Raw genomic sequence first — 144,179 nt, forward strand, 5'->3', positions numbered from 1 at the left:
ATTTGGAATGAATTATGAATAAGTAAGGGCCTATGAAAAGAAATAAAAAAACAAGAATAGAAAATAAACTGTGTTGTGGTTGTCGTGGTCAAATACATTAGTATTTAAACTTCCAAGAACTGTACAAGACCAATACCGAAGACAAATGCGTTGTTTAGAATACGTACATCTAAACAAGAACTTTGCTTTTAAACAGGTTAAAACATTGGACAATAAAGCAAACATCTTATTGGTTGCTATATGTGTTGCCACACTTGAGTAAACTTTGTATAGATAATACAAAATCTTAGTCATTCTGGGTGCATTTCAGTCAGAGGCAGAATTCTCTTAGTAATGAAAATTCTTATTAATAAATCTAATATTTATGTAACTTAAAAAAGATGTGATTATTCTGTAGAACATATGTCTATAGCTTTTGCTGTATGCCCCTTGCATAGAAAGTATTTTATGATCTGTAAATAAAGATAGGCATGAAGGACAGCCATAATCGCCCATACAGGGCAAAGAGTGGTGCTTCCCATTTAAATTAGTAGGATCGAATCAGGTATTATGCAGCATGATTGCCCGTAAATAAACATGGAGATTTGTCAGAAAACTACAAGAAGCTCCCTAGTTACTGTGGGCCTCTTGTTTGACATTATCAGGAAGTAACATGGCTCAGCCTGTGTCTGGAAATTTTCATATGATAATCATGAGTGCAGAGTGTCTCAAAGGAGAAGAGACCTCCAGAGACTTGGGGTAGGACTACAAGGCCATTTTCAGTGCGATCTGACGCACTGCGACATAACGCCTGCAACAAATCGCATGCAACGGAAATAGGGCAAGAGATAGAAATGTCGGATGAAGTCGCAGCGTTGATCCGACGCAACACGACTGTCAGATGCAGATGCTGCTGTTGCAGTCGCGCCGAAAACGTCAGTGTAGACCTACCCTAAAAGGTGTTTGACCTTCTTTGCCATTGCTGCAAGGGCTGACATCAACATTCTTGCCAAAGCAGTAAAAGACTAAAACACTATGAAATTAGCATGGACGACTAGCATTAGGTTCTCAACAAAAACACAATTACTGTATATGCAGTAATATGATAAAATGTTTCCCCCAGTCCTACCTCTCCTTCCAATCAGATTTTTGCTTTTACTGTTACGGGTATGGGACTTGGGGTTTTCCATAATGTGGATATCCTTACTTTAAAGGGGTTGTTCACATTTGTGAGATACATATTCTGATACCAATTCACAATTGGTTTTCATTTTTTTTTATTTGTATTGTTAAGCTTTTATTCAGCAGCTCTCCAGTTTGCAATGTCAGCAATCTGGTTGCTAGGGTCAAAATCACCCCAGTAACCATGCATCGATTTGAATTAGAGACTGAAATTTGAATAGGAGAGGGCCTGAATAAAAAGATGAGTAATAAAAAATACCAATAACAATAATGGTGAAGCCTTAATGTTTTGTTTAGATGGGGTCAGTGACCCCATTTAAAAGCTGGAAAGAGTCAGAAGAAGAAGGTAAAGCATTCAAAAACTATAAAAAATAAATAAGACCAGTTGAAAAGTTGCTTAGGATTGACTATTCTATAACATACTAAAAGTTAATTAAAGGTGAACCACCCCTTTAAATCTGCTAAAAACAAAATTAAGCCCAATAGGATTGTTTTGCTTGAAAAAAGGATTAATTATATCTTAGTTATGACAAAGTAGAAAGTACTGTTTCGTTATTATAGAGGTAAAGGAAGTCATTTTAAAACATTTGAATTATTTTATTTGATTAAAATGAAGTCTATGGGAGACAGCCTTCCTGTAATTCGACTCTTTCTGGATAATGGGTTTCTTGATAACAGATCCCATATGATATTTGTTGATGATAAATTGGTGACTGATACTGAGCACAAATATTAGCCATACAGTAAGGAACAGAGATTCTCTGCACTCATCTTTATCAATATATCAAATCACAAAGACAATTTGATCAAAAAGCTGGTAAGAAAATGCACTGTAATGATATAGGCTATTCTTAACAGCAGAGCATTTTGAGCATGGCAGTCTTCTGCCTTATCGCAGGAATAGTTTCAACTCCTAATTTATCTAAATAAAAAAAAACACGACCAAACTCCCATGCCCTATTTGACCTTATTTATTTATAAAAAAACTTGATTTAACAGTTTTGGGGAAAAAAATGATAAAATCGAGCGAAAATCGTCTGTATTTCTGACTTTTTCTCCAAATTGCTAAATTTTTTATTGAATTTTTTTTTTTGAAAACCCTGAATTTGTCGGAATTTTTGGGGTAGACTCAGCACAAACCACGATATCTTCGAATTGAGATTGGTGCCTCTCCCATTGTCTTATACAGGACCTCGACAGGTCTGAAAGGGTGGGTTTTCATATTCTGACTTTTTGCAAGAAGCACTCTCTTTTCAGCATTACATTTTTCCCTACAATAATTTCAACAAACATGTTGGGGCACATTTACTATTGGTCGAATATTGAGGGTTAATTAACCCTCAATATTCGACCGCCGAAGGAAAGTCCTTCGACTTTGAATATCGAAGGATTTACCGCAATTCGTTCGTTCGAATGATCGTACCAACGATTAAATCCTTCGATTCGAAGGATTTTAATCCAGCGGTCGAACAATTTTCCTTTGATCCCAAATTGCCTAGAAAGCTTATGGGGACCTTCCCCATAGGCTAACATTGGTGCTCGGTAGGTTTTAGGTGGCGAAGTAGGTTGTCGAAGTTTTTTTTAAAGAGACAGTACTTCGACACTCTCTAATGGTTGATTAGTCGAACAAATTTTAGTTCGAAACATTCGATTCGAAGTAGTAGTCGAAGGTCGAAGTAGTCAATTCGATGGTCAAAGTAGCCAATAAATACTAAATTCGAAGTATTTTTTATTCTAATCCTTCACCCCCGTGCCCCGTTGTGTTAAAATAAATATCATCAAGCAAATAAATACCAAAGACACCCCATCCAGACTGGTCTAAGGGTCTGTAAGTTGCCTAAACATTTGCCTTAAGGCAGATTCTTAGTTACATTAAACAGGCACCATCAAATTACTCAATCTAACTTCAGCTGGCTATGGGAATTTGTGCAGAATCTGACTAGAATAAATCTATTTTATTCACTAAAAGGCTAGAATAAATAAAAATAAACTTTCCCAAGCACTCCAGAAACATGCACGGCCAACTTTTACAAAGTTTACATTAAAGTAAGCTTACTAGATCATGGGAAAAATTGGGAATAGTGTAGCCTACAGCTAAAAAGGCCACCACTCAGGCTGTATTAAATTGAAATAAATCAGTACGCAATTACTGCAGAACACCAGTTTGCATTAATTAGCAGAGTTACTGATTTTTCGAAAAAGCCCAACACAGAGTAGCAGTGATAGTAAACATAATTTAAGCTTGCCATACAATCACAGATATAATCGCAAAAAACTAAGTTTTCGGACCATGTGTGCTCCGAATAACCGTCCAGACAATTTTCGTACCATGGCAATTGGTCATTTAGTCGATCGGACAGATTAAAAAATTTCTATTGGATAACGATATTATCTTTGCGTGTATTGTCTATCTGATGATACCCATGGGTCACCATACCGCTGTTGTCTGTCAATTAAATGGCCAGAACATTGTCAAAACATACGATCAACATCCAAATGCCACCCAAGATAAAAATGCATGACTGCGGGTGACAAATCTCCAGAAAATGCTTCTCATCGGCAATAATACAAATCGAAGGTGGTAAAACCTACATGTTGTAAAGTCACCCAAAGTTTCCTTGCAAGACAAAGAAATACTTGGGTCCACAAGGAATTTAATTATTACTATCCACAGGGGAGGATGATGGATTAAAGGGTACAGTATGTCTTAAAGGAGAAGGAAACCTAGTCGGCGCAAAAAGCCTCCCTCCTCCCGTGTGTTGTGCTACCATCATTAATGTGAGTTTTATCTTGTTATAAAACAGGTGTGGTTTAAAGTGGGTGCGGTTTAAAAAAAGGGGGTGGTCAACACCCCTCCACCACATAGGCCAAAAAAATACCATCCCTCCTTACCACAGAAGTTGGACAGCACTGCTCTACAGTATAAGTTGCCTTTATGTAGCATATCTGAGGTTAGGTAAAATTGTACTAACACATGGATTGTTGGCAAGGTGCAAAGCAATATGAGGGTGGATTCAAAGAAAAGATAAATTGCATAAAGTAGTGTTTTGTTTTTTTATTGACACACCTTTGCCCTAACTTTGCCAAATACAAAGCCAAGACAGCCAAGTAGAGGCAGTTAATCTATCCCTAAAGTCAATTTATTAGGGGGACAATTTGGCAAATATTTATTTTGTGGGTCAGTACAATGTATATTCATGCGGATGACAGGTATCTATTGCTCTGTAATGGAAAAAAGAAACTGGAAGTTTACAGAAATGTAAGAAGGATATTAAAATGTTATAAATTGTCCTTGGAAACTATAGACACATGGGTAAAAATAATTCTGACCAATGTATAGGGAGTCCTTCTGTGTTTTAAAGCCTTTCTCAGTTAATATACAGAATTATAGCTATAAAAAAACCCACTACATTTATCTTTCGATTGGGTCCTTTTCAGCAAATTAACTCACTCCACTTACCAAATCAGAAAGAGCCTTAGCGGAATGTTTAGCTGCAGCTGCCCACAAAACAATTTATCTTTGGCTTACACTTGACTTGTATAACAGAAAAAGCAGAGCTAGCCGGCACTCAGAGGAATCCACAGGGCCAAAAATCTGTTAAAAAATACATTTTTGTTGGTCAAAGTTAAAGTTAAAGTCAAAGTTAAAAATGTACATACATATCCTAGGGCCCTACGCGTTTCGTACCTCTAGTATACTTAGTAATGGGCACCCGATTTGCCATCCTTGGACCTGGTTAAACAAAAACTACATTACATTTTTTATTGACTGGCTAGAGACAATGGTACATAAGGAACAAAACAAAAAAACAAACAAAAATGCTGTGAGAGTGTGATATGTGAAAATCAAGCACTGAATTCCAAAGAAAGGAAGGTTTAAGAAAGGAATTAGCTGTGGTGGGTTGATTGATAACCAAATGACATGTACTGCTGGTGAGCACAGTTCTCACAAAAAAAATATTTCATAGTCTATTAAGACATGGAGTAGGCAGAAGGGAGGGAAATCCAAGAGCAAATTGTACTGTAATCCTGTTAATAACCAACTGTGCTGGATGGGAGTTACATATATATGCTGCAGCTGATTGGGGAATCCATACCCTGATTGACAAGGAAAGTTAAACTAAAGAAGTAGCTAGAAATGTTGTACATTATGTTTTGGGCTTCTGTACCAGCCCCAGGCAACCACAGCCCTTTAGCAGTGAAGATCTGTGTCTCTGAAGATGCCCCAGTAGCTCCAAATTTTCTTTACTGCTGATTCACTGCACATGCTCCATGCTGCTGTCAGTTACTGAGCTTAGGGACTGACTCAAAATTTACAGTACACATAGAATATAAATATAATATAAGGCTGATTGGTAAGTAATATGGATAATTACTACATGGCAGCACAGAAACCAGTGCAACTAGCATCAGCATTTAACAATCAGCCCTGTAGCATCAGCTTAGGGTAGGACTAGACGTACATTTTCGGAGCGATCCGACGAGCTGCGACAAGTCGCATGCGACAGAAATAAGTTAAGATATAGAAATGTCCGATGAAGTTGCAGCGTTGATCCGACACGACATGACTGTCGGATGCAGATGTAGCGTGCAGCGTCTGCATCCGACAGTCGTGTCGTATCAATGATGCGACACCATGCGACAATTCTATCTCTTACCTTATTTTTGCCACATGCGACAAGTTGCATGCGATGCGTTTTATCGCAGCGTGTCGGAACGCGCTGAAATCGTCCGTGTAGTCCTACCCTTATATTACAGACCAACCTCATTTTCTGCTTGATAATTTGTGACGACCCCTAAGCTCAGCTTCTCAACAGCTGCTCAGAGCCCACTGAGCATGTGAGTGTCGCATGGGTGACCCCCTGTGACAAGTTTGAAGTTCTGAATCATTGCTGCTATTGAGAATCTGAAACTTTAGGCTAGTGCAATAAGTTCAGTACATAAAACATGGAAATTTTTAGGGTTTAGTTCTCCTTTAAGCAATTAAAGAGTGATGAAAGCAAGCAGGCTATGTATGAAAGGACAGAAATCTTGCGCATTAAGGAATGAGACACAAATGTGAGTTTGAGATAGCTATGGCAAGTACTAAATGAAAGTGGACCTACCAAATGGGAGTTATTGGGGTGACAGATACAAGCTAAACTTCAATCTCCATTGCACTCCAAAAGGTTGCAATATGGTGATATATTATATATATATATATATATATATATATATATATAAAATATATATATATATATACACACACATACATGAAAATATAGCATAGGTTTATAGAGGTGAGCAAAGTCTATACAACAATGAAGCCGTATAGACATGTAATCTAAAACACACTACAACGTGGAAGCTTCACACATGGCTGGGCAAATTTGCTGGCTGATGCTATATGGACCTTCTTCTTAAAAAGCAGATTTTTTTCACCAATTCAACAGCCAGCTGGTTTCAACAAAAGAAGATTTGCTTTCAGGCGCTCCTTTGTAAAGAACCGAGACAACTGTCAGCAAACCACAGATGTGCAAAGCAGCAGGAGTCGAACGCAAAAGTTTCCCCATACCAAACCAGCACTCTAACCCCTACGCCACAAAAGTGCTGAGCTGCCTTTGGCTATTTTTGGAATATTTGATGTCATCTGTCCACTCCATTATAAAGAACCATGAAAAGCACCAGCTGTTAGAAGAAGAGAGAATCAACCTGGCAACCTTCTCATTACCAAGCAGGCGCTTTAACCCCTACGCCATGACATCGCTTATAAAGAAACAAGAAAAATGTCCAGCAGACATTGGTTGAAGCGTGATCGAACTCTTAACTTTCTCCTTACCAAGCTGGTGCTTTAAAGTTGAATCTCCATCATCAACTGGAAAACTCTCCCCCCAATGTGTCGCCAACTCGCCACCTGAAAGGAAATTGGACCCCCCCAAATCAAGGCTCTGTCATCAGACCGGAAAGTAATGTAAAGTAAAAATCACCACCTGGCAGGGAAGCAACAACCCCCCGAATCAGGACTCCCTTGTTGACCCAGAAAGGGATCTCCTCCCCCACAGAGACCCCGTCTGAAAGCCAAATGGCCACCCCTGGACTGGAAAGTGATCCAGGTCCCCCCAACCATGGTGGCCCTGGGATGCATAAGGTTATACTGAAAAAAGATGCATGCCCGAGGTTGGTGCCAGGCGTGAACAATAAAAAGTGTAGCTATTTTGGCACACTGAATTTATATGCATCTGATTTGGGAATCCAGACCCTGATTGACTCATTAAGAGTACTTGTGGACAAAAATCTGTGGGGACACAGTTATGCAGTGCCAATGCAGGTGGCACGCCAAATCAAATAAGGCCCACAGTCACTTATTGCATTTAGGATATATTCTGTCTTGGGGAAAATAAAACTGGAATTCATATGCTACAAAGGGCAGCACATTTTCTAATATCAGCTCTATGATTCATGTTTTTCCTGCTGATAATGAATTAAGCTGTATTTGGAGACAAATATCCATGCAATGTGCAGGCCCAGCAGAATCATATTTATGGAAAAATGTCCTTAACAACACATTAAAAACATTACATAAGTAAAAGCAAAACCCTGATTATGTCATCCACTGATGATATGTGGCACATATACGAAGTAGGATGTATTGTTTTCTTGGGGTATTATTCTGAAATACCTTCCATGAAGCAGCCACTGCAGAATTCAAAAGGCTTGGTTTAAGAGTAAGAATCACATACTCCCAAGATACAATTATTTTATTATTATAGAGATTATACATCATTCACATCAGTCCCTGTCCCAGTGTAGCTCACAATCTAGGTCCCAATCACCAGTCAAAGACTAGCAATCTGTAGATTCTGGCAAATACCAGAAGGGCTGCTGTAAGATGCCATATACTCTATATATTTGGTCTTTGGGGGGTGCTATTTGAACCTATATGTGCTTGAAATGCCAGGGCCTATTTTGAATCTCAGTCTGGACCAGACACGATATGGCCAGTTTAATCAGAAGCCATTAATACGTCCCTATGTTTTTGCATTGTGGAAATAATTATTCTCTTTCCCCAGGCCATGCAGGTTATTCAGGGGAGTAATTAGACACCCTTGTGCAAAATTCTACTTTTGCTCCTAGTCACCACTGGTTTCTTTGTGTCCACGACTCTATATGCCCATGGATAAAAAAAAACAGCACCCTTGAATACCTGGGAGCCTGTAAATTTAAAACCCTGGCTGTACCCTTTTTTTAGTGTGCCATATTTTGGGGCATACTATATTCAAATTTGTAAAATACACCAATCTAGCTGTGAATGGGAAGCAGAAGGGACCTAAAACAATGGATCTGGGGCAGCTCTGTTCTGTACTGCATTGTGATATAGTAAGGGTCATTTATAATGCACCACACACATTTACAATGCACTTCTTTGGACACTCATGTTGCATGTGGACACAGGCTTCTGTATTCTTTTTCGGGAGCAATGACAAGTGGCAGGCTCCCCTTCTAGGCTACTGCTGGATCTGGTTGCATGCGCCCCATCTCTCTATGCCAGGTGAGATTCATGCATGCCAGAGACGATCTGCAAGCATCCGGGTGCACGCACAGACTTGCCTGCTTTCTACTCCAAGCAGGTGTGCCCAATCTGACCCAGCAGGGCAAATAAAAATATAGTGAATAAATGACCCCCTCTTGTAACATATAAGGATATTATACGTTCCTAGGAGTTCCAGGACCATAATATAAAAGGCCAAACTCCGAGGTGACATAATATCCTTATATCACAAGAGGGGGTACTTTATTTATTATAATACACAAGTTTCAGTGAGTCATGTGACAGAAATGGCATCACTAAGCTCTGATTATTACCGATGACATCACTAAGCACCGTTTATAAGGATATAATTTACCGAATATTCGTGGCTCCTGTGTATTATAAAAAGATAATAGATGCAATATTTTAAAAACGCTATATGGGCCCAGCCCAGATCACACCAGTTCCCTAGGCTATAGCGTAGTGGAGCGGAGCCTGTGCACAAATTCTCAACTGATGGAGATCTACAGCATGAACCTTCAATCAAGCTGCATAGGAAGAGGCACAATGGTGCTCCCCAACTTTCCAAACATTCAGTTGCACAAGTTAGGGAGCGTCACTCTGGAGCACAGCACAATTCACCCTGGGGTACCTGGATTTGGCTGTTCAGTCTGACTGATTTCGACCATACTTAGCAGCAGCATGTACACTGGCCTATGGTTGGTTTCAGCTGTCCTGCCATCAAGTCACATGACAGCTGAATCGCTGTGCATGAAAACTTCATATACCAGTGGTATAATACCACATTAAGCTTCCCCTTTGCTCTCATTACTGCACCCTCCCCAGCAGCTTTGTGTTTTATATATATATATCACACTTTCTGTCAAGTGGCATCAAGAGCATTCCATTCCGCAGATATCCTAGCTAGACACGCCCACCTGTGACATCACATCCTCCCTCCCGGCTCTCAGCCGCATGGATGTGACGTCAGGATTAGCTGAGAGGCATGGTATTAGCTAGCATGGAGGAAAGCATTGAACTATTGGTGGGCTGTTATGAACAGGTTCTGTTTGGCTATCGGGTACATCGGGAAGGGGAGGTAAGTGAGAAAACAAAGGTTATCTGTCTTTTGCTTTGAGCTCATTCGTGCTAGTTCCGTTTATCAACACAGCCTAAAGTTTTGTGATGGCTTACTGACTGTACAGACACTATAAAAACTCCTAGTGAAGCATTTGTGTTCAACTGTTCCCCAGTTGCACTGTATGTCTGTATGTCTGTATGTCTGTCGTGTATGGTTAATAGTAATGGCTTGATGTGTTAGATATTTGACTTGAAGTGCATATGACATGGATCATCGAATGTGTTTATCTTAGTATTGTTCAGTAGAAAAGTATCTAATCATATAACACTTAGGGCAGAGACACACGGTCAGATTCAGGAAGATTAGTCGCCCTGTGACAAATCTCTTCTTCTTCGAGGCGACTTATCTCCCCGAACTGCCTCCCGAGGAAACTTCGGGCGACTTAGGAAAAAGAATCGATCCAAATGCCATCCCACCGACAATTTCGATTATACCCGGCGGGAGGCGGTTTGGGGAGATTAGTCGCCCCGAAGAAGAGGAGATTTGTCTCCAGGCGACTAATCTTCCCAAATCTGACCATGTGCCTCTGAGGGCAGAGACACACGCTCATATTCGGGGAGATTTAGTTGCCCGGGTGACTAATATCTCTAAACCGCCGGCGGGATGGCACTCGGAGGACTTAGTTTTCTGAAGTCGCACAAAGTTTCCTCAGGAGGCAGTTTGGGGAGATCAGACGCCCCCAAGTAGAGTAGATTTGTCGCTGGGCGACTAATCTTCCCAAATCTGAGCGTGTGTCTCTGCCCTTATTACACGTGCAAGTACACGTTTTAAATGGTATTTGATTGCTTTCCTCTTGTTTTCCAGCAATGGTTAAGTTCTGCAGACTTCACTCATCACGCTCACACTGCCTCTCTGTCTGTGGTTGCTGCAAGTAACAGATTTGTAGCCACTGGGAGCAGGGATGAAACCATTCAGATTTATGATATGAAGAAGAAAGTGGAACATGGAGCTTTGCAGCATCACAATGGTACAGTTTAATGCCCTGAATTCATCTGCCAATATAAACTCTGTAACTTTGTTTTTGTTAAGGGAGAACTAAAACTTAACAAAGAAGTAGGCTAGAAATGCTACACTTTTGGGGTTATTTATTAAAGTCCAAATGCAAAGTTTCTGTGGTCTTTGCTGGCATTAGCCGGAAAATCTGAAATATTCAGGCTTTTCGGACAAAAATCTGAAAGATTTAGGCTTTTCGGACAAAAATCTGAAAGATTCAGGCTTTTCGGACAAAAATCTGAAAGATTCAGGCTTTTCGGGGGAAAAGGTCAGAAAAAAAATCAATGACTCAGGAAAAAAAATTGTAAAATCGTATGATTCAGGTTTTCGCTCGATCACCCGATCCAATTAAATCAAGCTTTTTTTTTTTAATAATAAATAATGTCAAATTGTGGATTCTAGTTTGGGCACACTTTTTTAATCAAATAATCAGAAAAATTCGTATTTTGATATATAGCCCCCTTTATGTTGTGGGGTTATGCACCAGCCTAAGAAAACAGCAGCCCTTTAGCAGGGAAGATCTTTGCCTCCGAAGATGCTCCTTATAGTTCCCCTTCTTTTTTGCTTACCCTTTAAGCTGCTGTTGGTTACCTGAACTTAAGGACTGAATCCCATTGTACTTCTATAAATAGAATATAAACATCAAAATACAAGCTATTTAAATTAATTCAGATTCTCATTAAATGGCACCTCTGAAACCAATGCAATTAGCATAAATAAGCAGCCCTGTAGCATCAGCTTCTATGACAAGCAAACCTCATTTTCTGCTTGATGATTTGCAACAACCACTAGGCGAAGTTTCTCTTCAGCTGTCCAGACTACTACTGACGTTCCTAACAAAAGATGATGGAGCTCATGTGACAACTTTAAAGGCCTGGATCATTACAGTTATAAAGATGCTGAACCTATTGGCTGGTTTATTATATAAAATATAGCATTTCTAGCTATATTTGTTTTTAGAGTTTAATTCTCCTTTAAAGGACAACTTGAGGCCCGATAGGAGTCACCTCCAAAGTAAAATAAATATTTCATCAAGGTATTGTTTGGTTTGCATTTTAAAGTTGCTGTATGCATGTTAATATTGGTACAACCCATTATACATATTAAAGGGATACTGACACATACCCAAAGTGCCATACCCAAGGCCTGACATCCTGGGGTGGTCATCTGCCTACATTTCAAGAATATTGTAGCCCAAGAAGGTGGGGTACTTTCAGTCCTCTGGGCCTACTGCTGTATGCTTGTTATGTCCTATGAGAGTGTGCATCAATTTGATTGTATCATTTGTGTCAGCATCCCTTTAAACACAGGAAGTGGGTTTCTACTTGTGATTTTTATTCCATGTAGCTCTGATTTTAAACACAGTATGAATTGCCCTTATAAATCTGATTCCAGACAAGGTTTTTTACTTTGTCTTGTAATTCAGGAATGCTGCTGTAAATAAGGCCATTTTAGAAATGAAGGTAAGGTACAAAACTAAGCTGAAAGGTGGGGTTTAAGGATACAATTTCTTCTTGTAGGGAAGACTTCTGTCCAGGCAGTGTTTACATTCACCATTTGATGCATTCAGGTTGCAAAGTGCTTGATTATTGCATTAAAGGGCTCTAACTGATACTGAAACTGTATTATTGCTTGTCTGCTCGATTTCTTTCAAGTTTACATGTATTTTCTCTATTTTAAAATGTTTTCTCTGTCGTCTAAGGGGGACACAGGGACCGATGGGGTTAAGCTCCATCCTCCAGGAGGCAGGACACTTGGTAATATTAATTAAGGGGCGTGCCATACTTGGCTTAACCCCGCACACTGTGCTGAAGCTTCAGTTTTTCAAGTGTCCTGCTACCAGGAGGATGGACTTCCCCTCTGGGGGAAGATTTCTTCGGTCAGCATCGGCTGACACCCGGGGTGACACCAGGAACAGGGATACCTGCTTCCTAAGGGTTAGCCCCCGCCATGGAACAGTCACCGGGGTATTTCTTCTAGCCATGCGGCTATATCAACCACCCAGACAATGCCTGCGCCAAACTTGGTTGACAGAAGGTCTGGCCGGTGTTAACTGCTACTGAGGTAAGCTGTCCGGTCTCCCCCAGTATCCATATGCTACTGTGGCGCCGGTTGCCCCCCCCCTCCCCTTCCCTCCTCCCTCTACCAGCCAGTCGCCATACTCTTTGGGTCCAGACTCGAGTCATTGCTATCATTCAAAGGGGACCCAGAGGGAGGCTGCCTCTGCTCTGCTGCGCATATCTTGCCGTTATAGCCTATTCCGGTGGGGAGAGAGCGCGTCTCGTTTTTGGCGCCATTCAGTGCGCGACGCCATTTTCAAATGACGTTCGCGGTGGAACGCATTGCGTTCCAGCGGCCATCTTGCGCACTACACTGAGCGGGCAGACACGCGCCACACAGAGGGAGCAGAAGTAACTGCTCGGTGCACACAGAGCGACTGGCAGCAAAGGAGGGGAGAGCCTTCTCACCACTACAAGCAGCGTTAAAGTGACCTACAAGGTTTAACTCACGCACACTTGCTTGGCTTCAGGTGAATCACAATGGCAGAAGGTAGGCCAGTGGGCTTATTCTCTAGGGCAGGGGGGAGAGCACCCAGCACAACACAGGTCATTTATTATGCCTGTAACAAATGTCAATCAAAAATTGCTGGGGGCCAGAGTGAGCCACTTTGCAGGTCTTGTTCTGCTGAGCAAGGGCCCCTGCCGCTGGTGGGCATAATTCAGATTCAGTAGTAAATCTATCTGAAGGTACAAATGATCAGGGTACACCACAAGAACCCGGCACCAGCAGAGCTCAAGATTTACCAGCCCCCCTCTGGGCGGTACAATTGTCACAGTCTTTAGCATCCCTGCAGGGGCTCCCAGCCATAGCTGATAATTTAGGCAAAGCACTAGCAAAGTTGGGCCACAAGCAAGGCAACAAGCGCAAGCGCACACATGGCGCTAAAGCCGACAATCCATCTAACACATCTCCTGACGAGTCGTCAGTAGAACAAGGATCATCTCAGTCAGAGGGCGAGATACCTTATTCAGATGAATCCTCTGATGAGGAAGAGGAGAATATAGAGGCTGAGAGAGACCGTGATTCCCAACATGACGTTGATAAAATCATTAAGGGGGTACTTGAAGTACTTAACATTTCACAAACACCTAAACAGTCCGATTCAGCAAAGCTGTTCAAGAGACAACACAAATCCACTTTATGTTTTCCATCGCATGAACAGTTGATGGACATGTTGCAGGATGAATGGAACAATCCAGAACGCAAGTTTCAAGCCACGAAAAAGTTTTCAAAGTCCTACCCGTTTCCCAAAGAAATAGTAGACAAGTGGACGATTCCCCCAGTCGTGGATGCCCCAGTATCCAGACTGTCAAAATCTACCGCGCTACCAGTTAATGACGCAGCGGCTTTTAAGGATCCATCTGATAAGCGTATGGAAGGATTTTTAAGGGCTATTTACTCGTCCTCTGGTTCAACTCTCAGACCCAGTTTGGCATCAGCCTGGGTTTCCCGAGCTATTCAAGCATGGTCAGAATCATTGGTCAAGGACATCCAAGAGGGAGTCCCCAGAACTGATCTATTGTCTTCAGCACAGACGCTTGCGGAAGCATCAGCTTATTTGTGTGACACTACTCTAGATGTTTCGCAGATCACAGCTCGGACTTCAGCACTGTCCGTTGCGGCACGCAGAACATTGTGGCTTAAAAACTGGTCTGCTGACCTGAGTTCCAAGAAGTCACTAACCTCATTACCATTTAAAGGACATAGACTATTCGGAGAGGAACTTGAGAAAATAATCTCACAGGCTACGGGGGGAAAGAGCACCTTTCTCCCTCAGGCGAAGAGCAAGTTTACAGGAACAACCAGACGTGGACGGTTTTTTCGTGGGCAAAGCGGCCGTTATTCACGTAAAAGCAGCCCACCACAACGTTCGCACTTTCGAGGGAAGACCAGTGATAAAGGTCGTACCCCATGGAAGTCCAACAAAACATTCAACAAACCAGCAGGAGATAAGTCTACCTCAGCCTGACGGGGCACTCCCTCCGGAATCGCTAGAGCAAATAGGGGGCAAGTTACTGCGATTCCGGGAGGTGTGGATCCATCATTCAACAGATGCATGGGTCAACGAAATAGTCTCAGAAGGCTATCACCTTGATTTCACAAGATCGCCTCCACGAAAATTTTCATGTCCAAAGTTCCAACTCATCCCAGAAAGGCTCAGGCCTTCTTGCACTGCATTACCAATCTCGAGCGCACCGGAGTAATTATACCAGAACCAAGACAGGAGAGATTCTCAGGGTTCTACTCCAATCTGTTCATAGTGCCAAAGAAGGACGGATCCTTCAGGCCGGTGCTGGATCTCAAACTGCTAAACAAGTTTATCCGTTCCATTCATTTCAAGATGGAGACTCTCCGTTCTGTGATACGGGGAATGGAACAGGGACAGCTGATGATGTCATTAGATATCAAGCGGCTTATCTCCATGTCCCCATCTGGCCCCCTCATCAGAAATATCTCCGATTCGCATTTGCAAATCTACACTTTCAGTTTGTGGCACTGCCGTTCGGCCTGTCCTCGGCCCCACGAGTGTTCACCAAGTATAATGGCAGAGTCACAGCACGAAACATTACGCGCTTCAGGGGAGTATCTGTGAACTCCCGATATCTGGACGACTCTTCTCCCTCAAAGCCAGATCAGAAGTGAAGGCAAGGAGGATTTAAACAAGTCGATCCGACTGTTGCAGAGCTTCGGCTGGACCATCAATTGGTCAAAATCCAACCTTCAACCAAGCCCATCAGATGGTGTTTCTGGGCTTGGAGTTCAACAGAATTTCACAGTTGGTATGGCCTTCCACAGGAGAAACAAACACAAGATCATGACGCAAGTGCGGTCATTGCTATTACCACCAGAATCCTACTGTACCACATGGCAATGCAGGTTCTGGGGTCTCATGGTCTCAACGATCGAAGCAGTACCCTTTGCTCAGATTCACCTTCGTGCCTTACAAGCAACATACTATCATCTTGGAAGGGTAGGACCTCTGTCTCGAGTGGTCAATCTCTCCCAGACAACAAGGGAGAACCTTCAGTGGGTGGTTGAGGATGGACAACCTAATCACGGGGCAATCTTGGGGCGACTCCGGAATGGAACGTCATCTCCACAGACCGCCAGTCTAAAAGGTTGGGGTGCAACCTGGAACAATCTATCAGCACAAGGTCAATGGTCTCACGAGGAGTCCAAACTCCCCATCAACATACTAGAGTTACGGGCCGTAAAACTAGCGCTGCATCAATGGTCATGTCTCCTGTACCAAAAAACCAGTTTGCATCCAAAGCGACAATGTTCACCACAGTGGCATACATAAATCGTCAGGGAGGAACTCGCAGCAAAGCAGCACTGAAGGAAGTTCAGCTCATACTGGAGTGGGCAGAGGTCAACCCGAGTAAGATTGTCGGCCATCCAACATTCCGGGAGTGTCCAACATAAAGGCAGACTTTCTCAGTCGAAACCAAGTTCGACCGGGCGAATGGGAACTTCATCCGGAAGTGTTCGCGGAACTCGTGGGTCTCTGGGGCCAACCACAGATAGATCTGATGGCATCCAAATCCAACCGGAAGGTACGCACATTCTTTGCACGGGCTCGAGACCCACTAGCGGCGGGGGTGGACGCCATGACACAAACCTGGACATTCGACCTGGCATATGTGTTCCCCCCGCTTCCGATGTTGCCTCGAGTGCTCAAGAAGATCAGGCAGTCAACACTGACAGTGATTGTAATAGCTCCTTATTGGCCTCGGCGAACATGGTTCTCCGATCTGCAGGATTTGTTGATAGACCAACCAGTTCGTCTGCAATGCAGACCAGATCTGCTCAACCAGGGCCCAGTGTCGCATCCCAATCCCGGACTATTCGCTTTGACGGCATGGCTATTGAAGCATCCATCTGGCGAAGACAGGGGATAGCAGAAGAAGTTATTGCCACTATGCTTAAAGCTCGTAAACCCACTTCTTCTAAGTCGTACCACAGGGTTTGGCGTTCCTACTATAATTGGTGTCAGGAGCTAGATGTCTCGGCCCTGGAACTCAATTTACCCAGACTTCTATCATTTCTTCAGCAAGGTCTGCAATTAGGCCTAAAGCTCAGTTCTCTGAAAGTCCAAGTTTCGGCATTATCTATTTTGTTTCAACATCGACTAGCAACAGAAGACACCGTACGTACCTTCTTACAAGGTGTGGCGCATGTAGTTCCGCCATTTCAGCAGCCAGTTGCAGGTTGGGACCTTAACTTGGTGCTGGAAGCATTGCTGGATTCCCCATTCGAACCACTGCATTCTGTTTCCGACAGTTGGATCACCTACAAGACAGTGTTCCTAGTTGCTATTTCCTCAACCAGAAGGGTGTCCGAACTGAGCGCTCTGTCCTCGGATCCGGCCTTTCTGGTGTTCCACAGAGACAAGGCAGTGTTACGAACAGTTCCATCATTTTTACCTAAAGTTGTATCTTCCTTTCACATTAATCAGGAAATCATAGTACCATCACTATGTCCGGATCCCAAAAATGACAAGGAACGACGTCTTCACAAATTAGATGTAGTCCGAGCCCTTCGGTGGTACCTTGATAGGACAAAGACTTTTCGGAAATCACAGACTCTTTTTGTGCTTCCTGCCGGTCCTCGTAAGGGTTTTCCTGCTTCCAAGACTACCATTGCTAGGTGGATAAAAGAAGCCATCAAGGCAAGCTTATCTTTCCAAAGGCAAGACGCCACCACAGACTATCACGGCTCACTCCACAAGAGCCATGGGTGCATCAGCGGCCTGGCGCAACTCTGCCTCAATGGATCAGATCTGTAGAGCAGCCACCTGGTCCTCAGTTCATACCTTTACTAAATTTTACAGACTTGACACCACTTCTTCAGCTGAGGCCTCTCTAGGCCGCAGGGTGTTGCAGTCTGTTTTGCATTAATGTTCAATCTGGCTCGTCCCACCCTGCTGTTGTCCTGGGACTGCTTTGTTAAGTCCCCATCGGTCCCTGTGTCCCCCTTAGACGACAGAGAAAATAGGATTTTTTGCTACTCACCGTTAAATCCTTTTCTCTGTAGTCGAAAGGGGGACACAGGGCTTCCCGCCCTAGGACGAGCCTTTGACCAGACGGTCGTGTCCAGGATAATCCCTGGCTTTCATTCTGTCATAGTTGTTATCAGTTAATTTTTTCTTTGGAACAAACTGAAGCTTCAGCACAGTGTGCGGGGTTAAGCCAAGTATGGCACGCCCCTTAATTAATATTACCAAGTGTCCTGCCTCCTGGAGGATGGAGCTTAACCCCATCGGTCCCTGTGTCCCCCTTTCGACTACAGAGAAAAGGATTTAACGGTGAGTAGCAAAAAATCCTATTATTGCCTGTGTATACTTTCTGGATGCTTTTAAGTATGGAAACCTTGGCATTGTAGGTACAATAACATGTCTGGAGTTTTATGGTAACACACACCTGCTAAGTGGGGCTGAAGATGGACTAATTTGTGTATGGAACACCAAAAAGTGGGAGTGCCGGCAAACCTTCAAAGCACACAAGTAAGTGATGTTCTTCGTTAAAGTGCTTAATAAAGAAGCTATAAAAGTGCAGAGCTTATGGGTAGAGTGTGATATTTTTGCTGTTTAGGCCAGTAGGTTTAACTGAGTTAATTGGCATTTGGCAATTGTTAACAATGTTTAAGGAATATTAATCTTTAGGTAGGGTGTATGAATTCAGGCCATATTTTATGGGATTTTCTAGGTCTATACAATATAATGCTTTTTTAACTCCTATTTTCATTACAGAGGACAAGTCTTGTCCCTTTCAATTCATCCTTCAGGAAAGCTAGCCTTATCGGTGGGGACAGATAAAACCCTAAGGTAATGTATCCATTCGTGCTGAAGTGGTGTAAGCATCAGAACTCTGAACCCTTCATACACACTCCTTGTGCTTATACTAAAAAAAAATTAAAAAAAAAAAGTTAAAAACTCATTTAAAAGCCTTGGGCCTCTGGCCGATCAGCCTGCAGGCCAAACTGATGGAGAGTGTACTAGGGGCAACACATGGTATGAGTGCAAAAAGCATGAATGATGGGAAAAAGATGTAGGTCCTCTTCACTTTTTTGTCTGCCATTGCACTGACATTGACAGAGAATATTTTTAAACATGCCCAATTCCTCAGAGCTGTCCAGTCGGAGTTGTGGAGTCAGAGTTGGAAGCAATTTTCGGTATCTGGAGTCCGAGTTGCCAAAAATGTTTGGACTCCTAATAACTTTAAATGCAAGCACCGAAAATAATCAAATCAGATTTAAGAACTTTTGTGAAGGAGGATATGGCAAAAGAAATTCTGTTTCTAATAGTTCAGTTAATATTGGATTGTATTTAACAGCTAATTTAAAGCTATGTGCTAGATCCAATTAATATATAAGTTGTTTTAGGTTTTCCAATTGTTGTTGGTTTATGTAGTTTAACTTTGATTTTGGTTTAAAATTACCAAAGGATGTGGCTTATATATTTGAGCTTCGGCAGTGATAAAATGGCTTGTATTTTGTGTACATTCAATCAAAATGGAAAATACATTAGGGGCCACATTTACTAAGCTCGAGTGAAGGATTCGAAGTAAAAAAACTTTGAATTTCAAAGTATTTTTTTGGGTACTTCGACCATTGAATAGGCTACTACGACCTTTGACTTCGATTCGAACTAAAACTCGTTTGACTATTTGACCATTCGATCGTTGAAGTACTGTCTCTTTAAAAAATACCTCGACTACATACTTAGGCAGTTTAAACCTACAGAGGTACAATGTTAGCCTACGGGGACCTTCCCCATTAGTTTTCTAAGGTTTTTTTGATCGAAGAAAAATCCTTTGATCGATTAAAATCCTTCGAATCGTTCGATCAAATGATTTTTCCTTCGATCGATAGTAGGATTTGCGGTAAATCCTTCGATATTCAAATTCGTAGGATTTTACTTCGAGGGTCGAATTCAAGGGTTTATTAACCAGGGCTGGACTGAGAGTCAAAATAGGCCCTGGCATTTCAGGTACAAAGAGGCCCAAACAGACCCCACCAGCCCACTAAATACTGACTTTCTATTACACTTTATAGCAGCCCCTCTGGCATTTGCCAGAACCCACAGATTGTCAGACCAGGCCTGTTATTAACCATCGCTATTCGACCCTTAGTAAATGTGCCCTAGGAGTCAGAGGATTTATGTACCAACTCCACAGCCCTGCAATCCCTGAACCAACCTATACCCGTGGATCTTTATTGTGGTCAGCAGGCCACCGTACATTTATCAATAAACATACAAAATTATATTATTGGTTCGTGTAAAGCCAACTTAAGGTTAAGAGCTGATTCTGGTCTTTTAAGGAAACCAAGATTGTCACTGGCTGTCCACAGCAGCACAATGTTCCTTTGCAATGTCTCTGTTGTGAAGCACAGTGATTTTTTTCTTTTTCTCTTGCAGAACTTGGAATCTTGTAGAGGGGCGTGCAGCTTTTATTAAGAATATAAAGAAAAGTAAGTATTAATTATAGACCTTTTCTGCTAATTATTTTGTAATCATTCTAGCAATGTATTAAACACATATTATTTACTATAGAACATTTTTAACATTTTGCTTCTTTTTTTATGTTTGTTGAAATAAAAATCATTTTATCACTGTTTCTTCCAGATGCACACATTGTCCAGTGGTCTCCCAGTGGAGACAAATATGTGGTCGTAATACATGACAAGGTTGATGTGTACCAGCTGGAGACTGCAGCAGTAGTTGGTACAATTAATAACCCAAAGAGAATCTCTTCTGTACAGTTTGTAACCGTAAGTTACACAAACTTAACTTGGCATCAGTGTTTTTAACTGTAGTAGTGATATTATTAAAGGGGTAGCTCAAGTTAACATTTCATATATTATAGAATGGCTAATTCTAAGCAACTTTTCAATTGGTCTTCGTTATTTGTTCTTTAATTATTTGCCTTCTTCTTCTGGCACTTTCCGGCTTTCAAATGGGAGTCACTGACCCCCATCTAAAAAACAAATGCTCAGAAAAGCAACACATTGCTACCTTTGATTACTCCTATTCAGACCCTTTCCAATTAATATTCCTGTCTCTTATCCGAGTCAATGTATGGTTGCTAGGTTAATTTGGACCCTGGCAACCAGATTCCAGAAATTGCAAACTGAAGAGCTGCTGTATAAAACATTTTTTTTTTTTTTTTTTTTTAAATTAAAACCACTTACAAATTATCTGAGAATATCTCTCTACATCATACTAAAAGTTAACTCAAAGGTGAACAACCCCTTCAATATGAATTTATAAGGCACCAGTTACTATTAAATAATTAGTATGGTATGGCCTTATCAAGCACTCGCCATTTATTTTATATTGTCCACAAAGGGTGTATTTATGTTCACAAAAGATGCTTTTTTTCCAGTCAGTGTAATGGATTTTTATTCCATTAATTTGTACTTTAAGTGCCTGATTCAGATAGGCCTCGTTAATTTTTTATTGTGTGGGTTTTTTAATGCTTTTGAGGTGTTCTTCAATGTCAGTTACGAATCAACACAATGTGTATAAGCCTCATGCTGTTTTCTGTTGTATAGGATGCTCTTATTGCTGTGGCTGGGGATGAGGAAGTAATCAGACTTTATGATACAGCATCTCAAAAATGCATCTGCGAATTTAAAGCTCATGAAAACAGGTACAATAGCAGATGATACCCGCACTCCTTCACTCCTCGTTTTGCCGGGTGCTTGGTCAAAATTAGGTATATAAAATTGCAGAAAGGACCAGCACTCCGTTTTCCAAAAAATTCAATGATTTATTCAAAACTCACAGATATATATATATATATATATATATATATATATATATTCCTCCATGAAGCCAGCACTCTCGATACATAGTTTCAAACGCCTGGGTGCAGTATCAACAGTTTCAATCTCTACATGCACATGCGGATCTTATTTGTGCATACATTCACTCTTAATTTGTGTAAAAAGTGAAAGTTCATAAAAAAGTTCATAATTCAAAGTTTGATGTCGAATCCATAAGGTCCAACTGAGCAGTTCATAGTCCAAAGTGTGCTCTATATCCACAAGTATCTTGTAGTCAAAGTGATATTAAAAAATAGAATTAATAATCATAAGGTCAATCTGGCCTACCTGAGACACTTCTGATATGTTACACTGGAAATATTATAATCAGCACTTTCCTGAGACATTTTGTTGCATGCCTAGTATGTGATCTGCACACAGGTTGGTGTATGTCGATCTGCTAAATGGCGTTGTGGTCAGACACCTCTTTTTGCCCCATAAAGGGATACATATACAAACGCCTGAGTTTCTGCTATAGTTGGGATTCAGACAGACTGTGACATTTTGCATTGATACAGTTACTCAAACAATCGCTTATTATGGCAGCCTTTCACACAGGCCGATTCTGGATGGTATCTAAGTGACTGCTTTGTATCTGAATTGATGGGTATCATACAAGATGCCATACACTGTATGACCACATTTCTTTCCTTTGTTCTGTTGGTGCAGTGCAAATCTTTGTACCAGCAGGAAGTGAAGAGACAAAGGGGACCAAACCACCAGCATATATGTACTGAAAGATTGTACCAACAGCACCATAATGTTATGGATATATAAAGTAATAGCAAGAGCCTCTGCTTCCCATTGTTTTCAATTCATGGCTTTCAAATGTGCCTGTTTCCAATGTACTTATTTGGTGCGGGTACCAATGATAAGATTGCACTGTAGGCCCATAAAGAAATGTTAGAATGAGAACCACATCAGTATGTCAGTGCAGCTCTTGTTGTCCAATGGAATTTTCAAACCTGCCCAATAAGTATTTGTACCTTATGTTGCAGACTCAGTCTGGAGTATGGCCATCTTCACCATTATATAATATGTCAAAAAGTGCGAAATAGCATCTAACTTCTAGTTTGTTTGTTTGTTTTTTAGGGTGAAGAATCTTCATGTCTTTGAGCTGGAAGGAGCTCACATTGTTGTATCTTCTTCAAGTGATGGTTATGTTAAGATGTGGAAGATCGACATGGAAAAGGTTAGTTTCATAACAACATGGATAAAGTACATATAAGCTTATGAAAATTATTTTCTTGCTGTTCTAGCAGAAATACCATAGTGCTGAAAGAACAATTTATGCCGTTCAGATTTTTGGATAATTGAAACTCCATGTGAATTTTCGACCATTTTCTTAGTCTTGTATCCTTTAGTGGTGCTTTATACTCTGGGGGAGGGTGTGTACATGAAAAAGCAGGCACCATTTACACTGGTTTTAATCCTATATAATAAAGTTGAAGTGTCTCTGCGTCCAGTCCCTGTGTCCGTGGGATTGCGCTACTGCGCATGTGCCCCACGGACCGTCGTTACATATGTTCTAGCCCCCATTAATTTAACGGGCTTAATGTCTAGTAATAAAATATATTGTATTTCCTAATTAAAAAAGGCACACAAGTACTGTTCATTCATAAGTAGAATTTCACGTCAAGTAGATTTTCACGTCATGTTTTGGTGATGCCAATTAAATCATGCTGTGTAAAGTACTCTAAAGGTGGTCATACACATGAATAAAGGCTGGCAATCTCTCCCCTATAGGTTGAGTAGGCAAGCTTATGTGCAAATTATGAAGCCATCCCAATGGCTTCTCCCTTCTCAACTGATACCAGATAAGATATCTATTGGGTCCTCTCCCAGGGGGTCACCCAAGTCCACAATTGTGATCCAGTTGTTGGCCCAGGATCACCCCCTAAATTTTGTATTGTAAATACAGCCCTGAGTGTATGATATAAAAGTCAAAAATCAATTCCTACTGCCAACTCTGGTCATAATTTGAAATATCGCCTGATCTTCAAGTCGATATAACATTATAAAAACTGTAGCTTATGACCACACACACTTATTTTACAGGTACAGACTCCTCCGTCATTGCTTTGTGAAGTCAGTACATCAGCTAGACTTACTTGTCTCTCGGCGTGGCTTCCCATTGCTGTAGCCAATAAGGAAAAAACCAACACAACTGTCGCAGCTTCAACTGGTAAGCACTTTACACAGACTGTATAAGATGGCCTCATTTCTGTACATTTTTGAATATATTCACACTGGCAATACATCTGTTCTCTTCTCTGTTACTCATAACCCTTTCCATGCTGGGACCATGTTTCCTGGATTGCACTTTGAGTTAAAGCAATACCCAGTAACAGGGATGTGGCATTGTTTTCACTTAACACCATAATTTTACTATGATCCCCCAAAATCCTAATCTGACAATCTAAGGAGCACTATCCAGTTGGGTTGCTGCACTCTAGCATAGAGAAAAATTGACAATAGACTTAACTTCCAATGCAGCTTAGTGAATGCAAAGGTGCTACAGCCTAGAAATGTTGGTAAGCTATTGCCCCAAAAATATGGGAATTTGAAAAGTGTAATTTCCAGGATATTGGGTTCTTTAGAAATATTCAAATCCTATCAATACCCCTTTAATGTTAGAAATCCAACTGTCATTAGCTTGTAGGGGATTATATAATCATTTATTTATATAGTGCCAGCAAGTTATGCAGAGCTTCAGGATACTTTTGTAACAAACTAATTCTTCAACAGGTTTAACTAATGGAACAGAAGGATTTAAAAGGCTAAGTAAGTAAGGTGTAGCCAGTGGCTGGTTAGTTTGTCTAACCAGTTTGTTTAGCCAAAGAGAGAGAAACATTTTGATTTGCAAATGGTCGGCAATCGGAGTATTCAGAATTGCAAACTGGAGAATAGGAATGGAAATACAGGTATGGGACCTATTATCTAGAATGCTCGGGACCTGGGGTTTTCCGGATAACTGATCTTTCTGTAATTTGGATCTTCATACCTTAAGTATACTAGCAATTCATGTAAACATTAAATAATCCCAATAGGCTTGTTTTGCTTCCAATAAGAATTAAATATATCTTAGTTTGGATCAAGTACAATGTACTGGTATTTTATTACAGAGAAAAAGAAAATTATTTAAAAAAATGTTTGATTATTTGGATAAAATGGAGTCTATGGCCTTCCTGTAATTCTGAGCTTTCTGTCCCATACCTGTAATTGTAAAAACCACACAAACTAATAAAATAAAGACTAATTATAAAGTTAAGAACTTATACAGGAATTAACTGATCTTGTAAAACAACATGTTAGCTAGCTGTCTGTGCTGATTCTTCCACCTTGTTTTCCAGTGAAAGCCTGTGACAGACCAAAGAAGAAAAAAGCCCAAAGCGAAGCAGCAGAGAATAAGGAAGCAAGTGAAACCCAAGTTGTACCGCTACATAAAAAGAGGAAACTTGAAACTAAACCGACACAAAAGAAAAAGAAACCAGTTAAATAACTTGATTTCTGTATTAATCGAATGCATTTTATGTACGTTTACTCTCTTAATTAAATAGTCGAAAACTCTGTTTCTATTTTTAATATGCAATAACATGCTTATGCAATATAGGCAATATCATTATTTGGATACTGAATCTACTTTTGGTATCATGAAAGGTATACCCCTATCTCTTGTATTATCATTTTTTTTGTTATCCAACACACACCCAGGGCCAGACCAGGCCAACTGGGCGCCCTAGGCAATCCGTTCCAGCAACCTCCCTTCCTCCCCCAGAGTGGGGAGGGGAAGCAGCAGGGAGGGGCGGAGTGGAGAGGGGAAGCGGCAGAGTGTAGGGCCGAGGTGGAGAGGGGGAAGCAGCAGAGGGGAAGCGGCAGGGAGGAGTGGAGAGGGGAAGCGGCAGAGGGGAGTGCCGGAGTGGAGAGGGGAAGCTGCAGAATGGAGGGCGGAGTGGGGAGGGGAAGTGGCAGAGCGGAGGGCCGAAGTGGAAGCGGCAGAGGGGAGGGCCGGAGTGGAGACGGGAAGCGGCAGAGGGGAGGGCTGGGATGGGCGTAGTTGTTAGGGGAGGGCCATAGTGAAAAAGTTTGGCGGCAGAGGGGAGAGCCAGGGTGGAAAGGGGAAGCGGCAGAGGGGAGTGCAGACCTTCAGAAGCAGAATGTATTACGGATGAGGGGGATAGGCAGAAGAGGTACCTGCACAGGGCCCCCCTATTGTTGCGCCCTAGGCAGGTGCCTCCCTAGTTCCGGCCCCGCACACACCAATCTCTTGTATTATCGTTTTTTTTGTTATCCAACACACATACACCTAACCCCCCCCCCCCCCCAAAAAAAAAACCAAGCACAGAAGGAAATGTGCAAGGGGACAGGTTTTATGGTTTCTAAAATGTGTTCTGCTTAACATTGGATGCCACCTGGCCAGGTTTATTACAGTTGTAGTCACTAAATCATTTCAGAAAACTATAAAAAGATTTATATTTCCCATTGCTTCACCTATGAATTTTTTGTCATTCCTAAAGTGTGCCTAAATGCTAGTATTTCATGGTTGGCACTTTTATTTGTTTAATTGGTTATGTTCTCTATTAGAAATATTCATTTTGTTGAACACCCTGATACACAATCACTGAAAGAGATACACATACACTTGAAGACAAAATGAATATAGATGTTTAATGTTTACCTTATAAATTCGAAAGGGTGCATAACAGTGCCAACATTATTGAGAAATCCAAGGTAATACACCAGAAACTGACAATTTGCCTAAATTTTATATGAAAGTAACTTGGTTTTTAAAATGGGCACTAATCGCCCCTGCCTAAAGATTGAATGGCAGTAGAAGCATGTTTTAATTATGGTTCTATGAGTCTCTCAGAAGTAATTCAAACACACCAGCTAGTATAAGCAAAGGTTTATTACATACATAGAATGAAGAAGATATACATTACCGAGTGAGCAAAGTATGCAAGCCCCCCTCTCTGCCTATATGACTGGGAGATCCCTGAACAGTCCGCAGGTCGAGGCTCAAACGGTCTCCAGAAGACCCTGCGCGGGCACGGGTTATCCCCACAGGCGAATCTCAACTGACCGAATGTAGACCCCCAGTTCATATAGGCTTAGCAAACAATGAGCTCATATAGTAATTTAGTAAGAAGATCCAATGATTTGGTTATTAACAGATCTTGCTTCCCATGCGCTCATCAGGATCTGGCCAGACTCCCAACAAGCACATCCGAAGCAGAGATCTTATCTTAGCTAGCTGGTAGCTGAATAGCATATTGTGCCCCTATCTATAATAAAGAAGAGTCTGATAAGGGCTTCAGAAACCATAAGACATAATACATATGAGAATAATGAACAAGTATTATGTCATTGAGTTGATTACTTCCCATGATTTCTCTTGCACAACTCTTCATTATACAGGATTATGGATTATAAGGCCGCCTTGTATACTATGATACAAAGGTTTGTTATACACAATTATAAGTCATAAAGCTGTCTTTTTACACTATATTGGGCTCAACATACGACATTAGGTTCAACAGTAGAACAGTTCTTTGTGTTATATTTTTATACAGTTCTTTATCAAAGTATTGCGATGAGCTATTGGGTTTAATCAGAGTATTACCATGAGCCATTATTGAAAAAACTCCAATTAATACAAAGCAATATTTGGCTACAATTTGTTCACAAAACCCAGAAAGATCGTCAGGACTTGGTCTTACCCATGCTGTGGCCAAAGAGCTCATTTTTTTGTAACAATTATTTTTAAAGGCACATGCTTTCACAATCTCTTTTTTTTTGTGTACAAATAATGTATAGCTTCTATATTGCTGTTTGCATTCCATCTCAAACTTGTAAATTAGCCATGTTATCATATAACTGTAGTTGACCTAAAAGGTAGTTTTATATAGATGAATTCACGTTTTATCGTTCATCCAAATATTGTCATTAGAAAAGATCAACATGCTGTTCTGGCAGTTGATGTGGCTTGGGGAGCACCAGCTGGAACTAAAGATAATGTACAGGAAACTATAAGGCCTGAGTGTCTAAAGATTAACAGATTGTTCTGTATAATTGCTGAGTAAATGTGTTCAGCTCCCATTAAGTGGTTTTGTCTGCTAGAACTATGTTGAAAATATTTTTTTAGGCTTTACTTTAGGGCATTTATATTATCCTGGCTCTATGAAATAAAATCCCAAATATATAGTTCATATTGATTAGTTCAAAAGAAGTTGTACAAAGTTTATTCCAAACAAGGTTAAGATCCCATTGTACAATAATCCCCCTTCTGTGAGGTCTACATCTACAGATTTATAATCACCACTATTTACAACTTTAGAAAGCCTAGAGGCAAATTTATCAAGGGTCGAATTTTGAATTCAGGTTTTTTTTTGTTTTGTTTTTTAACTCTAATAAATTAGATTGAATGATGATGAATTCTACATTCGACTGGGGGAAATTTATTTAAAAGATTAAATTGTCAAAACTGACTAATTTTACCGATCCGAAAACTCATCTAATTTGATTTGAATTATACAAAAAAAAAAACTTGAATGTCAGGAAGGCTACAAACATCTCCAAAATGATTACTGGACCTCTCCCATTGACTTACAGTATACATGAATTAGTCTGGTTTTAGGTAGTGAATAGTTGAATTCAAATTCTTAAAGGAGTATGATAAATCTCAAATTTGAATTACTTAAACTCTTATCGAATATGGATTATTCCCTAGACAATTTTGACCATGAAAAAAAATTAGAATTTTAAATTCGACCTTTAATAAATCTGCCCCTAATGTACCAGATAAAATAGTGTTCAGTGCTTAATGCTTTAATCTGTTTACGGTACTTTACAAAATCACCATATTGTTTACTGCAACCCTGCCATAGTATTTTTTAAACATTATTTTGTTGAGTTATTTAGTGTATTTCAAATTTTGTTGTATATTCATATCTTAACAAAAGATAATGAAAAACATTACACTTTGCACATTGAAATTGTGAGAAAAAAACCCATAAATCATTTATGTTGTGTATTTATCCTTCTACCCAAATGGCCAATATTAGAGTCCTATAGAGGTGTATCTGTGGAGCCAAGCTTACGAAGAGCCTCTTGCCCTGTGTAAAGGTGGCCATACACGGGCCGATAAAAGCTGCCGACAGACCGTGCCGGCAGCTTATTGGCCCGTGTATGGGGGCCCCCGACGGGCTTCCCCGATCGAGATCTGGCCGAAAGTCGGCCAGATCTCGATCGGATGGGATTAAAAATCCCGTCGGATCGCGGCCGCATCTGTTCGTTGATGCGGTCCCGCGATCCGACCGCCCGTTTGGTGAACGCTAGGATCCGATCGTTGGGCCCTAGGGCCCACGATCGGATCAGCCCGATATTGCCCACCTCAAGGTGGGCATATCGGAGTGAGATCCGCTCGTTTGGCGACATCGCCAAACGAGCGGATCTATCCGTGTATGGCCACCTTAACTCTGAAAGTGTGGGCAGAGACAGTCTAATAAACAGGCTAGCAGGGAATCAGATTCAAGGCAGGAATGGGGAATTAGGAATGCAGATATGGGAATAGTTCAACAAGACAGAACCCACAAGAGCTGAATTATATACTGTATGCCTATAAGCATTTTTAAACACACTTAAGTGCACAAACCTCTATTATATTGTCTTTTTATTGCACTTAGTGTGTCTAAAAAACGGAACCCTGAATGCTCATGAGTACAAGCAGGCAGAATATAATGGCTTGATGTGTTTAGCTGAGCCCAAAGTACATGTTGTCACTGAAGTGGAATCTACAAAATCTCAGCCAGGACCCGCAGTTTGTGATATGTGTATTGGAAACCCCCCCTCCACAGATCTAAAGAATTGAAGTGATTTACATATATTTTAGCTTCTTCAGTTATACAGATATCACTCGTATTATAAGTGATAATCTACCTTCTACTGTAAAAAAAAAACCCCACAAGGCTGCAGTTAAACTGCAATTATGGTAGCTACCACTTAATATTTTCCTCCCAGTGCTTCTTATATCCATCCCTTCAATCGAACGATTAAATCCTTCGAATCGAACGCTTCAAAGGATTTTAATCGAAAGATTTTTCTTCGATCACAAAAAGCTTAGAAAACTTATGGGGAAGGTCCCCATAGGCTAACATTGTAGCTCGGTAAGTGGAGAAGTATGTAGTATAAGTTTTTTTTAAAGAGACAGTACTTCGACTATTGAATAGTCGAACGATTTTTAGTTCGAATCGTAGTCGAAGGCCGATGTAGCCTTTTCGATGGTCGAAGTACCCCAAAAAAACCTTTGAAAGTTTTTTTTACTTCGAATCCTTCACTCGAGCTTAGTAGTTGTGCCCCTATGTGTAGCATGAATACCACGCATATCATTTGCTACTTTCATCTCAAAATAGCCATAGAGACCCTGTTGGCCCTAACTCCTCAAATGGTCTTGAAGGAAACCTTGAAAGTGGGGGAATATATATGTATATTGAAGTAATTAATTCTGTAATTTGCAGTGCAGCATAATGTATCACCCATACTGATCTACTTGAAGTATCATACGGTAAAAATAATTTTTTTACACCAGAATTTATACCCCACCCCTTGAATGAGTAGCGGCTTATTACATTTTTAAGCACTTCTCTTTCATCCCATGGTTCAAACGACTTGTTTATAAACAAAAATATAGTAGCAATTTATTTTTGCTTTTAGCATTTATTTGTTAGGTAAAGACTGGCATTTTGAAAAATGACACCAAAGCAAAATTTGGTAAAACATCTATTTTACAAAAAAATTTAATGGTTACATTAACATTTATACTTTTACTGTGGGTGAAAAAAAGAAAAGAAAACATGACTTGATCACGGACATCATGGTTGTTGCGGTTTCTCCAACATCTTCATTCCAATTCTTCCCACCATTAAGAGACTGTTAAGGATAGAAATAAGTCACACACATGAACTAATAACTAATGTTATCGAATCATCCATATGCAAATAGACCTAGGTAACAAAAACAGCCAAACCAAAAAAATATGTCACCAGTATTATGTAGTAGCTGGTGAAAAACTGTTTTTATCCATGGTAACAATCAAGCATAAAGGGGTCTGAACTGTGATTTTATAATTCCTTGTCCATTAGGACACCTAAAACCAGATACCAGTTTTATTTGCAATCTAGAAAGAAGCAGAATATGAAGGTTAATCATTAAAAAAAAAAAAAAAAAAAAAACTATACAAATGGTAGATCCAGATATGATATAAGCTAATCTAAAGGGGAGTTTCCCCTAATGATTGAAGAAAAACAAAAAGTATACACATATATAATATATAGTATTTTATGTACTGTACCTTGCACCAGCTATCAATCCAGCAGGCATGAATTTTCCAGAGTTGTAAAATCGGAATCCCATGACTCCAGCCAACGTACCAGAAGCAACTTTAAAAAGCAAACAACAAAATAGGTTTCATATATTTATATTGCTACTTACCAGTATTATGTAATCGATTACAGAGGGAACCCAAACCTTAGTTATAAAAGATTTACATTTGTAGTCATATTGTCAATGTGTATTTTAGTCACATATGCATAATTCTAAGTTGTGGTGTTACAAATGTTTCTGTGTACTTTACAGCACAAGTCTGTGTATTTCATGGCGTTAGTTATGAGGTGATTTTATCATTGTGCCTATGGCAATGCATGTGTTTTCTAATATTCATCTGTGGGCTTGGATGGAAACCAGTGCTGAACAAGTGAAATCATTAATCATATTAATAAGCAGCTGGCCAGCCATTTGTTCAAAACAGCTTTGGCCCATCTTAATATTCTGTTATTATTGGGATACAGAAACATTCCTCATGAAATATCCTCCCATTCTTTGTGTGGAGTTCTACTCCACACTTCTCTAATACCCTAAAGGGGTGGTTCACCTTTAAAGTAACTTTTATTATGTTATAGAATTCTAAGTAACTTTTCAATTGGTTTTCAGTATTTATAGTTTTATAGTTATTTGTCTTTTCCTTTGCAGCTTTCAAATGGGCGACGCTGTCCCCTTCTAAAAAAACAAATGCTTTGTATGGCTACAAATGTATTGTTATTGCTACTTTTTATTACTGATCCTTCTATTCAGACTCTCTCCTATTCAAATCAGTGCATGGTTGCTAGGATAATTTGGACCCTGATTGCTTATAATGCAAACTGAAGAGCTGCTGAATAAAAAGCTAAATAACTCAAAAACCTTCAATAATAAAAAATTAAAACAAATTGCAAATTGTCTCAGTATATCACACTCTACAATACATCATACTAAAATTATCTCGAAGGTGAACAACCCCTTTAAAGATTCAGACATCTGTACTTTTTTTGATATACACTAGGTGGAAACTTAGAATATTCAGTGGTTTCAGCACTTTAGTTAAGATTAACACAGGTCAGCTTTCACTCATAGCAGTTTGTATAAAATATTTTGCAGTTGAGAGTTAAGAGATTTTTTTTTGTAGTTGCTGGACAAGCAACTTTTAAACTTTTTAAAGAAAATCTATATGTAATAATAATAATGTAATAATAAATAAGTTATTTTGAATTGCTGTATCATCCACTTGTTTGACAGCTGGCATTTCTGGAAGCATGAATAGATTCTCTTACAATCCAGCAATCAACTGCAACTTACTTAGTGAAAGTAATACATTCTTAGAGTCATTAGACATCTGATAGGCACCCAATCCAGCTAAACTTCCAAAGAGTAGACCAGCAGCCAGAGAAGGAACACTACCTACAATTAAGAAGAAAGTGATATAGTCAAATTATATTGTTATAAGACCTAAAGAGTAACTTAAAGGCTAACTAAACTCCTAATTTTATAGATTTGGGTTTGTTGTAGTAACTGAACTCATAATTTTGTAAATGTGGGTTTCACTGCCACATACCGAAGACAGGGCAAACGTTTTTAGCAACTTTTTGATTTTAAGTCTGTGGTCTAAGAGGCAATGGCATTACTGCCCCAAGAGAATCTAGAAAAGCAAATTAACTTCTCCCAAGTTTTATCAGGATATTCACGCTGCTTCCCTTATAATGCTTCAGGTTACCCAAGGTGAAGTAGCCCAACAGTTTGTAAACCAGATATAGAAGGCAAGCATACCCTCTTGTTTTCGCCATAAAACAAAATGATAAATTGATGAAATTCTGTGCTATAATGATACATGAAATCCCTTTATACCAGGGACAAATGCTTGCAATTTAATCTGTACTTTTAGGCTAGGGCCACACGGCGCGATTTTGCCGCGATTCTGCGCTGGGCGAGTTGCGAGTCGCTGCGGTTTTTAAGCCGAAATAGCTTTGTTAACTTTGGCACTGGCGTCAATGCAAATCGCGGCGAAATCGCTGCGCTAATTCACACGCGGCGATTCTTTTTCTACTGTCGCCCGGAAACGCCCAGCGAGGCAACTTCGGGCGACAATAGAAAACGAATCGCCGCGTGTGAATTAGCGCAGCGATTTCGCCGCGATTTGCATTGACGCCAGCGCCAAAGTTAACAAAGCTATTTCGGCTTAAAAACCGCAGCGACTCGTAACTCGCCCAGCGCAGAATCGCGGCAAAATCGCGCCGTGTGGCCCTAGCCTTATGGCTATCTTTGCATCCTCTGAGTCATACCACACCCGCAAAGTAACTTGTAATAAATAGGATTATAAACAAAACCTAGTGAGAGATGAAAAAAACTTGTAGCCAGTCTTTACAAATGTCATAACAGGAGTGTTCTCCACCAGGGGCATGGGGTGAATTTTAGCCCAAAAATGCAAAATTTAGTGTTTTGGGGCAGTTCTCCACCATGTAGGGGCACTAACAGGAGCTGTCAGAGTGAACAGACCACAGAGCAGTTGGGAACAGACTGGTGTTTTCAGAGATGGCTGAGAAAAAGAATGGTATGCATTTTGTCTTAGTGAGCGAGTGGCTGTTTAGGGCAGGCTAAAACTGTAGTTAGTCTGTGCAACAATAAAGTGATTATATATTCAGCTTTCAATAGTTCTATTAGTAAAACCATAAAACAGATAACTGGTCAGATTTATCACTTTTTATGCATGTATACATACGAGTTTATAAGCATGTGCGTTTTAAATTGTCAATTGTTTTCTACATTCTCATACCAAACAGTTTAATAATAGCCATACCTGCTTTGACATAACCCATGACTCCACCAGAGGCAACCAGAGCTGCATAACCAAAACCGAACCATTCAACACCCATTCTAAACAGTGAAGAAAAAAAAAGAGAAAAAAAAATTAATTCATATTATGTCCATGGGTTCTTCTGGGATTTTTGAAGATCAATATGCAGAAAGTGTGAAATGGGTTTAATAGTATGGAAAAAAACACTTTATAGGGTCAACCTTAACAAAAGAAAAGCAGGTTGTAACGAGGTCATTGGACAGCAATGGCTACAAGTGTTTTAAATCCACAAAAGATAGACTTGTTTTGGAAACTGGTGGAAGATTTTGTGTAATAGCTGAAAGAGGGCTGCAGATTTCATATTTCTGCTAAACCTATAGGGAATATTAGGGATTCACCAAATCCAGGATTTGTGGATCTTCCACGAAGGATTCAGGGTTTTGCCCGAATCCAAAATAGTGGATTCGGTGCATCCCTAGACAATATATATGTTTAGACTTTAGAGAATAAGGATTAATTCATGGAGAGTCACAACAGACCATGGGATTTCAGGTACAAAGAGGACCAAACAGCCCCAATAAATAGTGACTGTCTATGGCACCTTACAGCAGCCCTTCTGGTTCTTGCCTGAATCTACAGATTGTCAGTCTGGGCCTGATAATAAAACCACAACAACTACTGGGTTGTCATACAGATCTACAGAAATTGCAAGCAAAAAATCCCCAAAGTGTCCACCTAGTCTGCCCATCATATGCACATTCCTCTAGCACAGCCCTTTTGCATTCTGAATTTTTTTCAAAAAACATCGCCCATAGCAGCTAAGCTTAAAATAATTTTCACTCTCTAGACATTTGTGCTATAAAAGAATATCATATTAAGATGCATAATATGCTAGACCCACCATTTATGTTTAATTGTCAAAAGGAAATGTCTAATGCAGTGATCCCTAACTAGTGTCTCGCAAGAAACAGGTTACTCTCCAAGGCCTTTAATGTCACTCCCAATGGCCTCAAAGTAGGTGCTCATTTTTGGATTTCTGACTCGCAGGCAAGTTTTGGAGGCATGATGACTACATTTACTGCCAGACAGTTATGTTACTGTATGTTACTACATGTGGAATTCTCTCCCTGAACCAGTTGTACAGGCTGATACATTAGATAGCTTTCAAAAGGGGTTGGATGGCTTTTTAGCAAATGAGAGAATACAGGGTTATGGATGATAGCTCATAGTACAAGTTGATCCAGGGACTAGTCCATTTTGGAGTCAGGAAGGAATTTATTTCCCCTCTGAGGCAAATTGGAGAGGCTTCAGATGGGTTTTTTTTTGCCTTCCTCTGGATCAACTAGCAGTTAGGCAGGTTAAAAAAGTTAAAAGGTTGAACTTGATGGAAGTGTGTCTTTTTTCAACCTAACTTACTATGTTACAGACCCACGTGTAGTCTGCCAATCCACATAGGGGCTACCAGATAACCAATGACAGGCTACGAATTTTTTTTTCATGCTTGTGTTTCTTCCCTATTTTTTTTATATAAATATAGCTCACGTGTAAGAAAGGCTGGGGACCCCTGGTCTAAAGTCCTACAATTATGACAACAATAGGTTATGAATGGATATCAAGACTAGGGATGCACCGAATCCACAATTTTGGATTCAGCCGAATACCGAATCAAATCCTAATTTGCATATGCAAATTAGGGGTGGGAAGGGGAAAACATTTTTTTACTTTCTTGTTTTGTGACAAAAAGTCACGAGATTTCCCTTTCCGGCGCTAATTTGCATAGGCAAATTAGGATTCAGTTCGGCCATGCAGAAGGATTCGGTGCATCCCTAATCAAGACAGAAGGTCACACATTCTGTCGGCTGTAGGTCACCTGGTCAAAAATGTCCAGGGACAGAGTCACTGTTCTTGGCAGTAAAGAGTCTATTGGAGTTATTTGCCATGGCTATTCTACAGCTCAAGCTAAAACAAACTATAAGTTGCCACTCATGTACTGTAACTCCCCTTACTTACATGCACAGAAACTTTTCATATACTGTAGTTCTTATCTTGTATTAACAGAAACACATGTTGCAACCCACCCTTAAACTTGTGCAACTACTATCTCTAGTGCCTGTACTGTTCACCCTATCTCTGCACTGCAACTCATGAAAGGGGAACTTGCACCATTTAAACAATCCACAAAACTGTAATGGACATCAAGTAAACCTGATTTTGAGTCTTCCTACATTTTATACCTGTATATTTCATGGCTTATTACTCCTCAACCTAACCTTTCCCCTTCACAACCAAATGCTCTTTTTTTGCGGGTCACTGACAGTCACGTGTCTGATCATGAGTCAGCAGTTTGCAGTACACTACTACAGAGTTGCTTGGAGCAGAAAGAAGGTTGGGTTGAGGAAACACACAAATTATACCTCAGAAGCTATAAAAGAATGCCTATTTGTCACAATAACTACCGTTCAAGTGCAGATTTCTATAAAAATGGGGCACGTCAGATTCTTACAGACTGCTACTATTGCAAACAAAATGGCCAAGCAGGTTACCTACTCTATAGCCCAATCCAACCCCTCTGTACATGGTTTAGAGCTGACTTGACTACGACTCACCTCACAGGAAAGCAGAGCTGCACTACGGACACACTTAAGGGCACTCACAGCTCTTCTCACTACACTGAGGTCAGATCCGCATACCACCAAGGCAAGTAAAGCCGTCACGTGATCCAAACATCCCTCGTGTTTAATTTTAGTCACGCCCACCCCATTTTCTACAGTTCCCAGCGCTGAAAGCAAGGGACTGAAGGAGGCGGGCAGTATCAGTGCTGGCCAATCAGCTACACAGCTGCTGCTAATACTCTCTCTCCTTGTCACAGCCCAAGTAATTTGATCCGGCTGCAGGGCGTGTGACAAGGGAGGAGCGAGAACGTCGCGCTGCAGAGAAGTTGTAGTTTGGTTCCTTTGAGCTTCCTTCCGACGCTTGTATGACGTTTAAGAAGCCGGAAGTAGGTTGCCAGCTGATCGCATTTACAGATGTGAGTGTATGAATCTACAAAGGACTTACTCACAGATCAGGTAGAAACAGCGGATTGCGTGCTGGATGCAGATGAGCAACGCTATTGGTTTTAATTAAGCTCTGAACCAGGATCTGTATATCTTTATAGGGTTTAAAGGACTGATATTGACATTGTAGTAACTATAACATGTACCAGTCATCATCATCATCATCATTTATTTATATAGCGCTGTCAAGATACGCAGTGCTTTACTGCAGTTATAGCAAACAGGGAATAAATGGTGGATAACAGACAAGGATTACAGAGTACAATAGGGTTTACAAACTAAAAGGTTAGGGTACAATTGAGACATTAGGATTGTATAAACACTTTGTCATTTTTGATATAGCAATGATTAATTAAGGTACAACGAATAGGCCTCTTTAAACAGATGGGTCTTTAAGGAGCGCTTGAAAGTTTGGAAGGAAGGAGAAAGTCTGACAGCTTGTGGCAGAGAGTTCCAGAGAAAAGCAGAAGCCCGAGAGAAGTCTTGTAGACGAGAATGGGCAGAAGTGACCAGAGGAGAAGTGAGGCGAAGATCAGAAGCAGAGCGTAGGTTTCGTGAAGGAGTGTATTTGGAGATTAGAGATGAAATATAGGGAGGGGTTTCATTATTAAGGGCCTTGAATGTGAGTGTAAGTAATTTGAATTTGATTCTAGAAGAGATTGGGAGCCAGTGAAGGGACATACATATGGGAGCAGCTGATGTTGAGCGGCGAGCTAGATGAATGAGTCTAGCGGCCGCGTTTAGAACAGATTGGAGTTGTGAAAGGTGACTTGTTGGAATACCTGTGAGGAGTAAGTTGCAGTAATCAAGGCGGGAGATGATGAGAGACTGAATCAGTGTTTTAGTTGATTCTGAACTGAGATATGGTCGTATTCGAGCAATGTTGCGCAGTTGAATACGGCAAGATTTTGCAAGTGTTTGAATGTGTGGTGAAAAAGACAGATGAGAGTCTAAGATGACTCCTAGGCAGCGTGCCTGTGTGGTGGAATGAAAGGTGGTGTTGTTTACGGTGAGTGATATCTGAGGGACAGGGGAAGATCTTGGAGGAAATATAATGAGTTCTGTTTTAGAAAGGTTCAGTTTCAGGTGGCGCTGTGACATCCAGGAGGAGACAGCAGAGAGACAGTCTGTGACTTGGGAAAGGACAGAGTTAGAAAGATCAGGAGTAGACAAGTAGAGTTGGGTGTCATCAGCATAAAGGTGATACTGAAGTCCAAATGACTGAATGAGTTTTCCTAGTGAAGTTGTATAGAGCGAGAACAGCAGGGGGCCAAGAACATCAGTCAATTCACAATGTTTTTCTTCATGTGAATGGGGCTCATGAAAACGTGTATTCAGTAGAGTATTTGCTCACTAGTATTCCCTTGCTTACAGGAATCATTGTGGAATCCCCCAGCTCTGTTCTTTCATGCAGTTCAGTTAATTTGCCTATATCATCACTGAAGCCTGTGACCTGGCCACTTTTGTTTAAAATTATCTATGTTACAGATGGGTTGTCAAAATAGATGTCTCAGAATAAAAGGGTGAATAATTCCAATTTATATGTTGTATCACTTGCAGTTTGTGAAACACATGGATAACCATAGCCTGTCCTTCAACAAGGACTAGACTGAAGACTGGAAACTTGCACATGCTAGAGCTGCCAGTGACATGAGTGATTTCTATTGGCTGTGTATAGAGCTGTTTGAGGCATTTGGACTTGAATTCCACAAGACCTGATTTGAATCTCACTTCAGACATGTTTAAGCCCTAGGTCAGATCGTTGCATCACTGATATGTGAAACCATCCTCCTCCATACTAACCACTGATCCAGTTCAAGTTCCTTCCACCATTCATATTTTCAACTTTGGTGCATATGTTTGTATTTTGAAAACTAATTGTGCAGGGGGTCAGTTTTTTTTTTTAACAACAATTACAAATGAAAATGAGGAATTTGCTTCTCTCGTATCTCAACACTGGTGGTTGCAAGCTGGATTAAAATGTAACCAAATCTGTCTATGAAGGTTTTTTTTATTCATCCAGGCCATGATATACTTTGTCTATATGAACTAAAAAATCCCGTTCAGTTGAGCGGTGAAACTAATTCCTGCTAGATATTGTGTATGTTTGCTTAAATTGGTTGTTCCACTGAATGGCAGAGATAGGCCGGTAAATATGATGGTTGTTCCCAATGTTATTAATAGGGAAAAAAGATAAATATATAAGAAGGCCGGTATTTTTTTCCAGAAAAGGTGACAACTCTAGGCAGAGACCAAGATCAAGGCAGATTTTAATTCTGTGTTTAATATTAATGTACAATGTCAAGGGTATAGATACACAGGGCAGTTGTATTGCAGTGTAGTGGAATGCATGACACTTTATTACACCACAAGTTAAAATGCTGTTGGCGTGGATGCATAAAATTGATGATGCTGACAGAACCTGTACAACCCTGATCTAAATGTCAAAGAAAAGTGAAAAGAATTAAAGCTGATTTATCATATCATATAGTGCAAAATGTAATTTTGGATGAGTTGAGTTGGATTTGTGACAATTGCACCTGATGTGTCCTTGTAGCTGCACATAGGCCAACACTGTGTCTGTCAGTGTAGCTACACAAAGCCGTGGATCTGCTTCTATCTGCCTGTTTACAAAACAATGATGGAGAAAAGCGATTCATCCATTTGGTAGTGCAGGAGTTTGAATGCAAGTTCCTTAACAAATTGTGTCAATATGCATTATCAATTTTGTTAACTTTAGAGCACCCTCCCATTGTGCATTTGTAATTGACGGGCTGTTGTAAACATGCTAATCTACCAGACAACTAAATTCAGAGTTCGATTTTAGATTTTACTACAGAACTATATATATATATATATATATATATATATATATATATATATATATATATATATATATATATATATATATATATATTTTTTTTTTTTTACAGAATACATAATCCTACAGAAATGTAAATAGGGAACCTTCCTTTACTCTATATAGACTTACAGGCAAGCACATACAGCATGCAAGGGACCATGTTTAGAACAAAAAGATTCTAGCAGGCAAAACTGTATTTAAAATGAACAGGTCATTTTATTTAAATATAACACATATATGAACTTTTCCTTAAAATATTGAAAAGGGGTCTTTTACCGTAGAAAGAAAAAACACAATGAAAGTAAATCTACTTCTAAGCAACAGACAGGTTCTGCTTTCAATACCTTTATATGTATGTATATTGGATCAGTTACTTCAAGTTGATCAGATGGTACTGAAATTTTAAAAAGAAACATAGCTTAAAACTTATCTTTATTTTTCATAGACAATGTCAGAGGATTCACAAAGAAATTTCCGTTCGGTTTACTATGAAAAAGTTGGGTTCCGAGGAGTGGAAGAGAAAAAGTCACTGGAGATATTATTGAAAGATGATCGCTTAGGTAAGGAATTTGCTTATGTACACTTTTTAGCACTACTCTAAAAAAACAGGGAAACGCACTGCAGCTTCAGTTCAAAAAAAATATTCTAAATGTATCTTTTTACTTCCATTCACCAGCACTTTTAAATTGATGGCAAAGTAAGATCTGTCAAATTCTATCCATTTAGTATAAATGTAAGGTTGTACAATCATAAACCTGAGCTTTACAGTGGTACAGAAATTATCCAAAATTATTTATAACAATATTATAAACTGCAAGCCATCTTCCCCATGTGTTTTTTTCGAATTTGGTCAAAGTGCTAAGCACTTCATAAGTTAGTTAAATTAGTAGCATAATCTTATTAACCAAACACACATTACTTTTACCAATGGCTTCAACTGGAGTGCCAACCACTGCCCTCTTACTTCGGCTGAGATATTTCTTAAGGTTTTTTTTTTTACATTTCTGCTGACTTTATGTAAATTATTATTACTGTTGTCATTATGAGACCTACAGGAGTATAGTTTCCCTATAACAAACTTTTGGTTTCCCGACAGATATTGAGAAGCTTTGCACTTTCAGCCAGAGATTTCCTCTTCCATCCATGTACAGGATTCTTGTTTGGAAGGTACTCCTAGGTATATTTAAAAATTCCTTCATATAACTGGTACCGTATATACTCGTGTATAAGCCGACCCGCGTATAAGCCGAGGTACCTAATTTTACCTATGAAAACCAGAAAAACGTATTGACTCGCGTATAAGCCTAGCTTAAAGGTAAACAACCCATTTAATAGGGAGGAATACCAGGTTTGGTGGGTTTTGGACAGAGGCCACCTGCTCCAGCAAGCAGAGCAAGGGCCAAACTGCATTGGCTACCAGTTGTTTCTGCAGCCAGAATGGAAGTGAGGGCAGAGGGTGGTACACATCTGTTCTGACATGGTCCCCTGTAGCTGTTCTGACAGACAGAAGAGCAGAAAGCTATTACTTTGCATCTAACGTGGCTGCTATAACATGGATGAAAGGCAGGACACCTGCCCCACAGCCAAAAGTTTATGTCCCTCTACATAAAAAGTGGCAGGCACAGCAAAGAAGCCAGAGTGGCACAGTGACTTCATATTGTGCCCAACTACAACTCCAAACTGGACCAGTGCCCATCAGTGATACCCACAGATACCCAGAAGCACCAGGGGCCATTAGAGCTGCGCCAGAAACCCTTATCAAAGCAATGAATGCAGCCATGACACATAGAGGCAACCCAGAGCCCAACAGAGTAGAAATTGTACAAAGTGGCATCACAGCAAATAGATGAGCAGTCCCATTACGGCCCCCAGACCCCAACAGGTATATGGGCTGAAGCTGACCCCCCTACCTGGGAAAATAATTACCGCTGATGGTCCTGCTCTGGCACGTCCACACTGCCCGTTAACACCATGGCACGACTGCTCTGCGGTCACTGCTGCCTCCAATAAAAGCAGTGTTTGGGTTGCAATAAAAACTACGGTACATCTCCCAGCAGCAGCGCGCGTCATTTCCACGTCGGAAAGTATCAATAGAGCTCGCAAGGCTTGTCGGGAGTTGTAGTGCACCAAGCGGGGGCAGGAATACGTAAGTTGAAAAAGGACGTATGACCTACAAGGAAGCTACAGGTTGGTGACCTGCGGGCACTGAGTAGCATTGCTGACCTCCTTCTACTGCTGTACTGGCCGGACCCCACGCGGTGACACGAGTTTCTTTTACTCCTGGGAGGGGGGGGGGAGAAACATTGTTCGTAATTTTAGCTTCCTTGACGACTGCGGCGCCTTCTATAGTACAGGTCCCAGGAACTGAGGCACTCTAGGGAAGAACAGTGTGTGGTACCTGTCAGAACAGAACAGTTGGAGGGCCTGCTACTCCAGCATACAGGATAATGGTACAATCCATCACTCCCCCAGCATTGGTACAATCAGCTCCAACATAGTCTCTGATAGACCCGCGTATAAGCCGAGGTAGGATTTTCAAGCACATTTTGGGTGCTGAAAATCTCGGCTTATACGCGAGTATATACGGTATATAGATAAAGGGTAATTGTTATAAATTCCTTAAAGATTATTACTCAAAGTATAATAATATTTTTACTTTACTAAAGGTATACTCCCACCACACCAGGAATCTCATTCTATTATGATGGAGTATAGGAGGGAACAGTACCAGGACGTGCACCATGCCCTACAAGTTATCCGTTTTATCAGTGAGACAACGCCCAAGATTGAGGTATTTCTCCTCATGTATCATCTAGAGACTGGAAAGCTTTCTCAGTGTCAACCTTATCCTATGGTAAGAGAAGAATAAGGGACATTTATGTTTGATATGTTTAGTCAAATAAACTAAAAGCATGATTTTCACATGGTCTTACTATATAATTTGTCAGGCTAACAGCTGCACTTCTGCATACCCATAACACTCTATTTCATATGACTATGTACAGCTCTCACATGTCAGGTTGCTGATGTGTGTGAAAACCAGTAAAAATGCAGTAATAAAATTAACTACAAAAGAAAAATAATTAAATAAACAGTAAAGCTTTACTCCTTGATTAGTTTCCTTGCTTTTCAATTATGACCCTGTTTCAGGTTGTGTTTTATATATTGTGTTTTATATATTGTCCTAGCCAAGATTATTGAACAGCATTCCGTCAAAGGTAGTTTTGTCATAACCATAAATCGTTTGCATTTTAGGAGCCAGAGGATGACTGTTTCTTGGCCATAGCAAGCACAATGGAGGAGATTGTGGACGATGATGTAGACTGTTATTGGCTCATTCGAAATTTTGTAAATCATTTAGATTCAAAGTTTAAGGATTCCAAGCTTCAGCTGGTAAGGGTTTGTTTGTGTTCATCATTATAGAAAACAGCAGGAATATCTACATTCAGATCCCTAGCTGAGCTCTCAGCTAAGGATCTGAAATGAGTTCTCAGCGGTGCAGACTTTTGGTAAATCTTCTAACACTAACCAAAGGGTTCATTTATCTCATCAGTCCAGTAATCACAGTTGGAAGAGCCAGTTAATTTACCAATATGTAATGTGAAAGCAATCAAAAGAAAACCAAAAACAATATGGAGAAAACATTTAACCACCATATAGTTCATTGCTAATAACGCCCAATCGCTGTGTATATAAGGCCAGTCCCAAGGGCCAAAACATTTTTTTGAATACAGCCACCAGTCCAAAAGGGCCCAAATATCAGTTGCAAAAAATTATACTCCAAAAATATTAAGTTTAGTATAAAAAAATCAATATTTATTCAATACAAAATTTAAAAGAGTAGTCATACTGACCCATTGATCCTCCGCCTTACACGTTATATCCACTGGTACTTAATCATAGGCACTAGTAATGCATGCATTTGTATTAAATAAATATTGATTTTTTTTTTTTATACTAAACTTAATATTTTTGGAGTATAATTTTTTGCAACCATATAGTTGATGCCCTGGTCAGTATCAATCCCAGAACCTCCATGCTGCATGGAGGCAAAACTAACTACCATACAGCCTTTGTACTGTGAATATAAATGGATACTGCTGTAGATTTGCAGCTAAATAGACTTGCATACATATGACATTCCATAAAAGAAAACTCTTTGTTATGAGTGCAATAAAGTTTTACTTCGACAAACAGAAACAGTTGTCCCACAGCATGATGACAGGTTGATCAGCCAGTTAATAGTGCAGTTTTTTCCACACACATAGATGGTCAGATTTCATTTGTATATTCATGAACATATCATTGACCACAAGTGTCACATTGCATTATTTGTCAGTCTGGGTTTTTTTGGTTTGGCTGATCAAAACAGCAAGGCCAAGGAGCATGGCACACAAGACAGGGTCTTCACTGTGTGCCCCCACAACACCCTTATCCTGTCCCCATTGTCATCCATCCAAAACACAATTTTTCTTTCTGGGCATTCAATGTTTAAACTAATTCTCTATTATTTCCTGACAAGTTATACAGCTAAAGAGACGGTCCATTTGAAAACGTTATATACCCAGGGTCAGGATCATAGTAGATAAAACACTGGAAAACACATATGAGCACTAGGTAGTATACTAAGCAAAAAATGACAACACTTGGACAAACGGTGGCAAAGTCATAAGAATTTCATAATAATGATGCCAGAGCATAGCAGCCATCCTTCATCCAACACACAGACACAGCCCGACATTTGCATGGACTCTCCCCAATGAAATATTCTCAATACACCTATATTGTACCCCTGAGGGCCTGGCCTGACCTGCCCCTTATGGAGCTTCAGTCCCTAGCCTAAATCAGCATTGTCTTGGCTGTTCAAGTAAACTTACCAAGGTACCCATGCTTCAGGCCTGTGCTCTGAGCTGAGCCACACATGGCCACTCCTACTGAACAGCACTGCAGCCTGAGCCCAGCAGCTGGCACCAGCCACTTTCTGGGTGAGCCCTTATCCCTCCTGCAAACTTGACAAATTACAGTAGAGATGACACATGCACCGCGCCTTCAGTATTTGGACTTATGCTGCTAGTAGTAAAACTTTACAATTGGGTGCATTGTGTAAAAATATTTACATCTTTTTCAGAATTTGAGCCCCCTCCCAATGCAAAATGATTGCCTACCCCTAGCTGAACCAAACTGATACTTTTGGGAGACACATTCTCAGTCTCACTGAGTGAACTACTTTATATGTATGCATTTGGTTTGTTTGTGATCTTCTTTACTAAAACATAGCATTGAGTTACATGCATTTGTACTGGAAAGTATGCAAAGGGCATTTTGGAGACACAAATACCTTTATTGAAACAATATGATAACATTTATAGATCATCTTAACTTAAAGTTTTTCTTTTTCAGCATAAAGCTTTTGAGCATTACTTGAGTCTGGAAGATAGCAGGTTGGTTGCTCATCTCAAGGCCAGCAGTGCGCTTGAAAAGCTTCCATATGACCTTTGGTTCAAGAAGTGTTTTGCAGGGTGTTTATCAGCATCAAGCTTACAAAGGTACAGTAAGGAGCTCCTTAAGATTGCTGTGTTCTGTTTAATTCACAGTGGCCCAATAGTGTGTGTGGAGCTTGGATGGTGCATAATATGTTTGGTCTCCCATGCTTAATCTCCTCATGGACAACAGAACATCAGAAAATTTCTGTGGTGTCTCTGTTAATCACTGGTCTTAAAATATTTAAATTGTGTTAGTGTGCCTGAAATATTTTAATCGATCACATTGCTAGTGGACTTTTTCTGGCATTGTACTGCATGAGTTAGAGGAGATTAATTTGCCATTGCGTTTGTCTAAAATTAAACTATACTATGTCTGATAATATCTTGTTCTGTCCCATAAAGGGCATGGGACAAACTTGTCAGTGGATCTTGCAAGATTCTGGTATTTGTTGCTGTGGAGATTTTACTAACTTACAAGTTGAAAGTCATGGCCTTAAATAATTCTGAGCGCATAAATACGTTTCTGGAAAAGGTGAGTTTGTTACTATACTGAGCACTGTGGCGACAACAATGTATTTTTTGCAGCCCTTTAACATAAACATTTTATACTGGATAGTGAATAAAAAATGTTTCTTTTAAATCTAAAAGATTTTGATTGTTAAACTGTAGGGGCTTTATCAAATGTTCTAGATTTAAATACTGACTTTCCAGTACAGTGACCAGTTGAACCAGAAACAGCTAAATTTTATTGTACTATAGGTCTCACTTGTCACAATTAAGTACAGGCTAATTTACAGACATTTTTCTCCTGGTATTTATATATAGCTAACACATTTATACAGTGCTTTACAAAGATTATACACCAGTGCCAGTGGAGCTTACAATCTAAGTGCCAGTTAATTTGCCTGTATAGTTTTGGAGTGTGGCAGAAACCCATGCAGAGGTGGAGAGAACATAAAAACTCATTGCAGATAGTGACCCGAATATTAAACTCAGGGCCCCAACACTGCAGGGCAGCAGCCCTATCCATTGAGCCACTGTGCATAACGATAATTCTTGCTAAACATATGTTTCTTTCCTGTTATGAATATAAAAATATTGCAGCAAAATATTCATGGTCTTTTATTATAAATCAAGGTGCAAAGTAGAACTGATTTCCCCCTTTGTTTTTTTTAGATTCCAGAAGACAACACTGACTCAATAGTGAGCAAAGCTATAGATTTATGGCATAAACACTGTGGAATTCCTGCTCATAGTATTTGACCATAAGAAAGGCTGGTGTGTAAATAGTAATGCTTTTTATTGTATTTTATAAATGCATCTATACAGAAAATCTCTAAACAGGAGAAATAAAATATGTAAATATAAAATGAAGCTGTTGATTTGTTGTCCTTGAGTAACATAGACACCAAAAAATATAAGTTTTATATGTATTTGAATATAATGTTCTGCTACCCTGCACTGGTAAAAAAAAGTGTAAGTTTCAGAAATACTTATACAGTTGATATAAGCCATGGGGCAGGAATTAATGCTGAATAGGGCAAAAAGGGTCATGTTTATACAGTAGACAACAGATACGTTCTGTAGAATACAGTGGGTGTAGTTCTGACACAGGGGTCTAATACCATGCATGGCTCTCTACAGGACTACAGACGGAGAATCTTTCTCATATAAAACATGACTTTTGCTGCCTAGAAATAGTTTGTAGGTGCCGTATTTAATGTGAACTGATCCTTTTGGAGTACTATTTAACAGATCCATATTCGGGTGGTGTCAAAAAACATCACAAGGGCAAAATTATGGTCGAGGAAACAATTTTTAGGTGTAACCATATGAAACTTTTTACACAGTAAACTATTTTTATTAAAAAGCTCTGAGCGATTTAGAAATATATATTTTAACAGCTTTATATTATAAACATAAAGGTGTCAAGAGAAAAAAATGTACATTTTCATTAAAAATACAAGAGTTCAATGTTAAAACCGGCAGGAATATCCCAAGCTCCCAGACCCACAGGGCTCTTGTGTGCACTTCCATCCTACTTGACATACAAATAGGTTAATTAAAGGGGCAGTATACCCATGGTCAAAATGAGTGCAATTAATAGGGCTTGCATACATTTTGTCTACTAATTTACTTAATTGTTAAATCTTGACTGGCCAAGCAGGGAACCTAAAGCTACTCCATGTTTGGTCCTTGTGAGGCAGATATATTACCAGTACACAACCTTCCCCTTTCACTTCATGTTGCAACTGTTTTGGCTAAGAGATAAGCAGGAGTCTATTATGTAGGGGGATTATCTGTGCACTGCAAATCTAACTATCTACCTTGACCAAACATAGAGTAACTTTATTTGCCCTGTTTAGCTCAAGAAATAACAATAACCATCGATTTTTCATGATAAAAACAATTGTATATTCAGCACAAGCCCTATCCACCAAACTCATGTGAAATGGGGGTGTAGTACTCCTTTAATGATCCAGTCTTTATAACACCATTTTTATTTAATCCTTAAAGGAGAATTTAACCCTTTAAGAAAAAACCCGTACCCCCCAGGAAATGCCCCACACTTTATACTTACCCCTCGTAGCAGCCATCTTCTGGGTCTTCATGGCTTCTTTGCCAATTTGCCGGAAGATGGCTGTGTGGAACTCCGATGCCAGAATCTGCGCCAAGGGGTAAGTATAAAGTATGGGGCATTTCCTGGGGGCAGTTAGGCTGGGGGGAGGAGGGAGGGGGGGGTCTCCATGGGGTGGGGAGTACGGGTTTTTTTCTTAAAGGGTTGAATTCTCCTTTAACCTGTGATTAAACTAGGCCCTATATGCCCCTTTCACAGCATGATATTATTTAAGTAGTCCACACTGTTCAATGCATTGGTGTAAATAAATATTGATTTTTCTACAGTAAACATGGATCAGTTTGTTATATGTCTACTTCATAAAGTGCAGAAATTTGTTCATTATAGCATTATATTAGAGACAAGTAATAATAGGGATTTTAATATATATCTATATATCTATATCACTTTGCTAGAAATGCTAAAAGCAATGTGAGGACTTGATGCTTAACTCATTAAACGCCAGGGATTGTAAAATATAGATGAAGCTGATTACCATTGGGCCAGAACTGTCGATTTTTACAATTTCTAGCTCTGCAAAGATCAAGCACGAGGCCTGCCAAAAATGCCATCATCTTCCAGTGTTCTGGCAGAGTGGCAGTTTGCAAATGTTAGGTGATTTTTTTTCCGCACATCTTTTATATAAACCCTGTTATCTATTGGCATTATGTGGCATAACAAGTTCAAAAAGGAGTAATTGTGGAGTAAAACAATTTCACAGCATGCATCTATAATTAGGGATACAATACTGAAATGGGTATTAATAGCCATGACATACTTTAGGGAAATGTGCAAGGTAGTACAGTTAATAAATAATAGGGGGCTCCTTAATGGAAAGCTTGCCCATAGTGACTGCCTTAGAACTACCCTGTTGACACATCAAGTATTATGCTACTACCATTTCACAGTAAGCATTTTAAAATAACATATCTGCCCACTAGATTAACTTTTGTCCCAAATACCTGAGTACAACATAAAGATGCATGTATTACAAGTACTTACTGTATATCCCACTGCAATGCTATTTTAAGTTATTTTATTTCAAATACCTAGGGGCAGATTAAAAAAAAAAATTCCCTGATGGATTCTCAGCAGGTTGAATCGTATAGTTTTCAACATTTCTTGACTGATGATAATTTTGCCAAATAGCAAGAAAAGTTTATTGACGGGAATGGCACATTTATCAAAGATTTATTTATTTTTTTTTTTTACATGATTCCAATTCATTTGAATTGATCAGCCTGCTTTGTGAAGCTGACTTAAGTTATTTTCAGGTGTTTGAGTTTAGTGGTAGCGCAGAGCTATAACACCCCATCGGTATGAGAATAATGAGCAGTATGTTACATTTAATGCAGTTTTTATGTGGGACTCAATAAAACTTCTCTTCCATTACATGACTGTTTAAAAAACCTGCTTGCAACTGTTTTTGACTCCATGAGAATAGCCTGCTAGGATCCAGTGAATTTCTCACTATTCTGTAAGTATAATGGTGGCCTACATAGCCACATCCACACTGCCCTATAAGCAGCTAAGTTAATTCACAAGTAGTAGGTCAAATTGCACAGATTCATTATCTGGCAACTATTCCATTGGACGAGTGGAAAACATATACACTGAAATTGGTTGCATACACAGGGTCATCTGATCACTGGTCAAACAAATATTAAACCCAGCATAATATATAGTAGTTTAACTCTAAAAATAATATTAAGCATAAAATGTAAATATAGTAGAAAATGATGGCTGCTTACCCTGATTAGACCAATCTCGTATAAAGGGACTTGCACACAGCAACCACTCAAGGATTGACAGATTATCATATGAATATTTATATACATAGATCCACTGCATGGCATCAATAGATGCTACCCACCCTTGATTATGTATCAATATTGTGATGTAATGTAGGTAAGGTGTACATCATCTAGTTACAACCAGTTTTAGGGATGTTTTGGCCCTCATTTTTCATTAAATTGACTGTATGCAGCTAATAGTCTGTGTGTACAGAACATACTTTCTATGCATATACATACATATATATGCAAGCTGCCATAGTGTTTGCTCTGCCTAAGGTAAACTTAAATTTTCTCTGTAAACAATAAGCTTGCCAACCATTTCACTTTCATTGTGCAATATTGCTAATATCTGCTTTAATTTAAGAAAGGCTAATAATGTGTGCACATGAAAATAATAAGTGGGGGCACTGTATGTTCAATTTTGCATTAGAAGCAATGCTCATAGGTTTACTATCCATTTCAGAAAAAAAAAAAATCAAATACATTCTATTATTAAACAGGTTATTTCTCCCTTCTAGAGCAGAGATTTAATTTTCATATCGGCATGTATGCTGTACATGTACGCCGTAAAGTAACTTTCAAAAGGTAGATTTGCACAAAGCTCATTTTTAATGAAAAACAGCCACAGGATGCTGGGAAAAGTTCTTGGAATTTAAAAATCCATCAGCTCCTAACGATGGCCTCCATATTTGGCTGCCCAATCTGTCCTTCCATGGACTGGCTGCAGTGGTTGAGGGCGGTTTAATATAGATAGATTTCCAGCAGCTGGCTTGAAAGGTGGAGCTGGCATCTGAGAGCGTACAGCTTTTGGTTTCCAAGCATCATAATCTTAAAAATAGATATACACATTAATGACAGATTATCATTGGTAAACTAAAGAAGACCAATTAAATTGTAGGCAAAGAATTATGGAGAAAGGTTGTATGTTATCAAGTTTTAACTGCAGCTAATGTAAGGCAAAACAATTACAACAATTATAGTATAAGCTATTTTAGTAATAAGCAGCAATGAAAAAAAGCCTATGCAAGCTAGAAACATAATCGTTTACCTGCAGTGTTATCAGGTAAGATTCTTTGTGTGGTAGATTTTGGCTTGGTAAGTTTTAGTTTACCATTCATAGCATCACTGATAACGGGTGCAGCTGAGGGGAACAATATTAAAGCAGTGAAAGAGAAAGGAGAATTAGTAGAAGACCTGAATATGATTCTAACAGCAGAATGCAATGCAGAAGGTTTAGCACTCAGGTTTCAGTAGCAGCTTTCTCAGCAGCTGAATTCTCTGTAAATTCAGATCTAATTCTATAATTTACTAATATATTTTAGTAAACCAGTAGCATAGCAGTCTTTGGAGATCGGGCAAGACAGCAAAAAAGAACATATACAGTATATACCCAAAACAGATATAGTTGTATTAACAGAGAAACATTGCACCATTGAAAACCATCAGTGTAGATGCCTCAACAATTGGGATATAAGAATGTGAGATAAAGTCCTCCTTAAATACATATTTGGAAATAGTGGTAGTAATGAATTTGTAAAGTGAACTTTTTATATAGACTTGTGTATTGGATTAGTTTAGTCTAATTTTCCCCATAAGTCTGCTTCAGCCACGTGATATCTGAATGCTTTCATGCAGGTACAGCTTGCTTCTAGATCAGCCATATCATTTACATTAGACATTGATATCGTTTTTGACTCTGTTCCAGATCTCTCCATTCCATCTCTGTGAGCCATTCTGTTGTGGTTTTGCAGGAGAACTTTGGATCCTTGCCCTTGTTTGGATCACAGGATTCTAATTTGATAATGAGTTATTCGGCTAGTTGGAATTTTGTTTGCAGCAGCTGCAAAATGCGGTTTGAACTTTTGCTCTTCTAACTTCAGAGCTTGAAAAGTTAGGAGACATCTGCCAGAATTACTCTGGAAAGAACCAATTTTGGTTCAGCTTCTTGGTCTCCTGTTCCTTCAGGTATGCCTTGATATTTAATTATTGACTCCCGCTGCCCTATACTCACTGCCATGCTTTGCAGGTACAAGGTTCTTTGTTGAAAGGGGTTTTAGGTTTTCCACCAACTTAATATTTGACAAATTACTGAACCTTTGAGTAGTCTGGCCAAAAGCACATTACAGTATTCTAATCTTTATCTATAACATGGTGATATCTAGAAAAGCTCTCTTCTGAATTTATATACAGGACATGTATTTTTTTTATAGCAGACACTTCTTTTTATGATTCCAAAAATAAATAGTTCAGTTACATTCTAGCACTCCATGTAATGGATACAAATTGGAGCAACAAGTACCTGTATGCACATTCACATTATCCATAGGTTCTTGGAAAAACTCTGGAATATAATATTATCTATTATATGTAGATGGCATTGATCTAGAATTTGTTCCAGTCCAAAATCTATTGGGTTGCCATTATGTTAGCCACCTGCTAGTGACAATCTTCTGACATTTCTCACGTGCGATTGAGTGAGAATTTACGAATTCTGAAAAATATCCCCAGGCACTGCAAGACTGCAATTTTTTATAATGTAGGAATAATACATATGTTGGTTCTGTCCACCTCAATCCACTTTCAATTTGCCAGGCTCAGTAACTATAGGGCTAGAAGGCAGTTTAGATTTTAGGTACCTGATTTTACATATTAACACTAAGACACTTGTCTTATGTTATTACACAACTATTGTCAAATAGACAAGTAGCTACCACATACTTGTTGCTGCTCCAATGGGTGCCAACTGTAGTCTCTGTCCTGCTGATCCAACTTCCTTCTTGTTAAATGAAGGGATGTATGCTACAGTTGAGTTGTAGGAAGGACCTACAAAACCTCCTAAAATGCCTGCAGGCAAGAGAAAGAATAGAATAAGCTTTTAGTTACTTTGTGCACAGTCTCAGATATAAGCAAATTGTGGCATTGTGTATATCTATACAGTGTTTTCTTAGACACTGCACATATATTACTAATATTGCTACATCCCTTTTTCTGCCTAGAGTCTATACCTATGGATGCCTTAACCCATGTTCAAAGTGCAGTGCCTACACTGAGGGCCTGTGGCTTTGATGCTTAGAGAGGAGATGGACTAAGGATTACACTACTGATTTATAATTAAACATCCATTACAATAGAATAAAGAAATGACATTCAATTGTATCTGACATTTACCTCCATTAGTTCTATTGTAACCAATGCCTCCTCCAATGGGGCCTAGTGGTTTCGTTGTTAGGGCACTGTTCCATGTGGCATGCTTTCCATCTTTATTAGCAGAAATGAGCCCTGCATTTTTGGGGTTCATGCCTGGATACCACAAAAAATAGAAAAACAATTAAAACAGGTACTTTCACTAAAAAAATCTGTAGATCTATAACCAGTGGCGTAACTCATACTGCATTTACATCTTCTATATCCTCCTACTTGATGTTTGTTTAAAAAAACAGAAAAGCAAATTTCAGCTAAATTGTTATAATGTGATACTAGAAAATGTTTAAACTTTGGACCTGTTGGGGGGCGTGGCCTGACCAGCGATGTAGCTAGACGTGTTTGTGTAGAGCTCCTCTCTAAGCATTATCCGACCGACTAATCCTGAGGCTAAAACTATTTTCACATATCTTACTGGACTCCAGGAGTGGTGGAGCAACACTGGAGCCCAATGCCGCCTACTAAAAAGCAGCAGGACATACGAGATAAACTCAAGATAATCTTGGCCTGACCAAGATGGCGGAGCGAGAGAGTACCAGCGCAGTGGAGGAAGGCCGGCATGCATCATCTTCTCCCCCTGCGGGGACAGACTTAAATATAGTGCTAGAAGCTATCACTAATTGCCAAACCTTGGTCACTACTGCGCTCACAACTACCTTCACAGCCAAAATTGAGGAGGTGAAAATCGACATCTCTTTGCTCCGCCAAAACCTGCAGAATATACATATATATAACAGGCTGAGCGCTGCAGAGGATGTACTGCCACCATTACAAACAACGGTACGCCAACTTTAAACCATACTCACAGAACTGCAAGCCCACGCAGATGACCAGGAGAACCGCATACGACGGAGCAATATTAGGCTGGTAGGCCTACCTGAGCACGTAGAGGGAGACCATCCAGAGATGTTCCTGGAAAAGCTTCTGATCAACAACTTGCCCACCAAGTTGCGGATCACCCACAATGGGAAAGCTGCATTCTTCACAGCATCGGAAGAAGTCCACAACTGGCTAGAGACCACCTATAACTCTGCAATATCTCCAAGGGGTCCGTGAGTGTGTATTGTCATAATGGATACATGCTAACTTAGCCTTGACTCGGTACAGCTGCACTAGACACTATTGAGAGATGTACTAAGACTCTACCCCACATTTACTATCACCTATCACATCTTTTTGGTAGGTGATAATTTAATTGGTTGACAGTTACTTCTGTTAGGGTGCAAGGCTGCACTAGTTTTGGATGCGCAGCAGGGTGGGAAATGGGAATGGAAACCCCCAGTTGGAAACTGCTCAATAGCCTGTTGCGCCAGCACCCCTACCCCTCACATATTGTTACCAGTTAAAACGCTATGCTGAGATGGCAATACACAGATACCAACTATGAAACATACAAGTAAATAGACTTCCTTACTGGCACAATGGCACATGAAACAAAGAAAGTAACTCCCCAACAATTGTGTATTAAAGGATGGAATTTCAGAGGGATGAATGACAGGATTAAAAGAGCACTCTCCAGACATATTATGTCTTCAAGAGACGCATGCTACGGGTGATAAGAGTCTTGACCATAAACGCCCCTGGGTCAGATGGGCATACAGTGCTACCTTTTCGCAGTATTCAAGGGACGTCGCGTTTCTAGTCTGAAAGACAGTACAATTTCATTTGTCCTCAATACAACAGGACCCAAGCCCAATACAAAGAGGCGGAGGACAGGGCCTTGGTTGCACTAGATGCGGCCAAGGCCTTTGACTCTGTTGAGTGGCCCTTTTTATGGGCAGTTCTGGAGCAAATAGGTTGTGGAGCGGAATTTATAGCCTGGGTGCCACTGTTATATTCCTTTCCCAAGGCCAGAGTGATAACAAACGGCTGGACATCTAAACCCTTTTCACTTTGCGGAGGAACAAGGCAAGGGTGCCCACTGTCATCCTTGTTATACACAGTTGCTATTGAACCCTAGCAGCTAAAATACGACAGGATATATTTATTGAAGGGCTCTCAATTGCTGACTGCAAGGATAAAGTAGGTCTGTATGCTGACAATATGATACTATTTTTCAGAGACACCAACAAATCCCTAGACCAGGCACTTATGATAATTAAGGAAATGGGCCAATACCCAGGCCTCAGCATAAATTGGGTAAAATCGAAATGTTTTTTATATTAAAGAAAGTAGAGAAAACAGACTTCCCTTGAGACACCCACTAATCATAACTAACAACTTCAAATAGAGACCCACTAGGCTATCTACAGGAAAATTTATATCCCTTAATGAAGTACACAAGAGAGAAAACACAGGCATGGAAAACCTGGTAAAGATGGTACTCCTCCCTAAAATACTATATACGGTCAACCCTTACGTCTCATGTACTTACGCTTTTGTGGAAAGGCTCAAGACCTAGACTTTGATTAGCTCTCCTATAAAACTCAACTGCTAATGGAGGACTAGCACTTCCCCACTTTTATCTATATCATATCTCTTCACAATTAATGCAACTTTCGCACTGGTTCCACTTACAAAGCCAAAACAGCGATAGGAGAATGAGACATACAGGCCCCCATACCCACTAGAGATAGAGTGTAATAATTACTTAAAGGATATCGGGCATACCCCACCCCAAAACCCAACAACACACTTATGGTACAAGCTCTACGTGTTTGGGACAAAGCAGACAAATTAGTGCCCTTGCCAGCAGGGATAATTGAACACTATACACCATTATGGGAAAACAAACACTGCCTAAATGTTGTAAGATGCAGGAGACCACGCTCTGGAAGGAGAAAGGTATATGGTGCTTAGGACAGGTTCTAGACAATGGCAATATCAAGTACTTTGAACAACTTAAACTAGAATACAACCTCCCCAACCATTTGTTCTTTAGATACCTACAACTTCGTCATGCCCTCGCTACACAATACCCCCAAGTGCACCCCACCCTGGAAACCAATGCATACATTCGCTGTATCCAAGCTGGATACTCTAAGGGCTTGATATTCAAACTATATGGTATTCTATTAACACCCACATCCATAACGCACACCCAACATTCTAAATCTGCATGGCAAGATAATGTAGGCCAGCTGGACCAAGAGGAGTGGGAAGAGGCCCTTGAGGCCCCCAAACACACCTCCCCATATGTACATGAACGTATAATAGAAGCTTATATTTTGCACAGAGCATACCTCACCCCCTTAACCCTTAAACACTTACGGATATGGAACCCCTGGCTAGAAAGCCCCCAAACTATACTACACCCAAGGATCTCAGGATATAAAACAATCAACAAATGCATCTCTCTGTGAGCATTGTGTCCTGCATCCAATTTTGGATATTATAAAGTATAAGATATAACTGTGTTAACTTTACCTATATTGGAAAATGGTGTTTCGTAATCACTTAAAACTTGTATTAAAGTATGTAAACAAAGAGGATGTCTTTGAACCAATGTATGAATATACCATCTCAGTGTTAAACCTTGTAAATAATAAAAGCGTTTGAAACAAAAAAAAAAAAACTTTGGACCTGCTATTACATTACTCTCATAGTTGCTCAAATACTTGACAATGAAATGGACAAGGCAGATCTGTATTAAAAATAAAATGTAATACCAACAAGTCTGTGGAACCCTTGGCCCTCCTGGGACCACAAAAGTCCATTGGAGGACCAAATCTGACCCATGTGCCTCTATTTAGAGAGTCTTGGTGTAAAGTATTGTTCCCACAAATACTATGTTTTCATTACCAACTATTTTCAGTCCACTACACTCCCAGTAGTAGCATACCATAGGCTTCAGGCCATGCTTCAAATTGGCTTCCTGAAAGGGAGGAATACCACTGATAAAAGACTATGGGAAGAAACAAAGAAGCTCACGGACCAACAGCTGTCACTGGATTAATATCATGTCTATATTAAAGAAAAGTTACCTAATGTGATTTTCTTATTGACTACAAAATACCCATCTTTTAAATAAGTAGTGCATACTTTGCATAGTTACACATTGTTTACCTGGTAAATATCGGGATTGCCTGAGATAGTGCTGCTTAGCTGAAGTTGTTTGACTTGTGTCTATTCTCTTCGTGCCAGCAAGTGAAGAACCTTTGTTTTCCTCACCGATGGAAATGGAATCTGGCAAACTTAAAGACAGAGGCATTTAAATAAGCATATTTGAAAGTGGATTGATTTTAACTGTAAAGCTCATGGCACAGAAAGCTCAACTGCAATGTGAACAAAATACTGTACAGCAGCATATATATGTTCCCTATTGGGTGGGGGAGAAAACTTTAAAAACACTGAAACACTGGGGGTTATTAATAACCATTGGCCAAATATTCACCCGGCAGTACCATATGACAGACAATCATGAAAGCAATCACTGATTGGTTGCTATAGATTACTGCCCAGGTGCCAACTTGTCCACTGTTTATACTGTGATGCCATAGGATATATGTATGTATAGTTTTCTATATTGTAACACTGTACCGCTACAGCCCTGCATATCCCAGTAAAGAAAGTGATATGTGCATACTTATGTATATTTGGATATGTCAATTATTCCCTATATTTACATACAAATTTCAGTGGTATTACTGTATGTGCGATCAGCAAGCAGAAAATCACTGTTTCACTATACACAAAAATGGTTACGGAAATAAAGAATGCAAAATGTAAAAAAATTAATGTAACAAAAATATTTCTGCTGTACCATTCTATTACAAAATGCGAGTCACTGCAATATGAAAGGAAAAAAGAAACACTTAGGAAAATATAAGTTGTGCATAGACAAATACAAGAGATCCTCTGCACTCAACCCATTATCAATATATTAAGGTCATTGAAACATTTTGTGCCATAAGCTACTAAAAATGCCTTCCCCTTTAAACAAAATAGTGATTGTTTGTCCATATATTGCAATATATTTAAGATGGCCAACTACAAAGGTAAAATGTATAATGAAGCAACAGAATTCTTAATGAATCAGATGTTGAGTGCAGGACTGGCCAGATATCGGATGACTTTGACATAGTTGGCCAGCTTAAATATATTGCAATACAGGTATGGGACCTGTTATCCAGAATGCTCGGGACCTGGGGTTTTCTGGATAACGGATCTTTCCGTAATTTGGGTCTTCATGCCTTAAGTCTGCTAGAAATTCATTTAAACATAAATAAACCCAATAGGCTGGTTTTGCTTCCAATAAGGATTAATTATATCTTAGTTGGGATCAAGTACAAGCTACTGTTTTATTATTACAGAGAAAAAGGAAATCATTTTAAAAAATTTGGATTATTTGAATAAAATGGGAGACAGCCATTGCGTAATTCGGAGCTTTCTGGATATCGGATTTCCGGATAAGGGATCCTATACCTGTATATGGAAGAACAATCCCTGTTTTGTTTAAAGGGTAAGGCATTTTTAGTAGCTTAAGGCACACAATGTTTTAATGTCCTTAATATATTGATAATGGGTTGAGTGCAGAGGATCTCTTGTATTACTATGTGAATTTTGTGGTCACAACCTCATTGCAACCCCGCTTAATGTTTTTAAAAATATGTGGTTAGCATAACTTTCCCTTGTTAAATATAAGTTGTGCACCAGCAAGCATTTCTTTATAGCAAAATGTAAACCTCACCCAAATAATGAATCCTCAGGTTTGTTTTCCTTTGCTAGAGCCATTGACGGCTTCTTTGAATATGAAATTCCAAAATCTGTATCAATTTCATCCCAGCTATCCTTAACAACAGACTGACCCCAGCGTCGCCGTCCATGTTTAATGCTGACAGCACTGGTCTGGGGTCCATTGGCTACAAGCTTCTGGATTACAGGAAAAAAATATATATTGTTACTTGTATCACTTAATATATGCACTGCACAACATTCTTTAGATTGGGAACACATACATTGCAAGAACAGTAGTATGAAAACATATAACTAGTGAGACTTTTAACTAACAAGCTGACACTGGGGACATACCTTTATATCATTCTCATACTTTTTACTTATAGCATGAACACTTTTGACAAATCTCCAGAAGAAAAAAACACTAAAGAGGTTTATCATCCTTTATTTATATAGAGCCAATATATTCTGCCTTTTTTGGAGTGTAAAAGGATGCTAGAAAACCCAGACCTATGCAAGGGGATAACATACAGATGCAGATAGTGGCCTGGCTGGAATTGAACCCAGGACCCCAGCTCTGCCAGGCCCTGGGCTTTCAACAAAATATATGATAAGCATATTTATTGTACTGGAGACTATATATTTAAAAACAACATGCATAATTACTAGGGATGTAGCGAACGTCGGAAAAAAAGTTCGCGAACATATTCGCGAACTTGCGCAAAAATGCGAGCGGTTCGCGAACGGTTCGCGAACCCCATAGACTTCAATGGGAAGGCGAACTTTAACATCTAGAAAAGACATTTCTGGCCAGAAAAATGATTTTAAAGTTGTTTAAAGGGTGCAACGACCTGGACAGTGGCATGCCAGAGGGGGATCAAGGGCAAAAATGTATCTGAAAAATCTGCCTGTGTGTGCTTGGAAGAGATAGTGTAGGGGGAGAGCTGTTAGTGATTTCAGGGACAGATGATAGTAAGTTTGCTGGCTAGTAATCTGCTTGATACTGCTCTGTATTGGAGGGACAGAAGTCTGCAGGGATTTGAGGGACATTTTAGCTTAGGTAGCTTTGCTGGCTAGTAATCTACTGTTCTCTTTAAACAACTGCCATACGTTGACCTTGTAGGCATTGTTTGCCCAGTTTTTTTGGACGCAGCCACTGAAGCACAGTTGCCAGAAAAAATATGCCATATAAATGCTGAAAATAGTCATTTTTCGCCATACGTTGACCTTGTAGACATTGTTTGCCCAGTTTTTTTGGACGCAGCCACTGAAGCACAGTTGCCAGAAAAAATATGCCATATAAATGCTGAAAATAGTAATTTTTCGCCATACGTTGACCTTGTAGACATTGTTTGCCCAGTTTTTTTGGTTGCAGCCACTGAAGCACAGTTGCCAGAAAAAATATGCCACATAAATGCTGAAAATAGTCATTTTTTGCCATATACGTTGAGTCAACGTATGGCAAAAAATGACTATTTTCAGCATTTATATGGCATATTTTTTCTGGCCTCTGTGCTTCAGTGGCTGTGGCCAAAAAAACTGGGCAAACAATGCCTACAAGGTCAACGTCGTTGACCTTGTAGGCATTGTTTGCCCAGTTTTTTTGGCCACAGCCACTGAAGCACAGAGGCCAGAAAAAATATGCCATATAAATGCTGAAAATAGTCATTTTTTTGGTCGCAGCCACTGAAGCACAGTTGCCAGAAAAATTATGCCATATAAATGCTGAAAATATAATTTTTTTTGGTTGCAGCCACTGAAGCACAGAGGCCAGAAAAATTATGCCATATAAATGCAGAAAATATGCATTTTTTGGTCGCAGCCACTGAAGCACAGTTGCCAGAAAAAATATGCCATATAAATGCTGAAAATAGTAATTTTTTTGGTTGCAGCCACTGAAGCACAGAGGCCAGAAAAATTATGCCATATAAATGCAGAAAATATGCATTTGTTTGGTCGCAGCCACTGAAGCACAGTTGACAGAAAAATTATGCCATATAAATGCTGAAAATATAAATTTTTTTGGTTGCAGCCACTGAAGCACAGAGGCCAGAAAAATTATGTCATATAAATGCAGAAAATAGGCATTTTTTTGGTCGCAGCCACTGAAGCACAGAGGCCAGAAAAAATTAAACCAGTAGGGTTTGCACCCTAGTTTGTAACGGTGGCGGAGGGAGGAGGAGGACGCTAAAGGACAGCTGTGTGTGGAGTCATGAGGCTTGAAGAGAAGGACAGCTGCATAGAAGTCAGAACAAGTCTTCCGGCGTGCAGTAACCCTCCGAGATCCACCCCTCATTCATTTTAATAAAGGTCAGGTAATCGACACTTTTGTGACCTAGGCGAGTTCTCTTCTCAGTTACAATCCCTCCTGCTGCACTGAAGGTCCTTTCTGAGAGCACACTTGAGGCTGGGCAAGACAAGAGGTTCATGGCAAATTGTGACAGCTCTGGCCACAGATCAAGCCTGCGCACCCAGTAGTCCAGGGGTTCATCGCTCCTCAGAGTGTCGATATCTGCAGTTAATGCCAGGTAGTCCGCTACCTGCCGGTCGAGGCGTTCTTTGAGGGTGGATCCAGAAGGGTTGTGGCGCTGCCTTGGACAGAAAAACATTTGCATGTCTGACGTTACAGACTGGCCAAAGGGCTTTGTCCTTGCAGGTGTGCTCGTGGCAGGATTACTGGCACCTCTGCCCCTGGAATGTTGATGAGTTCCTGAAGTGACATCACCCTTAAAAGCATTGTACAACATGTTTTGCAGGCTGGTTTGTAAATGCCGCATCTTTTCGGACTTGTGGTATGTTGGTAACATTTCTGACACTTTATGCTTGTACCGAGGGTCTAGTAGCGTTGCGACCCAGTACAGGTCCTTCTCCTTAAGCCTCTTGATACGGGGGTCCTTCAACAGGCATGACAGCATGAAAGACCCCATTCTCACAAGGTTGGATGCAGAGCTATCCATCTCCGCTTCCTCATTATCAAGGACTGCATCATCCACGGTCTCCTCCCCCCAGCCACGTACAAGACCAGGGGTCCCCAAAAGGTCACCACTAGCCCCCTGGGAAGCCTGCTCCTGTTGGTCCTCCTCCTCCTCCTCCACAAAGCCACCTTCCTCCTCTGACTCCACTTCTGGCACCTCTCCCTGCGTTGCAGCAGGTGCCTGGGTTCGTTCTGGTGATTCCGACCAGAAATCGCGCGCTTCCAGCTCCTCGTCACGCTGGTCTACAGCCTCATCTGTCACTCGTCGCACGGCACGCTCCAGGAAGAAAGCGAAGGGTATTAGGTCGCTGATGGTGCCTTCGGTGCGACTGACCATATTTGTCACCTCTTCAAAAGGTCGCATGAGCCTGCAGGCATCGCGCATAAGCACCCAGTAACGGGGGAAAAAAATCCCCAGCTGTGCAGATCCAGTCCTACCACCCAGTTCAAAAAGGTACTCGTTGACGGCCCTTTGTTGTTGCAGCAGACGTTCCAACATAAGGAGCGTTGAATTCCAGCGAGTCTGGCTGTCAGAAATCAAACGCCTGACTGGCATGTTGTAGCGCTGCTGAATGTCAGCAAGGCGTGCCATGGCTGTGTAGGAACGTCTGAAATGGGCCGACACCTTTCTGGACTGGGTGAGAACGTCCTGGAATCCTGGGTACTTGGAGACAAAACGTTGGACTATTAAATTTAACACATGTGCCATGCAGGGCACATGTGTTAAATTGCCTAGTCTCAACGCTGCCAACAGATTGCTTCCATTGTCACACACCACTTTTCCGATCTGCAGTTGGTGTGGGGTCAGCCACCGATCGGCCTGTGACTGCAGAGATGACAGGAGTACAGATCCGGTATGGTTTTTGCTTTCCAGGCACGTCATCCCCAAGACAGCGTGACAACGGCGTACCTGGCACGTCGAATAGCCTAGGGGGAGCTGGGGGTGCACAGGTGTGGAGGAGGAGAAGGAGGACCCAGCAGCAGAGTAAGAAGAAGAAGAAGACGAGGTAGAAAGCGATGGAGGAGTAGAGGTGGTGGCAGAACCGCGTGCAATCCGTGGCGGTGACACCAACTCCACTGTTGTTGTTGAGCTACCCATTCCCTGCTTCCCAGCCATTACCAAGTTCACCCAGTGGGCAGTGTAGGTGACATACCTGCCCTGACCATGCTTGGAGGACCATGCGTCAGTAGTCATATGGACCTTTGGCCCAACACTAAGTGACAGAGATGCGGTAACTTGGCTCTGCACATGTTGGTACAGGTGTGGTATTCCCTTTTTAGAAAAAAATTGCGGCTGGGTACCTTCCACTGCGGTGTCCCAATTGCTACAAATTTGCGGAAGGCCTCAGAGTCCACCAGCTGGTATGGTAAAAGCTGGCGGGCTAAGAGTGCAGACAAGCCAGCTGTCAGACGCCGGGCAAGGGGGTGACAGTCAGACATTGGCTTCTTACGCTCAAACATGGCCTTCACAGAAACTTGGCTGGTGGCAGATGACTGGGAATGGGAACAGGTGGTCAAGGTGGAAGGCGGAGTGGAGGGTGGTTCAGACGGGTCAAGGAGAGCAGAGGTAGAGCAGTAAGATGCTGGACCAGAAGGAGTGTGGCTTTTAGTTTGCCTGTTGCCTTTGAGGTGTTGCTCCCAAAGTGCTTTGTGCTTGCCGCTCATGTGCCTTCGCATAGAAGTTGTACCTATGTGGCTGTTGGGCTTACCAAGGCTCAGTTTCTGACTGCACTCATTGCAAATTACAATGCTTTTGTCAGAGGCACACACATTAAAAAAATCCCACACTGCTGACTTTTTGGAAGTGTGCGATCTGGCGGTAACAGTAGAAGTTGGCGGAGTTTGCGGTATTGGCGGCAATGGCGGGTGCGTTGGCCGGCTGAACACAGGTGCCGATACATGTTGTTGCCCTACTGATCCCTGCGGGCTGTCCTCCCTGCTTCTTCTAAGTCTTATTCTCCTACTGCCTCTCTGACTCTCCGTCTCTCCATCTGAACTACCCTCCTCTTGCTCTCTTCTACTAGGCACCCACAAAACATCAATCTCCTCATCATCATTCTCCTCAGATGCATCAATTTCTTCTGACACATCACAGAAGGAAGCAGCAGCGGGGACCTCCTCCTCATCACTCATTATGTCCATCTCTATCGTGTTCTCTGCCAGAATTAAATCTGGTGTAAGGTCCTCATCTCCTTCATCTTCTTCTGGCAATAATGGTTGCGCATTACTCAGTTCAAGAAACTCATTGGAAAATAACTCCTCTGACCCCAGTGAAGAAGGGGCACCGGTGGTGGAGGAAGTGTTACGTGGGGTGGCCATAGCAGTGGAGGATGAGGAGGATGTTGTGGTAAAGTTAGAAACGGTAGAGGATGGGGTGTGCTGTGTAAGCCAGTCAACTACCTCTTCAGCATTTTGGGAGTTCAGGGTCATTGGCTTTTTAAAACTGGGCAATTTGCTAGGGCCACAGGATTGCATAGCAGCACGGCCCCTAGCACGGCCTCTGCGTGGCGGCCTGCCTTTGCCTGGCATTATTTTTAAAAAAAACAACAACAACAACAAAAACTCAGTTGGTTTTTCTGGAAACGATAATACACACAGCTAGATGGCGGGTTGAAGAAAACACTGTGCAAATAATGCCTACAAAGTCAACGTATACACTACTACAGCGGTGGATACGGATTACGTAAAATATATGAATGCTGCTTGAAAAAAAGTAACTCAAGTGGTTTTTCTAGAGACGATAATATTATCAATATTTAGACAAAATGTGAACAAGGTCACACAGCTCGATGGCGGGTTGAAGAAAACACTGTGCAAATAATGCCTACAAGGTCAACGTATACACTACTACAGCGGTGGATACGGATTACGTAAAATATATGAATGCTGCTTGAAAAAAAGTAACTCAAGTGGTTTTTCTAGAGACGATAATATTATCAATATTTAGACAAAATGTGAACAAGCTCACACAGCTCGATGGCGGGTTGAAGAAAACAGTGTGCAAATAATGCCTACAAGGTCAACGTATACACTACTACAGCGGTGGATACGGATTACGTAAAATATATGAATGCTGCTTGAAAAAAAGTAACTCAAGTGGTTTTTCTAGAGACGATAATATTATCAATATTTAGACAAAATGTGAACAAGCTCACACAGCTCGATGGCGGGTTGAAGAAAACAGTGTGCAAATAATGCCTACAAGGCCAACGTATACACTACTACAGCGGTGGATACGGATTACGTAAAATATATTATGGCTGCTTGAAAAAAGTGACTCCGGTGTTTTTTCTGGAGACGGTAATATTATGGATATTTAGACAGAATGGGAACAAGGTCACACAGCTCGATGGCGGGTTGAAGAAAACAGTGTGCAAATAATGCCTACAAGGCCAACGTATACACTACTACAGCGGTGGATACGGATTACGTAAAATATATTATGGCTGCTTGAAAAAAGTGACTCCGGTGTTTTTTCTGGAGACGGTAATATTATGGATATTTAGACAGAATGGGAACAAGGTCACACAGCTCGATGGCGGGTTGAAGAAAACAGTGTGCAAATAATGCCTACAAGGCCAACGTATACACTACTACAGCGGTGGATACGGATTACGTAAAATATATTATGGCTGCTTGAAAAAAGTGACTCCGGTGTTTTTTCTGGAGACGGTAATATTATGGATATTTAGACAGAATGGGAACAAGGTCACACAGCTCGATGGCGGGTTGAAGAAAACAGTGTGCAAATAATGCCTACAAGGCCAACGTATACACTACTACAGCGGTGGATACGGATTACGTAAAATATATTATGGCTGCTTGAAAAAAGTGACTCCGGTGTTTTTTCTGGAGACGGTAATATTATGGATATTTAGACAGAATGGGAACAAGGTCACACAGCTCGATGGCGGGTTGAAGAAAACAGTGTGCAAATAATGCCTACAAGGCCAACGTATACACTACTACAGCGGTGGATACGGATTACGTAAAATATATTATGGCTGCTTGAAAAAAGTGACTCCGGTGTTTTTTCTGGAGACGGTAATATTATGGATATTTAGACAGAATGGGAACAAGGTCACACAGCTCGATGGCGGGTTGAAGAAAACAGTGTGCAAATAATGCCTACAAGGCCAACGTATACACTACTACAGCGGTGGATACGGATTACGTAAAATATATGAATGCTGCTTGAAAAAAGTGACTCCGGTGTTTTTTCTGGAGACGGTAATATTATGGATATTTAGACAGAATGGGAACAAGGTCACACAGCTCGATGGCGGGTTGAAGAAAACAGTGTGCAAATAATGCCTACAGGGCAAATAATGCCTAAAAGGTCAACTTATACACTACTACAGCGGTAGTAAAATAAAAAAAAGTAAAATAAAAAAAAATGAATATTAAAAAAAAAAAATTAAAGTTGGTGCTGCTGAACTACTAGGAGCAGCAGATTAGCACACCAGTCCCACTCCCCAACACTGCTAGACTAATAGCACTGGGCTCTTATAGTAGTAGTAGTAGTAGTAGTAGTAAAACAACAAAAAATAAATAAAAGCAGTCCTTACAAGGACTACTGTTATTGCAGCAGTCAGCAGATGAGATCAGAAGCAGGACAGCTGCCCACTGCAGCTACATACAGAGCACTGCAGTAGAAGGTAGATTACTAGCCAGCAAAGCTACCTAAGCTAAAATGTCCCTCAAACCCCTGCAGACTTCTGTCCCTCCAATAACAGAGCAGTATCAAAACGATTACTAGCCAGCAAACTTTCAACTGTCCCTGAAATCACTAACAGGCAGCAGCTCTCTCCCTACACTATCTCTTCAGCACACACAGGCAGAGTGAAAAAACGCTGCAGGGCTTCGGTTTTTATAGGGAAGGGGAGTGGTCCAGGGGAGAGCTTCCTGATTGGCTGCCATGTACCTGCTGGTCTGGGGTGAGAGGGCAAAAAAAAGCGCCAACAATGGCGAACCCAAAATGGCGAACGTCGCGCGACGTTCGCGAACTTCCGGCGAGTGCGAACACCCGATGTTCGCGCGAACAAGTTCGCCGGCGAACAGTTCGCGACATCTCTAATAATTACCTTGCTAATTGCCGAAACAATACATTTCCCATATATTTTGCCTAGATATTGTTCAGGGACAAAGAAAATTTGCAGTAACAATATTTAGCATGTGACATACTTATGCCCTTCTTTCCACTACAGCTGTTGGTAAAACTGAAGCTGGGTTGACTATTAAAGGGGAAATAAACATCATTTATAGAAACTAATGCTAATTAGGGATGCACCCAACCCTGTAAATCAGAATTCATATGAATCCCTAATCCTCCTCAACAAATTTGGCCAAATACCTAACAAAAACCAAACCCTCTGTACGAATGGAAATGGCTCCACACAGGTAGATTTTGCCATTTCACGCAAAGCTTGTGCCAAAATTGTCCACGTTTTGTAGGGCTCTTAGATTTGCGCAAATCCTAATTCTGCTGAAAAAGGCTCAGCTTTGAAAGAATCCTGAACGAAATCCTTGATTTGGCGCATCCCTAATACTAATACAAACCCTGTATGTAGAGAACAGATTGGTGAGAAGGGGACAGCATGTGTAACTTCAATAATTTCAGAAACAGCACAGATTTTGCAGAATGCTCTCCCTGAATCAGTTGTACTGGCAGATAAATTATTCTTGCTGCTGAGGAGGAACTGTCGTACAGCGGCAGATTTTGAGGAGCAGGCAGAGGACCCAGCTATCAGGTTTGACAACAAGGGTTAAGATCCATTTGTAGTTCATGCCACTATGGTCAAAGCCAAAAAGAGATCAAGAAGCTCCCTCTTGTGGCACAGGAGCAAGAACAAAAGAAAGTTTGCCTTTTTTATTACACACTATACTATTGTGGCCAATTCAGTTCAAAGAATTTTCAACAAACAGTGGAGTATTCATACTGTTGATCCTGTTCGGAGTAGGATTTTACCATCAAAATCAGGTATCATTTTTATGAAAAGAATATTCTGCCCCTTTGTTTGAAATTGGAGGTAACACAGAAACCAATCAGTGTTTTTGTGGGGAATCACAAGTGCAGAAATTGTAAAGCTTATGCTTTTCTGAGTGTAGGTGACAGTATCACAACTTACTGAGCAAGGATGTCCTACAGGATCAAAGATTTTGTTATGTATTCTACTAAGGGTGTCATATATATGGCAACATCTACATACCAATACCAGTATATTGAGAAGACCAACAGGCCTTTCAAAAATGGATTTTAGAACACATCAATGGGATCATAAATGTTCCAAAGCTCATTAAAGGAGAAGTAAAGGTTAAAAGTAAGTAAGCTTTATCAGAATGGTCTATATAAATACACCAGTAAACCCTCAAAGTAGTGCTGCTCTGAGTCCTCTGTCAAAAGAAACACAGCATTTCTTTCCTTTTATTGTGTACACATGGGCTTCTGTATCAGACTTCCTGTTTTCATCATAAACCTCCAGGGCAGGGCTTGAGCATGCTCAGTTTGCTCCTCTCCCCCTCCCTCCTCCCATCCCTGCTGTAATCTGAGCTCAGAGCAGTAAGTGAGCAGGGAGAGACTCAGGCAGGAAGTGATGCCACACCAAGCTTAAATGGCAGCTTCTATCCTAAACAAATAGAGACAGTGTCTAGAGCTGTTTACTCAGGTATGGTAAAGCATTCTGCAGAATAAATATAGCGTTCTATCTTGCACTATTGTGGCTAATCTGTTGGCAATAAACAGTTTTGGAGCTTTCCTTCTCCTTTAAGTAAAACAAATGTTTGCAAAGGGAACAGCATTGGATTTTTGAATGTAGTGCAAAGTTTCCTTAGGGGTTTAATGTGGCCATAGAATTGGCACTTTTTAATAAAAATAAAAAGTAAAGGGAAATGTTTTATATGCTGAGAAATCAAGTATTTTTTATAATTTTCTATGTGTATTTATTTAACATGCGTAGGGAAAGAGTTATAGATTGCTATTGGCGTAGTACCCCTTGACAACCTGAGGACTCAAATTTCTAACTGCCTCCTAGCCATCTCCAACGAGGATGAACCAACGCTACCTCAAACTGAACCTAAAAAAACCTGAATCTTTCCACCTAAACCTGGTCCTTCTTCCCCTTTTACTGATGGCATGCTTATTAACCCTGTAAACTCAACAACCTGTCTGGGGGTTATCTCTGACTCCCCTTTATTTCCTTCTCTGACCATATTAATACTGCTGCTGGAATTATCCTCCTCTCATCCAAGAAGGAACAGGTCCCTCCCCTGCTGAAGTCCTTATCGTGGCTGCTCATAAAACAAAGCACCTCACTACATCGCTTGATACATTCCTGGCTGACTACTACTCCTACTCTGCTCCTCTCAGAGCAACCACTTGTATCCCCCCCACACTACTACTGCAGTTCCACATGTAAGGAGCAGCAAGATAAAAAAAAGTTTAACTGCCAGTGGAATGCTATCTCTGATCTCACTCTCTTCAGAAATAAATTAAAAGACTATCTCCTGAAACACTATACCTGAACTGGGAACTGGAACTTATATTGCAGTGTCACCCACTACAGCACTTAATATCTTTCTCATTGTGTCTGTAAATTCACCACACGCTTATATTGTCTCTTGTCTCTTTGACACTAAGCTCTTAAAGAGGTTGTTCTCCAGAGATAAAGACTTCTTTCAATTGCTTTCCATTATTTATTTTTTACTGTTTTTCCAAAATCTAAATTTAAAGATTAAGGTTCTTGGTTCTGGTGTTTCAGTCTGGCAGTTTAGTAATTCAGGTGCAGATTCTGAACTGTTACAATATAGCAACGCTCGGCAGCATCTCTGGAGTATTAGTAACTATTCTATTAATTATAACAGCTGCCTTTAAAAGGGTTGTTCACCTTTGAGATAACTTTTAGTATGACGTAGAGAGTGATATACTGAGATAATTTGCAATTTTTTTAAATTTTTGTATCATTGAAGGTTTTTGAGTTATTTAGCTTTTTATTCAGCAGCTCTTAAATTTGCATTTTAAGCAATCTGGTAACTAGGGCCCAAATTACCCTAGCAACCATGCATTGATTTGAGTAAGTGACTGAAATATGAATAGGAGAGAGTCTGAATAGATGGATCAGTAATAAAAAGTAGTAAAAAATTTGTAGCGTTACAGCGCATTTGTTTTTTTAGAAGGAGACAGCAATGCCCATTTGAAAGCTGCAAAGAATCAAAAGAAAAATAACTATAAAACTATAAAAAATAAATAATGAAAACCAATTGAAAAGTTGCTTAGAATGGTTCGTTCTATAACATAAAAGTTACTTTAAAGGTGAACCACCCATTTAAAGGAACAGTAACTGCAACAAATGAAAGTGTTTTAAAGCAATGAAAATATCATGTACTGTTGCCTTGCATTGGTAAAACTGATATGTTTGCTTCAGAAACACTACTATAGTACATATAAACAAGCTGCTGTGTAGCAATGGTGGAAATTGAAAAAATGCTATTTGGCACAGGATAAATAGTGGATAACAGATAACAGCATTATGTTCTACAGAGCTTATCTGCCATCTGCTGTGAAACCGGAGCCTTTCTGCCCCAATTGCTACACAGCGGCTTATTTATATACACACTACACCAGTTTTACCAGAGCAGGACAACACTGCATTATATTTTTATTACTTTAAAACACTTTTGCTTTTTTGTTGTTACTGTTTAGCTCAGCAGGGACAAAGATAAGAAATGTATCTACTAAATGTATCAATTTAGTACAGAGTTGGCAACCCACCCCCTCCCAGAGCTGCTTTAAAGAGGTGAAAAAACGTAACACTTCAATATTAGGAAACAGTAGTCACGCACAGAAAATAGAAAGTAATTGGAAAAAGTCGTTATTTCTGGTGAACTATCTGAAACCAACTGAACTGAAAAAAGTGTTGGAAGGTGAACAATCCCTTTAATTTATATTGCAAATGTAATTGGTATTTATTACTGTAATGACCCCCTTTGTTCTATTAGTTCTGCTGTGCAGTGCTGCGTACATAAGTAGCACTATATGAATAAAAAAATATAAACATATATTTTTACGGACTCCTACATACCGGAGAAATAGTTTTGCTGATGCTTGGAAGAGTGACTTGCTGAGTTTTGGATGGCAGCTGAGTATCACCTGTACTCTGTGGAACTTGGATCTGCTGCAGAGGCCGGTTGGTTGCAGGTGGTGTATCAGGTGATGTTTTTTCTGATCTTTCAGATGTTGACGAAGACTGCATTTTTGTGACATACATTGGCTGAGGTTCTTTAGGTTGCAGTGCTTTGTTCAAAGTCTTTTTATGCTCGGCATACTGAGTTGGAGGCCCCAATGCTTGTCCAACTTGAAAATATGGGTGCCTTAAAGCCTTTATGCATAAACATATAAAAGTTTATTCACATATATATATCTAAGGTCTCAAAATTTAAACATTTTTAATTCACATATATTGGGCCCTTTAATAAGCCTATAGTATATACAGTTTAAAAAAGATGGTCACCATTTCCAAATCTACATTACAAGCAACAGAGACACGTTTACAATACATTTCAGTAAATGATCATTTTTCTTAATATGCCTTTTTATTATCAAAAATATATAAAATGTAATAGAAAATGTATGTGATGGTGAATAACATAAGGATGGAATTATTTAAAACTCTACCACATAAATAAATATAAAAGGCGAGGGCATCATGATCAATAAAGCAACTGCTCCAAAGAAAATTGGGCCAAGTACAAAGTGGCTTGCATAATAATAGATTCTCTTGTGACTTGTCAATACCAACTAAAGCAGATATATGTTTATTACCAGTGACAAAATACAGATGCTCACTTATTGAATTTCCTTGTGTCCTCTGAGCAATGGCAGAAATGCTAACCATGATATCCAAGAAGAGCTATAATGTGATTTTTTTTTAAAATATTTTTTATTGATTTTCATCAAATTACAAATCAGTGATAAGTATCTTACCATTGCATTTGAGGCTTGGTAACAGCATAGATATAACAGTTAAGGTTGGCATAAAGCTTTCATAACAGCTACTTTGTGATTCTTATGAAAATCAAGAGAGCCTACTAGATGCCTGATAAATTTATCAGATCTTTCCAAACATAAAAAAATTAGTGATGGGCTAAGAGGTACTTGTGCCCAAGGCAAGTACCTCTTGTCCCAGCTCCCACTCCCTCATCCAGCCACACACCACCCATTTCCCCTCCTGCTCACCGTTGCAGACCACCACCCCTAGCCCTTTCCGGAAATTAAAGGAGAATTCAACCTGTGGGGGAAAAAACCCATACCCCCCCACCCCAGGTATACCTCCCTCCCTCCTCCCCCCAGACTAACCACCCCCTCCCGGGGAAATGCCCCATACTCCATACTTACCCCTTGCCGCAGATTCTTCCAGCGGATTTGCACGCATCCATCTTCCGGCTCCTCTGTAAGATGACTGATTTCCATGTAATTCCGCGCATGCGCAGTTGTCGCATACGACCAAACTGCTCCAACTGCGCATGCGCAGAAATACTGATCTCCCAGTCAGCTTACAGAGGACATGGAAGATGGATGTGTGCAACTCCGCTGAAAGAATCTGCTGCGAGGGGTAAGTATGGAGTATGGCGTATGGGGCATTTCTCTGGGGGGAAGTAAGCCGGAGGGGAGGAGGGAGGGGGGGGTCTACCTGGGGTGGGGGGTACGGGTTTTTCCTCACAGGATGAATTCTCCTTCAACAGAAGCCAGGGCAGGGGTGCAGTTTATCATAAGATCATTTTTTTGCACCCCCTGCAGCTGTGCCCTCAGCAGTTGACTATCCTGCCTACCCCTCCCTAGTTCTGGCCCTGCAAAAGATGTACAGCACTGATATTACCGTCCAGGATTTCTCATTAATTTCTCATAAGTTTCAAAGCCTCTGCTGCTTCATGGCAAAGCAACAGCTACAATCTTCACTTCCTGATTTAAATATTAAATGAAGCATCTTGAACACAAATTATACATACCTGACTGGCTGTTGGTCTCTTTTTTGGGTCCCACTGCATTGTGTCCCTCATTAGATTTAAAGCATCTTCACTAGCATTGGGTATGAGTGTCTTCAGATTTATAGGAATACACTGAGGGAAGCGGAAATTCATTGACGCTGCAAGCTGATACCCTTCAGGCCAGTCATTCTGACAAAAAAAAAATACTGGTGGTTTCACTACAAACATGGCAGTACAGGTATAGAATCTAAAGCTTGTGACCAAGAGTTTTTTTTAGAAAAGGGGATGTATGCTTTCTTAGTTACTATAAATAAGATGTACTGTTATAATATTACAAAAAATAAGAAAATGAGTAAAAAATATGACTTGCTTGCTTAAAAGGAATTAATGGAAAATGGTATTCCCAATTTTTGGAGCTTTCTGAGATAATGAGTAACAGATTCCATACCTGTAATATACACAATTTGTCCAAAAGTATGCAGATAGTCTCTAAATGACGTGTTGTCAGTTGGAATACTCACTACTGAGTTCCAACAAGGCTCTGCAAACAATGTCAGCACAGGAACGATCAATATGGAGTGTGGGTTTTCATAGGTGGCAAGAAAAAATCATGTGTAAAGCCAAATGTCCACAGGAGTGATGTAAACATCAACTTTGTACTTTGAAGCAATTTTCAGACAGGCAGTCTAATGGAAAATTCTGGGGTTTGTCAGATGCCAGGAGAAAACTACCAATGGTAAAGGAGGGATAACAGTCTGGGGCTGGTTTAGGCTAGCGTGTCTGCTTCCTATGGAAGAGAATAAGGCTACTGTGCTTCCTACTTTGTGCCAATATTTTAGTGAAGGATTTTTCCTTTTCAGAACAATAATTCTCCCAAGCACAAATAAGGTTCGTAAAGAATAAGTTTGCTTCAGCAGCACTGGAAGAACTTGACTGACCTGCACAGAGCCACTACTACCACCCAACTAAACAACCTGTGGATGAACCGGAACACCAACTGCAAGCCAGGTCTTATTCCCAATAGAGTGCCCAACCCCAGTAATACACTTGTGGCTCAATAAAACACAAATCCTAAAGTAAAGCTGTCCCAAAAGAGCAGAGGCTGTTATAGCTGCATAGTGAGGATTCACTTCATATTAGTACCATAAGTTTCACAATGAGAAGTTGGACTGGTGTTTGTATACTTTTGACAATATAGTGTATATTGTAAAGTTTCTTAAAGTTACAATGTACATTTTCATTCATTATACCAAAAATAATTTGAGTTCCTTTAAATACTTAATTCCATTAGAAAAAAAACATACCTTTTTTGGGGTTCCTAAAACTTGGCAGATTTTGAAGATCTGATCAACCTCACTTGTCCCTGGAAAGAGAGGTCTTAGAGTATACAGTTCAGCCATAATGCTACCAACAGCCCATAAATCTATTGGAGAACTGTATGAAGAGGATCTGAGCAATACTTCAGGGGCTCTGTACCTGCAGAGGAAAAATAAATTACTTGTAGTGTGCTTTTGAGCAGAATAAACTGTACACATCTCTAGCAATGACAGATTGGAGTATATGATACATTAATGGTCCCACTTATTAAACCCCGTTTTTTTCTGGTCGAGGTTTTTAGGGGGAAAATTCTATTTTTTTGTAGAAAAATAAAAACTTGAATTTTTAGAGATTTATCAAATCCCAAAGCTGCTAAAAATCAGAATCTAAAAATATGCCATCTCAAACCTGTCATATAGAAGTCAATGGCAGATGTCCCTGAAGTTGTTTCTTGACATCATGATCTGCGCTGGATAATCAGATAAAGTCGGGGGTTTTGTTCGATAATTGAAAAAGTCAAGCTTATGCAGCAAAAATTAGATAAAATTGTGTTTTTGGTGCATCATTTTGTTGCGACGTTTTGTTGCTCCAATTTTTTCCAAGAAAAATTATTGATAAATGAGTTTGATTAGTGAAGGGAGTTTGGTTTTCATAAAAAACTGAGAATAATTCCAGCTTTAGTAAATCAGCCCCTAAAAGTGAAATTCCATATTCTAAAGGTGGCCATAGACGAAAAGATCCGCTCGTTAGGCGACATCGCCAAACGAGCCGATCTTTCCTCGATATGCCGAACGGGCATGGCTATATCGGGGTAATCTGAACGTTCGGCCCTATGGCCGAACGATCAGATTACGATGAGAGAGCAATGGGCTCCGGCGGGATTGGTTGGGACAAAATCAAACCTGTCCGATCGACCAAACGACCAATCTCCGCCGGATGAAAAATGGCGGGACTCTCCGCACACGGTCCGAAAATCGTACCAATCCTTGGTTCGTGCGATAGGATCTTTGCGTCTATGGCCACCTTAAGGCTTGTTTCACAGTTTTGATTGCCTCTATATTTAAAGTGATACTGGCACTAAAAACTACTTTTTAAAATATAAATGTGCCTTAATAGTTACCTATAAGTCATGTAGACATGTTGACATGTCATGTTGTGCTGTATATTAAATGCACAATTTTTCAACAATAAAGGCCTCAGATGTAAATGCAAATTGCAGAATGCACAGATCCCAATGCCTCTAATTGAAAAATCTTGGTAATTTACACATGCCCCAGCTAGTTCCATTATGCCCATAATACACCCTAAACTTCAACCACTTATTATTATTTCAAAGGCTAATACATTTGTACAAATTAATAAAAATAGGTTGTTAGTTTGAAGGATAATGCAGTCAGATAATATTAGACTAGATGCAAGTTGGCCAAGATAAATTACCATTTAATGTTCTGTTTAAATATACAGAGGTTTAACAACATTCTGCTTGAAGATCATACATTAGGTAACTTACCATCTGGTAGATACATAATCAGTATATGGTGGCTGAGATCTTAGTTCTCTAACTAAACCAAAATCTGCAATTTTTATAAGTTCTGGGCCCATACAAAGAAGGTTTTCAGGTTTCATATCACGATGGAAAAAACCTGATTAAACGTGAGAAGAAATTTATATTATTAGTTCTATAAAATCTATGTTATATAATCTATATAACAGGACACTAGTAAATATACTATGTCTATATAGTAAGATTTTTTAGAGAAAGCAGTCTATAGCCACACACAAAAAAATCAGAATCTAATACAGGTAAGCCAAACGACAGTGAATTTAGGAAGGTGTTTATTTTAAAAAATCACAGAAGGCCAGTTTCCCAAGCACTATGATTATATGGACCCATCCTTAAATCAGAATCCCAATTATACTCTCAGCTGTTTAAAGCTATACTGTATATTGTATTTGTTCGTACTGAGTGGAACGGGTACTACATAAACCGACTGGACATGAGTTAACAATACTATAAAAGGTCTAATTTGTTCCCAGATTTATTTCTGACTCTGCAGATGATGCTAAGTACAAATTACAGAGAAAGAAAGAATCTACAAACATTTTTAATGTAATGTAAATAACTTTAACATAGACTATTTAACTTGTGCCAAAAATACACAATCCTGTATGTACTGTAGTTATTGGAGGAGTGGCCCTTCTCCACTAACATCATTTTTGAAGAAAACACTGCAGAGATGTTACATCTAGATTGTTGGGTGATGAACATGCTTACCATGTTTGTGCACAAAAGCTAAGCCTGAAAGCACTTGGAACATAATGTTCCTAATTTCATTCTCAGTGAACATCTTATATTCTCTTGAAGCAGGAAAGTCAAGGAAAGCAATAGCAGAAAAAGTAGATGGAATGAGAAAGAAAAAAGAAAATCAAATTCATGTCAAGAGGAATTGATACCATTTACAGGTTAACAAAACATTTCCCTAACTGGGATACAGTGTGAAAAGTGAATTTAGCACGATTAGGTGTTTTTAAACCTGCCAGTTACCATTTAACTAAATTAACGTGGGGGATACACATCCATGTTACTAATATCAAACAGTGGATCATAATGATTGAGAGAGTTCACACATTATTATTTACTAAAGATAAACCAATTTATGAGTTAGGCCGAATACTAGGAGGTCATTTATTAAAGTCCGTATTCCAAAAGATGTTTTTAATATAAAATCCGAATTTTTAGTGGAAAATAAAACCTATTATTTTTTTATAGAATTAATATACCTCGAGGATGGAAAAAGTCAAAATCCGGCATAATAAAGCAATTCAGGAAAAAAACTCAATTCGGATCATACGATTTGGATTTTCGCTCAATTTATTTGGGTTTGTCCCTGATCCAATTAAATTAATAAATTAGGTCCAATCGTGGATTCTAGTTTTGTCTGACTTTTTGGATTCAAACAAAAAAAATTATCATAATCTGCTCTAAATCATGGGTTTGTATTCAGTTTAGCCAGGTATACAGGATTCAGTCAAATCAAAATCCTATTGAACTAAATCCTGGACTCTATGCATTACCAACATATACTGTAGTTATTTTTTATTACATTTATTCACAATAACAGATATGCAGTGGAGCCTTAGGGGCCTATTTATCAAAAAGTGAATTTAGAGATCACCACAGTCCTCTAGAGTGAAATTCCGCCACTTTCCATTCATTTCTATGGGACTTTAAAAAGGCGTATTTTTCAAAGGAAAAACTTTCACTTTCACCCATTGATACAGTAAATACTCTTTTAAAAATCCTATAAAAATAAAAGGAGAGTAGCGGAATTTCACTCTAGAGGACTGTGGCGATCTCTAACTTCACTTTTTGATTAATATACGCCTTAGTCTGGCTCTATGCTGTTTAACCTAAATGGTACCAATAGCACTAATGAATGCTGCAGGAGTTAAAAAACATAAAATCATAATAGTTTTGAGCAGACATACAGATTTGCAAGATTTGCTTTCAAGAAAACCCTAACAATGTAACTAGCCATGTAATATGTTTCATAATAAGGAATTCTCTGATTTTATCATAATGTGCAATGTCAGAATACCTTACAGAATATTACAGAATAAACATTTTCTTGTATATGTTTGAAGCATAAGGATATTTTAATAAAAAATATAACTGGACCATTTGACAATATGTGCTGGCAAGAAGTCTGGCAACATTAAATCTGCAATTGTGGGCTCCTCCTTGTCTAGGAGCACAGTGTATTCTATGGCTACATCCTACACCTCTCAACTAACAAGGGGCAGCTCCTAACAGCCATTTAACTATATCACTTTCAGAGGCACTGTATAGTACTAAGAACATACTGTAGAGCTTAGGGCATTGGTACAATGCAGCTGTTTCTGGGCAACAGATACCCTACAGGAAAATTAAATATATTTACTGCTATCATGCTATCTCATGCCTCAAAATCAAAAAAAGTGTTATGGATACTATCACAGAAGAACGATTATGTTTGAACCATGTTTTTGTTTTTGTGTCACTAATCACTACTGGTGATGCCTCTGAATAGGACTGGAAAGCTATGCACTAGACTAAACAGTGTTGTTGCATTGCCATTGGCTATTGCACTTCAGTACTGCTGAACTTGAGTTAGTAAATGTCAAACTGTTAAAGGTAAACTAGTATAAATGCAAACAAATTAGATATGCATCATCTGGTGGAAATAATTTCTCAATACAATAAATTCAAAATTCTGTACCCAGAAACGACACTTAAGGCATTGTTTTAACAAGAGAAAACAGTAAAGGCAGATGTATAAACCACAAAATATGATGAAGGCAGAATTTCGACAGGAGAAGACAGTAAAGGACTTAAGAGAACAAAACAATGAAGGCTTGGCTATAGAAACTTTTGGAGTCATCACCACAGAGAGAAGATTAAGGCATGCTGCTTCCCTGCCAGGAACCTACCGTGCTTATGGATAAAAGCTAGACCTTGTAAAATTTGATACATTATGTTTCTGATGACTGACTCAGGTAACAACTTATTTCTGTAAAGAGATAAATTCATAAATGTATACTGAATTGTATCTGCATATAAATGATTCATTTGCCATTAAGGGGCAGATTTATCAAGGGTCGAATTTCGAAGTGATAAATACTTCGAAATTCGACCCTCAAATTAAAATACTTCGACTTCGAATATCGAAGTCGAAGTATTTTTCACCGAATTTGGCCATCGAACAATCGAAGTAAAATCAATTAAATAGTTTGAATCTAACGATTTGAACGATTTTAGCGTACGATTTTACTTCGATGTGTGAAGACTTAGATAAATGGTCTAGAAGGTCCCCATAGGCTAACATAGCACTTTGGTAGGTTTAATTTGGCGAAGTATTGAAGTCGAAGTTTTTTTAAAGAGACAGTACGTCGATTATCGAATGGTCGAATATTCGAACGATTTTTACTTCGAATCGAAGTTGAAGTAAATTTGAAGTTGTAGTATCCTATTCGATGGTTGAAGTATCCAAAAAATTACTTCGAATTTCAAATTTTTTTACTTCGAAAATTCCCTCGAATTCACTTTGACCCTTGATAAATCTGCCCCTAAATGTATCTTTCAACATATTTATGACATGTGCATTACTGCAACAGTGCAATGTGTCCCCACACTATATAGAATGTGAAACACATGATATAATAGTATTTAACTGTATGAGAAAGTTCATCTTTGAGAAATATTAAGTTTGTGACTGTAAGTAAGGCTGATGTGTTATTGCTCGAATCGATGACTTGTGTAAGGGAACAGCTAGATATTAGTGTGTAATTTTGGTGGAAGGGTATCTTGTTGGTAATTAATTCCACAGGTAGTGTGCTTCTCTAGTGATGTCCTGTAGAAGTGCATGTGAGGAGGTTACTAGGGAGGTGTAGAGTCTAATATCATTAGAGGAATGAAGTGGACAATTTGGAATGTCATTATTAAAAAGAACTTTGTAGGTACGTATAACGGGTTTAAATGAGAAATGATAATGTGCTGGTAGCCAGTTGATTTGCAGAGAGGTTCAGCAATGCAGTGGCATTTACGATTGATTAAAAAGAGAACAGGCAGGACAAAGAAGATCATTCATGAATGGACTAATATTTGAGGAAGCTTGCTGAATGGCAAAGGGGTATATTTTTTCTATATTCTTAAAGGGGTCCTTTAAAGAAAATGTATTTCTAAGCCACTTTCCAATACTTTAATCAACTATTTCAATGGTTTAAATGTATTTGTAAATTAAATTGCTATTAAAAGCAATATAATTCTTACTGTGAATATTCTTTAACACTCAAAATTATAAGAGAAAGTAAGTGAAAAGGTTGCAGATAGCATATTCTAAAAGTTTGGAGGGGTTAATGATATAAGAAAAATGAGATAGACAAATGAGATTTTATTGTAGCTGTAAGGGGACAAAATTAAGGTTTTAGGGTAGGTGTCAACACTAGAAAGGAGGATTACTCCTATTTTGAGACAAAATGTTCTAAAACATTAATGTTACTTAGGAAAGTGGGAGACATCTGGGATGGAAGAAAATTAGGTTGCTGAAATTGGAAAAGAAGGGGAGTGTGATATTGGAGGGTTCAAACATGCAACTGGGTTATAACAAAATGTAATTCATATGACTGGGAATTGCTGTTACTGCTAGGAGTGTGGCTCATGATGGGTAAAGACTTTACATCAAAAACCACACTCGTAGCAGTAACAGCAATTCCCAGTTTAGTTGCTGAAAAAAAGGGGACAATATATAGATAATCAAGCTAGGGAGGCTGGTGGAAATGGTATGCTCAATATGTTTTAATTAGCTGGTTTTTCACACACTGTTATTTTACGCAGAAATACCAATATATGTATATAATGAAAAACACACATCTATAACTATTTACATTTTGGAGTTAAAAAAATAATATCAAGAGCAATTGATACCATTTAGGTGAATTTTGTTTGACAAACTATGATGTCATTTAATATTTTGATATTTTCTTGGAAAACTATTATTTTAGTGCTTTGGGATGTACCACAAGTATGAAAAACATACATATCTTATAGTTGCACGTCTACATTGCTAACCACATGTAATAAAACCATTTCTGAAGGAACAATACAATACAAAATACAGTAAAGAATTCATACCTATCTTTCATCAGCTGATAAAGATTTTCTTTCATGTACTCAAATACAAAATAGAGGTGGTCATTCTCTCTGATAACTTCTTTAAGTTTAACCACATTGGCATGATTAAGTTTCTTCAGAGACTGGAAATAAACATATTTAGTATATGTAGGTATTCAAGAGAAAAAAGTACATATACTTATATTAAATATAATATTTTGAAACAGCAACATATTAAAAGTCATAAGTGTGATAAAAAGAATTCCCCTATTATGCAGCACACATATCACTTGACCCCATATCTGCCACAATATCAACCTAAGCGACAAAATCAATTAGATGAGGAAGACTTCTAATTCAATACAAAAGTTAATCTCACTATTTGAGCCAGATTTTATTTGATGAGAAAGATTTATATCCTTATTTAATTCCAGAATGTCCCATACAGCCCTTCTTGCTATTTCTGTTACTTTTTTAAGACTAGGCTTCTGATTTAAGGGGCAAGAGAAAACAGGAATTACTCAGAACATACAGTAGACTCTACTTAGCACCCCAGTACCTCCTCAAATATCAATACAATCAAATTACCTTTACTTCTCGAAGATTCATGCATTCTTCCCAGGAATAAAATTTCCTTTTCATCCTTAAAAAATAATTTCATTAATTGAAACTGTTTATCTATGACAGAAAACAAAATGTCAGACTTTTGAATTAAGAGCAGTCTGGTGTCTAATGGGCCATTCTAGCCCCTGGTTCTTACAACAGCACAGGTCACCACCCATTGGAATCAAAGGGGTGGCATGGGACTTGCTCCAACTGTGTGTATATCACCTATAGCAGATGTGGACAGTGGCCCCCATGGTATCAATGGGAAGCATTTCTTGGGATCTTGCAGGGTATTGTTTAGTAATATGAGTAGCTAAAAGAAAAAAACTTGTGCTCATTTATCAAAAGTGAGCAAATTGGCCCTGGGCAGTAACACATAGCAAATTTGCCCACTGTTGATGACGTGCAGTACTGTGTTTGCATAGAGAGGGCTTGCAAACATATATGCATGACCTTTTGTGTTTCAGATTTTTTTTCTGTTCCAGAACTATGATTCCCTGTCCCTGGATTCCAGGACAAAAAAAGCATAGGGAAGAATAATGAAAATTTAAGTAGGCGCATCTGCTATATTCATATATAATAAAGGTTTTCCAATAGTACCAGAAAAGGCAAATCTGCTAAAACAGTTCTTTTCTTCAGTGTATACAAAAGAGGAATCTGAGTTCCCAGGCTCACTTCATATCTGCACTGATGGTTCAGCTCAATCTAGTCAGTGGCTGACTCAGGATATGATTCATAAAGATTTAATAAAAAATTTATGTAAACAATGCTCCAGGGCCTGATGGCATACACCCCCGGGTTCTAAGAGAGCTTAGTTCAGTTTTAGACCAGACCCTATTTCTGATTTTCTCAGTTTCGCTTTCATCTGGTATGGTGCCTATGGATTGGAGAAAAGCTGATGGCATTCCAATATTTAAAAAGGGATTACATTCTCAGCCTGGCAATTATAGGCCAGTAAATTTGACATCTGTGGTGGGCAAATTATTTGAAGGCTTGTTAAGGGATTACATTCAAAACTTTGTCCTAGTGAATGGCATTATGAGCAGCAATTAGCATGGCTTTATGAGGGATAGGTCATGTCAGACAAATTATATTGCTTTTTATGATGAGATAAGTAATATGCTGGACAGTGGGGGGGCAGTAGATGTGAACTATTTGGATTTTGCCAAAGCGTTTGATACCTTGCCCCACAAACGACTGTTTTCTAAACTAAAGTCTGTTGGGCTTAATGAAGTCATTTGCACATGGATAGGAAACTGGCTACAGGATAGGATACAGAGGGTGGTTGTTAATGGTACATCCTCTGCTTGGAGTAAGGTTTTTTTTGGGGTCCCTCAGGGCTCGGTATTGGGTCCACTTTTATTTAACTTGTTCATTAATGACTTAGGGGAGAGTATTTAAGTAATGTATCAGTGTTTGCAGATGACACAAAACTATCCAGCCCAATTAATTCCATCCAGGATGTGGCATCCTTGCAACAGAATCTTGACAAACTGGCAATCTGAACAGCTAAGTGGCAAATGAGATTCAATGTTGATAAATGTAAAGTCATGCACCTGGGATGTAAAAATATCCAAGCCACTTATACACTTAATGGGACCACACTAGGCAAATCCATTATAGAAAAGAAGTCCTTGTAGATGATAAACTTGGCTGTAGCAAGCAATGCCAGTCAGCAGCATCAAGGGCAAATAAGGTCTGAGCTGTATGAAAAGAGGCATAGATTCACGGCACCAAGGGGTTATTCTTCCACTTTATAGAGCACTGGCAAGGCCCCATCTAGAATATGCCGTACAGTTTTGGTCTCCATCACTCAAACAGGACATTATTGTATTAGAGAGGGTACAGAGATTGGCAACTAAGCTGGTAAAAGGTATGGAAAATCTTAAACTATGAGGAAAGTCTGGCCAAATTGGGGATGTTCACACTGGAGAAGAGGCGCTTAAGGGGTGATATGATAACTATGTATAAATATATAAGGGGATCATATAATAATCTCTCTAATGATTTATTTACCATTAGGTCTTTCCAGCTGACACAAGGTCACCAATTCCGATTAGAAGAAAAGAGGTTCTGCCTAAATATTTGGAAGGGGTTTTTTACAGTGAGAACTGGGAAGATGTGGAATGGTCTCCCTGAATCAATTGTACAGGCTGATACCATTAGATAGCTTTAAGAATGGGTTGGATAGCTTTTAAGCAACTGAGGGAATACAGGGTTATGGAAGATAGCTCATAGTACAAGTTGATCCAGGGACTAGTCCGATCGCCTTTTTGGAGTCAGGAAGGAATTTTTTCCCCTCTGAGTCAAATTGGAGAGGCTTCAGATGTTTTTTTTGCCTTCCTATGGATCAACTAGCAGTTAGGCAGGTTAAAAAAAGTTAAAAGGTTGAACTAAACCGAATACCGAATGCTGAATACCGAACCGAATTTGCATATGCAAATTAGGGACAGGAAAAAGTGGGAAAAAAATCTTCTATTGTGACGAAAAGTCACGTGATTTCCCTGCCCACCCTTAATTTACATATGCAAATTAGGATTCGGATTCAGTTTGGCCAGGCAAAGGGATTCTGCCGAATCCGAATCCTGCTGAAAAAGGCAGAATCCTGGCCAAATCCCAAACCGAATCCTGGATTCAGTGCATCCCTAATTAAAGATTCTGCATTGTTTCTGAAATAATCAAGTTTATATTCACTATTCCTCTCTCAACATCTGTTTCTCTTCATTCTGTATTCATGCAGCAGTTGGGTGTCAGATGAATGATCCAATATATTTTATAGGGGGGTGCTCCCTTTCCTAGCAGATGTATTAAAGCTCTGATTCCAGTACAAACAAAATCAAACAAAATAACTACCTTTTGAACAAATTCCACATGTAGTGAGCTCTAATACATCTTCTAAGCAAAAGAAGCAGCCCTATAAGATATATTGGATCTAACTGTCAATCATTATCTGACACCTAACTGCTGCATGAAGACAGAATGAAAAGAAACAGATGCTAATAGAGGAATAGTAACGATAAACTTAATTATTTCAGTAACGGTACAGAATTTTTAATTGATTGTATTTAGAAAGTCTCTTATTTTAGTATGCTGAAGTCAATATTACATTTTCATTTTCGGAATAGTTCCCCCTAAAGCTTGAACAAATGCAAAATCAACCTACCTCTTGATAGCTACCAGTTCTCCAGACTCATTGCTCCTCCCCATAATAACACTTCCATAAGTGCCATCACCCAGCTGTTTCATGGTAGTATATCGGTTCATTTTTAAATTGTTCTTTCGTCTTTTGGATATTACAGTTAAAGAATGTGCCTTGGTTTTTACCCCAGAAACTACGGTCAAATAAATAGTACATTAGAGGTGTGCATCTTGTTTTAGAACAGCTGGTGTATTCTACTTTCCATGAACCGAAATACAAAAATCAAGAATGATGAGGCTGTCCTACCAACCTGTCCAAATAAAAGAAAACATAACTCAGTGTACAGATAAGGAATAGGCAAATACAACATTCTTAATTTTGGACAATTACAAGATAGACACATACTGTAGGTGCTATCTCTTGGGCAAGTATTAGGGCTCCTACACATGAGCGTTTAGAGCTGCATTCCACCTATGTTTGGCACTTACATGCATTATTGTGAGGACAGGACCATACAGATCTGGGCCTGCAGTTCTCTGCTGTTGAACGGATAAAAATGGAATGCTGGGGAGCGCAGCCCAAAACGCTCATGTGTAAAAGTCCTCGATCATTTGGACAATGCAGGATGACATTTACATATTCAAAAAAATAAAATGCTGTTCATTAAGTAACATAAATACGCTCAAAAATATTAAATATTAAGATAATACATGAAAATACATATTATGGGGCATGTTTACTAACATTGGAGATAAATATCTGGAGCGATTTCTGGAGATGTTGACCATGGCAACCAATCAGCAATTAGATTTAAATAGACTTCTATAACTTAGAAAACAAAAGCAAAGATCTGATTGTAAATATGCCACTCAGAGTCCTTGGTGTTCAAATAATGAGCATACAAGTGCAGCTGCGAATTATGATGGGCCTATATTTTAGATTACATTAAGTGCGACCATAATCATTATTATTTATATAGATCAGCCTTTCCTATTGCTTTCATTGGGGTGCAAACACAAGACATGAAAGTTTGAATATGCAAACAGTAACATTTAACCATAGTAGAAGCACATTATTTCACCTTCAAACACTTTTTTTCAGGTCACTTGGTTTCAGATTTCACTAGAAATAAAGACTATTTCCAATTACTTTTTATTTTTTATATCTATTTTTCTAATATTGTAGTGTAAAGTTTAATTTTTCACTTTCTAAAGCAACTCTGGGAGGGGGGGCCACCGACTCTTTAACTCTTTTAAATCAATACATTTAGTTGATAGATTTGTTATCTTTGTCCCTGCTGAGCAGAATCCCTGAGTTTTCATTAAAGGCAGCTGTTAGAATTGATACAATAGTTGTTAATATTGCAGATACTGCTGAGAAATGTATCAACTAAATGTATTAAATTGTTTAACAGTTCAGAATGCTCCTGGATCACTGAGCTGTCAGACTGAAACGAGACAGGAACATTGAACTTTAAACTTGCATTTTGGAAAAATGGTAAAAAATAAACAATGGAAAGTAATTGAAAAAGTCTTTGTTTATGGTGAACAATCTGAAAACAACTGAATTGAAAAAAGTGTTTGGAAGGTGAACAACCCCCTTAAAGGAGAAGGAAATACTTGCAGCACTTGGGGATGTTAGGCACCCCCAAGTGATTGTAGTTACTTATCTGAAACCCCAGGCGTGTGCTCCTATCAGCAGAAAACTGCACCGACCCAGGGTTATACCAGTGAGCACCACGGATCGATCTTCTTCCATCTTCCTCCTTTTTCACGCTGCTGCGCACGTGCAGTAGAACGAAAGGCCGAACATTAACTAGAAATGTTGGCTATTTCGTTCAACTGCGCATGTGTTTGCCCCGGGAAATTTGAAGACTGAAATGGATTGCTCTGTGGTGCTCACTGGTATAACCCCGGGCTGGTGCAGTTTTCTGCTGATAGGAGCACTGGCCCATGGTTTCAGGTAAGTAACTACAATATGGTCAATGCAATAAATGTCCAAATGTGAAAATTTCCGCACCTCCCTCGCCTTTCCTATGACAATTCCTGCTGGATGGTGCAAGACTCTCTAGACGGTCGGCACACGTCAATCATAGTAATCACAGTTGAATGGAAGAGAGCAGCACAACACCATTTTGTTGCAGGTGGGGAGCTTCCCCATTTATTTTTCACCACAAAAAATCAACGTTTCGGGGGGGTTTTCACCCACCCTTCATCAGGCAACTGTGATTACAATGCGATAAATGTACCAGTATATAAGTTAGAGAGGAAGGGCACTTATGTGCTTTCCTAAGACTGGCCCTCATGGATACAGCCCTGCCAAATGCCAGCACCACTGTATTCATGAGGAAAGTGCAGGTCATTGCGATCCAGGAGCAAGGTTCAAAGTTCAAATAACATAGTCAATCCATATTTATGGAGGGTTTGAGATTGTTGAGAATGGGATTGAATAATTGCTTGATTACTTTACACAACGTACAGTATACAGAATGCTGTGAGTGACACCTGCTTCTTATAGGTCAACTGCAAAAAGCTGGTCCATATGATGAGATTAGAGCAGTAGCCATAATCTTTGGAGTCACCAAATACTTAGTGCTAAATGCCAGGTTAGTTAACCCTATAAATTAGTGCTACTACAGGATACACCCTGTTGTTTTTAGTAATATGTGAAATCTAATGATTCTCCATCTCCCTATACAACGCCACCAAATGGTTAAAATTTAATACAGCTCCAAAGTAGCAATATGGACTCTGACCTACTTGTGTTTCAGTAAAGTGCATCTACACTGGCTGGAAAACATTACACCACATGATAATAACTGCTTCTGCCACTAGGTGACATGATACCCATATAATCTGTAATTATCTTTGCCATTATACCTTATTCCTTACACAGTCAAAGGATCTGTACAGTTTGCAAACCTTCAGCCAACAACTGGCCAAAAAGCCCAAAATGTTATGCAATGTATTATTATATAGTCCACATAACAGTCTGTTTAAAGATATTACTTTCCACAGTAATTAAAATGTACTGTATATGGTATAATGCACAAGAAACTCACGTGAAATGTTCATGTTTCTTGTGCAAGATGTACCTTGAGTTTCCTTTTATATTGAAACTAATTTGCAGAAATTAGAAATGAAATATTCTAGTTTTATTTTTTTAGTTAAATTCCCAACTTTTAGGTCCTGCATTTGGTCTGGGTCGCCTTTAGCTGATAACAAATGTACAGAAAACACTACTCTATCAGTTATTAAGTCATAGTTCCAAGAATATTCTTTACTATCTTCACCTGAAATTTCACCATCATAAACCTTTCAGAAAGGCCTCTTACATGTACCTGAGAAAGTAATTAGGCAGACTCTTCACATTTTACTCTAATTGGCCTTCTAGGGGGGCAGTCCCACAGTTTGAGAACAACTGATATAGTCTAATAAAAGTACAGCTTGCATGTTGATGACAGTTACATGCATATAGCATCAACAGGGAGAAAACATATAAGGCAGCATATTCATTACGAGTTTAAGGATCTTATAGTATATTCCAAGTATAAGGGTTATAATGGAATATACTGTTTTATAATGAAACCACCTGAGAAATCAGATGATTTCCAGGTATGATTCTTCGTATTGGTTCCATTAGGATATACAGTAGGAACACTATTTAAATTTTTCAGGGAACCAGAAAAAAATTGTGTAAGATCCAGGGCATGCTTTATAAGCTGTAAAATGAGGGAAAACTTAAAATCAAGAGATGTAAAATTGAAGTTTCACTGTACAGGTATGGGATCCGTCATCCAGAAACACGTTATCCAGAAAGCTCCGAATTATGGGAAGGCCATTTCCAATAGACTCCATTTTATCATTATAATACAATTTTTTAAAAATGATTTCCTTTTTCTCTGTTATAATAAAACAGTACCTTGTACTTGTGTCAAAACGAAGATATAATCAATCCTTATTGGAAGCAAAACCAGTCTATTGGGTTTATTTTATGTTTACATAATTTTTTAGTAGACTTAAGGTATGAACATCCATATTATGGAAAGATCCGTTATCTGGAAAACCCCCAGGCACCAAGCAGTCTGGATAACAGGGGACCTGTACGTCATTTTCCATGTATTTAAGTAATTTAACAAGCAATTCAGACTCACCCCTAATCCTTTTGTTTAGTATCTCAGACAGACTGCAGAGGATTCAGTGTGCCTGTATTATGCAGAGCTCCTCATGCTGTGGTTAGCCAAGACAAAAAATAAAAAAAATGTAGGTCACACTTCCTCATAAAGTAAAATAAAAACCACTGTTTATTGATCCACTAAAAAACACAGGTGGCTAACGCCAAACGTGATTCAGTAACACCCCTTAATCATAGGCCTGTATTTAAGTAAGTAATCAGTAAACATACTTCTGAGGCCTCAGCTAATAAAATACATTTATAACTAAATAATGTTCTTTGTATTCCTCTATTTATGAACAAAAGACAGTGCAAGTGTCAAGTAATATTAGAAGCAGTCACATGAAAAAATTTCTAAAATAAAAAGGTCATAGTGACATGGCTAGGGTAATTTCGAACCAAATACACAGAAAAATGGGCAATAATAAAATGAGGCTAATATGAGAACTAGTAAATCCAATTGTGAGAGTCTGCCATGTGGGTTTAATGCCATACTCTAGAGTTAATCGCTTTACACAAGATTAAAGAAAGAATTACACAAGGGACAGATGGAGCAAGGACGAAGGCCAGATGAGCACAACAGAAGATAAGCTCCTGGAGGAGAATGGAGGTCATTTCTTTAGAAATGAAACATATAAGAATACATTTAGATACTTTCATTTGTCCTTAAAGGGATACTGTCATGGGAAAACATGTTTTTTTCAAAACACATCAGTTAAAAGTGCAATGCCAGTAGAATTCTGCACTGAAATCTATTTTTCAAAAGAGCAAACAGATTTTTTTATATTCAATTTTGAAATGTGACATGGGGCTAGACATATTGTCAGTTTCCCAGCTGCCCCCAGTCATGTGACTTGTACTCTGATAAACTTCAGTCACTCTTTACTGCTCTACAGCAAATTGGAGTGATATCACCCCCTCCCCCCCCAGCAGCCAAACAAAAGAACAACGAGAAGGTAACCAGATAGCAGCTCCCTAACTCCCTGGTAGATCTAAAAACAACACTTAGGGTAAGGCCACACTAAGCGATAGCGCGGCGATTTGACTCGCCGCGACTATTCGCCGCGACTTTTAATCCTCAATCGCTGGCGAAACTTTGGCGCTGGCGTCTATGGGAAATCGCGCAAAATCGCCAGCGTAAAAACACACGCGGCGATCTTTTTTCTATTGTCGCTCGAAATCGCCTCGCTAGGCGATTTCGAGCGACAATAGAAAAAAGATCGCCGCGTGTGTTTTTACGCAGCGATTCCCCATAGACGCCAGCGCCAAAGTTTCGCCAGCGATTGAGGATTAAAAGTCGCGGCGAATAGTCGCGGCGAGTCAAATCGCCGCGCTATCGCTTAGTGTGGCCTTACCCTCAATAGTAAAAGCCAAGTCCCACTGAGATTGATTCAGTTACATTAAGTAGGAGAAATAACAGCCTAAGGGTAAGGACACACAAGGAGTTTCAGGGAGATTTTGTCGCCTGGCTAATAATCGCCTCGTTATTAGCCAGGCAACTTTGGGCAACTATTGAAAACGCATCGCCGTGTGTGCATTAACGCAGGCAACTTTTCATTGTAGCCTATGGGGAAAAACGCTGTGGCAGTTCAGGGAGATAGTTGCTCAAAAGACGAGGCGATTAGTAGCCAGGCGACAAAATCTCCCTGAATCTCCTCGTGTGTCCTTACCCTAAAAGAAAGTAGTTCCATCCTAAAGTGCAGGCACAAGTCACATGACTGGGGCAGCTGGGACACTGACAATATGTCTAGCCCCATGTCAGATTTCAAAATTGAATATAAAAAAATCTTTTTGTTCTTTTGAGAATTGGATTTTAGTTCAGAATTCTGTTGGAGCAGCATTATTAACTGATGTGTTTTTAAAAAAAAAAACAAGTTTTCCCATGACAATATCCCTTTAAGTAAAGGCTTTTATAAATGGAAGGTGTAATCTACATGACTTTGGTGACATCCTGCAATAAGCACATATACATAGCGTAAAGATTCATCAGCAGAAACATATGTTCAAGAATGCCTCTGGATTATACCTAATGAAATGATCTTTGGCAGGGGCGTGTAAAGCTGCTTTAAAGATTACTCATGATACCCCATTTTGGGTGGTCCTGACTCTACCCTTCTTTTATAAACACTGTACTGCCTGAGGCTTTAGACTTTCCAAAAACAGAGGCAGATATGATTTATGGGTTCTTCGATAACATAGCCCAGTTCCGTGAGGGAGGAAAGAGTGGTTCATACACTAATAACAGTTTTTGTAATTTCTTGCGAATCACCTAGTTATATCTGTCTTTTTTAACCTGCTCCTCGGGTTACCTCAGACACTGCTATGTTAGACATCGTTTTACCCATGTCATCCAGGATGCCCAATATCTCCATAGTCCTCTTTGTATGACACAATATAAATAATTGTAAAATATTGTTTCCCTTCCCTTTGAGGTCCCAGAGAGGACCGAAACGTTGGAGATGAATTTGTGAATAAAGCACATTGATTTATTTCACCAAAAAGTGCGGGTCCATTTACTGAAATGTATTATGAAGTTTTGACCAACGCACCACCCTCTACATTCTAAATCCAGAAAGAGTGCGCTCACTGTACTGACATTATATATATATATATATATATATATATATATATATATATATACACACACACATAGAATTTATCGGCACTCGCCAATCTAGTAGCAATTTGCCGGGCGCTAACCAAAATTGATTATAGCAGTCCACGAAAGCACTCACAGCAGCCGCCATAAAGCGTATATCAACAAGTCTTTATTTGTGCATGGTGTATCAACGCGTTTCGGCTCACCTGGATGACGGCTCCAAGTGAGCCGAAACGCGTTGATACACCATGCACAAATAAAGACTTGTTGATATACGCTTTATGGCAGCTGCTGTGAGTGCTTTCGTGGACTGCTATACAAAAAATTATGTTAGGGCCCCCAAAACTTTACATATATAGAAATTATTGGTCAGGCCTTGCTAGGTCCCCCTTCTGGCCCTTCCAACAGTCACAAGTTCTGCTTCCTCTATAGTTATGCTTCCGACTGGAATCAGTTAGTAGATTTGATTTAGGGAAACTAGCGAAGGACAGTAGAAACGTCACGCACAATATGATAATAGAGTAGCATTTTGAAAACTCAAAACAATTATACACAAAACTGAGCAGATACATAGAAGCATTTTTGGAACCTATAGGTATAACAATTTCTACAATAAAAAAGGCAACTAACAAGTGTATCCATACAACTATTATTATTTATTCATGAAATACTTGTATTAAACTATTAGCATGTCTTATTAAATACGTGTACAGCCCGAATCCAGTAAATAGACTTCACCCTAAGCACAAACATGTAAACACGAGTAAGCGTTTAAATTTCAAATACAAACATTCTGACATACAGGTGATCAGAGGCACAGACATACATACAGACATACAGTACGTACAGACATACATACAGACATACATACAGACATACATACAGCAAGATATACCTAAGTGTACCTGCATATGCAGCTGAATCTGGTTTATTGTGTCATGTACGTGTTTCTAGGAAGCTGCCATTCCAGTCATCAGACAGGTGCTAGCACATATAACATTCGCGGATCATGGTGGTATATACACCCAGTGGCTCTCGCTAATATTTTCACAACCCCACTCACCTCCTCTTTCCCTTTTCTACATCGAATGTCCGCCGTCACACTCGGGGTAATGATCATGTGAGTGAGTCCTACTGGGGATCCCCGTTTTCTCTCCTCGGTGCGTGTCACTCGTCTCCCTGGCAACGGCAGCTAGACTATGACGCTCCCGTAGATAGGGGGAGGATCAGAGATTAAGAAGGCGGAGCTAAGGTTTCTTGGGAGCAACCCTTGGCGTTCAAGCTATTTGCTGGTTCCTAGATGCGACGTCACTCACATGTGATACGAGGCGTCATCAGCACGTGGCATAAATTTTGGCTCTATGACTATGGGGGCAGTTTAATATTGCAAATTCCCTGATATGTGTTTCCTTATGTATTTTAGGGGCAGGTTGTTGACGGAGTTTTTTGGAGACGGTCCATGAATTATTTTTTCTGTTTCTGTGTAGCCGAATGTTTGAGGGTAGATAGGGTGATTTGTGGCCTCCCTCAGTATTTATATGACTGTGAGTGGTTTGTACAGTGTAGGGGCCCCAAGTTATGACTGATGTATAGGTAGGGTAGTGCCATTAGTGATTTCTCTTCTCGGCCTTTTGGCAAAGATCTAGTATCTGAAACCTCTAGGTGTCTGGAAACGTCGCCCCTTGGCCCTGTGGCATCGGCACTTAGTGTCTTAAGCCATTTGCTGCTTTAGGGGGGCTTCCTATTCTGGACAACGAGCGACGATCCCCCCCCTGTCTCAGTTTAGTCCTTGGATTTACTGAAGGCAACCTTTTCGACTATGGATGACGATTCTGAAATCGTTCCAGCCTATGCAAGGCTAAAGAACACGGTACGCCTCATCTATGATCGTGGTGCAGATGACGTTCGAGGTCTGAAGTACATCGCTGTGGACGTGTTGAGAGACATCTTCTCCATCCAGCTTAGAGAGATCCTGGCAGTGCAAGACTATCCAAAACGAGGACTCTACGATGTTACCTTCACAGGTACAGGAATCTTTTTGGACTTCATTAAGAAAGCCAAAGATTTAAAAGAGGATTCCAGATTGCAAGGAATAAAGATTGTTCAACACGTCCTGGAGGAGACCCGAATGGTGGTGGTAAAAATGTATTCCCCTTTTACTGCTGAATCAGATGTGGCTATTTTTTTATCCGCTTACTTTAAAAATGTCAAGTGCTTGGGAAAAATTTATAGCGAATTTGGACACTGGACTATTAAATGGAGATTCCAAGTCACTTGCATTAAAGACTCTAATGAAATCAGCGGTGTACGTTTACCCCCTGCCCGGTTTAAGTTGGGGAATGTGAATGGAGACATTTTTTTCGCGGGAATGCCACCTTTTTGTCGTTTTTGCAAAAAATATGGACACCAAAAAGAGAACTGTGTAGCAACTTGTCCAAACTGTGCTAGCACAGAGCATTCTTTGGAGGAGTGTCCAATGGATAAAAAATGCAGACTTTGTTTTCGTGTTGGACACCTTTATGCAAATTGTCCTCATCGAGTAAAAAAACCAGCAAAACCAGCAGAGCAGGCCAAAGCGCATCAAGGTACTGCTACAAATTTTTCCAGAGATCCTTTTTCAGCGGGAGGAAAAGCAGTAGAAACAACAGTAAAGAAACCAGCTGAAAGTCAAGTTTCTCCCTTTCCTTCTTCAAACACCGAAAAGACATTGTCAGAATCACAGACTTCAGGAGAAAAGAATGATGACTTTGAGGAGCAATTCAACTCCAGACAACGAAGACGTTTAAATCGACAAAATATTTTCACCGAAAAACAGCCTTCTGGGAAGAAAGAGGAACCAGATCCAAAAGTTTCTGAAAAAAGTGAAACTATGCTAGTTAAAAGACGAAGGGTTCAGATGGGTGTCAGCTATGCCGAAAAGGTAAAGGAACAAACTGTTTTGTCCTCAGCCGAATTTGTTCCTGAAACTCTGGTAAGTTCTCAACAGACTATGTCTACTCCTGATGTTATACTTGACTCAGAGGGCGTTCCTACAAAAAATCCAGAGGGAAAGGTTAAAAAAAAGCCTGAGACTTTTGAATGTATGATATGGTCTCCAGAAGAAAATCAAGTTGTAGAAAATGCTGAGGCCCCATCTGTTTCTTATCCTAATTATGCTCCTCTTTCCAGAGATGAAATAGAACCATGTGAAGAAGAATGTTCTCCAGTTTCCACGCTGTGTACTGTGGATTCAGGAGATGATAGTAATGAAAATCCCGGCGATACTTTGTATTTGGCTGGCAGAGAAAATGTATTTGAGGAAGATTTGTGAGTTTTTTGTTCTCTCCTTTTCTTTTTTTCCATGTCTTCCATCAAAGGTGTATCTCTAAATGTGAGAAGTTTGAAAGCAAAAGTGAGGAGAACTGCTCTTTTTAGTTTTTTATCAACTTTCACTGCTACAGTTTTTTTTTTACAGGAATGTGGCATACAGCACAATTTAAATTACAAGAAATATGAAGAAGATTGGAATTTTGGCCCATCAGTTTGGTCAGGATCAAACGGGTCCACCTCAGCTGGTGTAGCCATCCTTTTTAAAGGAAATGTTCGTATTGATTTTAAACAAGAAATTTTACCAGGAAGGATGTTATTAGTGAAAGCTTTTATTGATGGTTTTAAGTGGCAATTTTTAAATTTTTATGGGTCACCAGAGAAAAAGGAAAGAATTGAGATGTTAGATCTATTACCTTTTTTTATTGATGATTCTTGTCCTTTGATTTTATCTGGTGATTTTAACTGTGTTCTTAAGGGGGAAAAGCGTTTTACTCAGTCAAAAAGTCGAAATTATGATAAATCATCTGTTATGCTTAAGAATATTATGTCTGATTTCCATTTGATTGATATCTTTAAACACTGTAACAAAAACCTAAGAGAAGATGAAGGTGTTACCTGGAGTAACAGTTCTTGCAGCTCCAGGATTGATTTTGTATTCTCCTCTTGCCATATTGAACCTAATTTTTGTAAGCTGTTAACTAATATTTTCTCCGATCATAAACTTTTATTCTTTTCTGTTAAAACAGGTTTTAAAAGATTAAGGGGGAAAACTTCCTGGAAAATGAATGTTTCCCTTTTGGATGATCAACAAATATGTTCAGATTTTATTGATTTTTATTTAAATTGTAATAGAAATAGAGATCCAAAGGTGCCGATTGGTATATGGTGGGAACAAATGAAAAAGAAAATTAAAGTTTTTTTCATGGGGGCAGGAGTCAAGAAAGCCAAGAAAAACCGTGATTTTTTTAATGTTTTAAATTGTCGTTTGCAAACCCTATATAAGTTTAAAAAACATGATATCGATGTAGAAAATGACATCATTGAATGCAAGAAGGAAATTGAAGGTCTTTTAAAACAAAGAGGTAAAGAAATTATTTTTAATTCAAAGGTTAAACATGTAGAGGAAAATGAAACATGCTCCAGGTATTTCTTTAAGAAGAAAAAAGAAAATCAGGTGTCTATTGAAAATATTGATGGTGAAAAAGATGTTCAAAGTATTCAAAAAAAGGTGTATGATTTTTATTCAGATCTGTTTAATGAAAAAAAGGTTGATGAAAGTTTTATTGGTGATTTTTTAAAAGAAATTAAAAATGTATTAGATTTTGAAGATAAATGTTTTTTGTCAAAACCATTAAGTGAAAAAGAAATTTTAGAAACAATTAAGAGTTTTAAAAATGGTAAAGTCCCCGGGGACGATGGGATACCCATCGAATTTTATGTTAAGTTTTATGATGTTTTTAAGGATGATTTTTTTTTGCTTTTTTCTGAAGTTTTCAATACTAAGGTTTTACCACATTCATGGAAAAAAGGTGTTGTCTCTCTTTTATACAAAAAGGGAGAAAAATCGGATCTAAAAAATTGGAGACCGATAACATTGTTAAACTGTGACTATAAAATCCTTGCTAAGATATGTGCAAACCGTTTGAAAGAGGTGATTGGAAAGGTTATCCATAATAATCAAGTATGTGGTATCCCTGGAAGAAATATTTGGGAAAATTTAAATCTTATTAAAGACATAATTGAAGATACGCAAAACAGAAATGGTAAACTTTCGGTCTTAACAATAGATTTTGAAAAAGCATTCGATAGGGTTTCTCATTTTTATTTGTTTCATGTCTTAAAAGCAATGGGTATACCTGATTTCTTTTTATTGTCTTTAAAAGCATTTTATGAAAATTGTACAAGCAAAATTTTAATTAATGGTTTTTTGACACAAGAGGTTGAGTTAAAATCAGGGGTAAAACAAGGGTGCCCTCTCTCTCCTTTGCTCTTTGTGTGCGCATTAGAGCCCCTATTGTGTGCTATCAGAAAAGACAAACAAATTAGAGGAATCCCTCTGCCTGGAAGCGGAGGGTTGGAAGCAAAGGTTTTGGCCTATATGGATGACGTAGTCTTTTTCTGTAGGGATACTCTTTCAATACAAAAATTTTTAAAACAAATGGAATTTTATTATTGTGCATCAGGTTTAAGAGTGAATTTAAACAAAAGTGCTATTTTAAATTTGGGTCAAATGGATCTGAGAGATGTACCGGTACCAGTGTCTGAAAAAATAAAAGTTCTAGGTGTTTGGTTTGAAGAATCAAATTATGGTCTAGAAAACTGGAATATGGTGGCAGACAAAATAAATAAAAAAATCTGTATGTGGAACCTGAGGAAATTAACAATGGAGGGAAAAATCTTGATCATAAAAATGGTAATACTACCAATTCTGTTATACTTAAGTTTGGTTTTTCCTCCTCCGATGATTTTAATAAATAAAATTACTAAAGCATGTTTTACGTTTTTTTGGAGCTCTAAAGCTGAAAAGCTGAAAAGAGAAATTGTGTTAAAATCTAGGGAAAGAGGAGGGAAAGATTTTCCGGATTTCAAGGCATTTCTTTTAATCCGATTTTTTACCTTATGTCTTAATGCACTCTCGAAAAATCATTTTTGGTCTTTCTTTATTCGTTATAACACTGGTTTTTTTATGCAAAGAAATGGATGGTTTAAAACAATGTTAAGTAACCCATATGCATTTGAACTTCCAATAAATTATAAAATTCTGGAAAAAATAACGGTTTTGTATAATCTTAAGGGAAAAGGAATTAAAGATGTAAATGATGGAAAAACATTGGTAAAAAATTTGAAAATGTGTTCTGATGTTTGTACTGTGGGAAATTTTCCTGAAGCCAAATGTAAAGAAATATGGAAAATGATAAATCTAACAAAATGTTTTAACTCTCATAAAGATTTTTCTTGGTGTTGTGCACAACAATGTCTTCCCTGTAGAGCATTTCAGCATAGAAGGGGTTTGGGAAATTCCGCTAAGTGTCCACGTGAGAAATGTAATGAAGATGAGACAATTTTTCATTTATTATGGACTTGTGATTTTGCAAAACAGTTGTGGATTAAAATTGCTCCTCTCCTACTTCAAATCGCTGATGTCAAAGATTTAAATTTGTATTCTGTTTTATATGGTTTTTTTGAATGTTCATCAAAAGATGGAAAAATAATTGTGTGGAAAATAATAAATTGTTGCAAGGAAGCAATTTGGAAAGCTAGAAACATTTTGATTTTTAAAAAAGATGTATTAACTGTTAATGATGTTTTAAAATTGGTTTATAGTGAAATGTATTTATATTATCTCTTAGATAAAAAACAAAATGTACTTTTATCAAAAAAATGGCTTTTACATCAATGGACTTCTGTAAAGTAACTTTCATTACTGTTTTCATGACTTTAATATGTTTGTAAACCTTTTTCGTTTTTAATAAAGAATGCTTACCTATGAAGGTATAGCAATAAAAAAAAAAAAAAAAAATCTGTTCTCAGTGTAGGGGGACGTCCTAGCCAAAGGCTCCTCACTTGAGCAATTACTCACAGTCAGCTGCAGTGTGAGCAGAAATGTTGTTGTGTAGTGATACTCTGTCCTAGGCATCCCAGTATTGTATAAATAAATCAAAGAGGTTGGGAATCGTACACTTAGGCAGAGATTGTCTGCTATTATGCTTTTATTTTTGTCCACACTTGAATTGCTCCCAGGCATGCCTGGACTGGGAGTCAAAATAGGCCATGCAAAGTACACAGAGGCTCAAACAGCCCCCTACCTAGGGTTGCCACCTTTTCTGGAAAAAAATACCGGCTTCCTATAAATTTAGCTTTTTTCCCTATTGATAACATTGGGATCATCCCTCGGTAACTTTCAATGGAACTATACAGCAGCCCCTCAGGCATTTGCCAGAACCCAGAGATTGCCAGTCTGGGCCTGGTCACAGGGCTCTCAAACCTGGGGTGCCAGATGATCACAGTGATCCGCAGCACTTTGATGCACTGGCACTTTTTGCACATGTTCTTATGCCCGGGGGGCCTTTTGGAGGATTCTACAAATGTTTTTAAATCCAGCTGATAGGTCAGGGTAGCACACTGCCACACCTTTTAATACATTTTTACTCCCCTGTCCCTTGTTTATTTTTTCAGAACTTATTGCACTTTTTGGATTCTGTGCACCTGGCCTCATGAGTCAAAGAACAAATCTAGTTGGAGGATGTGTGGTCATTAGGCTCCTTCCCCCCTGAATCCTGGCCCTACGAGGGCACACCATCATTGGGGGCTTCTTCGAAGGTCCACTTGTTATCCTGCCCCGTCCTAAACCTTTTGGCGGGAGTGGAACTGACAAAGGGATCCCCCCTAGCCTTGCGGCAAAGGGAGTCTGAAGACCCTTGCCCCCTGTCTGTGCTTTTGTGCCAGGGGGTCGAGGATAAAGAGGCACTTTTTTGCACTGGGTGAGAAGCACAATACAAAAAAAAGTAGTGATGTGTGGGTCCCATTGGCTAATCTGAGCATAGCTGGGGAACAGCTCTGGTGCTATACATATAATAGTTACATATAACAACTAGTTTTGAGCAGTCTGCAAAAAATGTAGAAAATGAAAGCTCAAAACGTATTGGTGGTTAAAAGCAACTTAACAGTTATCACCTATGTTATAGGAACACTTTTTCGTTTAATATGAATGCTAGCACTTGCTGAATCAGTTTAGATGATATATTTGTGGTATAGATGGATAGCTTGTGTAGGAATTGTGTCAAATATAATACAAATTACACTTATCTGTAATAAAAGTTTGTATATTACAGTAGTTGTTATTAACAGCATAACTGAAGAATAGCAGTATAATGTAAATTGCAGAAGTAAAGATCACATCATTTCTTTGGGGGTATTAGGCTCCACTTTAATCCAGCAAATTATATCATAAACAAAGAAGATGCAGTTCTCTGGTGTTCTTGAATAGACCTTGGGAGTTGTAGTTCAACTACAGGTACAGGGGCACAGGCAGAACATCCCTTAAATCCACTATTCATCAACATTCAAATTCAAATATTGCCATGGCAAACCTGAATGTTATTAAGTGCAGAAAACTGGAATGTAAAAATGTAAAAATGCAGCATCTAAAAGTTTTTGTAGAAGTCAATGGAAGCTGTATTAGTAAAATTCAAAGTATTTCTCAATTTGAGATTAATCGGAAGATTGCCAGACTCATTGAAAGTTTGCGGTTTTTTTTTCATGTTTTTACATGATCCTTTTACAACAAATTGAATTCCATTTTTTTAAATAATAAGCATATATGCAAGGTTTTTGATTTTTTTGAATTAGAAAAAATTTGATAATACAAAAACTAGATTTGGACTGAAGTTTATCAAATCGTTTAGCAGATTATAGGGTTAACCTTGAGCCTACTATTGAATCAGCATTATTATTCCTACCTTATCCTAAACTCGCACTATAGCCACCCAAACTTGTTTCCCAGATTCTGGCAGCTACCAGCTGGGTCATTGCATTACATTGGCTAGCCCCTTGTCTGTCACCTTACTCATTGATAGACTTAACTGTATACAATCTATGCATTACCTTTCAGTCCTCCTTGATGATAAACTTGACCTTCATTTTGCCATTTGGTCAACATGGGAGAATTTTCTTTACAATAAACCATAACAGCTCAAATGTCTATAATAAGACTATGATCTATGTATGCTTTTGCGATGTTACACTATAATGTCATTTTCCTTCAATTGTTTTATCTGGATTCGGTTTATTTTGTTTGAGATTTCCCACGTATGGCTTATGAAGCATTATGGTTTCAAAAAAATCAAGTGTTTGTACTGAGAAATAAACAAATACCATAGGCATGACACAAACATAACCTACCAGTGTCTTTGAATAATGCAGCTATGATTCTAATAGATTCTGAGTCTTTATCCTCCAAAATGCATTGTAGCTATTTTTGACATTTTGATTTTTCTTATTGTTTTATTTTTTTTTTATCTTTCACAGTTATTCAGGTATGGAACCTATTATCTGGAATGCTTGGGACCTGGTATTTTTCCAGATAAAGCACCTCTGTAATTTGGATCATCATACCTTAAGTCGCCTAAAAACATTTAAAAAAATTTAATTAACCAGTAGGATTTCTGCTACCATAGTTGCCATCAAGTACAAGGTACAGAAATATTTTAGAAAAATAAGTATTGTTTGTTATGGGAAATGGCATTCCAGCATTTAGCTTTCCTAATAATAAATCCCACACCTTTACTATTATGCAAGAAGTTATGGTAACTGCATACCTCAATCCTGATCAAGTCTATAGACCCCAAGGTGGAGTGATTTTCCAGAAATCAGACTAGGCTCAGAGAACATTGGGAGCTATGCAAAGTTAATAAATGCAATTCTAGATTTATTCAACTCATTGAATGAATCTTAAAATAAACTTTCTTAATATGCAGCTTAATACACTTGCCAATATATCTGTAAAAGTCTTTAGCAGCTTTTTAGAAGGGAAAGTTGGTGCATGCCAGTAATTTTCAAATTAATCATGGGTATGGCAAAAAATTTTCTATTTCATTAAACTGGAAGATGAAGTGAAAAGTTGACTGTATACTAATGATTAGATTGCACTAATTGGCAGATCTCTTGGTGGAAGTGTAGCTGGTTAATAATTTAATTGGTTGTCCAATTACTGACATATCAGTGCCTAACAGTATTATAACATAAAGGAGATGGCCTGAATGGAAAGACAAGTAATAAAAAGTAGAAATAACAATAAATTTGTAGTTTTACAGAACTTTGTTTTTTAGTTGGGGTCAGTGACCCCCATTTGAAAGCTGGAAAGGTCAGAAGAAGAAGGCAAATACGTCAAAAACTATAAAATAGAAATAATGAACCAACTGAAAAGTTGTTTAGAATTAGCCATTCTATAATTTACTAAAAGTTATATTAAAAGTAAACCACCCCCTTTAAGATGAAACAGTCTTTCTTTTCATATTTTCATATTTGCTGGAAGGACCACCGGGTGAATTAAGCATCCGCAGCACAAGCTCCTTGTGTTCAGTGTAAACATTCCTAATTTGACTGGCCTTTCTTCATAACTGAGATGCTTTACCTGAGCACTGGAGACCAAACTACATATTCAAGATGAGGCCTTACACCAAACACGTATTTAAAAAAACGCAGAAGCAGCACTATTCGCTACCATCTCTGCAACACAGATTACCAGCCTTGACCTGGGTGCTATCTAGCAGATTAACTGAATGAATGAAATGACACAAGTTGTATTATAAAAATGTAAGATTTTTTTTTTTATCATCTAATCTTGCATAGGTTACATGATCTGTTTTGCATGCATTTGTTGAAATTGCAGACAGTCAGGACTTCACAGTACAGTGAGAAAAGACAACAGAGGGGCATCTTCTTTTACATAGTTAAATAGATAATTTGGTTTGGAAAAAAGGACTGAACCACTCCAAATGACACATGTACATATACTGTATATAAATGTATTATGATTTTCCGAGTTGGAGATTAAATAGGTACAACACTTTTTCGTAAAGAAACAGACCACAATACTATTCTCCATGCTCACAGTTTCCATCCTCCCGCTTTATTGAGGTCTATTCCATATTCGCAATTCCTACGGGTTTTTCGTAATAATTCTAATATTATGATTGCCCATGAACAAACATGGGAAATGGTTAATAGATTTATTCAAAGAGGTTACCAACGTACTCATTTGGAACAAGAGTTGGAAAGAGCATGGACAACAACTTGTGGAAATACTATATAACCCCAGAAACAAATTAATAAAGGACTAGTTTTTGTCTCTGACTATACTCCTAAAAGCAAAGCTATTACTAGCATTATTAAACGTAATTGGCAGATAGTACAAATGGACTCTAGTTTACCCTTTGCTGAAATACCTCCTCCAATCTGTGCTTCTCGAAAAGGAAAATCCCTTCGAGACCTACTGATGGTAACTGATTGGCCTGACACTACCAAAAATACCAACAGATGGCTACCAAATTTAAAGCTCGGTTGCTATAGATGCAGTGGATGCCGCACCTGTGGATTTCTTTTGACAGGACAAACATTTCCACATCCCCTAACGGGTAAAAGGTTTTGGATCAAACAGAGACTTACATGTATTTCGGAATATGTGGTGTATTTTATTATGTGTCCATGTGGACTTTATAATGTTGGCAAATGTGTGACATCATTCAGACTGAGGATGAATAATCATCGGTCCAGTATCAGGAATGCTTTAGCTACTGGAAAAGCAGATACACCACTAGCCAGACATTGCTTAAATAAACAGCATGGTTTGCCGACTCTGAGATGCATGCTGATCCATCCCGACACCCAGAAGGGGTGGTGATAGGGATAAATTGTTGTTGCAGTGTGAGGCTAAATGGATCCATAAACTGAATATGATGGTACCACGTGGACTCAATGAGATGCATTCATTGGCATGTTTCATTTGAACTTTGTATAGCAACTGTGTATATGATCTTTAGATTTGTCGACATTAGAATGAAGTATATACAGTAAATGATGGCAAATAGTTAGAACTTATTCAGGTTTCTTCTCAACACATTTTGGAATCTCCTAAACTGGATGGTTTATCTATTAAGTTAGTGTTTTGAGTATGTTGAGAATAAGCAGATTCTCTACCCTATCTGAATCGTACTTAAATAGTCTGTCTGGGGTAACTTGACTATATCTGAACTGACAAGATAATGAGTTCCTTAAGAACTCAGGGATGATTAAGTAGGTGGCCCAGAACACACTGGCAAGGGATGAATACTTTATGTGTCAATAATTGTTAGACAATAGTAAATATAAATAATTAAGAACTAAAAATAATTGATAATGGATTAAATCCCTTGTCGTAACCATGGGTTGCGATGTTTTTTGCATATTGGCTCTACCATGACGATCAGGTAAATTATATCTATAATTGAGAGCAATTTACTCTTTAAATTTAAATTAAATAAATATAAAATTAGAATTTGGTTGACAAAGGAATGGAGTCTGTTTAATCTATTTATAAATTGTCTAGATTTGAACCATCCATTTGATTTGCAGAGACATGTGGAGTTTACCATATAGATGTAGTTGAGATTGGTTTTATCTATGGTTTTAGAATTTTTAAGGAGGATTAATGTTCACTTTTATTGTCGGATGCACTATATTTATTGCACTCTGTCACTTTAGCATACTGAAGTGACAATATTTTGTCACAGTTGATTTTGATCCACACTTGACACACAACTTAATCAGTATCATCTATATATATATATATCTATATTTATATATATATATTAATATATATATATATATATATATATATATATATATATATATATATATATATATATATATATATATATATAATTTTAAATGAAACAACTCTGATGCAGTTGAACTGCAGACTTTCAGCTTTAATTCAGTGAGTTGAACAAAAAGATGGCATAAAAATGTGAGGAACTAAAGCCTTTTTTTTTTAACACAATCACTTCATTTCAGGGGCTCAAAAGTAATTAGACAAATTAAAAAACTGAAAATAAAATCTTCATTTCTAATACTTGGTTGAAAAGCCTTTGCTGGCAATGACAGCCTGAAGTCTTGAACTCATGGACATCACCAGATTCTGGGTTTTCTCCTTTTTAATGCTCTGCCAGGCCTATACTGCAGCGGCTATTGTGTGGACGCACAATAAAGCACTTGTTAGCAGGTATTCTGCTGTTTGCCTCTGATTTCCATACCCATGATTGCAGCGGCTATCGGTTGCTGTTTGTTTGTGTGCTTTTCAAGTCACAAAGCTTTCCTAAATTTGCCAATTGTGGTGACTTTTCCGAAAATCACCTCAAAACTTCCATTTTGAAGCATTTTATCTCCCACATATCATTAGGTACCAATGTCAGACATCCTAAATATGAAGAACTCTTCAAATTCCCTTTCTATGAACAAAACCCCCTGACTGCATATTATGTGCAACAGGACCCACTAAAAGTACCAAGACCCCTAAAAAAAGCATATATTTTGGGAAAGTACACATTCTAATGAATGCAAAAAATTGCTAACATTGTTTTTCCACTCCAAATGATCAAAGTGCAAAACAATGCTAAACAAAAACCTAAGGAACAACAATGCAAGCATAAAACCGCAACTGATCCAACAGCATGGTCACAATGCTTGAGCCAATAGTCATACTGTGAAATCAACAGTTTTAGGGGAATAACAATCTGCAAACTGATAAAAAGAAGAACTGAAAAAAATATGTGTGTATTTGTATATGTGAGTGAGTAAATATCTGCAAAAGTGTGCCAAAGAAAAAAAGCCAGAAAAGCAAAAAAAAAAGCTACCTTTAGTAAAATGTGTATGTGTAAATCCATGTATGTGTGTGTGTAAATGTGTAAAGAAAGGGCACTTACTGTTTGCAGGGGTTCCTTGGCAGCTTTGGAGGGTCCAAGATCGCTGCCGATTGCTAAAGATCTATTGTCTTTGTAAACTTTCCTGTTGTTTCCTGGACATTTGTTTGTACTGCTTGAGCAGTCATGTTTTCATCATCTGGAGGTAAATATTACTAAATCTGTTTTTACACAGACCTTTGCTGTGCCAAGGTAATAGAGATATCTTGGTTCCCTAAAAGACTGTATAAGCATTATAATTAGCTTCTTGGTTGTTTGCCAAATGTTTAACATGCATCAACCACATTCATCTAGTGTTGGAGCAGTACTAAAGAAAGCAGCACTGAATATGCCACCACTAAAGGAGATCTGCTTGCGGATCTCTCCGAAAAATGCCCACGTTGAGGTGGGCGATATCAGGACGATCCAAATGTTGGGCATAAGGGAGGTCAGATTGAGGACTGCATCAACAAACCAATGTGGTCCTTGATACTACAGAATTTTTAACCCCACCCAAACAATATCTGTCCGACGTTTGGCCAGATACCGAACAGAGATGCCTGTTGGAGGACCCATACACTAGGCAATTTTAATTTTATGCTTGAATTGTAAAACTTTTTCAAGTTGTTGCCCAGTAACTTTGACTTTACCAGATTATCGTATGAAAACCAGTGCAGATAACAATGTCAAGAAACATCTTCAAATTGTAAAAGAGACATCTGACATTGACTTCTACATGACTTCTACAGGTTTTAGCTGGAGTATTTTCAGATTCGGGTTAGATAATTAGAGAGTTAATAGAAAAGATAGAAAAAAAATCAAATAGTAAATGACTATATAATAACCTTAAAATGCATGGAGGTGATATTTAGGTAGGCAAAAGTCCATTCTAGAACTCCCTCTAGTGGGCCAATTCAGGGATGGTGTTTGCACAGGTATTGGACCTGTTATCCAGAATGCTCGGGAGCTGGGGTTTTCCGGGTAAGGACTCGGGAGCTGGGGTTTTCCGGGTAAGGAATATTTGCGTAATTTGGAACTTCATGCCTTAAGTCTGCTAAAAAATCATGTTAATATTAAATAAACCCAATAGGCTTGTTTTTCCTCCAGTAAGGATTAATTATATCTTAGGTTGAATCAAGTACAGTGTACTGTTTTATTATTACAGAGAAAAGGGAAATCATTTTTAAAAATTGTAATTATTTGGATAAGATGGAGTTTATGGGAGATGGCCTATCCATAATTCGGAACTTTCTAGATAATGGGTGTCCGGATAACGTATCCCATACCTGTAATAAATTATGGATATATGGTAAAACATAACCTTTATTAATACAAAGCTTAAATTGAAAAAAATAAATAAAAGTTCACCATCAACCGCCCAGTCGCTTTATTAAAAGCAGCAAAATCATCAGTACCTATCTACACCTTTGTGTTGCTACGTTCTCCCATATTGGATAATCAATAAAATGCGTATACTTTTTTCAATTAAGACATTTTTCTCATTACTCCTGATAACCAATAAGTTTCCATTGGGTAGTACGTATCTATTTACATATGAAATTATTTAGATACTGACATACAGTAGAACTCATCCCTGGTATTAAAGTTATGATGAATTTATGGGGGGGAGGGGAGGGAGATATGGATGCCCCAAGATGCTGCAACTAGATTGTAGGCCGCATAAACTGCTAAAAGATATGCATCTCTTCAAAGATGTTTGTGCAACTACAAGCGCAACAATGTCTATGTTCTTCAAATCCAGATTTATAATTCAATTTAGATAACAAGCCTGACAAGACAAAGAAGGCCCTATATTAGGGAAAGAGAAAGGGGAGATTGTAGGCTTTGTTAATTTCACCTGTGCAGTGTGCAAGAACACAACTATCTGACTACTACCCAAAAATATATTTATCGCTACCCTAAGAATTTCAGGACTAATCCTTAGGGAAGCACAGAAGGGGAAATGAGTGCATCCTCATTTTCTGCTTCTCTGGAGGAGTGTTTCTATCTTATAATTCAGTTTGCTGCAAGTTCTGTGACATGATGACTTGCACAATACATGTGAAAAAAGCCTTTTAAATATATCAGCATTTAGGTGGGTGCGAGGTATATATAGTTAGGTCCATAAACATTTGGACAGAGACAACTTTTTTCTCATTTTGGTTCTGTACATTAACACAATGAATTTTAAATGAAAACTGCAGACTTTCAGCTTTAATTCAGTGGGTTGAACAAAAAGATTGCATAAAAATGTGAGGAACTAAAGCCTTTTTTTAACACAATCACTTCATTTCAGGGGCTCAAAAGCAATTGGGCAATAGACTCAAAGGCTATTTCATGGGCAGGTGTATGCAATTCCTTCATTATGTCATTATCAATGAAGCAGATAAAATCCCTGGAGTTGATTTGAGGGGGGTGCTTGTATGTGGAAGATTTTGCTGTGAACAGACAACATGCGGTCAAAGGAGTTCTCCATGCATGTGAAACAAGCCATCCTTAAGCTGAGGTGGGACAGCTCATGATCCAAAGCATACCACATCATCTATAAAACATGGCGGAGGCAGTGTGATGGCTTGGGCGTGCATGGCTGCCAGTGGCACTGGGACACTAGTGTTTATCCATGATGTGACACAGGACAGAAGCAGCCGAATGAATTCTGAGGTGTTCAGTGACATACTGTCTGCTCATATCCAGCTAAATGCAGTCAAATTGATTGTAAGGCTTTTTATAATACAGATGGACAATAACCCAAAACATACAGCCAAAGCAACCCAGGAGTTTATTAAAGCAAAGAAGTGGAATATTCTTAAATGCCGCCATCAGGGGGGGGGCAAGTGTCCCGGGGGGGCCCCGGAAGTGCTGCAGTTTTGAAAGAGCCGGGCCCCCCTTGCGCCGAAACCTGCGGCCATTTTTGAAGTCCCGAACAGCTGAAATGCAGAAGTGCCGAACAGCCGAAGGACCCGGAGCCGAACTCCGGAATCGGTGAAAAGACCCAAAGCTGCGAAAATAGCCAAAGCCGAAGTCCCGGTGCGGCGAAATTACCAGAAGTCACGAAAACAGATGAAATTCAAATCCTGAAGCGACGAAAAGACCTGAATTCCCGATAACAGCCGAAATTGAAGTCCTGAAGCAGCGAAAAGACCCAAAGTCACGAAAGGAGGTGAAGTTAAAGCCATCAGTTCAATTCTACTGAACACCAATTTGTATTTTTTTTTTAATCCCATGGCCACCAATGTATTATTTTAATATTCTATAGGCCACTGCCACCAATGTTTTTTTTTAAAAAAATATTCTTTGGGGCCCCAATTTTTTTTAAATTGTAAGGGGGGCCCTGGCACCAATGTTTTTTTTTTAACTTATAAGGGGCCATCAATAGCTTTTTATAACTTGTGTGTGGGGGGTTACTTTTTTAGCGCTGATGTTTGTGTGGTCTTTTAACTGTGATGTGGAGTTGGAAGGATCTGGGGTGGCACTTGGGAGCCAGTGTGGGCCCCGAAAATTTTGTTGTATGGAGCCCCGTGATTTCTAATGGCAGCCCTGCTTGAATGGCCAAGTCAGTCACCTGACAAACAGCAACTGAAAGCTGCTGCAGTAAAGGCAGAGCATTAAAAAGGAGGAAACCCAGAATCTGGTGATGTCCATGAGTTCAAGACTTCAGGCTGTCATTGCCAGCAAAGGGCTTTCAACAAAGTATTAGAAATGAACATTTTATTTTCAGTTTTTTAATTTATCCAATTACTTTAGAGCCCCTGAAATGAAGTGATTGTGTTAAAAAAAGGCTTTAGTTCCTCACATTTTTATGCAATCTTTTTGTTCAACCCACTGAATTAAAGCTGAAAGTCTGCAGTTCAACTGCATCTGAGTTGTTTCATGTAAAATTCATTGTGTTAATGTACAGAACCAAAATTATAAAAAAAGTTGCCTAAAAATAACTTTATTTTACTGAACAGTTAAGAATATTGTCCATTAAATCTGTGTCAGAAAATTGTCTATATTTTAAGATGTTTTAGAAACTATTTACTCTTTCAGACAAAGACATTTCCTTAGATTTCTGATTTATGTTTGTTTCTGCAATGAAACACTAGATGGTGCTTTATACCAGTTTTTGAACAAAACTGTCCACATAAAAAAACCTTTTCCCCACCAGGAACATCCAGATTTATTTGTACACAGACAGAAAGGATTTTATTTATAGTGCCGACACATGTTTGCAGCTATTTGTTGAGATATTATAGAGATTATACCTCATTCACATTAGTTGATAACATTTATTTGGTAAGTATTCTTGATGACTTTTTCCTGACTGTATTGCATTGCAGCAAGTTGTAACCATAATATAATCCATTCTTCTGTCAAAGCATTCTCTTCATCTTGCATAAAACTTTTTGATTTGGTGCTGCAAATGGTAATAGTTTTAATCTGATACACAGTTTATTTGGTTTGAAAAAAAGACTGTCTATCAAGTTCATATTTTCAATAAATCCCACAGCATAACTGACCCTCATTAGGCACGGCATACCTCTTTATATAAATGCACATCCATACTATATGGTAAAAAAAATATAGACATCTCTCTTTGCTGCTAAAATTGCCTTTACCCTTTTCTCTGGTAGATGTAGATGAGGCTGGCTTCCATTCATATGTAAGATGTTAAGCACAAGCCCCATTAAAAAGCAAAGAATCCTTGGAAATATTTAGAAGCAGTGGGGATGTAAAAATTACTGGGCGACGGGGCCTTGGTGGAACAGAGGCATGTAGGTGGGGGGGCAACAGGCAGAGCCAAATATATCTAGATCACTTCAGATCGGTATTATAATCTCTGTAAGAGAAGAAGGGCATCCTTCTCCTTTTATAGACTACAGAAGCTAGGGAATACCCATAATAAACTTCAGCAAATGGGAATATCTCCCACCTTCAATGGAACTTCTTGCACAGTAGAGAGAGTTACCTATTTCACATCTTCTACACATCCCAATTTTAGGGTAATGTTACATAAGACTGTTTAAGGCTATCTGAATGCTGTACTCTAAAAATGCAACATTAAAGTGCCTAAAACATAGGTTAACACTGAATTACTCAATAATCTTAGATTTTAAACTCTCTTGAGTAGCGCCCTTTCCCTATTGTCTTCTAATTATATCCATCTGTAACTGTGATAAATTTCTGGTGAAATGTTTGTCTGTATATGCTGAAATATTTTGAATTTTGTATCCCTTTACTCTGTCATCAAATAATAATAATACAATCACCCATGACAGTTCTTGTCAGGCACAATCACCTTACAAACTGTGGATTTTATTTTTATCAAAAGTATACCACCTGTAGGTAAAATGTATTTCCAGTATAAGTTCTATTTATGCTCATGTTGAAAAAAAGGTGTATATATATACATATAATTTTCATTTATATGGAATGGAGCTTACTTGAGCTCAAAATATATACATGTATGGGATGCATTAACCAGAAACCCTTAATCCAGAAAGATCTGAATTTAGGAAAGATCTTCTCCCATAGACTCCATTTTATCCAAATAATCCAAACTTTTTAAAATGACTTCCTTTTACTGTGTTATAATAAAACAGTAGCTTGTACTTGATTTAAACTAAGATATAATTCATCCTTATTGGAAGTGAAACCAGCCTGTTGGGTTTATTTAATGTTTACATGACTAAGGGGTTATTTACTAAACTCTGAATGCAAAAATCTAGCAAAAATTGGTATTTTTTTTTTTTTTTTAAAAAAAATCGGACTTTTAAAAAATCGTGAATTTTTCGGAATTTATTAAACCCTGAGGATGGAAAAGTCTCAATCTGAAAATAGTGTCTGAGACCTGTTAAGGTTGCATATAAGTCAATGGAAGAAGCCCAGTGATTTTTTTGATGCGCGCTATGTTTCGTGCAATACCCCGAAGTTTTCTGCTTTTTCAGGTGAAAATTTCGAAAAAAGTGTGAAAACGCAAAATTTTATGAAAAAATCCCCAAAAAATTGTGAAAATGTTCGGGAAAATTTAACAATAAATAAGCGTAAAAATATTGAGATAAATTCTGACTTTGATAAATAACCCCCTAAGACTTAAGGTATGAAGATCCAAATTACGGAAAAAAACATCTGAAAAACCCTAGGTCCAAAGTATTTTGGATAACTGTACTTAAAACAGAAGAAATGCAGGCTGTGAACAGCAGAGGGCAGTCCATAACATTATTATATACATTTGTAGGCCTGGTAGCAAGTTGAAAGAACAACTTTTAAAACATTTTTTCCTGAAATCATGAGCATGTTCTTTTCCATGCTGAGTTTAAGCATAGCAAGGCAGATATACCACTGCATTTAGCCCTAAAAAAAAAGCAGTGTTTTTGGCTTTAGGAGTGCTTGTTTACAATGCAGTGCAAATTGCTCTATTTTAGATGCTTATTGCTGGTTACTTTTACCCGCATATTGCTCTATTTTAGATGCTTATTGCTGCTTACTTTTTCCTGAATTCCAACCAATTGCAGGAGGCTCCTAAATACTCTCCAATAAGGAGGTAAAGAAGCCTATGATTTGGTAAATTAAGCACAAGTTGCATTTGTGTAGCATATGGAGTCACTTTTGAAACAATGGTGTGCAATGCCCTGGGCAAAGTGAATTTGAAAATTAGCCATAAAAGAACATACATTATTGGAAATATAGTATGTGGGGATCATTTATGTTCAGGAATTCTACAGATGTCACATATGGCAAACAGAGTATTTTTGGCAGCACAGTCTAAACGTATTGGGAATTATATTACGTTCACTAGTTTGCTGTATGTGATTTTAAAGCAATGTTCTTTTCTACAGTTATGATATACAACATGGGACATACAAAATGCTTCAATAACTGGCAATAACTTGCTCCCTTGGGTATTTTTTTCTTCATCATTTATGTAGCTTCAACGTATCTCGTGATGCTTTAAAGAGATTATAGATCAGGCATGCCCAAAGTCAGGCCGCAGGCCAATTGCGGCACGTTTTTGAATTTACACCGGCCCTCAGCCTCCATCATGAAATTAATAATAATGCGGCCCGCCAGCACAGTGTGATCAGGAATCGCATAGCAGTAATATTTGGGCACATTAGTGAAATGATCTGCCACTTGGTCTATACTGCTGCCTGTGTGCTGAAGGTTTTAGTAATAGGCACGTACTGTCACGGAGTGACGCGCTGCTCTCACATACTTCTTTAGGGCTGAAGGTGCAATAGACGTACTGACGTGCCAGTACAGTAAACTAAAGAAGTATGTGAGATTGGTGTCTATTGCTAACACTTTCAGCACACAGGCAGAAGTATAGACGATCATTTCAATAATCATGTGCCTAAATATTACTGGTATGGCTACGCGATTCCTTGAGGCGTGGTGAATAAGTCTAAACAGACTCCACTTCGTAAACGTCCTTGTACGCGTCCTTGAGGCGTGGTGAATAAGTCCAAACAGACTCCACTTCAAAAACGCCTTGTACGCGTCCACGCGTACAAGGAGTGAATGATTCTGATTGCAAGCTATCTACCTCGGAATGGATGTCAGGCTGAATGGTCGGCTCCCACACATTTTCACCTCACCAAATCTGGCCCTTGTTGCAAAAAGTTTGAATACCCCTGTTATAGATCATTCATAATAGTCACTGCATCAATGGAACTTACATTCTAAGGTCCCAATCACATTCACAAAGACTATGGTCAATTGTTACTTGCTTATGTGGAGGGCACCAGGAGAGGATCCCATACAGCCACAGGGAGTTAGAAAACATTTTTTTAAAATTTTGATTATATTTCTAGTATAAATTATTCCGGCCTAAACCTATGAAAAATAGACTAGCATTAATAATTGTAACAGGAAATTTTTTTTGAGAGGCACTGCATTTCTATGTTGATTCTAAGGGTATAGAATATGTAAAGGGATTGTTCACCTTTGCGTTCACTTTTAGGGGCAAATTTACTTACCGCTGAAGTTGCTTCAGTGTTAGCTTCGCCGCACTTTACCAGGCGTAGATTTGCCTGGGCTGTGCAAATTCACGAAGATCCGAAGTTGCACACCAGTTACCGATCGTTTGCGAAGTTGCGATAGCAATATTACGATTAGCGGTTGGAAGTTATGCTAGCAATGGCAAATTTGCATATGGCGTGCAGTTACACAGTAGCAGCAGCAAACACATTACACTACACAAGACCAGGGAACCTTACTAAATGTGTTCTGATGCCCGACACATGTGCCCACAGTATAGTTTAGGTGCCATATGTTATCAAATGTAGAGGGGGAAGGAGGGTACCCTAAAAAAAAAAATTGGTCTTTTTCAGCCTATCGCCCTAGAAAAAGTTTAAACATTTTTTGGACCAATCCCTATCTACTCTATTGCACTTCGCCTGTTCTGAGGTGGCGAAGTAACATTCACGAAAATCCGCAAATTCAATTAGCGTAGTTACGTCCCTTCGCCATAGCGGAATTTCGCCTGGCTTAAGGGTTTGAAGTAGCGCTAGAGTAGGTCTACTACTCCAGTGAATTTACGCCAGCACCCTGTTAATAAATCGGCGAAGTGGCAAAATGATGTCATGCTGGCGAATTTTCGCGAGCTGTAGCCACTTCGCCCTTTAGTAAATTTGCCCCTTAGTATGATGTAGATAGAGATATGCTGAGACAATTTGCAATTGGTTTTCATTTTTTATTATTTGCCATTTTTGAGTTATTTAGCTTTTTATTCAGCAGCTCTCCAGTGTGCAGTTTCTGCACTCTGGTTGCTAGGGTCCAAATAACCCTAGTAACCATGCATTGGTTTAAATAAGAGACTGGAATATCAATAGGAAAGGGCCTGAATAAAAACATGAGTAATAAAAAGTACAATAACAATACATTTGTAGTTTTACAGAGCATATGTTTTTAGATGGGGTCAGTGACCCATTTGAAAGATAGAAAGAAAAAGGCAAATAATTAAAAAAAAACTATATTAAAAAAATAATAATGAAGACAAAGTGAAAAGTTACTTAGAATTGGCCATTCCATAATACACTACAAGTTAATTTAAGGGTGAACCACCCATTTAATGTGGTAATATGACTTGGCTTCTCCAGTGATTATGTAACTGTTTTTTCCATTCCTACAAATATCCAGATAAAGCGTAGTCTTGCACAGATACGGTAAACACTTATTGGGTCTGTAAGGTAAACAATAGGGCAGAGCAGGAATACACCTGTGCCGACAGATCAGAGACGCCAAGGCAGAAACCAGTTCATAAACATTTTGTGTGCATCCTGTAACCTGTTAACCTCAATGTATATTTGAATTGTGTTGAAAGATGAACTGATTTTCTTCTCAGTCAACCATGCAAATTTCATGCTAAATTGTTTCTTCTCTGGAATTCAGAAGACTGATTGTTGAAGCGACATATATCATTTATCTGACATTGACAGTGATTGTTAATGGCACCTAGAATTCTACATTGCCTTTGCTAATTACTGGTTCACAGACAATGCAAATTAAACTGTTTTTTATTAACGAATTTTTTTAAAAAGTTTTCATTTCTGTACATTCACCCTCCCTATTTGTGAAGAGATTATACAGGAGAGAGGAGGCCGGTGTGTCTGACCAATTAGTGTGTATGAATATATATATTTGAAGTAGTGCACATAGGCAATTAGTCTATATAGATCCATAAAAGTGACCCTTGTATATAAATTTGGAGCTGTGATTTAGCTATGCTTCATCATCCAGTGTCAATGAACTCATATGGACATATATAGAAACATGTAGGAGTTTGGACACTGTTATTTTGACTTATTGTTTGTGTGTCCATTACATTTTATGATAATTTATGATATTTCTATTTTGTCTATGTGGGATATGATGAGATTATTAGTGTGTGCCTGTCGGAAATTCTTTAACCTACACCAACCCTATTTATACCCAGGCCCACCCGGTCCCTCTCTGGTAACATCATAGCTGGGGAATTTTTGGACATGACACTTGTGGGGGTGAGTTTTTTAGTGGGCTGGGACAGATTGGAGATGTCACGAGTAAGAACAATTTGGTAAGCAATGTAGTATGCTCTGTCAGCCCAAATGCACCCAACTGACACATCACTAGAGACTATGTAAGAATTTAATTTAGAAATTGTTCCTATTTGAAAGTGGCAAGACCTTGTGATCAAAAATCACTTCTTAGCAGCATAGTTGGGGAACTAGGGAATATATGGTTGTTATCAACATTGATAGTTATTCCAGGGATGAGCACAGATGCAGATGTCAGCAAGATAGCCATCTTATATTGTTTATGTTTTCAAACTTGATTTTTATTGTTATTTTTGTTTAGTTCAAATCCATTGGTAGATAACATTTGTCAAATAGAAAGTTTACATTAAACATCAGATGCCATTGATTAAATGTTACATAGTTAAATAGTTAGTTACATAGTTAAATTGAGTTGAAAAAAGACCATCAAGTTCAACCCCCTCCAAATGAAAACCCAGCATCCATACACACACCTCTCTCTACTTTTAATTAAATTCTATATACCCATAACTATACTAACTATAGAGCTTAGTATCACAATAGACTTTGATATTATGGGGTATATTTATCAAAGAGTGAAGTTAATAGTGAAGTTCCGCCACTAGAGTGAAATTCCGCCACTCTCCATTTATTTCTATGGGATTTTTATAGGCGTATTTATCAAAGGGTGAACTTTCACTTTCACCCATTGATAAATACGCCTTTCAAAATCCCGTAGAAATGAATTGAGAGCTGCGGAATTTCACTCTAGTGGCGGAACTTCACTCTTTGATAAATTTACCCTTATGTCTTTCCAAAAAATCATCCAAGTCATTCTTAAAGGCATTAACTGAATCAGCCATCACAACATCATCCGGCAGTGCATTCCACAACCTCACTGTCCTGACTGTGAAGAACCCCCTACGTTGCTTCAAATGAAAGTTCTTTTCTTCTAGTCTAAAAAGGTGGCCTCTGGTACGGTGATCCACTTTATGGGTAAAAAGGTCCCCTGCTATTTGTCTATAATGTCCTCTAATGTACTTGTAAAGTGTAATCATGTCCCCTCGCAAGCGCCTTTTTTCCAGAGAAAACAACCCCAACCTTGACAGTCTACCCTCATAATTGAAGTCTTCCGTCCCTCTAACCAATTTAGTTGCACGTCTCTGCACTCTCTCCAGCTCATTTATATCCCTCTTAAAGACTGGAGTCTACATACAGATAAGGCCTTACCAGGGACCTATAAAGAGGCATAATTATGTTTTCATCCCTTGAGTTAATGCCCTTTTTTATGCAAGACAGAACTTTTTTTGCTTCAGTGTCGGACTGGCCCACCAGGATACCTGGAAAAGTCCCGGTGGGCCAAGGTGTCAGGGGGCCCTTATGCTGCTAGACATTTGGCCTATTTCATGGCCATTCCCTATTTCTATGAGAACAAAGTGGCTAAATAGATGGAATATTATATTATAGTACGTAAAGGAAAGAGACTAGGAGAATAGAGGTTGAGTGAGAAGAGGAATAATAATAGTACAAAGAGTGGGCCCCTGGTCTAAGATTAATCAGTGGGCCCCTAGTCAAAGGTTTTTGGGCGGGCCCCTGGTGTCCCAGTCCGACACTGATTTGCTTTAGTAGCCACAGAATGACACTGCCCAGAATTAGACAACTTATCTACAAAGACCCCTAGATCCTTCTCATTTAAGGAAACTCCCAACACACTGCCATTTAGTGTATAACTTGCATTTATATTATTTTTGCCAAAGTGCATAACCTTGCATTTATCAATATTGAACCTCATTTTCCAGTTTGCTGCCCAGTTTTCCAACTTAGACAAATCACTGTGCAAAGTGGCAGCATCCTGCATGGACCTATAGTTCTGCACAATTTAGTAAATGTAAGAAAAAGATTCTTGTGCACAATGTAATATTTGTGGAAACATAAGTTGTAACATTACAAATGAATGTCTGGTTACATTTAGTCATATACAATAAACAATTGAATAATTATCCCAGTAAACTGTGCCTACTGTTGTTTCTCAGTGGGGAGGGGGAGTTAGGAGGGGAAATGGGGGGGTGAGCCGGGTCCAAGGAAAGCGGGAGGGGTTAACTATTGTGTTTGTTCGCTCTGATTCAGCAGTGTAGGGAGATTTTCAGATAACCATGGGGTCCATATGTTTTCAATTTTTTTGGGCAACCACGGTTAAGATAAGTTAGCCGATAAAGGGGGACTGAGTTATTTACTAATTCAATCCATTGCTTTTTCATTGGAGGTTGTTCAGACTTCCATTTAAGGGCTATCAGCCTTTTTGCTTGTATAAGCAGGAAACATATCAATGTCCTTTCCGCAACAGTAGGGGCAGTGTCTGTTCTAAATTGATACATTTAGTTGATACATTTCTTATCTTTGTCCCTGCTGAGCAGAATCTCTGGGTTTTATTACACACAGCTGTTAGACTTGATACAATTGTTGCTAATACTCCAGAGAGGCTGCTGATAAATGTATCAACTGTTATTAGTTATTTACTAAACTCGATTTTTTTTTTCTGCCCGAAGTTTTTTGGGCAAAAATATTAATGTTTAGAGGCAAAAAAAAACGCTCACTATTTCAAACCTGTCACTGTTGTGTATAGGTCAATGGGAGATGTCCTTTTTACAATTTGAAGGTATCGTGGTCTGCTCTGGATTTTGTCCGATAAACCAAAAAAATTGGGGTTTTCAGGCAATAACCTGAAAAAATTAAGCAATTCAGTATTCAAATCCAAATAATTTTGGGTTTTCCCCGATTTTCGCAATTTTTTCCCCGACCTGACTGTTTCAAGTTATTTTATTGATAAGTAAGATAAAATTGTGGATGGGAGTTTGGTCGAGCTTAGTTTAATACAAATATGAGAAGTTTAAGTTTTAGTAAATAACCCCCTAAAAGTCTCACACACATTAGTTCTATTAGGACAAACCATAACCCATATACATAAGAATAAAAATCTTTGTAATAGTTATGTCCACCATTAACAACACTGTTTGGGCACAAGGTGTCTTTGCTATACTAAATATAAATTAAAAAACTGCTTAACAACGAACACAGTGAGGAATCTTATGGGGATGCCTCTCAACCTGAACAAACTAAATGAGCAACAAACTAAAAAGAAAAGCTTGCAATATTTATTCTTTTTGTCTATTTACTGAGTTAATCTAAAATAATGTTTTCCTTTACCAGGTCTGCAATGAACATGGATTTGACAAACTATACCCGGTATGAAAAAAAATTATTTTGCATTATTATCCCTGTTTTCAGCCTTCTCCCTCTATTCTCCCCCCACCACCTGGCATTATATTGTCTTATTTTCAAATTTTGCATTTTACTTTTTTATAGGACCCAACTGGCTGGATAGACCTCGAACAATGTGTTGGATCAGGAGTAATCCATAAGGTCAGATATGAGATTTTAAGATAGTAAGGGGCGGGAATGACCTACCTTTTGTGGCCCATAACATCTCAATGTAATTCTATATATTGTATATATTTATCTATCTAGTATAAATATTCATACATATGTCATGTATCACTAAATTGGTGAGAAGGAAATACAAGTATTTTATGCCACATTTTAAGCAGGATTCATATTTCCTTTTGGAGTTTGTTTTTTGTTTCTGAGACTGCAAAGACCCATGTCGTTATACCCAGGTACTTTATCAAATTCAAGTCAATATTCACCACAAATCTGTTTTCTTTCAGGCATGGCATTTTAAGGAAAAGAAAGAAGTGGCCATAAAAGTAATAAAAGACCTTAGGGTAATGTATATTTTTTACTATTTAATTTATTATAATGAGAATGTTGTGTTACACATACAAATCAACTGCCAGTAAAAAGAGACTTTGTACACCATGATTAACAAGTCGCCCCCTTATATAATGGATAGTCATAATGTAAAATGGAATTTGTAATGATTAGAAATGGACTTCTTTAAATGCCCCAAGCTCTGCTCAGTCCGGTGAAATATTCACTGGAGGTTTAATTATTTAATAAATGCAAAACTAACTATATCAACTGCTTGTAATATTTGCAGCTTATAAAAGGCAATCGTGTGACTTATATTCATTAATCTCTATGTAACAATACTATAAAGTAACCACCCCTAACAGAAGGGGATTTAAATCACACCAAATCATAACAATAAAATCATAACCCAGTTCAACACATTGCAAGTAAACACATGGAGTGACATTGAAGAGAAAGGGGGGAAGTTAGTATCTATGATTGAGAGTGGACGCCACTACAGCACATCACAGAGAGACTTGAGAGAACTGATAACCTTCACTAGCTTTACACATTCAGAAGTTTCTGATGAAGTGACTCCAGTCACAAAATGCGTAAAGCTAGTTCCCCTGCCCGCTTACACTTTTGTATTCTTAACATGGATTAATAAAGTTATCTGGTTTTATCCAAGTTTGGTTTCCCCAAGTTCTGATCTGGTGAGGTCATCCCTACTATCAAGTTTGTTTGGGAAGTTAGTATCTGTGGTGTTGGCACTGTGGTACACTGATGACAAAGTAATGAATTCTATGTTTTACAACAAGGAGTAAATAATTGTCAAGACTAATTTAACCCTTTAAGTGCCAGCAGAATTTCACATTTTGGTTACGCGAAATGCCAGCCGTTTTTGAAACATTTTGTGCTCTCTCACTTTAGGGGCATTTTCTGAGGGGAAACCTATAGTTTACCTAGGAAAACTATACATTGTTTTTTTCGGTAGAAACTGAGCTTTCTAAATCTGCCTGAGTTTTCATGTATTTCCACCTGTGCAAAAAAATTTATAGTGCTAAATACCAAAAAAAAATGAAAAATTACCATTTTTCATCGTATATCAATTTATACCAGAAAAATATTTAATTTTACGGATGAAAATCCAACTGATTTGGAAAGCCTTATGTCTCTCGAACGTGCCAATACCAGATATGTATAGTTTTAGGGAGATTTAGGATTTCTGTACAGCAAAAACTCCCGGCAGTATATTACCGAATTTTGAAAGCACTAAGGCAGAAAACGGCATGCTTTAGATTCTAAGGCAAAAAATCCTGAAACTGTAGGTTTACCCCAGAAAACCATACATTTTTGAAAAGTACACATTCTGCCGATTACAAAATGGGTAACTATGTCTCTCTACTCCCAACTACCAAACATAAAACCTTGTCTGAATATAGCGGTTTTTCAACAAAAAATTCAAAATTCTGAAAAATCATTTCAAAGGTTTTATTTTGCTGCTCCACATATCCCAAACTATATTAGGTACCAAGAAAAAGCACCTGAAATATGATTGCCAGGGGTCCACTGAACAGTTTGATACCCATTATGCATAGGTTTACCAAAGTATCTGGCATTTAGAGACACCAATATGAAGTTAGCACATCCAAATTGTTCAGGACTTTACTTCAGCTACTGAGAAATCAACACATTGACTGCATTTTTTGTGGGGTAAAAACACAAAAATATATGTTTACCCCCCAAACCCATATATTTTTGGAAAGTACACATTCTACTGAATCTAAAATGGGTACCCATGCCTTTCTGCTCCAAACTACTGAGTCGCAAGGCTTTCCCAGAATTGTCGGTTTTGGTGAAATATCTGAAAATTGCCTCAAACCTTCAACTTCCCAGCACCATATCGCCCATGTATCATTACATACTAAGAAAAAGCACCCTAAATATGATTGCCAGGGTTCCTCTGAACATTTTGGTGGTCATTGTTCATAAGTTTACCAAAGTATCTGGCATTTAGAGGCCCCAAAATGAAGTTAGCGCATACAAACAGTCCCGTGGGTAACTTCAGCTAATGAAAGATCAACACATTGACTGCATTTTTGTGGGGTAAAAACACAGAAATATATGTTTACCCCCCAAAACCCATATATTTTTGGAAAGTACACATTCTACCGAATCTAAAATGGGTACCCATGCCTTTCTGCTCCAAACTACTGAGTCGCAAGGCTTTCCCACAATTGTCGGTTTTGGTGAAATATCTGAAAATTGCCTCAAAGCTTCAACTTCCCAGCACCATATCACCCATGTATCGTTACGCACCAAAAAAAAGCACCCTAAATATGATTGCCAGCGTTCCTCCAAACAGTTTGGTGGCCATTGTTCATAGGTTTACCAAAGTATCTGGCATTTAGAGGCCTCAAAATGAAGTTAGCGCATACAAACAGTCCTGTGGGTAACTTCATCTAATGAAAAATCAACACATTGACTGCATTTTTGTGGGGTAAAAACACAGAAATATATGTTTACCCCCCAAACCCATATATTTTTGGAAAGTACACATTCTACTGAATCTAAAATGGGTACCCATGCCTTTCTGCTCCAAACTACTGAGTCACAAGGCTTTCCCAAAGTTGTCGGTTTTGGTGAAATATCTGAAAATTGCCTCAAAGCTTCAACTTCCCAGCACCATATCACCCATGTGTCATTACGTACTAAGAAAAAGCACCCTAAATATTATTGCCAGGGTTCCTCTGAACATTTTGGTGGCCATTGTTCATAAGTTTACCAAAGTATCTGGCATTTAGAGGCCCCAAAATGAAGTTAGCGCATACAAACAGTCCCATGGGTAACTTCAGCTAATGAAAAATCAACACATTGACGGCATTTTTGTGGGGTAAAAACACAGAAATATATGTTTACCCCCCAAAACCCATATATTTTTGGAAAGTACACATTCTACAGAATCTAAAATGGGTACCCATGCCTTTCTGCTCCAAACTACTGAGTCGCAAGGCTTTCCCACAATTGTCGGTTTTGGTGAAATATCTGAAAATTGCCTCAAACCTTCAACTTCTCAGCACCATATCACCCATGTATCGTTATGCACCAAGAAAAAGCACCCTAAATATGATTGCCAGGGTTCCTCCGAACAGTTTGGTGGCCATTGTTTATAGGTTTACCAAAGTATCTGGCATTTAGAGGCCCCAAAATGAAGTTAGTGCATACAAATAGTCCTGTGGGTAACTTCAGCTAATGAAAGATCAACACATTGACTGCATTTTTGTGGGGTAAAAACACAGAAATATATGGTTACCCCCAAACCCATACGTTTTTGGAAAGGACACATTCTACAGAATCTAAAATGGGTACCCATGCCTTATTGCTCCAAACTACTGAGTCGCAAGGCTTTCCCAAAGTTGTCGGTTTTGGTGAAATATCTGAAAATTGCCTCAAAGCTTCAACTTCCCAGCACCATATCACCCATTTGTCATTACGTACTAAGAAAAAGCACCCTAAATATGATTGCCAGGGTTCCTCTGAACATTTTGGTGGCCATTGTTCATAAGTTTACCAAAGTATCTGGCATTTAGAGGCCCCAAAATGAAGTTAGCGCATACAAACAGTCCCGTGGGTAACTTCAGCTAATGAAAGATCAACACACAGGAGAAAGCTCTCTGTTTAGTGCTGAATTAAGCATTGAAATTCCTGTTTGAGACAGGATTTTTTGTTATCACTTGGTGTGTGAATGTGTTGTCCACTTGGTGGGTGAAATTTGGGAAGTTTTGAGTTGATTTTCTTTACTAAAAATCGATTTTTCTTTTGACCCTGAAGGTGAGTGATTCCTAGCCCAGTTCCTTTCACTTGCTCTGGGCTACAAACTCACTGTTAGATCCCCTACCCCTCCCCCGCACCTGGGTGTCAGTTTCATTTGCATTTTCTCTTGTTTCAGCACAAATTGTTTAATTTTTGTACAGATTGAGTGGATATTTTGATTTTGCACTCAGTTCTGTGAGGAGAGAAAGCTAAAGGGAGAAGGATTTAATATAAGTATAAATATAAAATCTTTTCCAGCAGCAGCAGTGCAGCTCCCAGGCACCTGCTCACATTAACCCTCTCCCTGCCACAGCTTCTCAACTTAAAACTTACTTTTTTGTTAATCAATAGTATAAAGCTTTCTTTTTGTGTGGTGTTGTGTAAAATAATGGGAGGGAATAAAAAGGAAAGTTATAAAAAAACATCTCTTGGTTCTAAAGCAAAAGGACCTGAAAAACCCAGCTGTAGCTCTGCAAGGAAACACCAGTCAGAGCCCATGTCAAAAAGCCCCATTGCCTCTACTTCTGCTGCTGCAGCCAATGTGACCCCTGCTAAAACATTTGCACACGCGGTAGCTACTGGCAGCAACCCAAGCCAAGTCACTGCTGGGGTAGAGAAGCTTACAAGGAAGCATGGGGTCAGATGCCTAATGTCAAGCACTCATGGCATAGAGGCTTATATAAAGGCTGCAGCTGAAGTGGTGGGCCACTCTGCAGTAGTGGCAGCAAGTAAAATGTATGGGAAAGCCATAATCTTTGCCCGTACTCTAACTGCAGTGCATACTCTGGTACAGAGGGGTATCACAGTGGGAGGGAGTTATGTCCCTGTAGAACCCCTAGAAGGATTGGGCACAAGGGTGGTTTTATCTAATGTGCCCCCCTTCCTGCAAGACCACTTATTGTACCCCCACCTGCAAGCCCTTGGGGAGTTAAAATCAAATATGTCTAGAATTCCCCTGGGATGTAAGGAGAGCAGACTGAGGCACGTCCTTTCCTTTAAAAGGCAGGTGCAACTACTTTTACCTCGGGGGCAAGACACTATTGAGGGGTCTTTCGGGGTTCCATTTGAAGGGGTGCTGTATAAAATTTTTTACAGCACAGAGGAAGTGAGGTGCTTCCTTTGCAAGAACCTGGGGCACACTCGCCAGAGTTGCCCCAAAGGGCAAATTAAGACCACAGCCCCTGTTCCTGCTCCCAGTGCTTCAAATAAAACATCTTATCCTGCTGGGACTATTTCAGCAGGGTCCTCAAAGGGGATATCTCCTTCACTAAAGAACCTCAAGGTGGCTGTTACACAACCCACCTCTACAACATCCAAACCTCCTCCTTCTTCACTGAAGACATCTAAGGCTGCAGCATGTCTTACAATTGCAGCAAAAGAGAAGGGGGGAAAACATGTCAAAGCTTCCCCCAGGGTCACAGTTGTTCCTACCACAAAAAAGTGTACCCCTGTTATGGGCACCCCTGAAGGTGTGGGGGTACCCATGATTGCAACACCTGTTGGGGTTGGGGCAGATAGTGGCCTTTCCTCTTCAGATGCCAAGAAAAAGAGGAAATTTAAATCAAACTGGCTGGTACCTGAGGAATGGGCATCAGTGGTTAATGATGGGGCACCCCCATCCAAGGGTAAAAAGGGTAGCAAAACTTCTGCTCCTCATGTGGTGACATTGTCTGGCCCAACTGTTGGTCACGATCAACCGGTGTCAGACCATGCACTCTTGCCTCCAGACCAGGTGGGGAATAATGAGATTAATGGTCTGCATGGCCGTGAACATGGCAGTGTTGGTTTCCCCACAGAGTCAGGGGTGCAGTATCTGCCTCAAAATCATTTGGAAGATCTTCCCTTGGAGTGTAAAGAGACACCTAATGAGACTCCTGCAGAGTGGGCAGTCAGTGTTCCTGAGGTGCTGAGATTTGGCAACTGCAACCAGCCTCAGTTTTTAGTGCCTCAGGGTATTTCACTCCAGGAGGGGGAGAATATTGGGCTAACCCCCATACAGGACCCTGCAGATAAAACTGCTGGGAAGGATGGTGAGGGTGGAGTTGTAAATACGGTGGAGGGTAGCCAGACAACCTCTACTGTTCATGCTAAAATCTCTCCTCCCTTGTCTTCAACTGACCCAAATGTTATTGCCATCCAGAAAGCACAGGAGGTAGTAGAGAGGGCAGAGGCTAACCATCGAGCCTCCAAAGCTCTACCTGTTGCTGGGGAGCTAATTAGTTCTGTTGCTCCTGTGTCAAACACTTCCAAATGTGTTTCAAGTGAAGTTGAGGGAACACCTGAGCCATTGCAGGGTCTCCAGAAAAGTGATTCTGATACTTTTCCTGTAACAACTTGTGGAGAGATTCTCAAAGCTCTAGTGGAGAGGGGAGATTATCAATCCCTTAGCCAGGAAGAGCTCATGGATGAGGGGAACATCGAAGAGGAGGTTGACATAGGAGTGGCAAATCCTTCTACCCCAATCATCCCTGCTGAGGAACTCAAAAAGTTTCTTGAGAGCACCCTTGGTGTTAAATTAGAGAAGAAGATGCACATGGCTCTGGAGAAGTGGCATGATTTGCCTTTAGTTATCAATTCTGTGAGACAATACATTAAGGTCATAAAAGAGGCCAAGAACTATGGAACAGCGGAATATCTCCGTATAATGAAGTTTCACAAAAATGTTTGTCTCATCAGACCTTGATGAAGGTTAAAGCACTTCCTAAGACTCAGTAATGGCCTTGAGTATAAGCACACTTAATACTAATGGCTGTCGGAATCCTTTCCGAATGTTTCAGGTACTCTCCTTTCTTCGTCAAGGAGGGTACTCTGTGAGTTTCCTCCAAGAGACCCACACCACTCCAGAGCTTGAAGCAAGCTGGAATCTGGAGTGGAAGGGAAGGGTCTTTTTTAATCACCTCACTTGGACATCATGCGGGGTGGTGACCCTTTTCTCAGATTCCTTCCAGCCAGAGGTCCTGAATGCTACCTCTGTCATCCCTGGCCGTCTATTGCATCTTCGGGTCCGGGAGTCAGGTAGAACATATAATCTAATGAATGTGTATGCTCCTACTACCGGACCAGAGAGGGCACGGTTCTTTGAAAGTTTGTCAGCCTACATGGAGACAATTGACTCTGATGAAGCCTTGATTATAGGGGGTGATTTTAATTACACCCTTGATGCTCGAGATCGCAATGTACCCAAGAAAAGAGACTCGTCTGAGTCCGTTTTGCGAGAACTAATTGCTCATTTCTCCTTGGTTGATGTCTGGAGAGAACAGAACCCAGAGACGGTTGCTTTTACCTATGTCAGGGTGAGAGATGGTCATGTTTCTCAATCCCGGATTGATAGGATATATATATCGAGCCATCTCATGTCACGAGCCCAGTCGAGCACCATTAGATTGGCACCATTCTCAGACCACAATTGTGTATCCCTGAGAATGTCAATCGCACCATCTCTGCCAAAAGCTGCTTACTGGCACTTTAACTGGCACTTTATTAGAAGATGAGGGTTTTGCAAAGTCAGTCCGGGATACATGGAGAGGCTGGAGGGCCTTTCAGGATGAATTTGCCACATTGAACCAGTGGTGGGATGTAGGCAAGGTTCACCTAAAGCTCTTGTGTCAAGAGTATACCAAAAGTGTGAGCGGGCAGTGCAATGCAGAGATTGAGGCACTGAATGGGGAGGTGCTTGATCTTGAGCAAAGGCTATCAGGCTCTGAAGACCAAGCCCTTCAGTGTGAATATCTAGAAAGGAAAGAAGCGCTGCGTAACATGGAACAACGACAGGCTCGTGGTGCCTTTGTGCGAAGCCGGATGCAGTTACTTTGTGATATGGATCGTGGTTCCCGATTTTTCTATGCTCTGGAGAGGAAGAAGGGGAACCGAAAACAAATCACATGCCTTTTTGCGGAGGATGGAACCCCCCTTGAGGATCCGGAGGCTATCCGGGACAGAGCCCGGTCCTTCTATCAAAACCTTTTTTCTCCAGATCCCATCTCTCCAGATGCCTGTGAGGAGCTATGGGATGGGCTTCCAGTGGTCAGTGAGAGGAGAAAAGAGAGGTTGGAAACACCAATCACTCTAGATGAACTCTCTCAAGCACTCCGTTTAATGCCCCACAATAAATCTCCTGGGCTTGACGGACTGACCATAGAGTTCTTCCAGTTCTTTTGGGATACTCTGGGCCCTGATTTCCATAGGGTCCTAACTGAGGCCTTCAAGAAAGGTGAGTTGCCACTTTCGTGTCGTCGAGCAGTGTTATCACTACTTCCTAAGAAGGGGGATCTCCGTCTTATTAAGAACTGGAGACCAGTCTCACTGCTTAGCACAGACTATAAGATCGTGGCCAAAGCTATCTCACTTAGGCTCAAATCTGTGCTGGCAGAGGTGATTCATCCTGACCAGTCCTATACAGTCCCCGGTCGGACAATTTTTGATAATGTCTTTTTAATCCGAGACTTACTACATTTTGCGAGAAGGACTGGTCTATCTCTTGCTTTTCTCTCTCTGGATCAAGAGAAGGCATTTGACAGGGTGGATCACCAATATCTTATAGGCACTCTGCAAGCCTATAGCTTTGGCCCACAGTTTGTGGGCTACCTGAAAACAATGTATGCCTCTGCAGAGTGTTTAGTTAAAATCAACTGGTCTCTGACTGCACCTCTGGCCTTTGGACGAGGAGTTCGGCAAGGATGCCCCTTGTCGGGACAACTGTACTCGTTGGCCATTGAGCCCTTCCTGTGTCTCTTAAGGAAAAGGCTCACGGGACTGGTGCTCAAAGAACCTGACATGAGGGTGGTTCTCTCAGCCTACGCTGATGATGTAATTCTTGTGGCCCAGGACCTAGTTGATCTTGAGCGGGCACAAGAGTGTCAAGAAGTCTACGCTGCTGCCTCATCTGCCCGGATCAACTGGTCCAAGAGCTCAGGCCTTCTGGAGGGTTCTCTAAAGGTAGATTTCCTGCCTCCTGCTTTTCGTGACATCTCGTGGGAGAGTAAAATCATTAAATATTTAGGCGTCTACCTATCAGCTGAGGAGTATCCTGTCTCACAGAATTTCATTGAACTTGAGGAGTGTGTTCTAACGCGCCTTGGAAAGTGGAAGGGTTTTGCTAAAGTACTTTCTATGAGGGGGAGAGCTTTGGTGATTAATCAGCTGGTGGCCTCTCAGATCTGGTACCGGCTGATATGTCTTAGCCCAACCCAAGAATTCATTGCTAAGATCCAGAGAAGGTTACTGGACTTTCTCTGGATAGGAAAGCATTGGGTTTCTGCAGGTGTCTCAAGCCTCCCGTTGAAAGAGGGAGGGCAGGGAGTTGTGTGTATACGTTCTCAAGTGCACACCTTCCGTCTCCAGCAAATACAGAGATACTTGTATGCAGATCCTTCTCCACAGTGGTGTACTCTAGCATCGAGTTTTTATCGCCAGGTACGAAATATGGGATATGACCGGCAATTGTTTATAATTGAACCTGAGGGTTTCCTAAGAAACCTTTCAACCCTGCCGGCTTACTACCAAGACACGCTAAAAACCTGGAGCATGGTATCCGTGTTAAGGCAAGGAGCCATTGAAGGGGAAGACATTCTAAATGAGCCCCTACTTTACAATCCATCTTTTAAGACTAGGATGTTAGAATCCATCAGCATCCGACGTCGCCTTTGCCAGGCTCGGTTAACCAGAGTTGGAGATCTCCTGGATTTTGAGAAATCAGATTGGGTGGACTCTCAAGCAGTTATGCAACGCATGGGATTCCTCACCACTAGGGTTCCACACCGTCTTCTCAAGGAAATCAAGGACACAATCTCTCCTGATTCTCACACCTTCATTGATGGGGTTTTACATGCTGGAGAGCCACGTCCACCTTGGAACTCCTCACCTCCAGACATAATAATAGCACCTAAAACCCGTCAATCCCCCCAAGCACCTCCTTCCCCCAACTTGAGCCAGTTGGAGAATTTTCCATTGACACGCTTTCATGATATAACAAGAAAGCTGTTGTACTCTCTAATGCTTCACACTGTACACTTCCTTGCCCTCATCTCCCGATATGATACCATCTGGAGACGTGTGCTTAATGAGGGTGAAGGACCACAGTGGCAAGCTCTTTATTCCAGTTTGGTGCCTAGACCAACTGGAGACTTGAGTTGGAAAGTGCTGCATGGTGCATTGAGCACGGGAGAGTATTTAGCTCGTTTTACAGACTCCCCAGCTGCTTGTCCATTCTGTGGCAAAGGAGAGTCTGTGTTTCATGCTTATTTTACGTGTGCCAGACTGCAACCTCTATTGGCTCTTTTGAGGAAGCTTTACCTGCAGTTCTGGTTACACTTTTCCCCTCATGTTTATATTTTTGGACGCCCAGTATCCCGGGACAATAAAGAGAAAGACCTTCTCTCCAACTTGCTCCTGGCTTTAGCTAAATTAGTCATCCATAAATCTAGAAAGCAATGTTTGGAAGGTGGGAATCCTCTGCCAGCAGAGGTCTTGTTCCGAGTGCTGGTGCGTTCCCGCATCTGAGCAGAGTACACCCAAGCAGTGTTTACTGGTCGGTTGAAAGAATTTGCTGACCAGTGGGCAATAGATGGGGTACTTTGCTCAGTATCCCCAGACCTGGTTTCTGTTCAGACAATTCTCACACTCCATATTTAAGTGCACTTTAATTTAAGTGACAGTTGTATTTTAATCAGTTAATTATCTCCTTTGAGATGTGATTAACTTTGGTGAGCAATCACTCACCTGCAATTTGAATAATATATCAGCTAATGAAAAATCAACACATTGACTGCATTTTTGTGGGGTAAAAACACAGAAATATATGTTTACCCCCCAAAACCCATATATTTTTGGAAAGTACACATTCTACAGAATCTAAAATGGGTACCCATGCCTTTCTGCTCCAAACTACTGAGTCGCAAGGCTTTCCCACAATTGTCGGTTTTGGTGAAATATCTGAAAATTGCCTCAAAGCTTCAACTTCTCAGCACCATATCACCCATGTATCGTTATGCACCAAGAAAAAGCACCCTAAATATGATTGCCAGGGTTCCTCCGAACAGTTTGGTGGCCATTGTTCGTAGGTTTACCAAAGTATCTGGCATTTAGAGGCCCCAAAATGAAGTTAGCGCATACAAACAGTCCCGTGGGTAACTTCAGCTAATGAAAAATCAACACATTGACTGCATTTTTGTGGGGTAAAAACACAGAAATATATGTTTACCCCCCAAACCCATACATTTTTGGAAAGTACACATTCTACAGAATCTAAAATGGGTACCCATGCCTTATTGCTCCAAACTACTGAGTCGCAAGGCTTTCCCAAAGTTGTCGGTTTTGGTGAAATATCTGAAAATTGCCTCAAAGCTTCAACTTCCCAGCACCATATCACCCATGTGTCATTACGTACTAAGAAAAAGCACCCTAAATATGATTGCCAGGGTTCCTCTGAACATTTTGGTGGCCATTGTTCATAAGTTTACCAAAGTATATGGCATTTAGAGGCCCCAAAATGAAGTTAGCACATACAAATTGTCCTGTGGGTAACTTCAGCTAATGAAAAATCAACACATTGACTGCATTTTTGTGGGGTAAAAACACAGAAATATATCTTTACCCCCCAACCCCATATATTTTTGGAAAGTACACATTCTACAGAATCTAAAATGGGTACCCATGCCTTTCTGCTCCAAACTACTGAGTCGCAAAGCTTTGCCAAATTTGGCGGTTTTGGTGAAATATCTGGAAATTGCCTCAAAGCTTCAACTTTCCAGCATCGTATTGTCCATGTATCATTACCAGCATAAAGCATCCTAAATATAAACATATGGGTCTACTAAACAGTTTGATGCCCAATGTGCATAGATATACCAAACTATGTGGCGCACAGAGACCCCCAAATGACAATATGTATAGACATTTTCACGGCTGACGCGCTGGCTGCTGCAATATAACCACCCGGTGTGTGTATCATGCGACATTAGACCACCTAACAGTACAGAGACCCCAGAAAACCATATATTTTCAGAAAGTACACATTCTGACGAATCCAATATGGGTAAATAAGTGTTTCTACTGCAAACTGCCAAACTGCAAAGCAATGCTGAACATAACGGTTTTTATCAAATTTCTGAAAATCGTCACAAAGCTTGAATTTTACCCCATTATATGCCCCACATTTCGTAACTTATCAGCATAAAACATCCTGAATATGAACGCCAGGGGTCTACTGAACACTTTGATGCCCAATATGCATAGATATACCAAACTATGTGGCGCACAGAGACCCCCAAATGACAATAGTGTATATACATTTTCACGGCTGACGCGCTGGCTGCTGCAATATAAGCACCTGGTGTGTGTAATATGCGACATTAGACCCCCCCCTAACATTACAGAGACCCCAGAAAACCATATATTTTCAGAAAGTACACATTCTGACGAATCCAATATGGGTAAATATGTGTTCCTAATGCAAACTGCCAAACTGCAAAGCAATGCTGAAAGTAATGGTTTTTATCAAATTTCTGAAAATCGTCACAAAGCTTGAATTTTACCCCATTATATGCCCCACATTTCGTAACGTATCAGCATAAAACATCCTAAATATGAACGCCAGGGGTCTACTGAACACTTTGATGCCCAATATGCATAGATATACCAAACTTTGTGGCGCACAGAGACCCCCAAATGACAATAGTGTATATACATTTTCACGGCTGACGCGCTGGCTGCTGCAATATGAGCACCTGGTGTGTGTATTATGCGACATTAGACCCCCCTAACAGTACAGAGACCCCAGAAAACCATATATTTTCAGAAAGTACACATTCTGACGAATCCAATATGGGTAAATATGTGTTCCTACTGCAAACTGCCAAACTGCAAAGCAATGCTGAAAGTAGCGGTTTTTATCAAATTTCTGAAAATCGTCACAAAGCTTGAATTTTACCCCATTATATGCCCCACATTTCGTAACGTATCAGCATAAAACATCCTAAATATGAACGCCAGGGGTCTACTGAACACTTTGATGCCCAATATGCATAGATATACCAAACTATGTGGCGCACAGAGACCCCCAAATGACAATAGTGTATATACATTTTCACGGCTGACGCGCTGGCTGCTGCAATATGAGCACCTGGTGTGTGTATTATGCGACATTAGACCCCCCTAACAGTACAGAGACCCCAGAAAACCATATATTTTCAGAAAGTACATATTCTGACGAATCCAATATGGGTAAATAAGTGTTTCTAATGCAAACTGCCAAACTGCAAAGCAATGCTGAACATAACGGTTTTTATCAAATTTCTGAAAATCGTCACGAAGCTTGAATTTTACCCCATTATATGCCCCACATTTCGTAGTGTATCAGCATAAAACATCCGAAATATGAACGCCAGGGGTCTACTGAACACTTTGATGCCCAATATGTATAGATATACCAAACTATGTGGCGCACAGAGACCCCCAAATGACAAAATGTATATACATTTTCACAGCTGACGTGCTGGCTGCTGCAATATAAGCACCTGGTGTGTGTATTATGCGACATTAGACCCCCCTAACAGTACAGAGACCCCAGAAAACCATATATTTTCAGAAAGTACACATTCTGACGAATCCAATATGGGTAAATATGTGTTTCTACTGCAAACTGCCAAACTGCAAAGTACTGCTGAACGTAACGGTTTTTATCAAATTTCTGAAAATCGTCACGAAGCTTGAATTTTACCCCATTATATGTCCCACGTTTCGTAAAGTATCCGCATAAACCATCCTAAATATGAACGACAGGTGTCTACTGAACACTAGTAGAATATGGGGGAATCTGCGCTCAGCCCAACAATGGTTATGCAGTGAATGCCTCAATCCTCTTGTATGGATGTACCGTGCATCCAAAGGTATCAATCTTAGTAGAAAGTAAAAGGAGAGCACTCAAACTTGCAGATTTAACTGCTTTTGCTTATTTATTTCAATCTGTGAAACACAACATGTTTCGGGCCCAAGAAAGCCCACTTGAGAAAGGGCTTTCTTGGGCCCGAAACATGTTGTGTTTCACAGATTGAAATAAATAAGCAAAAGCAGTTAAATCTGCAAGTTTGAGTGCTCTCCTTTTACTGTCTACTGAACACTTTCATGCCCAATATTCACAGATTTACCAAACTATGTGGCGCACAGAGACGCCCAATTGGATATATAGTAGATAAAATTTACAAGACATAACAAAATAATACAGAAAGTGTGAAATTCAAATAAAATTACTAAAATCCAATAAAACCACAAAAATCTATGCTTTTTTTTTTCAGACTAGTGTAATCAGACATCAGAATTACAGTTTGAATATTATAGCTTGGCAAAATAGGTTTTACGGACAGAATAAAGCAAGCAACAGTTATGCAGCGCTGAAAATGCAATAAAATGGCTAACAATGCACCAAAATCCCTAAAATTTCCAAATAATCACCGAAATAACATACAAAAGGTATTGCACAGTACGGTTAGCGAATACGCTATTCGCAAAGGCAATAAAACATTTTTTTGAGCCAAAAACACAACAATGCAATATGAAAAAAAAAAAAAAAAAGCTACACAACAGTGTATGTGTGTGCACATGTGTACAATTGGTAAATTGCATGTTATGTGCATGTGTTTGTGTGTGCAAGTGTATGTACCCCCCCAAGTGTGTGTGACCCCCCTGATCCCCCAAAAAATGTATGTGAGTGTGTGTAAGTGTAAATCTAAGCATGTATTAGTGTATAAAGTGTGTGTAAGTGTATTTTGTGTGTGTGTTACACTAACCTGGGGTGTGTAGCTGCAGATCTGTGTCCATGATGGCAGGAGGAGTGGAGAAGCAGGAGGGAGTCGCCAGATCCGTTGATCCGATGCGTGGGCGTCGCTGGAGGGACCCGGAAGTGCAGGCAGCAGCAGCAGCGCGCAGCCACGTGCGTCTGTTGCGTTTGTGGGGCCCCTGGACGATCGCGCCTCAGGAGCCCCTTTCCCACCCGCTCCGCTCGTTGCCTAGGGGGTTGTGAGCGAGCGGGGAAGGAGCGAGCAGCATTTAAAGCCGCTCCTGAGCTCCCCGCACGCTTATGCTGCAGAACGTAGAATCTACGTTCTGTGGCATTTCAAGATACTTTTCCACAGAACGTAGATTCTACGTTCTGTGGCACTTAAAGGGTTAATGATCATTATTTCTGTATCTAGGATAATGAAGAGATCCTTGCTGAACTGTACATACTTCAACACGTTTCTGGCCACGACAATTTCCCTGCCTTTTATGGAGCCTATTATCTACGGCCCAGCATTTCAAATGAAGAGGCGCTATGGGTAAGGATATACTTCTTAAATAAAAGCATACAATGGTCTTGCATTGCACATGCCAAGAAGGAGAAAATCTCAATCAAAGCTAATAAATATAACACTGATTATTTCAGACCCGTTACTGCTACTGATTACTAGGAATGTTACACAGACACACAGACAGATTTTAGGCAACATATATATATATATATATATATATATATATACACACTATAATATTTATATACACAATAAATAAAAACATTTTATTTCTATTCTAGATTGCTATGACAATGTGTGCTGGTGGCTCCGTAGACACCTTAATTAGGAGCACGCCCAATAGATCCTTGGAAGAGACCTGGATTTCATGCATATGCAGGAAAGTTTTAGAGGTATTAGAGGTATTAACCCCTTCATTGCTTTTCATAATCTCTGCTCACCGACTTTGTATCCTATTAATTCTAGAATATAAAAATATGTACATGTTCATGTTTGCTTTATTCATCTTTCTAGGGCCTGAGTTACTTACAGGAACTGAACGTGATACATCATGATCTCAAGGGCGCCAATATTATGTTAAGTGCAGTCTGTGAAGATAAGTAAGTGCAGTTTATTATCTATAGGAAGAATGGGTGCCACATAGCAAAGGGTACATTTATTGCTCATCTCAATGCGTAGCTTTTCTTAGGCATCATAAAACTTTAAAGGGGATTTCTACCCAAAAATGGCACCTTTGCTTAATTCAAAAATATCATTCTAAGCAGCGTTCCAATATACAGTCATTGTGTTGTAATAGATGTTATTACTGCATTGTACAAAGTAAATTCATGCTTGTTTCTTTCAATTTCAGTTGATTTTGGCCTTGCCACAGTAGGGCCCATCAGTACAAGTAATGCAGAAACCCTCTGTTGGATGGCACCTGAAGTCCATGCATGTTTTACAAGAAGAGTACATTATGACTGCAAGGTATAATTAATAAAATAGTTGTCATTTAGTTCAGTTTTCATGAAAGTCATTAGACAAAATGCTCTCTTAAAACAGGAATAACCAACCCATGCCAAATGTAATTTGTAGAGCTTTTTTCTCCCAGTAGAGAATCTTGAAAATGTAAAATCACAAAAGTGTATAGTTAAAGTTGGCTACTGGAAATGTTTCATAGTAATACAACGTAGCTTGGTTCTAAAGTATTAGTCATTTAGCATCCTATATTAACCTTTCACACACAAACAAACAAACAATTTGGTTCACTTGTCCGATTTGGATCCAAGGTCATCATCAATGGTGTTGACAAGTTTTTTTTTTTTTTTTTCTCAAACAACTATATAAAATTGCTCCTCTACAAGAATGCTCCTGACTTTTGGTTATATAGATTCGATTAGTCTAGTTATAGTTTAGTTATTCAGTTTACTCTGATTTACAACTTCCAATAAGTTAATACCTCAATCTAAGTATTGAAGAATTTTATTCCATTTAGATATAAGATGATATATCACACTATGGTTTGTTATATTACTGCAATGTTTTAATAAATCAAGAGAAAACGACTTCTGGAGTCTCAGTAAAGAGGTCCCAATCCCCATTTTCCAGAAACTCAGCTCCTTGAAATACAACCAAAAAGAAACATTGTCGTAGGTAAAACATCCAATTCTGATGTTGGTTCTAAAGACTTAATTAGCATTGATTAACCTGTTTAGGTTTGAGTTCAATTGGGTCTAATTAGACATTTACGCGTATGTCGTTGAAAGTACGCATGAAAATCCGCGTTTATTGCATCAACTCTATCAATTGCACCAACTTGGTGATTTATACGCATGTTCATCCGCATTATCGGATTTAACGCGTAAATTACAGCATACGTACTGTGTATTAAAACTAAGTTAAATTCCGCAAGAGAAATAAAAGAATCAAGAAATTGATATACGAGAATGGAGCATATGATAAATACGCATTACGCATCAACAACATACGTGTAAAAATAAAATGTTTCGCATAATTAACAAGTAATGCGTAAGTTACTTCAACTCTCACTCTTTGATTCAACTTAGTATTACGCGTAAGAATACACAAAGTACGCATTAGATAAGTTTAAGAAACTACAATAGATAATTAAACATAGATTGCTCTCAACAGAAGACAACTTTATATTTTTATCTATGTATCTTTATATGTTAGCAAATGATATTTGTTAAGGTCTCATTGATTAAAACAGTCAAGTTTATATGTTGATGTAAAAATCTTACTAATATTGATGATATGTCATTATGATGATTGTTATTTTCCTGGAAACATTTTTCAATAAAAATGATTGAAACCTATATTGACCCTGAGACAGGATGAGGAGGGATAGTCAGTAGAAGTATCTTTATTATCTGTAACAATGATTATAATTTGTTTGCTAAATGGGTGCTGCTTTTTGTTTTTATTTTCTAGGTGGATGTGTGGTCTTTAGGAATCACAGCCATAGAAATGGCAGAATACGATCCTCGTAAGTAATTTATTTACTTGTTATGTATGAAAGAAGGAAATTCTGTCTCTCAGGGGCAAATTCACTAAGCGCCAAAGCGCCTAACGCTAGCGTCAATTCGCTAGCATAGGTCATTTTTGTTACTTCGCAAATTCACTAACAAACGCTGGCATAAATTCGCTAGTGTTACTTCGCACCCTTACGCCTGGCGAATTTTCGCAACGGACGTAACTACGCAAATTCACTAACGCGCGCATTGTACTGAACGCTACCTTTTACGCTAGACTTCCTTCGCCACCTCAGACCAGGCGAAGCGCAATAGAGTAGATAGGGATTGCTTCAAATTTTTTCTAAGTCCCAAAAAACGCTGGCGTTTTTTCTATATTATGGGTGATAGGCTGAAAAAGATCGAACATTTTTTTGGGGCTCCCCTCCTTCCCCCCTACATTTCCTAACTCATGGCAACTTAACTATACAGTGGGCACATGTGTAGGGCAAAAAAAAATTATTTATTTGATGTTTTGAAGGTTTCCCAGGCATTTGTAGTGATTGTACGTATTCCTCCATTGAAATTTGAATTTGGCGCCATATGCAAATCAACCATTGCTAGCGTAACTTCGCTTAGCTTAGCGAATCAACACTAGCGCAACTTCGCAACCTTACGCTACCCCTGAGCGCAACTTCGGATTTTAGTGAATTTGCGGAGCGCTGGCGAAACCATGCCTGGCGAAGTGTGGCGAAGTGCGGCGAAGTTACGCCTGGAGCAACTACGAATCTTAGTGAATTTGCCCCATAATCTCAAAAAGTTGGTTCTGATAATGGAAATTCATCAGAATATTTGATGTAGTCACTCCTGTACTGTACAATGCAGCAAAATATGTTGGCGCCTTGTAAATTTATAAGAATAACAATAATAATATTGTGTTCTCTTACACTTACAGCACACATTAAACTCCGTGGTACTGAGCTTTCCGAAAGGATTATGAATGGTCCAGCTCCAGCTCTAAAACAGGATATATGGCCAAAATGATTCAATGAAAAGAAACCTATCTCCTATTTTAATTCCCTATTATCCAACAGACTTCAGTGTCCTTTTTGAATAATTATGGCTCTGTGTTTTATTACATCATCAGTAACACTTCCGCCCTTTTTCTTTCCCCCCAGGAGTAATAAATTCCAGAGATTTATTTATAAATGTCTTCAGAAGCATCCAGCCAAAAGACCATTCGCAAAGGAACTCCTATTCCACCGATTCATCCCATATAATCGAGATGAAGAGGAGGTGCAATATAGCATAGCATAGAATATAAAGAAAGGTAAAGTAAATTACTCTACAATCAAAAAGCAATTACTGGGAAATCTTTAATGCCTATGTGGCAGGCCTGGGCTGGGAATCAAAATAGGATTGGCATTTCAGGTACACAGAAGCCCAAACAGCAAACACAGAGGCCCAAACAGCCCACCACCAGCCCAATAAATAGGCAACTTACAGCAGCCCCTCTGGCATTTATCAGAACCCACAGCTATGTGGTTATTCCAGGCTCTATTGATTTAAGGATTCCTATTTTGATCACTATCCAAAAAATTAAGAAATTGCATCACATGCATGCATAATCTGTAAAGTATTAATGCTTTCAGAGAATTTTCATTTCAGGAGTAATTAGTTTTGTTAATTACTAATGGCTTCCAACAGGCCCAGACTGGCAATCTGTTGGTTCTGGCAAATGCCAGAGGGGCTGCTATAAGGTGCAATAGAAAGTCAGTATTTAGTGGGCTGGTGGGGGCTGTTTGGGCCTCTGTGGGGGCTGTTTGGGCCTCTGTGTGGGCTGATTGGGCCTCCGTGTACTTGAAATGCCAGGGCCTATTTTAATTCTCAGTCTGGACCTGGCTTCCAACCAGTTCTACTTGAAAATCGTAAATGTTTCTATCAATTACTAACTTAGCTAGCCAGATAAGGAATCACATTATGGCCATTTTTTACAGTGCCCAGCGCCCTATCATGTGCATAGATATAAAACACAGATCTTCTTGTCTAACAAAACATTTTCTCCTAGGAGCAAAGAAATAAGACTTTCAAGCAAAATATTCTCTTGCTACACCTCATTAAGAAGACTTTGCCAAGACTTAGGAAGGAAATGGAAGAACAATATATAAATCCCAAAATGGATTCTACCCTTGCAAGATCTGAAATGTGGCTCCTTCATTATGTTCCCAAAAGGGAAAGGAGGGAAAGGGTTGGGAACACAATGTAGGAGCCTCAGCCCATCTACTTTGTATACTTTACCAAATGTATATTTTTATATAATCTATTTAAATGTATATATATTTTTATATATTAATAAAAATAATAAAAAATAAGCTGATGTTTGACATTTGAATAATTAATATATAGTGTAAGAAAATTGACTGTTCAAGAGTTGCTTTACTTTCAACAGCTTATGATGATAGTTATAGCTTCTGTAAATTATATAGTAAATTAACTTTATGTCAATTGGCGCAAGAACTGCAACAAGTTTTGTGCAAGCACATATTATGGTTGTGCTTGGAAATAAGCCCTAATGTTTAATAACGTATGTGGGTGTTACTCACTAAACCAAAAAATTCTAACATTAGTGCATACTCATGTAACAATATAGTAAATTAAGTGTCACCATTCTCTAACTATGAGCTTTACCCCAATACTTTGCTCTGTATGAGACCTCAATTTTCAGGAGTTAAGACCTCACAATGGTGTGGAGTGGTGTGGATTCTGGGTGTAGTACGACTGTAACTAGGTGCAGTGCACAATAATTGGGCATCAGTGGTTTTTGCAACTTAACCAGAGAACATATTTATTGAACAGGATAGTCCACAAAGGAGTGTACATAACCAAGCAGGAACATAGAGCAACAGTTGATAAGCATATACTCACAACACCAATGGTCAGTATTAGTCCCTGCAGGGAAGAGAACATACACAGTAGCAATGAAGGTACACCTAGCTTTCAGCCTTTTCTGAAAACCCAGGGGAATCACTACATCCCTAAGTCTGTATACTTATTAATTGATGGATTAGGGGGCAAAGGTTCCCACAACCATCCCTCCGGGCCCCCAACTCACAAAGTATCCTCTGGCTTCACTCCCTGGGCTGCAACCGGCCACTCGCACCTACCATCTTTTTAGAACAGCCGTGCTGGGGGTAAAGGAAGACAGAAGCTGCTTCTGGCTTCCTCCAAGGATCGAGTCTGGGCTGGCAGGGCCCACGAGGGCTGGAGCCCACTTGAGTTTTTTTCCTGGTGTCCTGCTAGCCAAGTCCAACACTGCACTTAGTCCCTACACTGGGCAATTGGTACCCGATATCTTAATCCTACTCACACTCCGTGTCGGAGCCTCAGGCTTCCCAGCTAAATAGCCTAACTTTCTGGCACTCCTACACTGACATCTTAAGGTGAGTAGCCTATCCTTACAAGATCTGACCTTTCTAGGTTCCACTTCTCCCTTCCTGCCTGCTTAGGCAAGGGCTTAACAAAATGGACCCTGATGAGGGGGCTGCCATGTTTGTGCTGCAGTGGTCCTTTAGCATTAGAAACTCTAACTGACAGATTGAGAATGGACAGTAAGGTTGTCAGAGATATCAGCAAAAAAACAAGCAACATGATTTTTTTAAATTAATATTGTTGTAATAAAATTACCTAGTGTGCGGCGGCGTGGACGGCCGCCGCGCTCCTGGTCCGGCGCCATCTTGATTCTTCTAAGGCGCACGCGGCGCGCCTGCGCGCCTCTTAAAGGTACAGGCAATCACGCCAGCGCGTATTGACGCTCGTTTTGGCGCCAATTTCAAATGTATATAAAGCCCATTCTGACTCCCAGCCAGTGCCCGTGATAGAATTTTGATTCTGGTGGTTCCTGAAGCCTTGTGCTGTCTGTTCCTGTGTAATTTGTATCTGCTATTCCGGTTTTGATCCCTGCCTGTTCCCGACTATTCTGATATCCGAATCCTGACCTTTGCCTGCATCTCGACTACTCTTTCTGCCTGACCCCATCTGTTTGATTACCCGGTTTGACCCTTGCCTGCCTGACGATTCTTGATATCTGCCTGCCTCGACCTTGCCTGCCTGACGATTCTTGATATCTGCCTGCCTCGACCCTGCCTGTCTGACGATTCTCTTGCCTGCTCCATTTGTACCGTGACCTTCGGCCTAAAAAACTATCTACCTGCCGTGCCCCTCTGCTAGCCAGAACATCTCGCCTTGTACCCCTCGTTAAGTCCAGGTGGCACCCAAGTAAGCTGAGGGCTCCTCCCGAAGCCCAACGGTGGTCACACTACTGGTGAAGCCGAGCCGAGACCAGGGTACTTGGCGCCTGTTCTGGTATTGGGTGCTGGCCGTGACATTATCACGGGCCATGGAGGTCGAAAGTCATGACGATGTTGCTGCTGCTTCTCCTACCGCTTCAGTTTCCCCAACTTCCACCAAAGCGCTTCTTTCCACCTTGTTACAGCACTTGGAGGACCACGAGCGGAAGCAGAACTTCCTTCTGCAGGGTTATCATGATCTAACCCATCAGCTGGAGACTCCGCAAACTCCGCAGCAGCTGCCAGTCCTTGATCCTGCTCCTCCTGTGGGTTCTTCTGCCATGTGGGGCAACACTACTAGGCCCCATGAACCCAAAATCGTATTCCCCGAGAAATTTAGCGGGGACAGAACTAAATTTTTTGTCTTTAAAGAGGCATGTAAATTGTACCTTAGTTTCCATCCTCACTCATTCTCGTCTGGTGAGGAGGAGGTAAGGTTTGTAATGACCCTGTTATTGGGTGACCCCCAAATTTGGGCCCTCAGGCTGCCTTCTTCAGACCTAGACACCTTCTTTAACAGCATGGCCATTCTTTACGATGACCCGGATCGTGCATCTTCAGCCGATTCCGCGATTCGTAAGTTGCACCAGGGGAAAAGGGATGCGGAGGTGTATTGCACCGAGTTCCGCCGGTGGGCAGTGGAAACGGGGTGGAATGATTTGGCTCTACGGAGTCAGTTTCGTTTGGGGTTATCTGACTAAAGGATAGTCTTGTAAATTACCCCTATCTTCCAACCTGGACGATCTTATGTCTCTGGCCATCCAGGTGGATAGGAGACAAAGGGAGAGAAGGGGTGAGAGGGGTGTTTCTACTTATTCTGGGGTTACTAATGTGAAGTCTAATATGGTGACCAATGTTAAGTTTTCAGACCTCTCTGTGCCTCTACCTTAGGAGGAACCTATGCAGTTAGGCATTTTTCATCTAACTCCTGAGGAAAAGGCACGCAGGTCCTCCCAAGGTTTATGTATTTATTGTGGGGAGAAGGGTCATTTCTTGAATCTATGTCCTAGGAGGAAAGGGAGGCTCCCTAACCTAAATGGAGAAGGGGAGCTCCATTTGGGCGCAGGAGTTTCCTCTCCCCAATCTGCCTCTAAAGTTTTGTTACCAATTAAATTAACTTGGCCTACGGGCTCTGTTAAACTGTCCGCATTTGTGGACTCTGGGGCGGAGGGTAATTTTCTGGATACTGCTTTTGCAGCTAAATTCTGTATCCCTGTAGTTCTTCTAAGTGCCACCATGAGAATAATGGCTGTGGACAGAAGACCCTTAGGGTCAGGTGTAATCTCTAAGGAGATGGTAACTCTTTCCATGTGTGTTAATAACTTGCATTGTGAGGAGATAGCTTTTTACCTCATAGAGGGTGCTTCCTCTCCGCTTATTTTGGGGTTACCGTGGCTCCAGAGGCATAACCCTCTTATTGACTGGGTCTCAAGGGAGGTGGTTCAATGGGGTACTATGTGTGGTGGGGTATGTTTTCCCTCTGTAGTTGCAACTACGTCACTTGAAGGGTTACCTGCTGCATATGCAGACTTCGCTGATGTTTTCTCTAAAAAGGCAGCAGAAAGGGCAGGCTTCTTTTTCGTAGGGAAAAAAGATGGTGGTCTTCGCCCCTGTATTGATTATAGGGGGCTTAATAAGATTACCATAAAAAATCGCTATCCTCTCCCTCTAATTTCTGAACTTTTCGATCAAGTTAAAAATGCAAAAGTCTTTACCAAGCTTGATCTTAGGGGGGCTTATAACTTGATTCGAATCAGGGAGGGGGATGAGTGGAAAACAGCGTTCAACACCAGGGATGGCCACTACGAGTATTTGGTAATGCAATTCGGTCTTTGTAACGCCCCCGCAGTGTTCCAGGAATTTGTCAATGACATTTTTCGGGACCTGCTGGGGATATTCAAGAATGAAGATTTGTTCAAACGATCTCCACCTGTGTAGCTCACTTTCCTACTTAGGCCACACCAGCCAGGCCAAACTTGTATTCATGCAGAAAATTGTGGGATAGGAAGGAGCATTACAATCAGCAGTCTTAGCCGCAAAATTCCTTTATTGTCACAACATGTTTCGGATCATCATGGATCCTTTTTCAAGTGAAAAATACAAGTACAAAAAAGACCAATTTAAACACTACACCCACATTGTTACTCCTCCCTTAGTGACATCACGTATTAACCCATCAATTATTTGATCAATTATTTGAAGTCAGGTGCAATTCCCATCCTAAAATCGTGTTTGTCCACCAGGGGAACTGTGCATCTTGCAACTCACTGCAACATTAAGAACAATGTAACATTTAAAATTTTACCCTTGATACTAAAAGGCAACATTAAAATTGAAACAATATTTTATTAACTCATGCTAAAATTACTTGAAAAATAGGTACTACTCTTTACAGAGTCTGCCTACCATATGTATCCAAAGCTGTGTCACTATTTTAGAAGCTATTTCATTTTAGCTGTCATTTAGACAGTACATATAACATTACTTTTTACAAACCTTTTTTGAGGTATAAGCAAGTACATTCAAAATCGGTAAATAAATTGTTCTTACCGTACCTACACATAAATATATAAGGAAGTCAGGATCAAAGGAGTCTAGAAAGAGAAAATCCATAATTCAAATTACTACGATTCATAAAAAACATTTTACACTCCACGCTTCATTTAAACCTTTTGGGGCCAATGCATCCAGCCTCATGATCCACTTAGCTTCTCTTTGGAGCATTTTTTGTTTAAAGTCGCCCCCTCTGTTTAATGGTTTTACTGATTCTAAGACTGTCCATTTCAGCTGGCCATGTGTATGTTTAGCCAGGTTAAAATGCCGTGCCACTGCTGTATCGGTCTGTGTGTTAAATTTAAAGTTCCGTATATCATTTTTGTGTTCTTTTATTCTAGTTTTGATGTTCCTCCCTGTTTGGCCTACATATACTAACCCACATGGGCATTTCACCATATAAATTACACCCTTAGAGTTACAGGTGGCATAGTCATTAAGTTTAATTTTAGTGCCTTGTGTCGGATGATCAATACTATCACCTTTTATGATCGATGCACAACAGATACAATTAAGGCACGGGAATGTACCTTTCTTAGGTGTCCCTAGAAATCTCTGTTTACTCTCTTTTACTGGAGCTGCTGGACATAAAACATCCCGAATACTTCTGCCTTTTTTGTAACAGAATAAAATAGGTTCTGCAAACAGTTTCCCAAACCTACTATCTCCTTGTAAGATTGGCCAATATTTTCTTAATACTTTTTCTATTTCTTTATTATGTTTCACATATTTAGAAACAAACGGAATCCGATTAATAGTATTCTTTCCTTTAATGTTTTTATTTATGTTCTTATTGTATTGGAGACTAGCAAATTATCCCTTTTCATAGTACCTACTTCACTCATAGTGTGTGCTAATTTTAATGGAGAGTAGCCCCTTTCCACAAATCGATCAAAAAACAACCTGACTAGATTTTTCATAGTCAGAGTCTCGAGTCGTAATGCGTTTAGTACGCAAAAATTGTCCCTTAGGGATAGCTCTAATCGTGTTTGGACTATGGAAACTATGGGCATGTAGTAGACTATTTCTCTCTGTTTCTTTCCTATATAAGTTCGTAATGATTTTCCCTTTATCAATAGTCAAATTCACATCTAGAAAATTCAATTCCTGTTTTGACACCTCCACAGTAAATTTAACCGTTTTGTGTCTCTGGTTCGCTTCCTGTATCATTTCCACCAACATATCTTGGGTACCTTTCCACAACAGTAGAATATCATCCACATATCTCAGATAAAGGACAATATGTTCACTATATCTATGTTTTAGGAAAAAATCACCTTCCAATTTGTGGACAAAGATATTCGCAAAAGATGGAGCGACCGAC

The 144,179-nt window shown here is 39.4% G+C and overlaps 4 protein-coding genes and 1 long non-coding RNA gene across 13 annotated transcripts; 3 read left to right on the forward strand and 2 right to left on the reverse strand.

Moving 5' to 3' along the window:
* Nucleotides 1–9,594: 9,594 nt before the first annotated feature.
* On the forward strand, nt 9,595–25,262 carry LOC734523 (p21-activated protein kinase-interacting protein 1-like). The gene is made up of 10 exons (XM_041566292.1): nt 9,595–9,767; nt 10,614–10,776; nt 18,249–18,369; nt 18,616–18,690; nt 20,284–20,336; nt 20,491–20,636; nt 21,420–21,517; nt 22,785–22,884; nt 23,751–23,877; nt 25,046–25,262. Exons 1-10 carry the CDS (start codon nt 9,675–9,677, stop codon nt 25,192–25,194), a joined length of 1,125 nt encoding a protein of 374 aa, XP_041422226.1. The 5' UTR covers nt 9,595–9,674; the 3' UTR covers nt 25,195–25,262.
* Nucleotides 25,263–30,457: 5,195 nt separating this feature from the next.
* tmem14c.L (transmembrane protein 14C L homeolog) lies at nt 30,458–36,546 on the reverse strand. The gene is given in 5 exon segments (NM_001093793.1): nt 30,458–30,620; nt 31,042–31,129; nt 32,361–32,462; nt 33,856–33,932; nt 36,459–36,546. Coding segments are annotated over 4 exon segments (324 nt in total). The 5' UTR covers nt 33,932; nt 36,459–36,546; the 3' UTR covers nt 30,458–30,562.
* Nucleotides 36,547–36,701: 155 nt separating this feature from the next.
* Nucleotides 36,702–46,624, forward strand: tbc1d7.L (TBC1 domain family member 7 L homeolog). 4 transcript variants are annotated; one of them, XM_041565391.1, is made up of 8 exons: nt 36,702–36,880; nt 40,217–40,331; nt 40,868–40,948; nt 42,438–42,625; nt 43,027–43,164; nt 45,172–45,317; nt 45,657–45,786; nt 46,431–46,624. In XM_041565391.1, exons 1-8 carry the CDS (start codon nt 36,830–36,832, stop codon nt 46,515–46,517), a joined length of 936 nt encoding a protein of 311 aa, XP_041421325.1. In that variant the 5' UTR covers nt 36,702–36,829; the 3' UTR covers nt 46,518–46,624.
* A 427-nt stretch (nt 46,625–47,051) lies between these two features.
* On the reverse strand, nt 47,052–92,110 carry mak.L (male germ cell associated kinase L homeolog). Of its 6 annotated transcripts, none has more exons than XM_041565498.1 (16): nt 91,985–92,110; nt 88,303–88,378; nt 84,174–84,459; nt 80,993–81,047; nt 80,426–80,547; nt 76,031–76,113; nt 75,266–75,398; nt 73,743–73,914; nt 72,460–72,627; nt 70,536–70,832; nt 58,498–58,676; nt 56,874–57,001; nt 52,836–52,967; nt 52,386–52,511; nt 50,716–50,808; nt 47,052–50,495 (listed from the first exon to the last, which is right to left on the reverse strand). In XM_041565498.1, the coding sequence occupies exons 3-16, from the start codon at nt 84,272–84,274 to the stop codon at nt 50,338–50,340; spliced, it is 1,947 nt and encodes a 648-aa protein (XP_041421432.1). In that variant the 5' UTR covers nt 84,275–84,459; nt 88,303–88,378; nt 91,985–92,110; the 3' UTR covers nt 47,052–50,337.
* Nucleotides 92,111–134,395: 42,285 nt separating this feature from the next.
* On the forward strand, nt 134,396–137,471 carry LOC121394869. The gene is made up of 3 exons (XR_005962051.1): nt 134,396–134,472; nt 135,937–135,991; nt 136,912–137,471. It is a non-coding gene; the product is annotated as an uncharacterized LOC121394869 (long non-coding RNA).
* Nucleotides 137,472–144,179: the final 6,708 nt, after the last annotated feature.

The sequence above is a fragment of the Xenopus laevis genome, chromosome 6L, assembly GCF_017654675.1.
Source record: "Xenopus laevis strain J_2021 chromosome 6L, Xenopus_laevis_v10.1, whole genome shotgun sequence".
NCBI classification, from domain to species: Eukaryota; Metazoa; Chordata; class Amphibia; order Anura; family Pipidae; genus Xenopus; species Xenopus laevis.

Excerpts from the sequence above, each read along its gene's own strand:
- LOC734523 (XM_041566292.1), top strand. The coding sequence starts at position 9,675 with ATGGTATTAGCTAGCATGGAGGAAAGCATTGAACTATTGGTGGGCTGT. Across the intron at positions 20,637-21,419 it reads CTTCTGTACAGTTTGTAACC|GATGCTCTTATTGCTGTGGC; the intron begins GTAAGTTACACA and ends TCTGTTGTATAG. Across the intron at positions 23,878-25,045 it reads AACTGTCGCAGCTTCAACTG|TGAAAGCCTGTGACAGACCA; the intron begins GTAAGCACTTTA and ends CTTGTTTTCCAG.
- tbc1d7.L (XM_041565391.1), top strand. The coding sequence starts at position 36,830 with ATGACGTTTAAGAAGCCGGAAGTAGGTTGCCAGCTGATCGCATTTACA. Across the intron at positions 36,881-40,216 it reads AGCTGATCGCATTTACAGAT|ACAATGTCAGAGGATTCACA; the intron begins GTGAGTGTATGA and ends TATTTTTCATAG. Across the intron at positions 40,949-42,437 it reads TGTTTGGAAGGTACTCCTAG|GTATACTCCCACCACACCAG; the intron begins GTATATTTAAAA and ends ACTTTACTAAAG.
- mak.L (XM_041565497.1), bottom strand. The coding sequence starts at position 84,274 with ATGAACCGATATACTACCATGAAACAGCTGGGTGATGGCACTTATGGA. Across the intron at positions 73,915-75,265 it reads GATTATGTATCTACCAGATG|GTACAGAGCCCCTGAAGTAT; the intron begins GTAAGTTACCTA and ends TTTCCTCTGCAG. Across the intron at positions 50,809-52,385 it reads ACCCATTGGAGCAGCAACAA|CTGCACCCGTTATCAGTGAT; the intron begins GTATGTGGTAGC and ends TGTTCCCCTCAG.